General features: G+C 39.5%; 2 protein-coding genes across 3 annotated transcripts; both read left to right on the top strand.

Annotated features, from left to right (window-relative positions):
- Positions 1-2,931: 2,931 nt before the first annotated feature.
- Positions 2,932-60,795, top strand: VWA3B (von Willebrand factor A domain containing 3B). Its single transcript, XM_083855227.1, is given in 29 exon segments — positions 2,932-2,995; positions 5,352-5,437; positions 7,074-7,292; positions 8,869-8,963; positions 11,266-11,516; positions 13,738-13,897; positions 19,404-19,573; positions 21,413-21,537; positions 28,021-28,137; positions 29,832-30,028; positions 30,659-30,813; positions 32,577-32,715; positions 34,105-34,236; positions 36,880-36,978; positions 37,969-38,151; positions 39,560-39,687; positions 40,757-40,785; positions 40,788-40,934; positions 41,604-41,741; positions 42,564-42,600; positions 42,719-42,875; positions 47,034-47,152; positions 49,966-50,016; positions 51,189-51,408; positions 54,885-55,005; positions 55,788-55,912; positions 57,089-57,226; positions 57,778-57,875; positions 60,179-60,795. Coding segments are annotated over 28 exon segments (3,774 nt in total). The 5' UTR covers positions 2,932-2,995; positions 5,352-5,397; the 3' UTR covers positions 60,363-60,795.
- A 30,636-nt stretch (positions 60,796-91,431) lies between these two features.
- Positions 91,432-111,811, top strand: CNGA3 (cyclic nucleotide gated channel subunit alpha 3; the record flags this gene model as incomplete). Of its 2 annotated transcripts, XM_083855206.1 has the most annotated exons (8): positions 91,432-91,532; positions 95,936-96,052; positions 98,146-98,325; positions 99,904-99,957; positions 103,646-103,789; positions 105,864-105,971; positions 106,870-106,976; positions 110,199-111,811. In XM_083855206.1, 8 exons carry the CDS (start codon positions 91,432-91,434, stop codon positions 111,605-111,607), a joined length of 2,220 nt encoding a protein of 739 aa, XP_083711332.1. In that variant the 3' UTR covers positions 111,608-111,811. The 2 variants fall into 2 exon arrangements, with proteins under 2 accessions (XP_083711332.1, XP_083711333.1); XM_083855207.1 differs by lacking the exons at positions 99,904-99,957; positions 103,646-103,789.
- Between the last annotated feature and the right edge of the window lie 10,857 nt (positions 111,812-122,668).

Genomic DNA, 122,668 nt, shown 5'->3' on the forward strand with positions numbered 1-122,668 from the left:
TATTTTGTTTAGCACAGCCAAGCCTCAGGTGAAGATTTCTGGCACACTCTGTGCAGAGAAAGTTTCAGCACATATAATCACTTTTAAAAAAACTGGTAATTACTACATTTACAGGCATTTATGCATGACAATGGATGGAGCTTTTCTGCACAGTACATAAAAAATTACCTGGGTGAGGAATATTGAGTGTTGGTTCAAAATTTCACTGGAAGAAGCATAACAAAACAAGAGATGGACTAGTTTGATTTTTGGGCTCTCACTTATAAATCCATTGCACTTACACTTTCAAGAGAAATTTTTTAAGCCTTTCCCCAAAAATATTGGTCTCTACAGAAGCTTGTGCTATGGCAGTCATGGTGTCTGAAAGGATCCTGAGAACATTCAGTACCTACTATTTTTAATGACATGATGGGAAACTGTTCCATGCCTGAGAAATAAATGCCTTTGCTATACCTCAGGGGAAGAGTTGTGCAAGCCCGAATCATTTGCCATGCCCAGGCTAGTCTTTAAACTCTCCAACTGTATGAGAAACTGGAGCTCCAGAAAGTCATGTTCCCATCCCAACCGTGTGCCTTATAAGGAACTTCTCTTGCCTGTCACTGTTTTCCAATCCTGGAGAGTTGAAGCCAATGCTTTGGCATGCTGCAGGATAGCCTGTGGGTCCATGTTTCCATCTGAACATCAATATGTAGATAAGGCTGATCCATTAATCCTATAAAGTGACATCTTTTATTACTCTGTAATTGCAGAGTAAACCAGAGCAAAACAGGCAAAGCAAAAATCTCAGCCCTATCTGTCTCTCAGCTGAAAACTGAACACACAAACATTTACAGACCAAATACTTCAACTAGAGACCTGGGGATCTGGTTATCTTACATCAACAGGAGCTTTTTAATGCCAAGTTCAGGTTTATGGTGCATATATTTTTGTATATTTTATTACACTAGAATAGTTTTTATTTTGGCTTCTCCAGGAGAAGGATGAAGGAGCTGGGTCTGTTCAGCCTTGAAAAGAGGTGACTGAAAGGGGACCTCATTAGTGCATATAATTATCTAAAGGGGGATGTCAAGAGGAGGGAGCCAGGATCTTCTCAGTGGTGCCAATCACCATGACAGGAGGCAAGGGGTAGAAGCTGTTGCACAGGAAGTTCTACCTGAAAATTAGGACTTTCTTTACTGTAGGGGTGACTGAGCACTGGAACAGAATGTCCAAAAAGTTTGTGGAGTTTCCCTCACTGGAGATACTCAAGAACCATCTGGACACAATCCTGTGCAATGTGCTGACCCTGCCTGAGTGGAGTGGAGGTTGGACTAGATGACCCACTGTGGTCCCTTCCAACTTGACTGATTGTGAAAACGAGGTTCACAAATTTTAAGAAATAGGTTTAATAGAAAATAAGACAATTAGGAGATAAAAAGCAAACTACAGCCGGCCAGGTGACATGGCATGCAGCCAAGTTCACACTGCTATGGCAGAAACATTTTTTAATACCCTTTCTATTGCATTGGTTTGTTGCATATTCATATTCTTCTATAAACTAGTTTTCATATTTTAGGAACTGTTTTGCATGGTCTCTCTTTGGGTCTGCCTTTTTAAAGCATGCATGTTTTGTGGCTGTGTCCTCATTATCACCTCCAGCCTGGGCCTTGGTCCATGCTTTCTTTAGATGGTAGATGCTGATGGTTGGTGTACCAGTAGCAGAGTCTTCTTTACATGTTCACTGGATGTTATTCCGACCAAACAGACAGTTTAAGCATACTTATATCAACTACTACTACCATGCCTAATTTTCTTTACTAATAGCAGAAATAAAAAACTTACATTTTTACCACAACGTTATTAATCATATAGGACACATTTTGCAAAAAGCCAACTTTATAATATACATTTATAACACTGATTCTGTGATTGTGGGAGCACAGCAACTCCCTGGCCAGTATATACTGTTTCTCTTACTTAAATAAAGGACACGCGTGGCTGCTCTTGTTATAAATATTGTCAACGGCTTCGCCTAAATTAAGAACTAACAAGACCAGAAGGCTCGAATCCTCTATATATAGATTTCTGTAACTCTCCAAGTTGGCCCGTGTATTTCTGGCTCCCCAAGGAATGAATGCACGGCGTTGTGCAGGCGCCTGTTGAGGATGAATTTATTCCGCATCGGTCTCCCCGTGGCAGCGGTGGCGGGGGCAGGGGCAGGGCGGGGGCGGTGGCAGGTCAGCGGCAGGTCAGGGGCAGGGGCAGGTCAGGAGCAGGGGCAGGGGCAGGGGCAGGGGCAGGGGCAGGGGCAGGGTCAGGGTCAGGGTCAGGGTCAGGGGCAGGGGCAGGGGCAGTGGCAGGTCAGGGGCAGGGGCAGGTCAGGGGCAGGGGCAGGAGCAGTGGCAGGTCAGGGGCAGGGGCAGGGGCAGGGGCAGGGGCAGGGGCAGGGGCAGGGGCAGGGGCAGGGACAGGTCAGGGGCAGGGCGGGGGCGGTGGCAGGTCAGCGGCAGGTCACGGGCAGGGGCAGGTCAGGAGCAGGGGCAGGGGCAGGTCAGGGGCAGGGGCAGGGGCAGGGGCAGGGGCAGGGGCAGGTCAGGGGCAGGTCAGGGGCAGGAGCAGGGGCAGGGGCAGCGGCAGGTCAGGGGCAGGGGCAGGGGCAGGTCAGGGGCAGGGGCAGGTCAGGGGCAGGGGCAGGTCAGGGGCAGGTCAGGGGCAGGGGCAGGTCAGGGGCAGGTCAGGGGCAGGTCAGGGGCAGGGGCAGGGGCAGGGGCAGGGGCAGGGGCAGGGCAGGGGCAGGGGCAGGGGCAGGGGCAGGGGCAGGGCAGGGGCAGGGGCAGGGGTAGGAGCCGCCCGTGCCCGAGCCCGGCCGCCGGCCCTGGGGCAGCTCGGCCCTCGAGCTGTCCCTCCCGCCGCTCGGTGGCTGTGGCGCGGGGCGAGGCCGGGCTGTGCCGTAGCAACCGGGCGCTCTGGGTCTCCAGGCTCACAGCGGCACCGAGGGCGGCCGGGCTGGAGGCAGGTGAGGGCGGAGGGCGGAGGGCGGGCGCCGCGGCGCTGGGGAGCAGAGGAGGCGGCAGAGGAGGCCCCGGCCCCGCCGCGGGGCAGCGGCAGGCGGGTCCCGGCGCTGGCGCAGGGCTGTGTCGCCGAGCCGCGGTTCTTCCCCCCGGAGGCCCTGGCTCCCTTTCCCCGCCCGTTGCCATGCGGTGTGTGTAGGGACGCGGCCCGTTGCCTCAGGTGGCCGCGGCGAGGGCGCAGCGCCAGTGAACGACATGGCCAGGCTCACCCTGGCCCTTGTCCCTCTCTTCCCCAGGCCCCGCTGTGCTTTTGCTGCGACACCTTTGCCCTGTTTGAGAAGGGACACCGTCAGTGTATAAATATCTAAAGGGGGGCAGATAGGAGCGGGTGTGCGCCAAGAGGAGGGAGCCAGGCTCTTATCAGTGGTGCCAATCACCAGGACAGGAGGTAAAGGGCATAAACTGATGCACGGGAAGTTCCACGTGAATAAGAGGAAGAACTTCTTTACTGTGGGGGTGACCGAGCACTGGAACGGATTGTCCAGAAAGGTTGTGGAGTCTCCCTCCCTGGAGATATTCAGGAACATCCTGGACACAGTCCTGTCCCGTGTGCTCTAGGGTAGCCCTGCTTGAGCGGAGATTGCCCAGATGAGCTGCTGTGGTCTCTCCTGACCTGACCGATTCTGTGATTCCATTTCCTCAGAGGGCAGCCCCCAGCCTCAGTCCTCTGCACTCCCGTTATCTGGGGTTTGGCACTTCAGGTGGTGTGGGGTAGTGTCTTGGGCTGTAAGGTGTGTGGGCTTTCCCAAGGCATTCCCGCCTGTCAGGAGCAGCCCAGTGGAATGGCCTCAGCAAACATCGCCACCCTCACACGTTACACACTCCGAGCCAGTGGTGGGTTACGGCTTTAGCAGTTTGTTTACACTGGCCAGAGCGGAAAGGGTAGAGGTGCCCAGATGAACTCTGGTTCACCTTTTGAAAATAACCTGTTTGGATTCAGATCTTGGACTGAAGGCTATCCCAGCTATCAATGGTTTTGAGCTCACTGTTTCTATTGGAAGTTGCTTCATCTGCTTTCAAATCTCCTTTTTATACAGAGCATTTCATGTCCAGGTGTTGTTCAAGCAACTGGGGGTGGTGCTGGAGGCTTAGGCAAGGGAAAATCTGTTGCCATACCACTGGGCATCTGGAAAATGAGACAACACCTGGGGTTCGTTGTCTGATGCATGTGGCTGCCTGAAATATGTCTTAGCTATTACCAGGAGAGTACTGTAGTACTGCATTCTGAGAGAAAAATGGCAGAAGCCTTGTGGCTTGCTGTGGCCTTTCACTATAGACATTGTCTGCCACAGCTCCTGTGTGGTGAGGTCTTCCCTTTAATGTCCTGATGCCAAGGCTAGTCAGGAGTTGTGCTGCACAACACCTGGGGCGTTAGAGTGCAGAACAGACTCCTGCTTTTTTTAAGTCCTCCCTGCCCTTCACACCGTTCATCTCTTTTTTCATGAGCAGGACAAAGACTGAAATGGTTTATATGTTTCCTTATGGGTATTTAAACCCATATAAAAGGAATAAACAGCATGTTCCATTCTGCAATGAAGAAAGAAGGAGAAAGCTGTCTTTGGGTTAAATGTTTTATCCTGTTTTTGCTTTTACTGTGGGAAAAACTGCTTGATGACAACAGCTAACAGTGGGCCTGCTAGTGATTCGTAAATATACCTCATTCATTCATCTTACTTATTAAAGGATAAACCAGAGTACCAGTGTCTTAAAGCAATACACTCAGCCACTGTATGCTACCTTGCTTTGTCTGCCGTTTTGTCTTCTGTTCATCTGCTGTGTCTTATTCATACTTGGGCCTTATACCACATTCACACACATAATTCCTTTTCTTTGTGACTCATTTTGTAGTCTTATAGACAAAGTTATGAGTCTCTTCACAAAATTGCATCTCAGATACTCCCAAGTTTAGTCATATATTGGATTATAGCAAAGGTAAGATATACTGTAAAGCAATAATAGAATATGATACAGCTGGCTGACAGCATGTCAAAGCACCACACTAATTTTTCTAGTATATTGGCTCTTTTTAATGATAATTTAGGGTGAAGGAAGGGAAACAATATTACCGATTCTCTGATTTCCCACTTTTGAGCTTGTGGATTCCTGTCAAATCTGACTTCAGCCTTTCTTGCAACGGTGAATAGCTATCATTTTTACTTTATAAGATCTTTTTTGCTTGTGAAAAATCCTGATCTCATCCTTCTGCAGTTTATTATTGGCTGGGCATGTGGAGTTGGTCTACAGTTCGTATTGACCTGTGCATGACAATATTTATATTTTTTTAAAACAATGACTCCTCAGGGTTTCAGAATAAAGCAAAGAGGAGCTGCCAGTCGAGAGATCTATCATGACTGCTAATCCGTCTAAGAGACTTGCCTGGAGTGACTGTGAGTATTTCATCACTATTTTTGCATAGAGTCCATGTTTTCCTAGATAACTTCCAGTTTTCTTTGGAGCACTGTGGTGTGAATGCTGGCTGTGTACAAACCATTCTGAAGCTGTGCCACTCTCACCTGGGCTGTGTGTGGGGTGCCAAGCTGGCCTTTATGTATTTTTGGAGAAGGAAACTGGGAACGACTGCTCAAGTGACTATAAACAATGCTTGACTGTATTCAAAGCTCCAGCAGCTGCAAACCTTCATCTGCCTCTCTCTAGAGTTAACATCTGTCACTGCAGCTTCAGCACAGAGCAGAGGAGCCTCTACAGACATGCCAGCCCAGCGTCCTTCTTGTAGGACTGATGACGCTGAAAGAACTTGTGCCAGTCTACACTTTATAGAAAGAAGCCCTCTGACACTGAAAGATGATTTCTGAAGATAAGAGTCTCATTTCCTTTATGTAGTGTTAACTGCAGAACTGTCTATCTAATTAACCTTTGGAACCATGTTGGTTATTATAATACTGGAATTTAGCAGGGAGTTCTGATCATATTCCATACTAGACTGAAGGTTATTTTGGAGGCATTCGAGACAGAAGTACCTTTTTTTTGTATTTTGGGCCATGTATTTTACTGCCATACATGCAGTACATTTACAGGCAATTTATGATATATGGGCAAAGGAGGACGGGGACACACCAGATGATGATGTTGGTACTGGGGAAAACATACAGAAATTTCCAAAGTCTGCAGAAAGTAAAGTTAGATACAGCAAGGGTATTTAATCAACTAGAGCCAACTTAGCTCATGCAGAGTATTTTGGGAATGAACAGGAAATACCAAAGTCCTCCTAGAACCTCTGTGCTGAGAAACAGAGGCATTATTGTTGCTTCCATTTCTGCCTCAGCACTCTGAGGTCTGAGCTGTTGCTGCTGTCAAATGCAAGTAGAGCTAGCCTAGCAAACCATACTGCCATGCTCAGGTGTGTTCCATGTCCTGTAGAACTGAAGGGAACCTGGACCTTCATGTCCATGATTTCTTGTGCAGGCACCTGATCCATCACAGCCCACAGCAGAAACTGACAGAATCATCATTTAAACTTGAGGCAAGTCATGTGACCAGAGGGAATTTCACCAGCCTTGCAATAAAGTCAGATTCTTCTGGGGACAATGCTATTGCTTATGATAGGAGTTCAACATACAATTTTTAGAAATACTTGTTTATTGCATAATGCTTCTAATGTGTATGTAGTGACGGTGTAACAGTTTTTGAATGCCTATTATGTGTTCTGATTTCCAAGACTCAGGAGGGATGTCTTAGGAGTTGGAAGAAGTGCCATCTGGCAAACTGGAATTATATTTCAGGGCTTGAATTTCAACATAAAGAGACATTTTCTTTAATAAATTGAAGGTGAATGTATATGGATGAATAAAAAGATGTAACAACAAGTGGATGTGTAGGACTGATTGCAGCTTTCCCAGATTAAGGACATTATTCAGTATTAAAAAAAGAAAATAAGATGTGGGCTATACATATATACAGGACCATGGAATAAAGGTAAAGAAAGGAGAAATTAATCTCATTTGGTTTTGAAATTGCTTGGTTAAAATAGAAATGTAGTGTTTCCCTCATTTCTCTTTACAGCAGATGCCTTTGATTCAAAGGATGGACAAGATCCCAAAGATTCCCACAAGGTCCACAAGAAGAAATCAAAAGAGAAGGAAAAGAGACTGGTGGTCGGTCAGTGGAGAACAGATGTACAATCCCTTGTTTCATCTTCTACATGGCTTCAGCATTATGGTCTCAAAAGAAACAAATTGTCCTTGTCCCAGATTTTGTCACAGGTTGGATTCCAGCACAAGAAAGGTATAAGACAAATCAATAATTGGATAATAAATCCCCCAACTTTGAATAGTCTAGAGAGTCACACTCATTCTGCACCCCAATGTACACAGTGGAGATTTTCCCATTGTCACTTATGATAATGGCAGAAATGGAAGCTGTATCCACAGTTGCTGACATTGCCAGTTCAGAGAACTGAGAAACTCCTTCACTTCTGGATATGAGAAGGACTTAGAGAATGAGAATGGCTTTCCTTACTCAACTGTACTCTTTCTTTACCCTAGGCTGCAGTTCACATCCTCACTAATATAGCTATAGCTGGGAAATAGCTGGTGCTGCTGAGACTGTTAATCTTTTTCTTGCAAATAACACAGGATAAGATCTCTGTCTCCTTTCAGATGGCAATCATAATGTATGCCATGCCATAATCTGTGATCTACTATTGATCATCAGGGCTAGTAAATGTGCTTGGGAATAATATATTATTTCTGGGTATCCAGCTTTAAGGAAAAAGTTAAATTTAATTGGAATTCAGTCTGCTTTTCATGCAAAGTCAGACTATAGAGAAATGTTCCTTTGCAGTTATCTGACAGCTGGAGGGGAAGAGTTTGCTAATAATTATTAACCACTGCCATAATGGTGCTTTGCAGAGCATGGTAATATATTCTTTTCTTTGAACAGCTTGCTGCCAGAGAAGTAGGAATTATAATGTATTGCCATAGTTCTATGTTGCATAATTTAAGGTTTTGGCTGGCTTGTGTCCATGGGGCATTCAAAGATCACCCGTGCAATTCTGATATCTTGTATGCTACAGATGAAGAGGAAGCTGTTAAGCAGGGTTAAAGTTGTTACAGCATTAGGAGCAGAACGTACTAGCTTGGCAGGGCAGCATGGTGTACAGATAGCTGCTTTATGACGTTAACTATTCCCACCCCTAATGTTTTCCTATCAGTGGAGATCCTGGAGAAGATTTCTAGCTACTGAAAGTGCAGTGTGCAGCCTTTTCCTTAGATGCACTCACTTCTGCACCCATTGAGTTGTGTAAGAGAACAGCATTATCTGTACCAGATTTTATATTTGGTTTGACAGACAAATATTTGCAAGTCCTGTTGTGAGGTTGCCCAAACCTCACAATATTTAAAGTCTCATGTAGCGTTTTGGCCTATAAGTAATTAGATGTAGGTATGTGGGTTTTTTCCTAATTTCTGACTAAACTAAGAGGAAGCAGCAAAAGCAGGGCTGCTCTGTGGGAGGAAAATTAACCAGGAGCCAAAAGGGACTGCAGGCCAGGCAGTGCCCTCACTGAATTGCATATGGTTCTGAAGCAGGGCAAGGTAATTAACCATGTTTATGGTCCATCCAGGGAATGCAGCCAAGGACAACAGGAGATGCAGCCAAAGGTTGAGGACTTCAGGGCCCCATCATAGATATAAAATAAAATAAAAAGAGAATTAGAATTTCTCTCAAGTATCTTAATGTCAAGAGCTCAGTACTGATGTATGTGCCTCATACATGGATGACATACACATCAGTCTGAAAAATACCAGTTTGGAGTAGTTCCAAAGATTAGCAACTTGATCTTTTGTAAATTTTACTGTAGATTATGTGACCACCTTGGGGAAACCTGTGGCTTCTCGGTATGCAGATGGTCTGTTTCCTCAGTACAAGAGAGCACAAGATGGCAGCGTGTATAATGTAAGTGTGGCCGATGTGGTAACTTCCCTGTGTGCTTAGAAGTTGTTATTATCACTGCAGCAGAATGATGAGACTAAAATACCTTCCTATGGCATAAAATACTTATATTCTTTGTGAGAACTTTTTCTTCTGATGATTTTTTCTTCTGTTTTGTCAAACTGTTAGTGATAACTATCAGTGATAGAAAAGCTAGATATATATTTTTTTTTCTCAGTCTTATTCTCTTGCCTTGGTGCAGCATTGCAGTAAATCTTTTCCAGACGAGATTGCAGTTTCTAAGCAACATCTACCCTGTCTTGAAAGAGGGAACCCTTAAAGAGAAGATACTCAGAACCAGTTAAAAAAATAAAATTGTAATCAATAAAACAAATGGAGACACTGAAATAAGAAGACATAATGTGCTGTCATTGCCAATGCAAAGCAGTGCTTTGCTTAGTGCCAGCAGGTCACAAAAGGCTCAGCCTATTCTATGGAGACAGCTAGCTGGATCTCTGCCCAGGCTCATGTTCTAAGGAATGTCTTAGCAACAGCTGCTGGCAGCCCCATTGTTAAGAGGATGGATTCTGACTGAAGAGATGTGCATGTGGGTGTGGAAGAGAGAGAGTTAATTTATAAAGGATTTTACAAAAGCAAATGGCTTGTCATTTTTTCTGATTACTAGAGTCACTTCTGATGGCACAAAGCTTAAAAATGGGTAAAGAACTATTTCAGGGAGCCTTTTCCCCTCGTTTTATTCCCATTAATTCAACATGAAATATTTGCATTATGTCTTTTAATCTTAGGATGTTGTAAGCAGCAGGAAAGGCATTTTTGCTACTATATAAAATCTGGTCAGATCTCCTTTAGGATATTTAGTATAATATTGTATACAGTTAACTACAGGCTTAGAAGAAGCCATTCAAACCAGAGCAGGTACTGAGAAGAGCTGGTAGGATGAAATGCAGTGGAGTGATCATATTATAAGAGGGCTTGGTTGATGCTGAAATATAAGCCTGCCCTTGAATGCTCCAGGAAGGCAAATTACAGGGATAGGGAGAAGCTGTAGTTTTCTCTGCTGAAAGGCATGCTAGTCCAAAAATAAATGGCTATGAACTGAATGAATAAAATTAGACTGGACAGTCAGAAGTTTCCTGGCCCTCAGAGAAATGGAAATCTGCACTTGCTTACTACACGTGATGGAGTATTCTAAGAAAACGACTTTCTTCTAAGATTGAGTTTGTTCGGTGTAGTGCAATAAACTTCTTTGGATGAATCTGACTGTCATAGGAGGAAACTGGATTTCTAAGTGCTCCTTCCCAGGCCGACATTCCTTTGGCAGACTGCCTGAGACTCTGTATGTGGGAGGCACGTTACAGGGCCCGAGCTGATATTAAAGAACACAAAAAAATACAAATGAGAGGGAGAAGTGTGCAGAATGACACACAAAATATCTTCTCCCTGAGAAATGTTCTTGCTTAAAAACTTTTTTGTATTTCCAAGGTTTTATACTTAGTCCTGGAAAGGAAGTTGGAAGTAGAAAGCAACCAGTAAATCAGCTCATGTGGGCCAGAGATATTGGGGTGATGCATTTTTAGACCCACAGGTGACGGTGAATGTGTAAATACTGATTCATAGGGAGGACGTGCTGGTTTTAATTTTAATACTGGATCTAGATTTTATTTTACTGAAAAGATACGGGAAGTTTTAGTTGTTGATTGCAGTTTTCTGAACTAAATTTGCCTAAGCACCTACCCACAAATAGTTAATCTGTAATGCTGGGCATCGTTAGTGAAATAATAGTACAAACAAGAAACATTTTACATTTTCCTTTCAAATGCTAAAGACAAGGTGGAGATTGAAGTGCCCTAAAACCAAACCGTATGCTGCCTTATATTGCTGTAAAAATTTTTTTTTAAAGCCAGTCAAAGTTCTAGTCTGAGAAGGTATAAAGTTTCTGTGTCCTTGTTTGTTCACCCATCTGCTCTGCAGCCCTTTCTACATCCTAGCCTGTGTTCAGCTCATTCTAATTGCTCCAGTTTTGAGACAGACAAGTCAGACAACCCACTGGCACTGTCCCATGCTCACATAAAAAGATTATGAAAAGCAATTAGAACAAAATGCAGTGCCTTTTCTTTATAGCTTAGATGCATTTGTCAAGTATTTGCTCTTGAAACAGTGGCGGGAAAACGGGTTGTTTTCACTGCTACCTTAGCTGGCATATCTGACACTTTCAAACTAGCTATGCAGCTGTGCTAAGCTTGGGGCTGCATTTATATTATTTATTTTGATGTTCAATTTCCTTCTCTCCCTTATTTGAATAAAGCTGACAGCCAAAAAAGAACTGATTCTTCATTTTGTGGATTGCCTAATTGGAGCTATTGAGCTATATCAGCAGCGAATGGAATGGTTAACCAGTGAAAGCCGGCAGATATTTGGAGTGATTCAAGAACAGTGCATTGTCATTGTGTTGGATTTTGGCACTGCAGCTCCAACTGAATTTGATCTATGTCGGGAGGCACTTTCTATGGTACTTGTGGAGCAGGTGATACAAATTTCCAGATTCAACCTTATTCGGTAAGCAGAAAGAATCAGAATGTTAGAATGGTTTGGGTTGGAAGGCACTTTTAAAGGTGATCTGGTCCAACACCCTTGCAAATGGGCAGGGACACCTTCTACTACACAAAGTTGCTCAAAGCCACATCCAGCCTGACCTTGAATGTTTCCAAGGATGAGGCATCTCCCACCTCTCTGGGCAACCTGCTCATGTGTTTCAGCACTCGTATTGTAAAAAAATTCTTTCTTTTGTCTAGTCTGAATATAGGTTCTTTTAGTTTAAAACCATCACCTCATGTTGTATTACTAAAGACCCTGCTAAAAAGACTCTACTCATTTTTCTAAGTTTCTTCAAGTATTGAAAGGCCACAATCAGATCTCTTCAGGCTGGACAAAGAAGTTCATGTCGGCCCATTGCTGGAAAATAAAAAGGAGTTGCATGTTATATGTGTTTGGATAAGGTGCCTTTTGTACTGGAAATAGTCGTGATTCATGTTGTGCTAATAACTGTAGATTTCTCACAATTTTTCACCCATAGTCATGCTGAACTTACCACTTCTGTTTAACAGAAAGCCACTGAAGAACAGATAAAGGGTAGCAGAACCTAAATACTGACAGTCCTCTACAAAATCAGAAGGATTTGCAACAGCAGTAATGCCCTTCAGATGCTGCAATATTAGTGGAGCAGTGGAGTTCTGTCTGACCACCTATTGCATTCTTGTGTCTTAAGATATTACAGGTTTCTGCCTTGCAGCTAAATGTGCACTCCCCCAGTGCGATAGGCACAGTCGTAGCCATTTGTATTTCTGTAGATTTCCATGGTCACAGAAATCAGTAGCAGCACTAGGAAACAATAGTAGATTTCCATAACAAAAGATCTCCAAGCGCTTGTTCCCCAAGAGGAATAAATGAATTTGTATTTAGTTAGAAGAATAGAACCAGCTATTCAAATTTTACCTCTCTGCAAAAATTCTCATACATGCACGAGAATTTGAATACCTAAGCTTGGGTTTGGATAGATGAGTGGGGAAAAAAAAGTACAAATTAGGTAATACAATTTTAAAAGTGTTTCCACAATGTTAACTTGCAATTACGTGGTGATTCCTAATGTTATTTTACCCAGGCATTGTCTTACAGATTTGATTCAGGTGCCCTATCTTAATTCTCTAGATTGTGATACTACTGAGATTTGGAGAGGAGAACAATAGAATCACAGAATGGATTGGGTTGCGAAGGGACATTATAGACCATCTAGTTCCAAGCCCCCTGCTATGGGCAGGGACACCTTCCGCTAGACCAGGTTGCTCAAAGCCCCATCCAACCTGGTCTTGAGCACTTCGAGGGATGAGGAATCCACAGCTTCTAAGGGCAACCTGTTGAAAAAGTAGATATTTTCCAAAGATCTTTTCCAAAGCAGATGACTTTCATAGTTTTTGGGAACAGAGAATTTTTCTTTAAAAATGAACTGCAAAGCCAAGTCAAAATTGAAACAATAATTATGTTCATCAATTTGTTTGTTTTTGCAGGAGGGAAACAAAAGACAATATAGCATATAAATTACTACTTTAAAAGACTCTTGGGAAATATATTTGTATTTTAGATTTGCAGTAAACTCTTCAAAATAGTTCTTGATGGAATGTCACAGATACTGGAAGCAGCTGGTTTTATGGTTCCTTTCTGCCTTTTTATGTACAAGTGCACAGGCAAAAGTGCTCATTGCCTTTGTACTTCTGTTCTTCCATTAAGACTATGGTCATTTGTCGATTAAAATTCCAAAAAGCCTGTTATCACAGATTTTATTTTTGATGGCTAGCCAAAGATCAGCTGTACTACGAAAAAAAGTGTCAGTTAAACTACTCTAACACAAAAGCTGTGGAGCAAGTTGTGGAATGAGACCTGTGGAACACACTTTTCTTTTTCATGCACATATTTTAAAAGCCTGATTGAGCTTTTATGATAAGGAGAGTTATGAATCAGGAACTCTTCTAAAAAATACTTTATCTCTCCTGACCCTACTTTGTAAGCAGTTGTCTCAAAAAAACCCTTATAAATTTACATTATTTTTCTAAAGGTTTCATTTATTTCTTTGCTTCCTTTATTGCAAGTCTCAGTTTAGTATCTGTGGTATATTTAAATTCTTATTTAAGACTTTAAAAGAATTGTAACAATAGCAGAGCTCCACTCTCTTGTTCCGCCAGCGTGACTCTCACTGTTTCTGATTTATAGTTAATCTCATTTTCAGGGCTGCTCAGGATCTTATGAAGTGGCAACAGAAATGTACTCCAGTGTCTGAGCATACTGTAAAGTCTGCAGTTACATGGCTCTGGAAGCTGGACCATATGACAGCTGTCAACCATGCCAGCTCTGCTGAAGCTCTGCTGGAAGCCATGGGTGATGAGGCGGTAAGCTCAGACATCTTTTCAGACGCCCGAGTAAATCCAAGAGTATTCAGTGCTAGGCTGGCCGCTGTGATTTGCCCTGACCAATGTTGCAAAGATAAATATTAATGACACTGTTTGGAAAGGATTTTTTCCCCCTCAAGTGTAGCTGCATGCTATGCTTAATGATTGTCTTTTTATGTAAATGTACTGTATTTTGAATGCAGAAACTTATTTTCTTTCCTAGAATACCCAGAATAAATAACGTTCAGTCATTAAGGGAAAGAGAAAACATCTTCCCTTCCACTTTCTTTGCCATATAAGTTTTTCAGGGCTTCAAGTTTATGAGAAAATTTCTAGTATCAACATTATTGAAGGTAGGGAAACTTTTTATTTTGTTAGGTATCCAACTTGCTCATGAAAAGTTGTATTTAAAATTCAAAATAGTGAGTACAGAGATTTATGGAAGTATTAGCTTATGATAGGCCTATGCAAATCTTTTTTCATCAGCCAGATGATAGCTAGACTTTCTTCCAGGACAGAGACAAATCATGTGCAGTTATTCCTGCAATTAAATCCTCTTAATTTTCAAAAGTACCCTATTACTTTATTCATTAAAGTAGAGTCACAAGAAGTGAAACATATATGCCATCATTTGAGCTAGTTGCTTAAAACGTATGTTATTAAAGAAATATTTTATGGCATTTCCTTACAATGTATATTCTTTCACTTCTCTAACACCTGAATTTAATGGAAAATTTGGCCTACAGTCTGTGGAGTAGAGTAATTGGTTTTCACTGCTATTAGCATCTATCCCCTTGCAGAGATCCAATCCTAAGTCCTTTGTAAATCTCTTTCTGGGACATTGTTTGAAGGAGAAAGTAAATTTTGCTTGAGTTGCCTTCTGGTTCCCTATGCTGCTGGATTCTCATCCAGATGAGCCTTGATGTTTGGAAATCAATATTGAAAAGGAACTGAGTAAGGAACAAATTGTTCACCAGTGTGAATTTTTTTATGAATGCTTTTTTAAATGCTCCCTCCATAGATTTTATTAGCATTTTCAGTTTGCAGTATAATACTGTTTTCCTGATGAGTAACTAAAAAATTGTACTTAGACTTCAGCATTGTCTGGATGAAAAAAGTCTTGTTGGACCTGGTGGGTCTCTGTTTGAATAGACAGAAATTAAAATCTGTCAGACAGTGAAACATCTATTATTTTTCCAGATATTGGTGGGCCAATAGGCAGTCTGGGGGAGTCAGTTGTGGCAGGTGCTCAGCATAAAACAAACTTCAATTGCTCCTGAACAGAGTAATTATCATTCATAACTGACAGTTCACTTAAGAGTACGTTCACTGTAGTGCAGATGGGGGATACCCCATTCAGTCCTAGCCAAAACTTGTCTACTTACTAAGCAGTCATGAATAACTCATTCCTAAGAATTGGCTTCATCCACAGATGCTCCAAAATAACATTTCTTTTTCTTTGCCCTAGACATTGCTCTTCTTGTCATTCCTTCAGCTGGTCTTTTCTTCCCATATGTGGTGATTTCTTAGATTTCCTTTCCTTGTGACCTGTAAATCCCAAGCTCAACATTAGTCTGCTGTAATGTTGCAATCATTTGAGCTCTACCTGCCATAAATGCATTCACAGTGTCTAGCCTTCAGTTCTCTCCATGATGTGTGGATCACTCATCCAAAACACCTCCCGCCAAGATCAAGACTGTGATAAGCCGTTCATGTTGTTCTCCTTTCTGTTCTTATATGGTTTGTTTGCTTGTTTAAATGTATAAATTACAATTTCCAAAATATGAAGAATTCACTTGAAAGATTTTAACTTTTCCCCACTAACCTATGAGGAACATTTCCTTTGTGGTATGTCATTGCTGGGTTTGTAGTTAAGTAGAGTAAATTATGTGTGGTTCATAATTTTTTAAAATTTTCATGTGAGGGGTTGGTTCTGTATCAGCTATGTCCAATAAATGTCAGCATTTTGAAAGCTGCAGAGGCAGGCAGTAAATCCCTCGAAGAAAGTGAAAATTTCTATTCTTGTTGAATACCAAGTTTATGAATTAATGGCAGTCTTAGAGGGGAAGGGGAGAAGATATGAATCTGAAGGAACACAGGGAAAAATGGTTGTGTAATATGCATGCATTCCTCTGGGTCAGGAGCCTCTTCAACAAAAGCAGTAGGAACATTGTATTGTCCAAGAACTGGGTCTCGTCTGGGAGACCTGTGTGCAGGCTCAGATAGCTTTTTAGCTGGAGGAGGCAGACAGGGAACTTTATAAAACTGAATTAAAACACAGATAGGTGCAAGAGTTCATTCTTTTTGTTTCTGTGTACCCTTTTCTACAGCTAATAAATATTTTGTTAATCTTGCACTTTAATAAAAAACATTCATTTTTCTCTTTACCTTTAGTATTTGTCTAGAATTATCGGTGACGCTAGGACACCTGGTCCTGCTTGCTCCCAAATAATGGAGTCTGTAACTATGGCTTTCCACATGGAGCATCTTGCCCCTCTGCAAGATCCAAGAGAAGTTCAAGGTGGCAAGGTGCTGCTTCGTTAGTTTGCCTGATCCAGCCCAAAATTGGGTTGCTGCTTGAAAGAGACGTCTTCCAGTGTTGAGGAAGGTGCCAAAAGGTACATGAGAGAGGAAGCTTGAAAGGCAGAAATTATTCAGGGAGCTGGAATACAAATCAGTATCCAAGGCAGTAGTGGAACTATATGGCCACACTTATAGGTGATACTGAATCTGCTTTACTATTGCATGAAATTATGTGAGTGCAGAGACATTTCCTCAGTGCCATCCCAGACTGAAGTAGTTGTCTTTTGTGGTGCACATCCTAGGATTCCTAGTCATATTCATAGAATTAGAACCACAGAATGGTTTGGGTTGGAAGGGACCTTAAAGACCGTTTAGTTCCAACATCCCTGCCATGGGCATGGGCACCTTTCACTAGATCAGGTAGCTCAAAGTCCAATTTAACCTGGCCTTGAACACTTCCTGGGATGGGGTATTCCTAACTTCTCTGAACAATTGCTCCTGGTGCCTTACACCCCCAGTGAAGAATTTCTTCAGTGCATCTAATCTAAATCTACCATCCTTCAGTTTAAGGCTGTTCTCCTTTGTCCTTATGAAAAGTCCCTCTCCAGCTTTCATGCAAGGCCCTTTAGGACCTGGCAGGCACTTTAAGGTCTCCCCAGAGCCTTCTCTTCTCTGGCTGAATAGCCCCAACTATCTCAGTGTATCTCCATAGGAAAGGTGCTCCAGCCTGTGATCATCTTTGTGGCTCTCCTCCGTGACTTCTTATGTCAAAGGTCCCAGAGCTGGACACAGTGCTCCAGGAGAGGTTTCATGGGTATATAGTAGAGGGGCAGATGCACGTCCCTTGCCTTGCTGGCTGTGCTGATTTTGATGCAGCCTTTGATACAGTTGGATTTCCGGGGTGCAAGTTGCACATTGCTGGGTCATGTTGAACTTCTCATCTACCAACATCCCCAAGTCCTTCTCCTTAGAGCTGCTCTCAATCCATTCTCCACTCAGCCTGTGCTTGAACTTGGGATTGTCCTTACCCAGAAGCAGGACCTTGCACTTGGCCTTGTACTTCATGAAGTTCACTTGGTTCCATGTCTCAAGGCTGTCCAGATCCCTCTTGATGGCATCCCTTCCCTCCAGGGCATCAGACACCACACAGCTTGGTGGTGTTGGCAAACTTGATGAGGGTACAGTCAGTCCCACTGCCCTTGTCACCAACAAAGATGTTAAAAAGTGCCAATCCCCATACTGACGCCTGAGAGGAGCACCATGAACATTCCACCTGGACATTGAGCTGTTCTCTCCCAACTCTTAGAGTGCAACGTTCAGTCAATTCCTTATCCACTGAGGGGTCCGTCCACCAAATTCATGTTTCTTCCATTTAGAGACAAGGGTTGTCTTGCAGAACAGTGTCAATTGCTTGATGCATGTCCAGGTAGATGAGGTCAGTAGCCCCATTGTAGAAGGTTACCAAATTTATCAGGCATGGTTTGCCCTTAGTGAAGCCATGTTGGCTTCTTATTTTCCATGTGCCTTAGCATAATTTCCAGGATGATCCACTCCATACTGGGTACATAGGTGAGTGCATTCAAATGTATTTTTTCAATTAAGCAATGATTTATCAGGTATTTATCAGCTAGTATCTACCATGATATAGGACTGATATACTGCACCTATTGTCTTGAAAGTCATCATGGGGTAATTGTTTGTTCCATTTGTTTTTAATGACGGTGAAAATTCAAGAAACATACCATGAGGATTGTTACATGGATAAGTGCAGTTAACATAAAGTCCCTCATAATGTAATATTCAAGCAATAACTAAAGGACATTTTTTCAGCTGCTCTCTCTTCTTGTAATAACATTTTCAGAATATAAGTGTGTGAGTGTGTGTGGTTATCCTAAACCTGCCAAGCTCCCTTTGCCTTGGGAACTATAAAAAATACAAATAATCTGTAAATGCTAGCAATAGCATTCAAAAAAATCACAGAATCACATAATACGCTAGGTTGGAAAGGACTCACAGGATCATTGAACCCAACTCCTGGCCCTGCATAGGACCACCCCAAGAGTCACACCATGTGCCTGAGAATGTTGTCCAAACACTTCTTGAACTCTGTCAGGCTGGTGCTGTGACCACTTCTCTGGGCAGCTGTTCCAGTATCCAAGCACCCTCTGTGTAAAAAATTTTTCTAATATCCTATCTAAAGCATCCCTCACACAGCTTCATGCCATTCCCACCCTGGTCACTGCAGAGAAGAGATCAGTGTCTACTCCTCCACTTCCCCTCATGAGGAAGTTGTAGACTGTCATGAGGTGTCCCCTTAGTCTCCTCCAGACTTGACAAACCAAGTGACCTCAGACACTCCTCATACAGCTTCCTGTCAAGGCCTATCTTTGTTGCTCTCTCTTGAGTGCTCTCCAATAATTTATTGTCTTTCTTATATTGCAGTGGCCAAAACTGCACATAATATTCAAGGTGAGGTTGCACTAGTGCAGAGTAGAATGGGAAAATCACCTCCCTTGACTGCTATCTTTCCTAACCTCAGAATACATGCTGCCAGTAAAACTATGTCTGGTATAAAGTGCCTATTTTTCAGCCCTGGCAAGGCACCAATATTCCATGTCTCTTGATAAAAGTGGCATATGGCACAGAGCCTTCTTCTGACTAATGATGCAGTTGTCCTTCCTTACACCTCTCTTTGGCTTCAGTTAACTTCTGTGCAAAGAGACTTGCATTGGGCAGAATCACACCCAGGGACTGTGGGATAGGTTCTTGTCTCACTTGAGAAGATTTTGTGTGGCCTTCCTTTGAATTACTAGCATAAATGTGAGGAAGAACCAAAGGTCTGAAAAATCTTATAGCCCAAGTAATCCATCAGTTTTACCAAATTTTCCTATCAATACTGAGCACAGGACAGTGCTTGAATAAGTATCAGATATTTATGTAAAACAATGTCTTCCAATTACCTTTTTTTTCTGTTTAATGACAGGTTGAAGCTGTTTATTACTTTGCTGTGGGGGATGTTCCAGTGGACACAAAGCAGCTACTCCTGGAGAAGGTTTCAGATGGCTCCTGTCCAGTCAACACAGTGTCTTTCAATGCTAGGGAAGATGAAACTATTATTTTTCTGAAGGAGTTGAGCCACTTGGCCTCTGGCAGGTATGACAAAGAAGGACAGTAAAGATTTCAGTACTCATGAAGTTCTTTACTGATAGGAATGATATTGGGACATACCTAAGTATAATCAATGAGGAAAATGAGACAAAGCAGTTCAGTAAATGATCTGGGGATGGGGAAATAGTCTTGAGAGATATAACTAGAGTGCAAACCCTGCTTAAACAGTCCAGCTTTTTTCTGCATATGTTCTCACTGGCTTGCAGAAAGCCTATTCCCTTTTTATGCCCAAAATCATCTGCCATCTGCCTCTTTCTTGAATTGTGGAAAACTGTTCAGGGGAAATGGTCACAACATAAACTGAAATACATTTTTATTGTGTTGCTTTGTACATTAGTAGTATCCACAAGCATCAGAAAAAGATCTAGAGTTCTGTTGGATCAAGTGCTATAGAGACATACTGAAAAGGAAATGCCTGTCCTAAATAAGCAGCTCATGGAATAATAGAAAATTGATGGAGTGCTATTGTTCAGGCCTGGCTGTGTGGAAAAGCAGTTCTGTGGCATGCTCTCTAGCATCCTTTTGGTATGATTGGTGGAAATTAATATATTCCACATGGCTATTGACTGCTTTATCCTGGGAATCAGCCATGTGGTGAGAATCAGCTGTCAGTAGAAATGGATAAGATTACTTAAATCTTGATTCTGTTATCAAAATAAGGAAAACAAATGAACAAATATAAAACACACAAGACCAAACTCATGCTGAATAGCAGGAAGGCAGTAGGAGTCAGTAGGTGTTTCTCTGCTTAACAGAAGTCACCATATAGTTACAGACTTGTGAAATGGCTGTTAGCTTTTTCTGTTTCACTGTTGTTTGTGCAAGGGTGGGAAGCCCTCCAACAGTAGAAATCTCCCAAATGACAGCAGAGCAATTGGTAAGATGGCAGCTGCTTAGCTCTTTTATAGCCATCTGTGTTTAGAAATAGCTTTTAGGAGATGGGAGCTTCTGCCAAAAACAAGACTGTGGGAAAGTGTTATGTTTGCTCTGGTCTGATGTGTGTTCAAAATGACTGCTTGTCATTTAGAAGCATGGTAACCTCTATGGTACCAGGTACATTGCCAGTCACTATCCCTCATTTTCTTTTGTCAGTGTTTATACCTTCTTTATTAAAGGAAAGTTAATGTTTCTTGTATGGTAGAGACAGAGGCAAAAAAGCTTGTGGCAGGGAGCTGAGAGGAATTGTTTTGTTTGATACTATTCTCACTGTCGTCTTTTTACGAGTCTAGCTTTTGTGCAGAGACTTACAGGGCCAGTTAATAACTTGTTGGTAGATATTTGCCCAGTAACTGTATATAAGTTTAAATCAGCTTTCCCACAGTAATATCCAGGTTCATGGGCTTTTCATGCCTTGAACCTGTTTCTAGTCTAGTTCTGGTTTAGAAATACATCTTTTTCCTGCTCTGAGAGCTTCTCTGTTTTGACAATGAGTATAAATTAAGTCTGCTTGTCATCCTGATTTGTGTGTCCATAATGAAATAAATGTTCCTGTTAGGCTTTCAAATGGGAGGATAATCTGATAAAAAGGTGTTAGTGTCATCTCAGACATCTCAAATTACATGCCTGCTCAGCCTCTTAAAAACATTAATTAAAAATAGATTTCCAGGAGATTGAAGAGTGAGGTGCCTTGCAGTAATATCAAAAAGAAAGAATATTCTACGTGAGAAGACTTCAGACTTTAAAAAGTTTGATAATATTAATGATCTTAGTGTAGTTGAAGCTTTAGATATAATTCTGTAGTTGTATGTGTGAAAAACATCTCTTTAAAATTAGAGACGTATTTATGTATTTTCTGTACTGGTGGAAACTCATTTTGTGTTACAGATTCCATGCTTTTGCTGAGAAGAATGATTGTAGAGATGCTACTGGATCTGCACTAAAATATGAAGAGGATGGAAACAAATTAATTGCCCTGAACTCCGAAAAAGTCAAAGGGCGAATACCACTAGGTAGACAATATAAACCCCAAGATTATACTGATATTATCAGTGAGATGTCAGAATAGAAATGTAGTTTGGGAACTCATTACATGAGTGTAAAATCAAAAGAAAGCTGTAGTATGGGTGGGATGATGATAGGACTGGTCTGGAAATGGAAATTCTCTGGATGGGAAGGAGAGGGCAAGGAAAAGAGAAAAATGAAGAGAGTAGAGGATGTGTGTGTGAGAATGAAAGAAAAGTGAAAAAAAGGGAGAAGAAGGTCATTTATTTAGGAATATGAAGAATGTGCTTATGTGTGCTTATGCCAGTGACCTTGTGGAAATGTAAGGAGAAATAGTAAAAAGGAAGAGGAATCATGTGGCAGACCATGTCATACAACAGCCAGCATCAATATAGGCCAAGTTCATAGATAATATAAGGGGATTAAATCAGCATGAGGTTTACTTGCTTATCCCAAGAATTCATCACAAAGACAGGCAAAAAGCGCAGTGAAGTGACCGTAGAGAAGGCAGTGCAAAGTGGTGGTGGGAGGATTGATTGAAAAAATACCAAGAGGAAACAACCAAAATAAACAGTTTCACTGGTGGGTGGAGCTCGGCAGAAAGCTCAGTGTGTTTCATATTAGTCACAGTGCTACTTCCTCTGGGTGAGTGTTCAGTGGGACTAGACTGTGATTTCAGCCAGGGTGGGAGGAGAGAGCATTGTGATATGAAATGAGGCTTTGTGTGTCAAATCTGATGTCTTTCTCAGCAGGAAAGTAAAAAACCAAATAATTTCTTTTAGACATCAGGAATCATAAGATGTCTTTAGTCTAGTGGCTCAACACACCTACCCTCTACTCTCCCTTTGTTGTGGGGGCACTAGTGTTGCCCCAAAGGTAGAACAGTGTTATTCTCTTCTCAATGTTAGGGTATGTATGACATGAGGTGGATTTGGTGTCTCATGTAAGGCTGTTTGTCAGTCTTGGACTGACTGGCCCATATTTGGTTTGTAATGAAGTTTCTTGCATATTAACCTGTCCTTCACTAGGACCATGATTATAACAGCACAAGAGAAAGAGCCATTGTGGGGGGCCAGAAATAAAGGAGTGAGGTATCACCTGCTTTATTGAGTTGTGAAAGGACACTCAAGCCTCACCCATGCAGAGTTTAGAAACCAACAGCAGAGTCTGCTTCAAAACGCTATCGTTTTATACTAATGCAGAGCAGTATAATGGTTGCCTTCAGTCTGCTGTGAGTGCTTTCTTGCTGTACCACATTTGGGGGTGTGCATGGGGGAGCTGCCTCCCTCTTCCCCTGAGGCAGTCGGCCTGTTTCAATAGACGAGCACAGAGCTCCTATATGATTGAGATTACTTCCTCACCACTGTTTCTAAAGCTGAAAGCTGAATAGCTTTAATCGCTCAAAAGGGCAGTAATCCCCTTGAAGTGCATTGTCTGTTGGTCTTATTGCTATTACTGAGTGGAATTTACACATTAAAAAGGAACACAATTAGCTTTCTGCATTTACTGGGTATTACAAGTACAGTCGTGACATCACTGGCAGCCAATTGGAGTGTTTCAGTCATATGCAGAATCTTAAGTCCTTTCAGAAAAGAAAACACATTGAAGACATTATTCTGGTCTGTGTCTGATTTCTCTTGTTTCAAAGACTATTTCAAGGGTGTAGTAATAAGGCAATAAAAATAAAAGTGTCGATTACTCACTAATGGGCTCTGAAACTGGTTCTTGGATGTGTGGCACAAACTACACAAGGAAATAAGTAGAGAATGAACCAGAGATTTAATCCTCCAAATGTGGTGTTTCTAAAAACTAAAGAGAGGTGCAGGAATATTTTGATTATGTTCCTTTTTGCACCACAAATGCAACAGCTGGAAGCTAAAACTCATAACCATGTTATATGGACTGCAAAAGCTGTTTTAATGATATCTGATAGTTTCTGGGTATCCACTGAATATCAGCATTTTGCAAATCCTGGATATCTTTATGTTTTCTCCTTTTCATCTGCTTAACCAGAACAAGTCAGAAGTGAACTATTTAACATTTTAGGTAAGAGCTCAGTTCTTCCCTATTTTGCATCTTCAGCAGACATTTAGAAAGCAAGTGTGAGAAACTGACAATTTTGAATTCTTTTACACTCATTTTGAGTGGGTGCTCGAGATCAAAGCAGGTGTAACTCATTAAAGAATTAGGGTCCTTATGCTGGCAGCTTCAGATTTACTTATGGCAGAGAAATGCTTTTACATAAAGCCTAATTTCACCGATGTGATAATATCTCCTCATCCAGCACTAATTTTCCTGTTATCACTTCTGCCTACGTTCTTTGTACAGTTTATTCCTTTGCAAAAAGCTGTAGAATTAAGCAATCTTGTTATGTAGTTAAAATTATAAGTAGAAAGGAGGTGATATTAAAGTTGGAACTTGAAGACATAGAGGGCAAGGAATGGCGGAAGCTGTGGAGAAAAGATATCTTTCTGAAAAAGGGCATATTTGTGTCATCTGCTTGGAGTAACAGGGCAATAAATGCTACATAGGGCTTGAAAAGCAATGGTGCCTTGAACTAGATCCTGAAATGAATAGAGGGTCCTCGGTGGCTGACATAGAAACAGTAAATTTCTGTGTAGTGGTTCCTGTGTGGTGGAACAGATGAGCTGGCATGTGTAGAGAAAATGCAAATGGACTGAAATCAGGATTTTACTGATGTGATAAATCCAAACAGGGAAGCATCTGACCTCCATATGAACATTATAAGTAGGTGTGCTTGATTGTTCACGTTTAGGGAAATTTGGTAAGGAATATTTCAGGGTGTTGTGTGTAAAAAAGGGAAGCGTAAGAGTGTCATTCTCCTGTATGACCTCAAAGTCAATGAACTCTGCACTGTTTATGTACTCTGACATGGGAAAGATTGAACCCTCCCTTTGGAGAGCCAGGATAATGACTGAAGAGTAGCTACTTTGCCTAGAAGCTGTAGCAAAGATCATTACCTCTGCTTTTTTCTTGCATGTGCTTTGTCTAGTCTCAGCAGCCTAACCTTGGCCTGGCAAATCTCTTTGCTAATGTGTAGAGAGTGATGCAGATGGCTGTTCTGTGACACCACATAGGATACAAAGTTCATTTGCTTTGTCCATTTGCCCAGTGGAAAAGGGGCAGGACTAGGCTGCAGTGAGTCTCGGTGCAGTTTGACCTAGCACGTAAAAGCTGTGGACTACCCTCTAATGCTTCTTTGTGCCTTCATTCATCCCCCTTTAAGAGGAGATTTTAAAAATCAATGCTTAAGGGTGTATTGCTGTGTTCTGCTGCCACGTGGAGGCTGAGAAAGGGACTGGCAGTGAAGAAAATCAGTTTCCCCATCTTCCCTTGCCACCAAATTAATTTTCAAATAGATCTTACTTCATTATATTTGGACTTGCTTCTTTCTACGGTTTAAGTCAGATAATCAGAAAAGTAAAAAATGCTTCTGTTTTCTATTATTTTCTTTTGTATTAGTATTTGCATTCTGTTTCAAAGATATTGTAGATATTTTATGGGCTTTTTTTTTAATATACAGGATTTTTTTATTAACAACATGGAAATCAAATAGGTTAAAGTGACTTGTCAAACCAGATGAATTTGTTTGTTGGGTGGTGCATGTGGAAAAGCTGCTTCTTTTGAGATTGTCTGCCAGTTAAATAATTGGGAAATGGAAATGAGGGCAGTTACGAATTTCTGTGTACATGTGCAAGTGTGGTTGTGTTTTTGCTTAGGTCTACCATCTTGCTTCTCAATTCACAGCTGTCAGCAAAATGCTTCTGCCCCTTGCCATGGGCTCTTCCTGCAACCTTCCTCATCTTCTTCCTCTTTTCTAGGGCCTCCCTTCTCCAGGGCAGAAACACCTTTACCTGCAGGCAGGACACTCCTGGAACATTACCCAGGGTGAAGTGCTTTGCAGGGTCAGGATGGCTGTGGGGAGAGCCGAGGGAAGCTGTCTGTGCTTGGCACAGGCCGGACATGTGCAGCACATGCAGCGTAGGGTGTTCAGGCTGGTCCCCTCATGTGTGACTGGTGGCCACCCTCCTGCCATTGCAGTGGGGTGAGTTTTCATCAGAACCAGGGGGGCCCCAGAGGTCTCGCTGTTACACTGCCACCCAGACTGGCTGGGAAAGTGCTTCATGGTGGGAGGAACCAGGACAGCCCTTTCTCTCTCTGGGAAAAAATAATTTTTTAAGACAAGATTATTCGTGGGACATGGGTGCATGAATGTGTACAAGAGACAGTTGCTTGGAGTCAATGTGAACTGCACCCTCCAGAGGGGTGACTTTCTTCAGTTGGTGGTCCCCAAAAAATGGCACATCTGAGGTGTGAGCAGAGGGAATTTAAACCCAAGTGAGGTTCATGCTGTCTTGGTCATTTACCAGAGATATGCCTTGAGGGATGGGCCACAGCTGAGAGCCACATCCGGAAGATACTGTGCCTTGTGTATGTATGTAGGTTTTGGTTTGGGGGGTTCAGTTTTGAACAGGGTTTTTTTGTCATTCCTCCTTAGCTTTAGGGGAAAAAAGAGGCCAAGGTAGAGATACAGCTGAACTTCCTGTATAGACAGAGAAAGCAGCTGTGGATATCACTGCTTGCAAGCTTCTCTCCCAGTTGAATCCAGGAAAAATGTCGGAAAAAAGGTTTTAAGCAACTGGAATTTCACAATGTGCAGTTCTTGGTGCCTGCATTTGTCCTGTGTAGCAAGTGACATCAAACACATGTGCTTTGAAAGGGCATGCAGTTTTACTTTGCTGTGCTACAAGCACAAATGAGGAAAAAAAAATCTTCTCATGTAATACCAATTCAATCTGTCTATCTTAATGGGGATAGTAACAATAATCCTGTAAAACTGATGAGTCCATAGCATCAATTTAAGGGGAAATGAAGCAACACAACGATATAATTGTTATTGTTTTAGAGGTAGTTAAGTAGACAAATGGCTTTTTAATATTTTCAAATTATTAAAAATATTTTAAAATATTAAAAATTTTAAAAATATTAAAACCCAGTACCATTGGAATTGCATTCATAACAGCCTTAAGCTTAGAACTATGTTCATGTAGTGGTGTGAATGCATGTGTTTGCATTTCTGAGGAGAAATTGCTTATAAAATAAAAGTTGAATTATTTCTGAAATATTTGAAGAGAATACTTTTCTTAAGTTTAACAGGCAATGATTACAGACAGAGGTTTTTTCCTCTCTTTTATGTTTCATGTTGTGGAATGATCTGCCATAGTGAAGCTTTTTGTGATTTAGGAAATGTTGAACTTTGTCCTAATGGCTGCAATAGATGTTTTGAAATGCAGGAAGATCCCAGGAGATGGCAGTGTACAATAACACAATTCAAAATATTTCTTTGAAACTGAAAGCATTTCACAATTAAAATTGAGTTCTTATTTGTATAAAGTTTATTATTACTATTATTTCTAGAAAGTTTATTGAAAGAACAAAATGATCGGGTTTGTTTGTTTACTGGTAACCTACTTGAGTAGACAAGTTTGCATATCTTACTTTTCATACAGTGAACCATCACTGTATAGTAGCTGAACCACTGGATGATAAGATACAGTTTGCCTTGTTCGGCATTTTTATGTGCAATTCATTAATAGTTTTGATCTGCAATAGTTTGTAACCTGTATTTGTAGTTAGGGTAGCTGGTGATTCAGTTTCTTTTATATTTTTACTGTAACACTGCACACAGTTTCTCTGTATTGTCCTATATTGCAGTTTAATCTCTGAGAGTAACCTAATTTAACATATTGTTAATACCAATCCTACTGCTTAGGTATACAAGATGTCTCAATTTTAGTAATTTCTTTTATGAAATAAATAAATATTTTTATTATCTTCATCAAGAAAGATGTATCTGTTGAGATGAAGAAAACCTTGTCTCAATTCCAGCTTTGAATTTTTTCAATTCTTTTGAAAACATAGCCTAGTAGTAATTTTTTTTTTAATAGCACTTTTTTATGACTGTTGAGAATTGTTGGGATGAAAATAAATTTATCTTTAGCAAAATTTCAGCATATAGTCATCAGGGAAAGAAGATTTAAATAAAATTAATTATGTACTTTAGGAAATGGAAAGAGTAAAAAAAGTCTTCTCTTTAATATGTCAAACTAGATTTAATATTTGGAGCCAAGTTTTGCCATGAAGGCCGGGGGGCAACAAGTGAATTTCATTGTGGAGTTCCCTTATTTTCTGGGAGTGTTAAAATGTATTTGCTTCCACTGTGAGAACAATCTGTGGCCGACTTTGGAGGTTAGTTCCAACATACTAAACACCTCTCATATACTGGAGCCAGGTTTGAGCCCTTTTTTGAAGTCTGTCAGAGAATAGCACTTGTCATTGCTATGGGACCTCAGGAAAACAAGGTTATATGGCAACATCTGGATATAACAATGACTTTGTGGTGATTGAGGAGTTACAAAAAGCAGAAATTGTATAAAAATGTGAAGCTCTAGTTATTATTTCTCTTGCAGTAGCTGGTGTCTGTGAAGATGTCTTTTTGATCTGGAAGGAGCTGGAGGAAGCCAGGAGTACAGTGAGACAAGTTCAGAAAATGTTATCAGAATCTGACCAGTCTGCTTCTCAAGATGGTATCATTTATGTTTCTTTCAAGACAGCTACCATTATGTTAATGATCAACATCTTTTTAAGAACAGTTTTGATTGCACATTAATTTGGGGATGATTTTCTCAAAAATGTCTATATGCAGCGTATAGCAGCTATATGTCTATATAGCACCTATAATTGTTATCTAAACTTAAGATTGCTTAAAACTTTCCAATACAAATCTCTGTTTACTATGGCTTAGACTTGCTAAACTTTAACAGCTCAGGCTGAAACATACCATTTTTAGTTTACCAGTGGCTAGGTTTAGAAGTTACCTGGGTTTTAGGATATGGAAATTATTTTGGGTTTTTTTGTGATCTCTTCCTGTCTGCCTGAACCAGTAAATCTTCCATTTTTCCTACACAGTTCTGGGGAAATATCTCATCCCTCTCCTCTCACAGTTTTCTTGGCATAGCCTCTAACCTGGTAGCTAGTTTGTTCCACATAAAGGGAAGAAGCAGAGAGGTTGCATTTTTGTCAAGGGCAGAGGTCTGAAAACAATTCAGAGTAAGATCTCTGACAACTCCTGTCTTAAACATAGGAGAACATCTACATTTATTCATTAAACCAATAGCTCATGCCATTATGTTTGGCCTAGAACAGGACTCATTTGTTGTTCTGTGCATTTTGATTGGATTGAATCCTATTGGAGACAAAAGCATAGCTGCTTTCTGAAGTTCTGTTCTGGAAGGTTTTAACAAGGGACAGTGAGAAGCTACTCAGTCCTGCAAAAATGGAGCTGCTCTATGTAAAGCACATGGAAGAAAGAAAACAACCGTTTTCTTTTCAAAATTGCATAAGCACATTTGTGACACTTGCTGTTCTAAGGACCACAAGCAATCATAAAGCAAAGGTTTCCACATGAACAGGCTCTGATTGTGCACCTACCCTGATGCTGGTTGATCTCTGTGTGTGTAAGGGCAGTAGGTGCCTCCATAGGTTTACTTACAGGCTCGGGGTCTCACTACTGTGGTCGTTGTAGCTGCATCTAAACTGAGTAGACATTTATACTGCCTTGGTCCACCAAAATTAGAGTGTGACAAAATAAATTCACCCTACTATGGGACCCACTGCCTTGTCATTTGGTTTAGGTATGGTTTATTGGGATAGTGATGAGTGAGTGGAGAATCCTATATCCTATAATTTTATCTGTGTTATCTGTATACTATACTGTGTCCAGAGTTATGCAGTGCCTCACCTTAAGATAGTCCTTAGAAAATTACTTTAAATAGCCATCTCTAAAAAGATTAATGTTAACCAATGGTCTTGACTGTATTTCCCATTATATCTTCTGTTGTTTCATTTTCTCAAATTATTCTCCTTGAACTTAGACATCTTATTCAGGAATACTTTCTTGGATTTTGTAATTCAACTACTAAGAAAATTCCTTTTATATGTCGATCTCATGATTTATTGTCTTTGCTCTCTGTCTTCTGGTGAGGTTTTTTCCAATTACAAAGAAATTTGTTGCAATGAGTTGTCCGATAAGAAAAAACCCTACAGCTGAAGTATAGACTGTTAAAATCACTCAGAAATATCTGTTCACTCCAATGCAGTCAGAGCAACCAGAGCAAGCTTGAAAATTTTGATTCCAGTATCAGAGTCTGTTTTTGAAAATAGCTTATTAAAAATGAACCATGTTATGCAGGACATTTTGTTTGTTTATTTTCTTTATTAGCAAACAAAGATGATCATCCATTACCAAAACATATAACCGACAAATATTTGACTTCTGAGAAGTGGTTGCAGAGGTATGGCTTGAAAGCTCAGAAGCTCACACTGTATGATGCGCTTGCTGATTGTGTTTTTCGCCACGTAGATGGTCTCGTTGACATAAAAACTAAACCAGAGGATGAATGTTCACAAACTGATGCTGTAAGTATTGTTGATTTTCCCTCATGTCCTGTGAGTTGTCTGTTTTTTTCTTTTAAAGCTTGAAAACTTGGGTAATGGATAAATTAATGATATAGTGCATGGTGTTGGTGTTTTGTAGTTTTTGTTAAAATCATATTATTAATTATTGAGACATATAATAAGAATGTCTCAAAGAGCTTTTTGATAATGACTCCTTTAAAGACTCGTTGCTGGTTGACATACAATCTAAATGGAAGAATCAGGACTGGCTTAAGCAATGCCTTGGTTTTCTTTGTGTTTCTGTGGGGTGGGGCAAAGATTTCTTGTTTTCTTTAGAGGACCTGTTAGTCTCAGCTGCTGCAGTGTCTTCCAGTTCTGTAAGAAAATTTGGATTAATTTGCCTTCTATTTGTTTTTCTCAAGCTTTGCCATTGCACTGTTTGGTAAGCTTCTGTTTTTTGCTATCTGCCAGAATAAAACCAATTTCTATTGAATCTTTCTAGGAGCAAATTCTGTGACCACCATATCCCATGTTTATTTCTACTCCTGTTCATGTGCAACAAGCATGTTCCTTTGAAGTTTGTTCCCAAACTATTAAAAGCCCTCCAAAATAGTATGTTTTCCCCATGAAATATGTTTTTCTTTGTTGTAGGAGACAAAAAGGAAGATAATTCATGCAAGATACTGTGACAAGTTTGTACATACCCTCTGGAAAGATGGATCTGTAGTTCATGTATATGTTACAACAGAAAAGTATAAGCAGTACAAAGAGAAAATGAGGACAGCTCTCAGACAAGTGGAAGGAAGGTTTGTGTTCTTTCACATAAAATCAGTTTGCTCTCTTTACATGAGCGTTGAAAAGTTTGACATTTATTGTCATAATAAATTTAAGTGGTTGGTAAACTGACAGCAGAAGTACTAAGCCAGAAGTCTATTTTAAATCAGAATCTTGTATGTTGGATTTCTTAGAGGCCATAGAGGAAAACTGATGAAGATTTTGAACTTTTGTCCTCCTTCTGAAACAGAGGCGTGAAAGTCAGTCTGAACATTTTTGAATTACTGCTAAAAGTGCCAAAAAGTATTGAGACAATAAGGGAGCAGACAACTTCAAGAATCATCAATAAAACTTAGCAAACATTCATCCTGTGTACCTAGGATCCCTTGTGACACAAAGAAGCATAGCTTGGCTTGTGCCCATGCTGATAGTGGTTATCTTCCCTTTTTGCAATTTTGTATTAAAGACAAATTTGAACAGTCTACATCATTCAGGGCATGAGCTATTAAGTAATGCACATGATCAGAAGTTCACTGCTCAAACTAGCTACCTAATGTACATTTCTGCAGCCATATGGACACTCCAGTTTTGTATGAAATCTACAAAATAATAGGCAGTCTAAGGAAAGCTATTGTAGAACAGAAAAAATAAATGTTGCCCTCTGGTTTGTATATTAGGACGACTAGATATCTCACTGAAAAAAGCAGGATGTGGACTTCCATTTTATTGGTGAATTTTTCTCTTTTTTTGCTCCTTCCCTACCAAAAATGTAACAGTCTGATGATACTTAGCAAGGTTCAAACAGAGTTTTGTTATTCCTTCTAGTTTATCTTCATCTTACTGTATTTAGGGTAACATTTATGTACTGTCAAAGGAAAATTTGAAATAAACACTTTGGTGAGTAAGTATTTTTGAAATCCAAGTCAAGATTAAGGGCTTGCTGTTTTGAATGTTTCATCTGAATGTTAAAAGGTCTTGGTAGACACTTTGGGTGAAGTATCAGTGACTACTGTGGCAGTATTTACATTTCCATTACTGTAGCAGTGTTACATTTCCATGATATAATTCTTTCTGAAACCTTTCGTGGAGATGAATACTATTCTCAAGGCCATGATATTCCATGTGTTAAATGTCTCTGTTTCAGTGTAGATGAGTATTTTATGATTCTCAAGGGAAATCAGATTTGGACTTGCTGAAGCCATTACTGAGGAAATGTTCTTGTGCAGAGCAGTATGTATGCATGTATTTAACTGGCAGGCATGCTCCAGTCCTGTTTAAAACATTAATGTAAGTCTGTATTTAAGGCTCAAGGTCCACAAACCATTGAAGCATCTGTGTTATATTAAAGCTCTTTGAAGTACTTAAATTTCTTGGAGAAGAGGTCCTAAAATGATTTCCTGAAAAGGGAGGCATAGTAGTGTAGGCTTAAATGATTTACTGGGATGAGTCTGGAAAATAGATACATGGACCATAGTTATAGTTGCTTCTACATTAGATTTCGCAGCCCAAACTACCTGATTACTGACTTTATAAAGTGCTGTATTGTTTTGTCTTTTTTTTGTCTGGCTCCAGTTTCTATTGAAATAAAAACCTAAAAATGTCGTGTGATGTTATGTAGGGACAGGGGAGTGATTCATCAAGGGCTTCTGACACTGCCTACTAACAGGTGCTTAGGGAAAGAGAGTAAGAAGTACAGCAGTGACAAAAGGGTCCTACCTTTCAGATTCTGATACAAAGAGCTCCAAAGATGTTACGGAATAGGTTTTGATTTTTTTTTTTTTTTGTCCTTTCCCAGAATTAAGTGGCTTCAACAAGGAAGCAGAGGGCTTTTTGGGAATGTGTTTGAAGATGATGTCTATATTCTTATTGATACATCCCAGTCTATGAACAACAAGCTGCCACTAGTGAAGGAAAAAATATTTCAGCTAATGCAGGTATGATAAAGGGATGACTCTGAAGGCTGAGGAGCATTTTAGAGTAAACAGTTCTTTTCTGGATCCTTGTTACTCTACTTTTTGCTTATTTTTTAAAGTTTTTTAAAACTGGCAGCTTCATAAAAATATTTAGATTTTTCTTCATGTGCTCATTTTTTAGTTAAGAATTTATATTTTCCCCTCATTTATACAACTATTTGAAAAAACGCTAGAGAAAATATTAAAAATTAAAAAGGCTTACGTAGTTCTTTCCCTCAAGCCATTTACCTTCTAAAAAAAAAGAAACAGGCAAGCAAAAAAACAACAACAAAAAAACCCCAAACCAAAACCAAGCTATTAAGCAGTGTCATCCAATTCCATTGGTTTGGTGTGATTTGTAATGTGTGTTCTAGATTCGCTTTCATACTTCTACAATAGAAGGTGTAGAACGTTTTGAACTCCCTTGCATCTTACAGTGACTCAGAACTTTCAAAGGGACTGGCAAAGTGCAAGAGTATGTCAAAAGCTGTGAGTATTGGGAGACACACCTAAGACAGGATTTGTCTTGTCTAGTTTTAGAAGTTTGCAATGGTGTCACCTAAACTTACATTAATATTTCAGAGACATGATTCATCTTAAATTTCTTTGCTCCTAAGGGAAGTAATTGAGATGAAAATTCAGTCTGGCATTGATAGCAATCATTGGTAGGACTAAAAAAATTAAAACTATGACAGAGAGGGTTTTTGAGCTAAGTGCTCAAGTCATAGGACATAGTATCTTGTGGTCCTCTAAGCAGATCAGCACTAGAAATATATTAGGTACTGTGCCAGAAGGTTTCACAGGAAGCTGCACAAAAATTGTGAAAAGGAGACAGACTTCAGGCTCTGAAAGTTTGTACTTGCTTGCACAAATCTTCCCTGACTTATAAACTTCTGTCAAAAAGCAGCTTCAGCAAGTTCTTGATTTTCTCCTCCTGTCCTAGTTCCCCTTGCCAGTCTCTTTATATGATTCTTGTTCTCCTCTAAATGATATCTTACTTTCTTTCTGATTTCAGTTTCTTCTGGTAAGCAGTGGTAATCTCTTTCTTATATAACTGATCATATCCAGTTTCATGTCTCTCTTTTATGCCCTCCTACACATTTGCTATTTAAATTGTTTGAGAAATATGAGTATATGGAGAGTTACTTTGGAATTTCAAGCAATCTTAATAGTTGCAAGCAATAATCAATAATTGTCTCTGGTTTTGTATGTCTCTCTGTACACCATAACTTTTATTATATATGTTATAATACTTTATTGTAATCATATAATTAGCTATATAATAACAAAAATAATTGCTTTTGTAGTATTTCAGGATACAAGTATTATTTCTTTTAATAGTAGGTAAAATTCAGATGCTGTCTCTTGCAGGAACAACTGAGACACAAGAAGAGATTTAACTTTGTGAAATTTAGTGCCCAAGCAGTGGCGTGGCAAGAGAAACTTGTTGAAGTTAATGAGGAAAATTTGCAAGATGCTTGGCTTTGGATAAAAGGGCTTGAGGTAATATGGCAGCTAATTATTTCAAAGTTGTGTATGTTTCTCCACTTTCTGTATGGCTGGGGTGATTTTGTGTAGACAAAGTATTTGGCTTGAGTAAGCTGACAATATAGATGATGGATAAAATTAGGTAGCTCTGAATACAATGTGTTTTTCAGGTATAATAATCCTTTAACAATGGACCTGTTTATAAAATCATACTAATTCAACTTGCAGCCTGCTATGTTTAGTAGCCACAATGAGAGCATTGGCCAATTTGAATTCCGTAGGTATCATGTCATTGCTCAGCTCCTGTGTTTAAATGTCATTCTTGCTGCAGGGCTTCTGCATGGAGGAGAGGTATTGCTGGCCAGCTTACAGCTCAGAGGTGGTACAGGAGACCAAAGCCAGCAAACTGGAGAAGCATTTCTAGTCCCTTTTGATGGATAGACAGCTAACTTTAGATGCCATAGAAACATGAGAACAAACATACTCAGACCAAACATCTATCTACCCAGTGTTCTCCCTGTGACAGTGGCCAAAATCATAGTCTTTTTCCTTGAAACAAAGAACTGCTTGTCACAGTCATCCACCAGATTGTAACTATCAGCAGCTTTAGGATCACTTAATGTGTAAAATGTGGACAGCAATGTTATGAACACAAGACTAAAAATCAGTCATGCAAAGGTATAGATACATCCCACATTATGTTTTCTAGCACAAACCCCTATGGTCATGTAATAAAACTCATCAGCATTGTGACAACTTTTCCTCAGACTTTATATGAAATTCCTGGGGATGAGGGAATTGAGTAAGCTACATAATACCTCTGAGACTACAAAGCAAGATCAGTAAGTTGTTATTCTTAGAATACACTAACAGACTAACACACAGAGAAAAGGAAGTATTAGTGTGGCCTCCCTGAGTAGCTGAACACTTGTAACTGGGCTTATTTAGCCTTGTTTTGCTGCCCTCCTTGAGGTCTGAAAACTTGGCTCTGTTTAAGTCATGTGTGTTGTGCAGCATCATGCAAGTTCAGTAATACTTTGAGCTACCATATTTTGATACCATCTTGTATGTGGATTAGTAAATGGCCTTTTCCATCATTATTCATAGAAGTGTAAATTTTTCATTATAAATTTCATTCTAAGTTCAGATCTAAGATACCTAAGTTTCAGATATCTGAAATGGAATAGAAAATGGCACAAGAACAGTCTACTTTCTTTCAGGGATGACATCTGCTGTTGACCTTTTAGCCTCTTTTAAGCATTGCAGGCATAAGTCTGAGATCAAAAAGCTATATTTACAGTGAAGCTGAAATGAACAGAGGGTTGCTCTGGAATATTATTCAGAGTAGATCCTTTGATTCCATTTCATGCTCTTTGGTGCCAGAATAAGGAAGCTGAGCTATCAACAGTAACTAATTGCTCCTTAGAAATCCTTTAGATGTGATAACATTTAAAATTTTAGTGGTAGTACTGTCATATAGTTGAAATACCTCATTGTTGTTTAAACACTGACAGATCTGGTGTTTATTTGTAACAGTAGCAATTGAGAAACCTCAAATTAACAGCTTTCACCATAAGGTACAGGGTTGCTTCCTGCACCTAGTCAGCATCCACCCTATGTTCTCATGATGTGAAAAGAAGTGAAAGAAGCTGTTTTGTTTTAAATCAGTTTGGCCAATTTACGCATGATAATGAGCGATGTGTCTAAAACTTTGTAATTACAAAACATCAGGACTCTTAGATAAATTTAACAGCTTAGGCTGGTTATTTCTTATGAGTGGGCACTGGTAAGGATTCCATTAAAAGACTAAGACTTGATGAAATAGTTTTTTGTACTGGTAAACCATACACGTACCTTTAGTTTGGAAGTTTAGTTTGTTTTGTGCACAGTGTTTGAAAGGTGGACATTTGAAGATATAAAATGTAGGGCTTAGGTTCCTAAGCCATGAAATGCACGTCCTTGAATTTACTGTAAAAAGAAGAAAGACAAATCATGATCATTAAGTATATGAATGACATAGGAAAAGTGCTAGTATTACTCCAATGGAAAGTTTTAATGAGCACAGCATTAGTTTGCTGGTTATGTTTTGTTGCTATAGGTAACTTTTTTGTGCTAAAATATAAATGATGCTTACATTAATGTGTGAAGGGGGCAGATGGGAGAGAGTCTGGAAAAATATGTTTGGAAAACCTAGAACTCATTTACTGATTTTGAAGAAATAAAATTGTGCAACTTTTTTTAGCAACTTTTGTACTGTTTGATTAAGCAAAATATGTGTTTCAAGGGAGTGTGATGAGTTGGCAAGCAGGAGCATCAGTGGTAAAAATGAAGAGAATCATTTGTCTTACATCTTCCTATCTGTTTGTAGTCTTTTAGTGATTGCTTTTGCTGGTCAAGTTCAGATTGCTGCTGCCAGCATTTTGCTTCTGTGTCTTTGCAGAAACACTGAATACCAATCTGGTACCAATTTATGTTACTTTGACATTTTGCTTAGCTTTTGTTAGCTACATGACATAAATGTTTTCACCATTTTATTAGTCATTTTGATTCTGTATTATCCCTTGATTGTGTGCACCACCATTATGAATTTAAGAACAGAGGCAAAGAAGTGTTAGTATTTATAGCTGTTTCTTTGTCTTTTTCTCTTTGGTTTCTTAGGTTGGAAGTTCCACAAATACACTCAAAGCTCTCCAGATTGCTTTTGCTGATACTGACACTCAGGCTATTTATCTCTTGACTGATGGGAGACCTGACCAGGTATTTCAAAATGAGAAAACAGAAAATGCAGAAAAGGAGTGTCAGCAATTGGAATTATGAGTTGAATGTCATGCTTGCAGTGCTGAGTCTTGTGGAGTCTCTTGGATGTTTACTGCCATTGTTTCACATTTTTTCTAGCCAAGTACATAAATTAATATTTTACCAAAGAGTAATTTGGCTTCATGAACACTTATTCATATTATTATTTTTAATATTTTTTAAAGTTCAAAATTAGTGAATAAGTAATTTCTTTTTACCTTGTTAATAATGTCTTTTATACCTTTCTAACAGTTAAAAAAGGGAAATGGCCAATATTGCTTTCAACTATTAAAGTTCAACCAACAAAACAATTATATTGCAAGCATTACTTAATTTGTCAAGATTTTTGAGTATTTTGAGCAACTGAACTGTTACCAGAATTTAGAGAACTGAGTCAATAATTTTTTTCTACCAGATTGTTCAGCATTTTCGGAGATGTTAGATCTACTTTTTCACCTAATTTTTATTTCTTTATGGGGGAAGGAAACTAGCCTTCCTATTTTTTCAGCCTCTATTTTGTTTCCTGGTACTGAATCAACTTCTCTTTGAACTAATTTATTTTCTTAAAAAGATCCACACTCGTATACTTCCAAAAGTATTTATATGTATATATATATATATATATATCTAGTGATACTAAACACTAATACAGAGTTTAATTTCCTAAATGTTAGTAATTTCTTTTTAAAACTTCAGAAACAAAGAGTACTGGTTATGTTACAATTTACATCATGTACCTTAATGCATCTATCAGTCTTTCAAAATCAGTTTTAAATTAGCTCATTTAGCTAATTTCTGATTGAAATAGCAATCTGTATAGACTGGGTGCTTTTAACTGATCTGTCTCTGAGCAACAGAACAACTGATTAAATTCTTACAAATTCTCCATGTTTAGATAAATATGTTTCTAGATGCTACATTTTTAACATAAGGATTTTTTTTTATTTTCAGCCCCTCTCGATAATTTTGGCTGAAGTCCAACTTCACTGTAAAATTCCCATCCATACTGTATCCTTCAACTGTGATGATACAGATGCCAATAAATTTTTGTATGAATTATCTACTAAAACAGGGGGACGGTTTCATTATTACAACATTTATTTGAATGATCCTGATACTACAGAGTTTATTGTTGTGAGTATCTGAAAATAAATATATTTGCTGCTGTGTGCTACTTTGAAGAGCCAAGCCACATGATTTGCATTATTGTGATTTCATTTACAATAGATTACTTAAAAAGAGAAGGTTAATCCTAGTCAGATTTGACGTGATATGAAAGCAATAATATGATTATTCTGCTTGTGAAATTTTTATAGACTGCAAGAAAAAAGGCTAAATATAATGCAAAGTACATTTGTAGTGCTATTGTTGCAAACACATTCTCCCTCTCCTGATGCCCCCACTCTTGAAAACAAAAAACCTAAAAGTACACGTAGACCAAATCAGCTCTGGAAAAAACATGTGATCTCTGCTGTTTCAGAAATAAGTTACTGTTAAAAATGAAAATATGGTTTGTATCCTGTTAATAAATAAGAAAATGCAGGGCTGAATTTGCATGATACTGATTATATGGATTTTGTTACACATTTGTTCTACAGTAGCTGCTTGGGAGAGATCTATAAGGAGTAAGATGGCTAGAATAGCAGTCATCTATCAAGTGTGACTAAGCAGCTCAAAATCCCCAACAGGAAATTTCTGAATCGACTAACAGAAACAGCCATTTGAAACCTAGTCTTGTTTTTAATTATAATTAACACTCAGTGAATTGATTGCATAGATTTCAGAAATGGTGGTAGTTGAACTGTGAGAACAAGCAGTAATAAGACAGTATGGGGAAATTTGAACTTTACAGACACTAATAGAATGAAGATGTGAAAATAATCCAGCTCTTGAAAAACGTCAGTTTACTGGGCAATTTCAGTGGTTCTGCTGGTGCGGACTGTGTGACACTGCTCATGTTGGAATAATGAGGGCCAGAGTCTGTGTTGTACATCTTCAGACTGGGAGATGGGAGCCTGTGGCCCTGTGGGAGCTGTAAAGGGATCATCCTTGGAATTTCCTTCCTGTTTCCTCCTCTAGTATAAATGATTCCTGGTCAGTTCTAGCATTCACTTGAAGAGTATGTTTTTTTTCTTCCCTGGGCCTAGGCCAGTATGTGATAGAGCTGAGATCTGTAGGATGACAGGCTACCCTTTGTAATGTACGTATCTTTTATTGTATTTTATTTATTTACTTACTTATTTTCTTGCTTGCTTGAAATGAGTGGAGCTAGTGATCTCATTACCTTATTCAGCAATACAGCTGTTCATATCTCAAGGTGTAATTTTCTAGTTAGGGAATGCTTGCCATTTTCTTAGAAAGGAAGAATAATTTGAAAGGCTATAATGCCAACCACAAGAGCCTACCTGAAAAAGTATACAAAATTTGGAAGCTGTCCTGAGTCATTACTCAGAATTATTATTAGAACTTGCATCATTTCAGTTCAGAAATGAAACATACTTTGGAGTAATTGTACTAAAACGTTTGATTTTCTTTTTGTTAGAATAAAGACATACATCTTTTGAAAAGAGAAATTGATCAAGGAGAGAAAGATCTAGAGAAAGTGAAGACCTTTCATGAGAGATGTCTGATGATGAATTCTTATAATGAAGAAAATTATCCAGAGAATAAGTATGTCCTCATTCTGTTATTATGTTAATAATAGGTGGGAACTGTCTCTTATGTATCTCCTTTTTTGAAGAAGGATTGTTACTTTCTTACTCTTGGGTTGTTTTGTTTTTTTTAAAGCCAAGTAATGGAAAAGAAAAATCTGAAAAAAATTACTAATACTGTGATGCCTGAAACAAAATTTTCTCAAATATATCAATAGTCTCAACATATTACAAATAATTAAATCAAAGAGGGGAAATTATTTTTTTATCTCCAGCACATAGTAAAATTGGTCCCTCTGACCTAGAGAATTAATGAAAAATTATTGTCATCTAAGTAGAGCTGGTGTGATACCTCATGACTAAATGGCTGCTCATTGGGATATGCTGATTGATTAATTTATTGTATATAAATTATGTACAAATATACTTGTGTATTTATTTGTGCAGTGATACTAAAAAACATTAAAAATGCATTAAAAGAAATCAGATTTTAAAGACAGAGATGTATTTAAAACAGTAAAGGAATGAAAAAAAAGTAAAAATAAATAAAAGTGGACAATGATGTGTTATGATTTCATGTGTGAAAAGGCAGGTAGGATGTCCAGTATGAAAATATTTTTTAAGTATTTATTTCAGAATTTGCTTGCTTTTTTTTTTTTTTTTTTTTTTTTTTAATTAATGGTGGGACATAGATATATATGTGTGGGTATATATATGTGTGCATATGTATGTATGTATGTATGTGGCAGATATTTTCATTGCTGATGGTAGTTACTTAGCCCTGGGATTCAGAGTAGCTATTACAGAACATTCTGTTCTTATTAAAAATATATGAATGAGGGTGTTACCTTAAAAGTAATGAACATCTTTTAAATAAACTAAGAAATTACATTTAAATAATTTAAAAACCAAAGAATATTTTAACCTCCTTTGAACTCTTCTGTGGAATGCATATTGGTATAACAGAAAAATATTTTGCACCATTTGAAGCATTTGAAATCAGCGTTTAAATTGCCAGAAAACTTTAGCTTAGCATTTTTTAAACTGGTGTTATATATTTGCAGTAATTTCTTTTTGTCACTTAAAAGCAGTAATCACAAGCAGACACACACTGTGTCACTTTATCTAAACACACTGAAGAGCTGAGTACTTCTCTTAGGAGTAGGGCATCCTGTGCTTCAGAAGAACCATCAGTGCCATCACATGAGCAAACTGGGCAAAGCAGTGCTGCCAGTCCAGCCCAAAGAAAGAAAGCATTATATGCAGGTAAGACTCAACTGAGCTGTAATTGTCAGCAGAATTCATTCACTAACTTGAAAAGACTCTGTTGCAAATAGCAAAAATCATCCCTTGTTTTGGGAAAAATTAAGTGTTTGCTGACTTAAGCAATCATAATTTTTAAAATCTAAACTTCTCTTCATCTCTACTTTTCAGCCATCCTACTTATTTGGCCCAAACAGACAAACAAATGCCTGCTCATTTGTGCTTTGTTGCAGGCCCTGCCATGAAAATGTAACTATTTTAGCAGAATGTTTTGAAAGCTCTGTAAACAGTTTTTTAACAGCAGATATTAAACCCTAATCTCTTTTTATTCTAAGTAAGCACATAATTGGCAAGAATGAAGAGGTGGTCTACATTGTACCAATTACAGCATTACTTACACTAATGTTTCCCCTTACTACACCCATAATACTACATTTCTCCTGGAAGTGTCCTTCGTATGTAATCTGAAACTAAATTTACCCAGCTGAAGTAAAATAAAACCTCATCTTTGGGGAAATACAAAATACAGCTTAATGTTGAAACAGTTTTCTGTTTGAGGTATTGTGTAGGCAGTCCCTTAGAAACTGAATACCAAAGAGGAACTCAAAAATCCCAGGCATATATTTGAGCAGTAAGTTAGCTCTTCCTTTCTTTCCCTTTCAACAACTACAGATCAAACTAAGACAAGTCTGCTGCGAATTCTGAGCCATGGTGTGAAATCTAGGGAAGAAAGCCCAGAGGAAGGAGTGTCTCCAGAGGAAAAGAGTTTTTCTGTCAAGAAAGGTGTGAAATGTACAACCATTTTCAAAGGCAAGTTAACAGAACAAGAAGCTCCAAGTGGGGCAGATTATAAGGTTTCTCCCATTACATTTTTAACTAGTGGTACCTCCTTTGAGGCAAAACTGTGCAGATCTGCAGTACAAAGGACTGAAACTTAACAGAGTTGGACATGAAGTTGGATATTGTGACAGTGTCCTTACAGCTGTGGACAGACTTCTGCCAGTTCCCAAACTAGTAATTTACAATTGGATTTTCAATGGGGCTTAGAAATACATCCAGATAGTATTAATTTCTTTCAGTAATTAGTCCAACTCTGAACTTTATGATACATCCTCTAAGTAATTCTAAAACCTTACCTATGACACTTAAAGATGTTTGACTTCTTTACATTTCAGCATCTTATGTTTAGTTTTTTATATATCTTTTCTAGAGATATTCATAGTGGTGTACCTTAAATTAGCTGCTCCTGGCAATCTCATTAGTGGTAGTACTTGGTGTCACATCTTAACTTGGGAAATAAGCTGGTTAATCTTTGGTCTTGATCAAAAATAAATAAGCTGAAACAAAATTCAGTTTAAAAAACAAATTGTCTTCCTATTTTATAAATTTCCTTGCTGGCTGATGAGGGCTCATGAGGCAAAGGTAACACTGTTACTATTGATCAATTGCCACCAAAGGGAGGAAAACTAGTGCTCACTGATTAACTTAGCAACTGAACTGTTGTGTAGTCCTTGTGCAGGATGCTGCTTGTAGGCTCAAATAAAAAAAAGGTGGTATTATATGGCAACTTATTTATGCATACTTTTGTGTGCACAAAACCCGAGATAACAAAATGCAAATGTTTTCTCTTAGATCTGAAAATGCAGAATGTGAAAAAGGCATCTAAAAGGTATGTGTCTGTATATAAGTGCATAACAAAACTTATTTTTACACATTTTCTTCAGTAATTTCAAACCTTTCAAGTGTATTTCTACCTTGTGCTACATCTCACAGTCTCTCTTTTCTAGCTCTCTAGATATCTCTTCGGCTCTGTGGTTAAAGACCCATGGCCTGACTGCTAGGCGACTCACCATCATGGATGCCTTAGCTCCTACAGCTGTCCCTCACAATACAAAACACATCTCAGTTCTGGACAAGCAAGTAGTTTCTAAAGCATTTGATAAGGTAATGCTCCTATGCTGTTTGAAAGCTAGAACAAAACTTGATAGTGTTTTCAAAAGGATTTTTAAAATTAATTTCTATGAATGCCATAACAACATTTTCTGGTATTGTAGATGATGTGCACTAAATGTATCATGCGTATCTGAATGTTCATTCATGCATCAGTAAGAAGATAAAACTGATAGTTAATAGTATGTCTTGCATACTTTACCCTTAAGTTCTTCCACAGTTACCAGCTGATGGCAGTGGGCAGCCATCGGGTGTTTGGCAATTTCTTGAGCACCACAGCCTCCACTGAAACTTAATTCACTAGAGGATGTCTTATTCCGAAAAGTCATCTGGAAAAGGGTGCTGGTGCACCTTTTGTGGATTTGTGCGTTCTCGACTTTTTCATATGACTGCTAAGATCTTTTGCAAAGTATTACCATTCAGTAATTAAAATTAAATTTTGAGAGATGTAAATAAGACAGTTGTATGACTGTATAAAATTTATGGGGAATTTTGTATCATAGAGTTTGAATTGCTGTTCCACTTAGAGGAAATCCATTTCATGACAAGTTGCTCTAATTTTTCTTGTGCGATGCATCCTACAAAAGTCCTATGAATATGCTGCACCTCATTTCAATTAATAAAAACTGTTTCTTTGGACAATACTCAAAGAAAAAGCTAAACAACTACTTTTTAAATAATGAAGAACAAGGGATTTGTAATAGAATGTGGTATAGAACTAAGTAAAATGAACACAATTTTATATTTTAAAGTATTCATGCTTGGTTTTTAAATTTAGAAATTTTTGCTAAAGCATGCAGACTGTAGAAGAAAAATCAATTCATCTCTGGTAAAGCCATTTCATCTCTTTTGGTAAAATCAAATCAAAACCAAGATCTGTAAGAATTTTTTTTAAGTGTAATTTAAAAAAAAAATAAATTAAAAGATGCCTTTTTATATGAGAACATTTTAAAATGTACATTTTAACATCAGATGTACTATAGCCATTTTTCAAAAAAATTCAGACATCCAATAGTAACAAAACTGTGCAAAACAACCTACCATAAATGTCAAACAAAAGATTGTGAATTTCACAAAACTCTTACATCTCATTTGTGAGCAGTCACTTCTTTTTCCATCTTCTTCTGGATATACCTAGGAGATCCTTTTCCATATTTCTCAATGAACAGCCCTTTGAGTCCTTTACAGACAACCCTTGCAAAAAACAAAGCAGTCTGTAGAACAGACTGTCTGTCTTTGAAAATAGTCTAAACTATGATTCAGCAAGTACTGTGTACAAGTAGTTTTTAATTAGCAATTCATAGGACTCCTGATAGTCTAGTTCAGGACTGAATTAAGTTCAGTGTTACTTGAATGAACAGGTACTGTACAGAATCCAAACAGTGATCCATGGACTTTCTTTAGATCCAGGGATGTAAAGGCAAAATAATAATTCTTGTAATTTCTTTATACCTACTAGTCTCCATTGGTTGTAAACAAATGCTTGTTTTCTCAGGCAGCGGAGAATTATTGTCCTATGTGTAGGGGATTTTTCTGGATCTGAAGCTGAGTATAGAAACAAAAAAGAAGGTTGAGGGTTGCACATACGGTGAAAGCAGTAGAATTTCCAAGCTACAGAACCTACTTCACCTCAAGCTTCATGCCAGCATATCAAGAAAATAGCATGAGACTAGACAGTGAGCTTGAATAGGAGACTTTAAAGATCTTGATTATTCCAGTACTTGAGAAGATTTCATTGAAGATGAAATGAAGATAGTTTTGCATTGTTCCTTCTGAGACCTTAGGGTTTTTTTTGGTGTGGAAAGCAGACATCCTTGTTTGCTTTTCAGGGGACAGTATTATTTTTATTTTTGGCCTTTGCCAGCAGTGATTATGGAATAAGTATGAACAGTTTTCTTACCTTAGAGATGCAGCAAGAAAAAGGTTTCCATGACAACTGTTCATTAACGAAAGGCTGACCTGTTGTTTTCAGTTCTGTGCAATCTGTCAGTTTCACCTGAGTTACTTCAAAGAGGTTAATTTAATAAACTACCCATCCAGGTTCATATTCAGAAAAAAGATAATGGCTTGGGAGATTGTCTAAATTATGCTATTAATTCTGGGGGAAACCTTCCCAGTAGAATCATGTAAATATATGTTGTAGGTCGTTGCATATAAACACAGGTTTGCAAGTCATGGAGTTTTGACTCAGTGCTTTGCTCAAAAGAGTCAGATTCAGCCAACAAAACCATCTTTCTTTGGTCTAAAATAAGAAAAAATTTATAGGGTTATTGTGCTTTGGTTTTGTCTTCAGATTTTGAAATTTGGGGGTTGAAATAAAAGCCATTTTGAAACAAGTGAATTCTTTCAGTGTGAAAGTTAAAGTATTTTATTCAGAAAATGGAAAAACATTTTGGCAATTAAAAAATTTCACTGTGATTTCTATCAGCTGAATCTGTCAAATTTCACTTGACTTCATGAGTAGTTTTCATTGTTATCAAAGTTTGTATAGTATTTCAAGTTTAGTATTTGCTAAAAACACATTCCATTCTGTTTTTTGTCTTTAAAAGGATAATGAGTGTTTATGCTTGTCTGCCCCTTCTATTCTATACAAAGTATTTTATAAACTATATTAAATATTCATGTTGCAAATTTTGCTGTTTGTACTTGAAATTATTCTCAGAATTTGTAAGGCAATGTTGACATGGGCTCCTACACAGTGGGGCCCTGCTGAACTTTTGTACCTTGATTTGTGTAACATCATTGACAACAATCATGGTGTTACAGCACTTGGAGAGGGTCATCACTTCCCTGTCTGTCAGCTTTCAAACTTCACCTGGAAATGACAAGTGCCCAGATATCCCTGCTCAGAATTATGGGCAGGGATTTACCTCATCAATCTCTGGCAAGATACTTTCACTGACATGTTCCCATTGTCTTTAGCTTTTAAGTGATTTTATGATTAATTTCTTATTAGGAGCTTTGATGTGGTCTGGCCCTGATGTGACAGATTTATTAATCAGACAGATGATGTCCTTTGAAAGAGAAGGTGATATAAGGTCACACCATTGCTCTTAAAAAAAATTATTTATACTGTTGCAATTTGGAATCCAGCTATGGTGAGATGATTCAAACACAAATAAAGCATCACTTCAAAATGTTCTCAATTAAATAATTCTTTTTTTGCTCTATTTTCTGATTTTTTGTCATATTACCACAACAAGGTTTTAGTTTAATGTAAATTGAACCTCATCCATGTTTTTCTCATCTATATCCTGATCTCAGATGGGCACCTGGGGAAGCGTCCCACTCTATCACAAGCATTGAAGACGATTTTGGGGAAAGTAACATTCTTCTCCACTTCTTCCTTGGACTTTTTTTTTTTGTTTGTTTGTTTATATTTAGCATCAGGACATTGATATGTAAAGCAGCTTTTCTTTTATGAACTACTGAATAAGAGGCTGAAAGATGGTGGGACTTTGGACTGAGAGTTTGAAAGGCATCTTTCCTCCTCTTGTCATCCATTTCTACCCTTTTTCTCTGCTTTTTGAAGATCTTCTTGCAGTTGTATTTGTTATTATTTTATAATGAAGTTGACTTCTGTAGGTGTTGTATTGGAAGATTTGAAAAATATTGAAGTCCCTGATTCTGATGAACCTCATTAGGGGACCAATGTCCACCTTGTTTGCTCTTTGGTGGTCAGTGTGATGGTGAGAAATATCTCTCTACAGCTTAACTACTCTTAATTCCTTACAAAATAAACTCCTCCAGAATAAGAGCGTTAAATACATTTGAATATCTACTCTCACACCTGTATGCCACAATTAGATGCTAGAAAGTATGAGAGTGTTTTAAGGCACTAAAACCTGGAATATGGCCATGCACTAGACATATTTGTTTCCTGACTTACATTATTACAATTAGTTGTTTGACAGTATCGATTTAATTAGAATTACTTTGTAGTTAGAGGCCTTAGTTTGTAACTTCTGCATAACGGGATTGTATAATTTTAGAAGAACTGACTGGAAACTGTTTTTTAATTCTGACTTTTGTGATGCTTAGATTTTTCTTTCTGCAGCTTCCAGTGGTCCTTCTGACTGTTCCGAGCCTCGGCATTCAGTCATTCAAAGAGTTGTATGATAAATGATATCTGTATCTTTTATTGTATAATAGATGTTACCATTGGCCCGTGCTAGCAGTGACAAGAAGGGGATTGCATTAACTAATCCTTTGGCAGTGAATCTTGGTGCCTATAAAGAGAAGCTGGAACAAGCAATTAAATCCTATGAGAGGCAAGTCTACTCATCAGAAATTTATCATGGTTGCAGTCATGTTTCAGATTTTTCCTCAGGTATTTCCTCACACATGCTTTGCTCAATACTGGTAATTCTACATGTTGACCCACTTTAATCCACCATTAACATGTAGGAGAAATTTTATTTTCTTAAAAACAAACAAACAAACCAACAAAAAAACCCTCACTGAATGTAAAAACAGATAATAGGCAAGGAGATAAATAACAATATGTTGCTCATATTATGTTTGTTCAGTGACAAAAGCAAAATTCTTTTACTTTTTGGGAGCAAACCTGAAATGAGTCATCTCTCAGGAGGAATTGCCCATAAATATACAATACAAGCCAGACTTTTAATTTAAAATGAAGCTCCTATATCCATAGGCTGACACTTAAATTAAGGACCTGCTTTTTGCTGCCAGCTCTCTATCACCCAGCTATGCATGCAAGAATATAATTGAGGCACCAATAAGAAACTGACAATTTGTATTTGGTTGGGTTTGTTTGGTTGATTGGTTGGTTTTGGTTTTTTTGAGCAGCTTAAGTACTGTACTTTTTAATTAAACCTTAGTAAAATCTCAACAGCAGAAAAGAGGAAAAAAACATTAGATCTCTAAGCTACTTCTTTCCATAATCCAACTTTGTGCATTTTTTTTGAAATAATGCAATTATTTGACTATGGTGTAATTCGGTAATCATATGAGAGCTTTGACTGGAATTATTTAAAGAAATATTTTTAAGCTGTATTCTAATAACATTTCCAAATGCAATTATTTTATATGACCAAAACCCCCTTGATGACAAGTGTTTAGTCCTTGTTTTTTGATTAATTCCACAGGGGGTCTTTAAAGCTTGAGATTATTTTCCTTGGTAGCTATATGATCATACCAGTTCGTTCTAAAGCATGATATAGCTTTATTTTTCAATCCTATTGTCTTTTGTAGTAAAATCAAGAATTTTGATTTGAAAATGCTGTTTGCTATGACTAGTATTAATGGAGTTCAGTGAATAGAAGGCCCTTGTTTTGTTTGTTCTGTCACTGAGACAACACTTGTTATCAGGCTGATGAAGAATTCATAGAAATTGATTTGTCACTCATTTTAATAGAAGTTTTAAGTGGTGTGTTTGTGATGGTGAATTCTGAAAGAAATCAAGTTTTTCATTGCTGTGCCATACCATTGAATATTTTACATGTACTGACTTTGATTTTAAGGGAAAAAAATTGTTTTCTGGTTAAACTCTGATAGCATTTCCACAGTCTCCTTAAAACTTTGGTGATAAAGATTGCTGTTTACTTCTGTTTACCAACAGAGATCAATGAATCAGTGTATTTACAATAGTAGGATTGAGTTCCTACTTCCGTGAAAAAGAGATTTAGAAGACAAATCTGCCTGAAGATCCTTGTAATTGACAATATAAAAGAGAGATCTCTTTGCTTTTCCTCTACATGTGAAACCGCAAGCCAGTCAAATTTTATTTTTTTTCTCTAGATGTCACAGCCCTTTTCTAGTAACTGAATTTCCAAAAGCTGCAGTTCAGCTTTGTAAATAGTGGTTGGTCAGAACTTTATTCTGTCATATGTAGATGAAACAAATACATCATGGCATCCAGGTTTCAAGCACACATGCCCCTATTTTCCCCAGGTGCAGATTGAGTTTAGCATCAGATTTAGAGGGAGAAAAGTGGTGAGGGCAGAATTTTTGTGGTCTGACAAAGAGAATATACAGTATTAAAGGAGAAAAACATTGAAAGCTTCATAATGCGTATGACTTTGTATAGCCAGAAGCTTTTATTACCAACTTAGTTATGAGTGTACAGATTTAGAAGGATGAAATAGGCATTGGAGCATGCTGAGACTGTATATTGAGAATGAACTAAGTAGTTTGTATTCAAAAAATGCTGGGATTTAGTTTCTGGTAGATAAAATGAATCATCAAGAATTTAGTATTCAGAATCTGGTGTTAATGTGCTTTTTTTGTACATGCATCAGTAAATCTGACAAGACTACTTGTAGTCAATCAGGTTGCAATCTCAATTTTATCTTAGCAATGAAATTGTTTTCATATCCAAAGGAAATTTGGGAACTTTTTTCTAGAATTGCAGTAATTAGGATCATCAGTAAAGATTTATTTCTATAGCTGAAATGAAGTAGTTGAGTGATGACTTGTTTGGGGTGTTAATAGAGAAAACCATAAGCTAGATGATCTTATAAGAGTTTAAAATTTATGTCTTAAAAAGCAGAAGCAGAAAGTTTAGTGATGCTTTTAAAAGATCTCAGAACTGCATTGCTTTGGGATAATCACTTTTGTTTTCCTGTCAGTAGTTTTTCTTCATAGCCAGAGTTTAATGAATTAGAAACACGAATGGCACAACTGAGGGGTAATCTTAGCAGGGGAAAGAAAATAGAAATTAGCATTACTACATTCAGACTGCATTTACTGAAAATGTTTAATTGGAGGAACTGTGCAGCTTAACTGGCATTTAATCAGTTTTGTTATTTGATTTAACTTGCTGGTGCTGAAGACAACCATCCATAGAAAATCCTGGCAGGAAGCAGCAGTGATTGTCATTAAACCTTCTATGACCCTGAAATACTCATGCTGTTATTTGATGGAAGATAGTGTTTTCCCATCTTCTTTGCAGTTGATAATTTCATAGCTGAATGATACGGATACAATTTGATGATACAGTGTGCTTGGAATACAAATCAGTGCAGATATCTTAAGAAACTGTGTTTATTTGCTAGTTTTGAGATGATCAGCTGCACAAGGAACTGCATTCCCTCAAAAACTATTTTCCTTTCTTTAATAGACGCCTGAACCTAGTTATTTGGAGAGCACTATCTCAGGAGGAAAGAGACAAGTAAGCTATCACTTTTGGTTTTCTAATGTACCTCTGAAGGGCTGGTCATAAATATTTGGTAGATTTTTATCACTACTTCTATAACCAACTGGTTTAATTTTCAAATATTTCATAAATATACCTTGCTTTTAAAAATGTATATATGTCATGGAGTAATATTAAATTCTGGATCTCCTTTTTGTGGTGCTGATTATTTTTAAAGGAAAGGACTCGCATTCCATTTGAATGTTCCTTCTCTGTCCTTAATCAGTGTCAAGTGCAGAGCCTTGGGAGGGCAGCATGTCATTGCTTTTGACATCAAAGTAAATCTCTCATCCCATAAAGAGTTCTCTAGTGGCTGGTTTGTTAAGGTGTAATAGGCACCTTAAAAGCATGTACTGGAACTGTATATCACTCTGCAAGATTGTACTATATTAACTAGCCTATTTTTTTATACTGATATAGAAAATTAATTGCTGTATAAACATCAGTGAAGTTCGCATCTGTTTGTGCCAGAGAATAAAGTGAAGATCAATTAATGAAAACTGAATGGACCTCAAATTTTTCTTCATTGAAAAATGGGAAGGAAAACTAGAATGTTTTTAAGACATCAGCTAATACATAAAAACCCCACAGTTCTATCATTAATAAGGAGAATTAAAATCTCATTCTGGCGCAGAAAGGAAATGAAGACTCTTACACAAAACAGCATGTGATGAAAAACAAGGGAAATAGATGTCTCTTGATAGACAATAAGTTGCAGAGTATAGAAATTTGACAGGGTGTAATCCAAAATGTTTAATTATTGATAACATATGGCCAATTATGCATGTAATGAAAAAAGTGTTGTAGCAGTTGCACAGTCTATTGCTAGAGGAGCATATTAATCATTAATATTGGTGCATAGATATTAAAATATTTGACTTATATTTCAGAAATTATAGCTCAGCCATTTGAATTTCTCTGTAGCTGACTTTCTATAAGATACAGTTATACCAGACATGATTGTTCAACCAAGCACAGCAGTATCTGGATGAAATGCAAGAATTTGCAGCATAGAGAAGATAAATTGAGCAATTCCGATTCTTTATTCTGCCTCCACAATTTGTGACTCTATCTGCAAAGCACTAATGTAATTAAAATTTTTCCTAATTGTGATTATTAGTTTCTTAAAAAATATATATTTTTTTCAGATTTAAAGAGGATGGGCCAGTCCAATATACACAGCATAAAGAAGCTTTGCTGGAGGCTTTAGAGAATTTGGGATGGCCAGTTCCCTATGAAGATGTAAAATTGTTAGAAGATGAGATATTGACAGCATTAACACATATACAACAAGCCTCTGATTTTCAGGAAGCTGTCAAAAAGGAAACTGAGAAAAGCTCAAAATCACACATAAACAACAATAAAAAGGTAATACATGGGAAGGGATTTTTTCCCCTTAGATATTCCTCTTCACTATGTACTTCTGTAATATTTTTTCCATGATCATAGGGGATAAAGTATACATGATGCTAAACAAAATGGATAGAGGAAAGAAGGTAGTTAAAAAGGGAGCAAGCTTTCAATTGCTTTCAAATACTTTTTTTAGATATTGGGGAAGTAGAAGTTCTGAAGCTTCAGAGAGAGCCACAGAAACTGAAGCTCTTAGAAATGAATTGCAGCAAAGGATCTTTGTTTCTGCTGCAATGATGGCAGGAAAGAGAAAGAACAGCTATACTAAAGGCAATTTAGAGACAAGATTGTGGTTGGGTTAATATCTGATGAACAGGACTGAAAGATCTTGTAATATTGGAGTAATTCACTATAATCTTCCATGGTACATTTCTTGTTAAAGAAAATATAGAGAGAAGAGGTGGGATTCAACTTCATTTTTGTAGACTAAAATTCAACTTTCCCTGAAATGGGGGTATACATAAACAGGTGGGCAATATCACAGCATTGTGAACTGAGTCAGTGGCATCTGGAGCTCATTCTGAAGTGGACACCCGCTTTTGGCTAGGTAGTGAGAGGTTTTTTCCTCCATTTCATTAATACATTAGTCTAGCTACTCTGAAACTGTGATCGAAGTTACTGTTTTTGTATATATGTGTGTGTGTGCTTTCTGTTGTTTTTGAATTTTTAAATTCCATTAACACTGCACATTTGAAAACATGTTAATGTCTTCAAAAAACAGATGATCTTGATTAATTTCATATTAGTTTGAAAATACTACATTGCTGTTACAGCTATTTTGATTATTGATTTATCTATGCCATATAATGTACCAATGCAAGAACAGCAGAAGCATGTTTATATTTCATTTGTTGAGTGTAATTTTACTGTTGCTGTGGAACAACCAGTGTGTGCTCTCAGACATGATGTGATTAACATTGTGCAATCACTTATCCTGAGTCAACCTGCTTTAGGGGTCTAATCAGAGTAGCATCTTCAGTAATTGCTAATCTGCAACTGAAAGGCTTCAAGAGTGAGAGACAGAAATGCAGATGTAATTAGAATTCTGTTTATGTGGTAAAAAACAGTGGGAAAAAATGAAGAAAAATGGAGGGCCTTTTTAAACTGTTGTTGAAGGTTTTGCCAACTGCGATGTCTGCCCACAAAACAGGTATAGAGAAATAAACTGCCAACTGAAATACACTACAGTGAGGAAATAGCTGATATGGCACTGAATGAAAATTATCATTGTGACATCATAGAAAAATCACAATTATTCTGAAACTCTATACAACAAAGCACTTTTGAATTTCCTGATGATTTTTTTCACTGAATTTTAAATAAAACACCTTTGTTTTTAGCTCTTTCTTTTTAGGCTCTTTCATAAAAACGGGCTAGGACCATGCAGAATGGGCTTGCTCCCACTGGCACCCAGGGAAGAGTGGTAGTTGCTTGACTCTGAAGGTGTCAGGATTATGAAAAGTTTGAGCCAAGATACATGGAGATCTGTGGGTGTTCTTCATGTCTATTCTCACTTATAGTAGGAAAGTGCGAAGACTATTATTTTTGAAAGGGAATTAAATAATGTAGTGGCTATTGAACGAAGTAAACAATGTCTCCTTCACCCATTGTGGTTTAATGCATTGCCTTCAAAAGAAGTAGAGAGAAACATAGTAAAATCCCTGAGAATCAGATGGGGCTCTTTTGTATAAAATACTGAATGCCAGAAATGGCTGCTCTAACAGTGTCTGGGTCAATCCTGCTGAACACCTAAAAGCTGTGTGAGAGAAAAGAAAGGTGGATTTGAATTTAGACACTGTTTCTGAGCCACCTGAATTCTGCATGACTTGGAATTCTCATTGTGGATGCTTGTGTTGTCTTTAGTATTTGGATTAATGTGGAGTGCTGGAAGTTGCCCAAGTTATTAGTCAAGCATTACAAATTAGTTGGTAATAAATATTCAGCAGCAGCTGTCCTTTTGGAGCCTGAGGAATTAAGTAAATGCTTTACCCAAATACCTTTTTGTGTCTGTGGAACTGGAGGTCTGCTCTCAAATCAGCCCTTGTTGAGTTATACTTCAAGCAGTCAGTTAAGCACTGTGAAGAGCCTCTGGTTTAGTCTGAGTTTGAAACCCCAAACTGTTGATGTAATTAACATTCTGTAGGGGTAAAGAATGAGCTAGAAAAATCCCATGTATCTCCAATTTAAAATATCTCCTTGCCTCTTTTATGTGTTTTGCTTATTTTTAGCAAAATTATTTTTTTTCTCGGGTTGTTTGTGATTTTTGAGGGGACGTTTGAAAAAAGAGATTGTGATAATTATAATGAAACTGAGAATAAACAATTTAGTCAAAGTTACTAATATATTTTCCATCATTATAGACTATTAGGGAAAATTAAGTATCAAATCAAATATATTTTTTAAAGAAAAAAGTGTTATCAGAAAAAGAAGCAAGTCATACACACCTTAGCAAGCAGGGGTTTTATTAAGAATCTGTGAGTTATGGTAGTTTTTCAGAACATAGTGTTGATCTGTGGAAAAGTTTGAGATTTCAAGTTGCATATTTTTATCATTCAGAAGAACCATGTAAGAGATGGATGCCTGCAAGTAGGTAGGTTAATAAATATTTTAAAAGTTAATAGTCAAACTGATTTATTTAATGGTGAAAATAAATGCCACAATTTTCATTTAGTGGTGAAACTGATTTATTATAAGCAAGTTTTGCACTTGTTTGTAATTTATGTTTAGGAACATTATTGTGAGCAGAATGTCAAAAATAATTAGTATATAAAGAACCAAAACTAGTGGGGCAGAATAATGGGCAGCGGCAGGTCTGGAAGATGTGGTATAATATTTTGCTAAAATGGAATGTTTTTAAATGGTTGAAAATGTCGATTAAGTTTTGAATTTATAGTTTGGAAGTAAACTTTTTTTTTTCCCAGAAACTTGAAGATTTCTTTTAACATTTTTTGATTTTGTATTTGAGTTTTTAATGATTCATCCTGTACAGTGAGGTAGTTCTAATGCAAATGAGATTGCTGTGAAAACTTTTCTATGAGGACAAAAGAAATGTGTAGGACAAATTTTCTTACTCTGAAAAAAGAGTTGATTTTTCCTTACCTCATCTTTTAATATGAATTGTGCAACCTCATGATTTTTTTTTGTAGGAAAATGGTAGCCAGAGTTATAATTCATCAGGGTAAATTTCTGCCTGAACACATGAAAATATAGGTATTGTTATGATCATACAGAACAGGATTTTGTCGTGAAAACTCTTACATGAGTACTTCCTGTAACTGGAACTATTCTAGTTCCTGTAACTGGAAGTATTCTAAAGTATTTCCAGTTTACTGTGTATTCTGTACAGATCTTGTAGCATTACATTGCCTCAATTTTTAAATAATTCCAAAGAATAGATTTAGGCTGTCTGCATTAGCTGTTGTGTCAAATTACAGAGATTTGAAGAACAAAGTGGGGAGCTGAAGGCTAAGACAAGACAAAAATGTCAAATATATGCAACTCAGAAAAGCCAAAAGGTAATTGCAAGATCAGATGTCACAGGATTTTATTATCCAGGTAGATATATTTTTGTCCACATTTTCAATAATATTTAGTGTTTCTTAATACTGATAAAACATAAGTTATGGTCATAATCAAGTACTTCTTTCTTAGTGACATTTAATATTACATGTGCATATTAATGAAAAATGAATGTATATTTTGTATGTGCAATATACATGTATAAATGTACATATATATACATTTATAAGAAGGCATTCATTTTGTAAATTTGGAGAGCAATGATATGTTTGTCTATGAAAAGTATGGAAGGAAACTGTAAGCCAAGCTTTTGCACGTATCTAAAAAGATCACTAAATACTGCTGCATTTTTGTTGAATTTTAAGCCAGAATGGTTAGTAGGTAAAACTCAGTTCTGTTATATCTTAAGAAAAATATTTTCCATGTGTATGTGTTTATCTTTGTATTACCTTTACTTGTTTGGTTGAGCTCTTTTTCAATTACATATTTTTAATTGTGGCAGCAGTTTTCTTATGTTAACTGTCAGTTTTATTATGTTAACCTGATCAGCTTGCAAATTTCAGACCTGTGCTTGAAAAAGACTTAATTTTCTTTTTATAGCATTATTAAGAATGGTTACCCTGAGGCAGGGTTTTTAGGTACAAATGTTTTCATTGCCCTGGCATAGCTTACAGTAGCTAAACGAAAATGCAGAATGTATAGTATTAGATATATTTGATCTCAGTGATGTGTGACAGCCTACAGGATTTTTTTACAAAATAATTACTACAAGGGGTGAAAGAAAAACAATCTGAATATTTTATTCTGTTGTTTCTAAGGAACTGTGATAAAGAATATCAGTTCTACCTGTGTACTTGTTCACTTCAGCAATGGTGGGAGCTGTGATGTCCCTGTCGAGTTCACTATACCTGTGGGAGGTGCTATGCCATGCCCACATCTGCAGGTGAAAAACTGTATTTTTTCGTGATTGCAGATATGCATTTTATATTTTGTTTATTTGCTCAGACCTATAATAAATTATAGATTTTTTAAAAAAATCTTTTAAATACAATTATTTATTTTGAAGAAGAGTGTTTCATTATAGTAATATTGTGCTACTTCAACATGAAGCTTTTCACTTGTTTGCAGCTTGTTTTCGTTGTAATTCTGTTTCTTTGTTTATTAAAATTATATGTTCTAAATTAATCTATATTGTTTTCTTTATAAAACATGAATATTTTCCCAGCCATAGAAGGGTGAGCTATTTATTAGTAGAGTTAATTTTTCCTAGCACATAGATTATAAATGTCAGAGAGCCTTATATACTTAATGTGATTTACAGCAGGTTTTACCCATTTGGTTTCCACAGCATGTTTTAAATCCAGCAAATAACCATATACTAAGGCAAATAATAGTAATAAAAAGATTATAATCCCTATTCCATTTCTGGTTTTCTTTTAAATTTATCAGCTGGCTATCTGTAATCACAGCTGAGTTTTTTTGGTGATTCTTATTTTACACACCGGAACGGTGATGGTTGTATAGAGGATACAGCATGGATCCTTGAATAAAAGAGACATGTTTATAATTAATTGCTACTTATAAACCCAGAGATACACCTTTTTTTTCAGTTTGAGATGAAGGCAAATCCTGATATGGTAGCTCCTGATAGTTCTGTAACTTCTGTATCCAACTCTAGAGACCTGCAGAATTTAATATAATATTGTGACTTCTGTTTTAATTTTAAAAACAGTTTTGGATGAATCGGTTACGTCTGGAATTATCTAAAATTCCCACGGTTGGTTTAAAAGCTTGTTGAAAGTGTTAAAATTTGCATAAAATCCAAGGGAATGCACTGTTTGTAAGAGTTTCCTCATTCAGTTCAGCTTGCTAGCTAAGCCCAGGTACATTTAGTAGAGCTTGGTCCTTTATTTTTGTTTTGTGTTCTCTCCCTGATTCAGTGGAAATTGCACGATGAGAGCACACAAGGACCAAGTTCTTTTATTTCAATGGTCCATATTAAATCGTGGTGACATGATAGAATGATGATTCATGTAAAAATACCTTAGTAGTTACACTTTATATATTGTAAACTTCAGAAGTTACATTGTTCTTGCATTGATCCTTCCCTGGTGTGCAGGTTGGAGACTCTGTGTTTGCCAGAACTGGGACGCAGACAAAAAATGAGTATTACATACCTGCCATTGTCATAGCAACACCAGAGAGAGTGGAAACAAGTGACAAACTCTACACAGTACTGATGTTCAACAACAGGGAAGTAAGTAACCCTAGAAGATGATACAAGTCTGATGATTTTACCATTATTCTGTTTTTGAAGAGGTAGATAGAATTTTCCAGGCTAATGAGTTCCCTATTCCAACCTAAGTCTCCAGCTAACCAGAGTAAATCAGATTTCAGAGTGCAACGAACAGCTCATGTAATAAACCTGAACAAAGAAATTCTGTAGGATAATTTATTCTTAAATCATACTCTGTTCTTTTTCCTTCAGTAAATTTGGTGGCTTTCACAAGTTCCATGCTTCTAAAATAAGAGACATAGGGAGTTTTAACATAGTCAGTACAGTCTGAAAATAATTCCATTATGTTTATTTGGTTTGTTTTTTGTTTGTAAGCATTATGATAATTTTACTGCATTTTTCATAGCGTGCATTAACGAAAATTTACTTTGTACTTGAAACTTTTATATTAATTATCTTTATTAAGAGCTGATTACAGTTACATTTTAACACTTGACATTTTATGCATATGTATCTTCATTGCTTTTGAGATTTCAGGTTAAATTAGATGAATGTTGATTGTGTTATTGCAGAAACACTGTTTAAGAAGCCAGCTCATTAAAATCAGCCAAACCAAGTATGCCTATTCATGTCAGTACATAAGAACGGTGCAGAAGGTGGATCATGAGAAGTGAGTACATTTGAACCTAAAAATACCAATTTTTAAAAAATTTTAATCCTAAATGTTGCACTTTGAGTTCAGCTATACTCTCAGTTTTCCATACATAGTACTCTAACTACAGCTGTTGTGAACTGATTTACTCTACACATGCAGCTAAGTTTATGTGAGAATTTATTTATTTTATTTATTTTCATTCTGGAAACATTGGTGGGATGTGATGGTTTGAAGCTTAATGCCAGAAAGTAGTTAAGGAGATTGCTGAAAGGTGAGATGGAGTTTCTATTTGTTGTAGACCTTATTTTCCTTTTAGGATACTTATTGTTATGTAAAGCTGCACATTCTATGGCAATTTTTTTCTAAGATACTTGTCCATCTTCTGGGCTTAAATCTGGAAAATGATGGAGAGACAAAGTGAGTAAGATAAGTATGAGCCCCTGCTTAGGTTCTGCAGAATTAATGTGCAGCAAGATATGAAGTGTGCATGGAAAATGCAGTGGTTCCAAGTGTTTATGGATTACATTTGCATCTTGTATTAAGTTCTAGTTTAATCCAGTTGAAATTGTGTCACCCTTTAGAGCACTAACAACATCAGACAACCTTAGGATGGACAATAAGATCAGAACAACCAGGGATATTTCTGCAGAATACATTCCCAACCTACAATAATTCGGGATTTAAAAATCCTCTGAAGCAGAATTGGGGTCTCTGTATTAAACAGCCTTGATGGAATTTTCTTCAACGAATTTATGCTCTTCCTTTTTTTGAAACCGTGTGAAACTTCATCATCCATAGCTTTTTCCATGTGGGCTGATCTCTGGATTCACTGAGAATGATAGAGTGAAATGCAACTGAGATTCAAGTCCTGTGATTACCACATATTTTCTAGTAGTAATCCCAGTACAGTTTGGAACTCAACCTTCCACCAGCTTGCAGCCACTGCACACAAACAAATGAATGCCTTCTCTTCACTGAGCAGAATCCCAAATCTGGGAGTACATCAATGCCTTTTCCCAGGCCACACCATTGATGTGACAGTAGCCTCTTCTCACCAAAAAGTAAACCTGAAGACCATGGTTTCCTTCTTAATGCATACAACCAGTTGAAAAAAAGGCAGGTATATAACTGGTTTGAGTTCCGCCAGAATCAGCAGAAATCTTTCCCTTCCACTGAATTGGATTGTATTCTAAATGAGGTACCATATTAAGAAAAGATGTGGTTAAATGCATAAGCAATAAGAATAGTGTCCATTCTTCATGCTCTGTTTCATGAATGCATGCTTTAGTACAAATATTCACTCTCAAAAAAGAGAATTTATTAGCAAGCTGACTTGCCATTTTTATGTACAAATGAGGAGGAAATTCAGTTATGCACTGGCAAACAGAGGGATTATTTGGAGAGTTAACTGAAATGAATACATTAAATGGAGTTTCTATTAGAACCCCTACCCTTTATGAGGGCATGGAAGTGTGCTTTCCAGTGAAACTGGTTATTTTTAATATTTCTAAAATAAATTCCTACCTCCTATGTTCTACTTAGAGGGGGACACCGCAGCATATTGCTCGTGGGTATGCACAGATCTAATGAGAAAGTGCTGAGATTGTTGATAGGAACAATGCAAAAGCATAATTTAATTGTAAAGGTACCCAAAATTCTGAATGCAATATGATATTAGAACCTCAAAAGAGACAAATCCTTTGTGCTAAGTGGTAGTGTAGTAAGGGAAAAAACTAAAAGGCATGTCCCAGGTTCCCATGTTGACAGGAAGTACTCTCTGCCCATAGATCTATTACAATGGCTTGGCTAATTCCAGCTCTGAGTTCTTTGGGATTGTCTTTTAAAGTTTTTGTGGTGTGCATTAAGTGTTATGCTTAATTACCTCATCTTTAAAGGTTTAGATTTTATTATAAGACTTTAGCATTTTTTTTCCTGCCATCACTGTGGAAAGAGATAATTATGGCAGAACAAGCACTCTGCAAATGTAGCTAACAAGTTCCATAAATGCAAAGTAAAACACTGTGATCTGGACCCACACAGAAAAAGGGTCCTTTTTGCTCACATCCTGTCTGGAGTCATAAGATGCAGATAAGATCAAGGGCCAATTCAAGAGCCCTGTTTTAGGGTATCCTTCACTTATTCTGTAAGTAAAAGGGGACCTGAATTGTAGGACATTTATAGCCCTGTCAAATGATCAAGAGTGTGATAAGTCCTTCTCTTGTCAGTACTGTGGAAAGGGGTGAAATCTATGTCTTGTAAAAGAGGTTTTATGAGATATGTGCTTTTAGCTTTGTGAATTTCCTTTTCTGGTTTTCCAGCCTGGATGGTGAGACTACAAAGCCCTGCCCTTGCCCACCTGTGGAAGATGAAGGAGGAGAAGCAAAGAAAAGTATTGTGAAAGAAAAGAGAGAAAAAAAGAAAAAGAAGGCAACGGTAGACAAAAGGCATCCCAGGGAGACGATGTCATACTTTGATAATCTTTTGTCTCCAGAAGTGAAGTAAAACAGAGAGGAAGAAATTCACTGTCTAGCAATAAGGGAGAATTTAGAGGTAAAGATGTAGCTCTGGAAAATTATAAATAATAGGAATTAAGTGTTTGTGATGGGCCTTTAACTATTTCCCACACAAGGAACAGGTTTCTGCATTTCTGGGTGTTAGCCAAGTTAGTTTCCCGTGTCCTATATGATGAAATTCTGTCACCTCCTTTAGAAACTGTTCTTGATGCTTTCTCAGCATGTGTTTTCACAGGAATGGCAAGAAATGAATAAATCACGTTTCAGCATATGCCACCTTAATTTCCCTAACCGTTGTAATAGCAGTGAGGATGCAGTAACACCAAAACTTAGTACCTGCTTGTAAGCAGAGTATATATTCCAGTCCCTCTACTGTTTGTTTTTTGTTAGATTAAAGTTTTGTCTGTATTTTGGGTATTAAATTATTGGACTTGTAGCTCAATGCTTCAGAGGTTAAATTGCTTTTGGTGTATGAGCTGGCTCAGTTAAAGCTGACAGCAGTACCTATACTCCCTGTCACTCTGGAGCAGAGACTGGGCTAGTTTAGGCCTGCCATTACATGTCAGTCAGCTCTTCATTTTCAAGATCCTACTGTCAGTGGAAAGGTAACAGGGGTTTTATCCATGCTTGCTAGATATACCTCCTTATGCCATTTAATATATGTTTTCAACAGCCTCATTATTTATTTACTTCCAGAAGTGATGGGTTACAAATTCACTCAATCATCGTGTTTTCAATCAACTTGTTTTGGCTCATCTGAATGTTCCTTCTGTGTTCTCACTCATCCTTTAAAGATTGCCTTCAAATTCCACTTACAATGCTTATAGTAGGTTTTATGGTGCCCCTTATATAATGGGCATTTTAAGAGTGGACTGATCAGAATTATATGAGATGAGAGGTGTTGGGCTTGTCCAGTGAGAAACTATGGTTTCCAAAGGTGAGGCCATGGCACTGGAAATGCTCAGTTATCCCAGATGCCTTCCTCTTGGACATTTCGAGATGGTGAGGAAATGTGAAATAATCCTAATGTGATCAGCAAGTCTTGTAACTGGTTCCCTGCAACTCGGAGGAAAGATTGCATGAGAGCAGTGGTTTTCTATGCATTTTAGTCCTGCCTAGACTTAGCAAATAATCTCATGGTATTCTAACATGGTTTCAGAGTCATATGCAGGTCAAACATGCTGAAGAAGGTACCTTGTCCTCTTTTTGCAACACCATAAATATTGAATATGGGTGGTTTTTTTTTCTAAAATGTATTTTCATTTACATATCCTTCTGTGTTTTATTAGAAAGGGAAAAATCAGATCTGATAAAGATGTTAAGTAACACTATATGGTCATCCTCACATGATTTCAATAGATATCTCTTTATCCAGTCTCTCTACATGACTGTGTATTTAACTTCTTTGGGTGTAGATAGTTGCCCCATTTTCATACCATGCAAATGTTTGACAGCACTCTGTGTATTTAATTTTGTAAGTTATATCAAATGTGCTACCTGACCCCTGATATACACATCTCTTTGAACTGTGTTAATGCTGGATTTCATTTTAAAGATTAAGAGAATAAAGAAAACAAATTTACCTGGCATTGTTTTTTCCTTCTCAGCTTCCAGTCAAGTATGAAGTATTAGCTTATACTTACTGCTTAGCAGTTCAATATGTGTTGAGCACCAGATCTGTGAGATTCCCCTCTGCAGGTTAACACTTTTCCTTAAAAGTTGTCATATTTGATTGCATTGATTTGGGTAGGTGTTAAATAGCATGGATGAGGAGTTGGAAAGCCCTGCCATTCTAATGGATTATTCAGTTAGTCTATGTGGAGCAAGTATTAAAAATATCAGGTATCTAACAATGGACTTTCCCTTCATGGAGTTTTTGTAGTGCCAAAATAAGACTGAATATTCAAGACACGAGCCTAAACTGCACAAGTGAGGTGAAACACCCTGTTTTCCTCTTCAGACCTCTGGTATCACTCTGAAGTCTCAAATATTGCCTTTCATACACCGGACACACCAATACTCATCAGAGTGATCTCTTCCCAGGTTTTCCTAGTAGCTGCTTTCATTACTCCATTATTTCTGGATTGTTTATAATAAAGACAGATTTTCTAAAACAGTCAGCATCTCGGAGAAATGTTTCGAATAGCTGTAATAATAACAGCTTTTGTAGTTAAATACCTTTTACAGGAACAAGGTTATGTTTATTTTTTTAGATTTCTAAAAGCAGTCCTTTAAACTGGGTTTATCTGAAAGATGTATATTCCTCCCACATATTCTTTTCCTTGTAATATCAAATACCTGAATAATTTGGATATCTTTTAACTTCTGAAAAAGTTCAGTAGTCCTGATCTGTTTGACTGAAGTAAAGGCATTTTCTTCACACTTATGTAAATGTTTTTGGTATGTATGTATGTGTCTATTGCATTAAAAGCATTTAATACCATCAGTGTTTCTTGCGTGTCCTTTACAAAGGTTTGTCTTGTCACTTCTTATTTCCAGATACATGCACACACACACAAATATATATATATTTATATATTTAATAATCTGACTGGGCTATGTTTTCTAACTATTTGATGTGTTAATCAACACTTCTGCCTACATTTCTTCTGCTTTCATGTGTACATTCATCTGTTATATGAGTAAGTAAGTTCTCCTAAACTTGAATGAGCATTGCCAGATACCAAGATGGAGTTTTGCTCTCCAAGTTAATGTGGATTCAGCTACATAGCTCTTAGGTTATTGATGTAGCCTTGTATTCCCATAAAGCCTTATATTTCCACAGAGCTGTGGGCTCTATATGAATTAAGGGAAGTTGGACTGTTTGTGGTTTGGTTTATGCTCAGCTAAAATATTTCTGATTGTTAAGAGGAACCAACAGCCCATTCCTGTTGGTCCCACTTCGGAAAGAGCATAAACAGAAGTGAATAAAGATTAAGTAATTGTGTTAGTTATTTAGCCTAGCTTCATTATTGTGTTGATGTGAATTCTGCCTTATTTCTTCTAGAACTACTATATTTGAAACATTATTATTTTGATGTATATGCTAGCTGCTCTTACTGTGTTAGTTACCTCTGTGTGTTTATAAGAGAGAGAATAAAAGCCTGGCAAATTCCTGTTGACTGTTGGCTAATGATTCTTTGTCTTGGTAACTCAAATAATACTATTTGATGTAGTAAGACCATTGATACTTAACTCTGTCCTTGGTTATTGCAATAATGGTTTTTATAGGTGCAATAAAATAATGTATCTCATTCTATAAAAAATTCTTCTGTCTGTCTTTCTAGTTTTCTGTGAGTTCTGTAATGCTTAAAATCAATGTTCATTCTATATAACTTCCTTGTCAGTTTTCTAAAATGGGTATCTAGTAAAAAAAATTAAAAAAATTGAAGTACAGGTATGATACACAGTAATACACTGCATTGCCTGATGCATTCGGAAATAAGAAATAATAGCTATCAGAGCCAAAATCTCCTTTTTCATTTATAATGAGATGTGACTTGAAGCAATTATGCTAATAATTATTGAAACTGCCAGTATGGGATAGTTGGGAAACCTTTGAAAATTAACATTTTCTATCCTTTTCTGTGGCAAATGTGGTTTGTCTGAATTGGGTTCAAGAGTGGAGCAGCTGTGGCACCTGGCATTCTAGTTCATTGGCTGGATTTCCTGCAATAGGATTTCCCATTTTTAGCACCCACTCATTTTCCAGTCTCATTTTCCATCTAGTCCATTCAGCATTTGGAGAAGGCTATCATAATAAAGCACTGTTCCCATCTGTTGGTCATGGCTTGTTTAATGAGCAGTTGATGTCAAATCAGCTATGCCTGCATCTGTTCCTTACTGCAGCTGTGTGTAGCTAAGGGCTCCCCAACAGCGGCCAGATTTAGCTTTTGTTTGTCTCTTGATACCATGTTACAGCTTGGCCAGAAACATTCTGTCTTCTCTTAGGGTTGTCTGCTCATGGATGGAAAGAGGAAAGTGTGCTAAACTCTAAGTCTCTTTCCCTATAAAGAATGAAACATGGAGACAGGCAAAGGGAAAAAAGTGCAGTTCCATTGGTGTAAGAGGCGTGTTTGGGGTATCTGAGGGCAGAGACGGAGGACACTTCAGTCCAGATCCCAAGAGTAAGACCAGAATGGGTTCTTTCGCCATCTTAGAAAGAAACATAGAGTGCCTGTGCACTGGCTGAAGACAATAAACAGATTGTGAACTATTTGTGTGTGATAAGGAACACTCATTTAACATTTCAGCTTTCACTTTACTCAGGGAAGCAGTATGGCCACAATACTTTTCAGTATTTCAGTCTGGCAATGCTTTTGTACTGCAGACAAAGAGGACATAGTCAAGAAATTTCCTGCCCCTAACACATGTGAACTCTAGATTTCTGTCTCTTAGGGTGCTGAAGAAGGATCAGAATGCTCCTTTTGTGTATGAAAGTGCTGTTGGTGCACGTTTATTAGGCAATTTTCGAAGGCACATGTTTGATTTTTAAACTGCAACTTCAGAGTTTCAGTGGTAGATACAGATGACAATCATTCCTAAAACTAATCATACTCACAATCTCATACTCTATATGTGTTCAATCTGTGCTGTTGCTTCCCCAAACTGTACATCATATACTTGTTCTTTATTATTCTGATTCCTTCCACAGTTTTTTTTTTTCCTATTACACAACTTGTTTTTATATGATCATTGAAAACTAAAGTTTGAAGCAAAACAGAGTATATGCTTTTATGTACTTTGTTTCTTCCTATTTTATTCTCTTTCATTTTTCTTCCACCTTCTGGTCTTTTGTCATTCATTATGATTGTCAGCATTTTGTGCCAGGAGGGTGCCTGGTAGTTGGTGCTCTCATTTGGTATGACTAAAAAGTGACTTTTCAGTGACCCTTCAAAGAAGGGTCAGACAAAAGTCTGTGTAGCCCATCCCCTATCCCCAGCAGTTCCTGGAAGATGTTTCCTAAGAAAGAGTAAGACCAAAGATTGACTTGTTGATTGAATACAACAGCTACAAGCTACAGACTTAGAAAAGGAGAATACTTAAAAATACCTGAAAAACAGACTGGTTTGAACCTGTGAGGAAGAAAGAAAAAAATATCTTTATGCAGAACTACTGCTCTGTTAATATAGTCATTGAGTTATTTCTTTCATGATAAATTTCAGGGGATGTTTGAGCTGTGACATCCAAGCTCATGGTAGGTCCACATGTTTTTTCACTGGAGTCCTGGTTCTCTCCTAGCATCTTCCCTCTCCATTTCATCATCCTGGTGTTCATCAACGTGTTAAACTCTGCAGTTGTCAAGAGCTTCACCTCCCAGCCTATTGCCGTAATCCCTGGCCTTCTGATAATAGTTTACATATCTTCCTGCAAAGTCTCTCAAAACAATCTATATTGTTTTCATTCCTCTTGGTGGTAGACTTCTGTATTGACCACTGGAGTCAGAGAGGTGTTCCTCTAAATAACCAATCCTTGACCAAATCCCAAATACTGTATAAACCCTAAATCATAATAAATGGTTCTTTTTTCCCTGCTTCTACCTGACGGGTGAGTGTGGTTCTTTTTGTGTCCCTAACTGTGACACTAGCCCACCGAAGTCTCCATGATGCTTGTACAGTCAAGCTGTAGGAAATTCTCCAGAGCCTGGTAAAAGCAGCATTCCCAGGGTTGTTGGAGTCAGCATGGAGTAGCGAGGATTGACAGAACAGCCTTGGCAAAGGAAGCCAAGGAAGGGTGCAGGATGAAAGAGCGTGGAGGAATGGATGAAGCCACAGATAAGAAAGATTTTAACACCTGTAAAGGTGAAATTTTAATTCTTCAATGAAAAATAAACTTACGAATGAATATTAAATTATTTATGTGTTTGCAGACTAACTATGGAGGTAAAAAAGAGAAACAGTAGCAGAGGGTCAGCTGTGCTGTTAAAGAGTATCAATATCAGAAGAGAAGGGAATGGACATTAAAAAAGTTCTCAAGCTTGACTCTGCAATTTCTGGGTAGATGTGTGTATTTATCTTTACATGTGAAGTAAAGTGGTGTAGAAAAGATTTAACCAAATAGAAATAGGTGGAAAAGCAAAGTATACACATGTATACATGTTAACCTAGTGGTACATTTATTGGGGGAATTTCAGCTTTTATGGTAGCCCATTTGATCACAGACCCTTTTTGTGTTCCAGATGCATGACACATTTATAATTGGGTCTGAGTACTAGCATATTGCTCTGCTTTGATGTAGCAATATCTCAGGTCTTGTCTTTTCCTTTATTACCTCCTCTGCACTTTGATTCTTCTATTTTAAATGCCTTTTTCAGATGAAGAATATTCTTCGATTAATATTACATTCTACATTATATTCTGAGAGAGTTAGCAAATATTAAATATTGCTGCATGATTAAACAAAGAGTAATAGAGACAAAAATGAGAATAGCCTTGTACCATCATTTAAGAGACAGTATATGAAAAAAAATATTTCTGTAGTCAATGGAGGCAGAGTCTTTGAGGATATATTTACATATCTGTTGAGTGCCTTCTTTAGGCATCTTTCAACTACCTGGTCTAGGTAGCAAGTTCACGTATATACTTGGCCAGGAAAATCCTACACAGTGGCTATGCAGGTATTTCCCAGGATAACACTGGTTTCACTGGATATCAGTTTTGGGAAAATCTTGAGGGTTTGATACCTGTTTTTTGTCTCAGTGTGGAGAAAAAAAAAAAAAAAAAAAAAAAAAAAAAAAGACATTTTTATTTTGTAAAGGAGAAATATAGAGTTTATGCAGCCAAAATGACCATGAAGCCAGGATAGTTCAGTTGGGATATGAGAGAGAGTGTGGAAATTTTTGCCTGGCTTAATTTAGGGAAGACTCAAATCCGGGAGAAACTGAAATGGTCTATCCTGGAAGATAGTCTGAAATGGTCTATAGCTTGTATTACTTTCTGTTCTTTCCTTCATCATGTCCTAGAGTTTTCTCTTGAAGAATGGAGCTGGCACACAGATGGAGTCCCTGATTATAGACAGTCACTGGAGGTCTTTTCTATACAGTGAAGAGATCATTATACCACAGCATCCGTGAAATTCTAGGACAGGGCATCTGGAAAGAAATACTTTACTGTGAATACGAACATTTCATTTTGGAAAGGAAACAAACTGCCAATGAATGAAAAAGCCCCATACCTGATGGCAAAGAAGTTTTCAAATGAAAAGTTTAGATATTTATTTTTTCCCTAGAATGGCTTTCAGTCACGCAGGACTTTGGAATCTATCTCCTCACATTTTTTGAGGAAGATGTGTCTCAATCAAATTATTCTAGCACTGACATAATCATCTCACCTAAGCCTCTTGTGATTACTCTGTGTTTGAGGCTGAGCAGGTGCAATTCCAATGACATGAAGAAAATGGAGTGTGGGCTAATTTTGTATGTAGATACTGTTAAGTATGGGCAGATGGATTATGTGCCATCCCACAATGACAAAGATTCAGATCCTGTTTCAAAAAATGGCTGAAGAATACTAAGGTAAGTATTACACTGTGTGCAATACAAACTTGTGAGAAATACAAACAGAAATTTTAACCAAGCACAGGATCAAAACTGTCAGCACAGGAAGTCTGAATGGCTAATTCTTCTGCATAAAGGGTGGCCATCAATCACATAACTTGTTTAAGTGGTTACTTAAGTTATGTTTAAAAACTGATGTATTATAGAAATAAGGATGGTGAAGGATGACTTTCCTTTTTACTTGTTATTAAGGATCCATTGCACTGTTCTGTTCTGGATGTGCAGTCTGACCTCAAGAAGCAGCTGTCATGGGATTTCATTGATTAATTTTTCCTGCTATGGCCACAAGACCTTTTCCTGCCTGAGTTTAGTTGATTGTTTTGTTGCATTGCTTTATAGTAAGCTTGCAAATTATTAGGAAGAGTTATCCTTTTTATTCAAACATTCCTGTTGGTCCCTTTGCAGAAAGTGAGCTCTGTCCTGCATTCCACACCCTGGTGCAGATGTATGGGAGATCATGTTTTTATGTGCTTGTGCCTGTCTTCCATCTCTTTTAAAAAGACAAGTAGTATATTGATGGTCTGCCAACAAAATAAATTTTCTGTTTGGATTTACCAGATAGCTGACCCTGACCAGGAAAGCCTAATTTCAGATTCTGTTGAAGGAGCATAACCAGACCATCAAAAATCCAGGTTGCTGCTTCATCACACTGCCTCACACGAAGTTGGCAGAGGTGGGGTTTGGGCTGCCAAGACTGTGCTCAGACAACTTCTTTCTGATTATTTTCCAGCTACTAAGACAGCACTTTTCCTACTTGCTAAAGAAACAGAGCCTACACACCAAAAACAACTAAACAAAAGCCCCCAAACAAACAAATAGGAAACAATATTCACCTGCATATATATTCATCATTCTGGATCAAGCCTTGGATCCAGGGGTTGGGACTCAGCCCCTGGCATTGGGCTCTGTGTGAAAGGCATAGGGAGAGAACACCTGTTGGCTGTCCTGTTGGTACCAGCTGTCAGAATGGCAAGAAGTGGAAAAGTGTTTGAGCCTGAATTCCTCTAGAAAGTCATCAGTAACCTCCTACTCAATTGTGAAAATGGGAAATCAGATCAGTGTCCTATCTTCTGAGAAACAGGGAAGCTTCATGGAAGTTTGTATAACAAACTTTGACTCAATCTGCACAGGTATGCAATGGACCATTTCTTCCAGGGCTGTTCCTTGTTTGCCTAGGGCTTGGTTGCTGCAGAAATACAGCAACACTGTGAGAGAGCACATAGCTCCTCTTAATCACACATCCCCATGGCTCTGAGTGCTCCAGGGCCAACTGTAACCCTCTCCTGTTGATAAAATGAGAGCGTTAGCATCAAAGCTGAGGTTTTCCTCCAGCTGGGAGGTGCTTCGACTGGGAGAGGAGAGTGCTCAGCAGGAAAGGATGCAGGTTCATGCTGAGTGCCCTTGAAAACTGAGCAGTTAGTGATCCCAGCCCTCCCCACAGTGGCTCTGGATCCAGGCCAACAGCATTAAGCAAGTGCTCTCCCTACCCAAGCTATGGGACAAGATTTGCTGATGCAGCCTTGCTGCTTCTGCACAGACACACCTCAACCCAGTTCAGTGGTGCCCAGGTTCCAATTTAGCAGTGAACATGCTGAGGGCAAAACTGCGCGAGGGATGATTTCAGCACATTGTAAGCTCAGTCTTCTAATTACAAGGCTGTAAGAAAAGGTCAGAAGCAAACAAATACAAACATATCTGTGGCCTAAACTGAACACCAGCTCTTTTTGCCCAGTTCTTCTACTCCAAAAGCTATTAAGGTTGAGGTCTCAGCACAGTGTCATCCCTTCCTGTAAAATTTGCCCCATGTCTCAGTCCTTAGCAGGTTTAGAAGATGCAATTATCCATCTCCAGTGGCATTCCCTGCTCCAGTTTCCCTCACAGGTAACTCAGAACTGAGCATTACAGCATCCAAGCAGCTGCCTCTCTGCCTCTTTCCCACATGATCTTTAGTTATTTGTGGGTTTTGAGGAGAGGATGTTGGAAATTTGTGACACAGGCTTTGACATGTAGTGACAGCTACCTGCATGCACTGGTCTTGAGCTCAGATTTGTGACTGTAATCTGAGCTTTTGCTACATCAGACAGTGATGAGGAGAATGGAGATCCCTGCACACCTCACCTTTGTTTTATGTTGTATGTATGCAGGTTTATTTTTATTTTATTTTTGCAAACACCTCTGTTAGTCTCCCGAGTCAACCAGAAGCCACCTGACAGTGGCTACTGCAGCATTAATCCTGCATTGATCAGCCCAGACAAGAAGCAGCCTGCACTGCTTTAAGATCCACTCTACAACACTGATGCTACACAGCTGCTCGTAGGCTCAGAGTTAATGTACAACTTGGCTGCTTGTGCTTGAACACAGAATCCGGGACAGCAGTAAGTAATGAATATCTGGGGATGATGACTTTTCAAGCCCAACATTCTCCTGAGATAGATCACTGCCGTGACACCTTCCCTGGAGCGGCCGAAGGCACAGCCGGTGCAGTGCGCGGTGCCGAGAGCCGCTGCCTCTCCTGCGCTCGGGCGCTGCTGGAGCTGCTGGAGCTGCTGGAGCTGCCGCAGGCTCTGCCTCTCCAGGCCTTGGAGCTCTCCCTGCTGGCTGGGATTGTGGGACTGTGCTGGGAAAACGACAGAGAGTCCTGGGAGGAGATGGTCTCCTTACATGCCAGAAATTGATAGAATCACCATCTCCCCATGCTCTTTCTAATACAATATGCTGTGAATATATTCACTTTCCACAGATTAAATGGAAACTGAAATCTTTAACCAAGAAATGTGTGAGGGGAGTAAATTCAGGCGACGCAGTGAATACAGGAGGCAAATCTAGCAGAATGGATTTTTGTTTTCTTTCTACTGTACTTCATATTTTCAACCTTCTCTGCCTGTCTGCAGAGCTTGGTTTTGTTCTGAAAGTCTTTTCATGCATACTGCATTCGTTTACCACCCACAGATGCTGCCTGTTTATTCTCTTCTGCTGTTTTCATTGATTTAACATGAAAGTCACCTTGAACTGAAAGAGCTTTGCCCTTGCTAGGTGTGCAAATTATTAAAAAATATAAATACAAGCATACAAAATACAAGGTCTAAGCAAGTTTTTGCAGAGATTACTATTACAGGAAGTCATGGATACTGAATCTGATTTGTCCATAAAAAGGCAAGATGCTCTTGGGTTTAATAGCTCATGGAAGGGTGGCAGACTAGACACCAAGCCAGTGGGTACTATATGTGTTATACATTTCATTATTTATCTTGGTCCTTTTCCTCCTGAACAGAAACATATTTTGGTATTTAGTGACTTTTTTTTTTTTTTTTTTTTTTTTTTTTTTTTTTTACTTACATCTTAATGGGTAACATGGGGTAATTTTCCTGTGGATAAATTATAAGAGGAAAGCACCAGAGAAAATTTCTTCCACAAGAAAATTCATGCCAGTATTTACCATCAATCTTTATTTTATGCAGATGCTTTACAGATGAAGGAAATTCAGACCCTTCCTCGACAAACAAGAGGCAGCACTTCAGCCTAACAGCTTTGTATTGAGTGCCTAAATATCTTTTGCACATGAATTTAAAAATATGTTTCCAGACAATTACATTGTGAGTATGCCTGCAGGGCTGGCAGCTGAGTGTTGGCCTATTTGTTCCCTTAATTAAATATATGGCTAAATGCATTCAGCCACAGCTCTGGCTGGGATGAGCAATGGTGTTCTTGCTGATCCCTTCAGTTCTGCCAGCCCTTGTGGTCAGAGAGCAGCTACACTCTGCCACTGTGTATTCTCAGCCCGAGCACAAAAGCTACACAGACTTCCTTTGGTGCTAAAGGACAAAAAATAATTTTCTTTGCCTCTTCTTTCTCATTTTCTTACCATGAAATCTTTAGTTTAATTCTGTCTGTAAGAGCAGCAGGAGATTGCAGGTTTTAACCGCACAGAGAACTGGGTTACACTGGAAAGCTTCAGTGGATGTGCTTTTTTAACTGGCGCGAAACAGCAAAGCCCCAACATTGTCCATGGTTGGTGGAAATTTTGGGAATCCTTTCTCTCATAAATATGTGATATTTTGTGCAGGATATCTGTTGCACCAAGAGGAACTTTCCTAGTGACAAACTGGCAGCTGACTAATAGCTTGTGGTCCTTTTTTCTCCCTTTTCCCAGCCTACCCATTTTGTGTTGTTTTAAGAGATCAATACAATCAAATGACCAGTCTCAACCTTTACCTGTACAACTGGGCTGCAAAAGCCTGGAAGTTCACAGCATGCCAAAGCACTGAACACAAAATTCCTCACCTCCCACCAGCGACTAAAACTTTTGTTCCTGTATAAATGTGACCTCGAGTGTATGTGGTTTGCAGGTGCTTAGCAGTGGCAAACACTTTTTAACTTCATAGAAGTCAGGGAGAAGCTGAGAGGACAAGGCCAGTCCTGCACAGAAACCAGCAAAGACAGATCTCAGAATATTTATGCAGTGGCTCTGGCTAAGTAGATAACAATAAAGAAAGTTTTATTATATGTTGTATCTACATGCACATCTATTGCTGTTTGGCTTTTTTTTTCCCCTTGAATTAAACTACAAACACTTCTACAAGGACTTTGGACTTCTTACAAGCTGTGTAATGCTGAGCTCAGTGGCACTGCCCTTTTGGTCATCCCAGCAGTGGCCCCAGATAAGAGTGAGGGCTTGTTGTTACAGGAACTCTGGACACCAATGTACATGACTTCAGTTAATTCCTTATAATACTTACCTGGTACTTCCAACTGTACAATACTTTTAAAATGTGTCTCATTTGTGATGTTCATGGGGTTTTATGAACTAAAATGTACATTGAAATGTACAAAAATAAAGGTAGCCAAGTTTGTGGTAAGACCCACACTTGACAATTCTCATCTGAGAGTTGAAATCTAAATGCAAGCATCTGGTGTGTGCCCAGGACACAGATTTAGCATCTAAGTGAATGGAAAGGGAGCAAAGTCCCATGATTCAGGATTTTAGATGTGATGCTCATGAATGCTGTACCACAAATATGTTTCCTGAGGAACTCTAAATAAATGAAGGAATTTTAGAAATCTCTCTATATATTCTTTCTCTTCAGACCCACAGAACTGAAACAGGATGAAGTCCAGCTGCCTAAACATCAGTCCAGAGCTATCTAAGATGTCTAAGGGTGTCCAAGACATCTGGTTCAGGCTGGCATATATGACATAAGACTTATTAAAGACTAATTTTGTCTGGCTGCTAGATGCTGGGGGAAATAATCCATAGCACCTAAAATAGCACTGAGCCCTGTCAGTAAAGTCATTCCCTCTGGTGAATACTGCAGGAGAGGCTTAGGTTTGTCCATTTATATCCATTACCATTTATATCTGGCTAATTATGTGAAGAGTGGAAGAAAATGTTTTGAGATTAGGAAACTGCAGAAAACAAAGGCAAATCTAGTGATACTGAATCTTGATATAAAAAAATAATCAAATTGAAAACATTTTCTGAGCTGCTATCCAGAAAGTCATCAAAAGAATAATTACCCAATCTGCAAGCTACATTGAAAAATCATTCAAGTCTACAAATTAGTCATGAATTGTCAAAGTCCAGGGCATCCCTCTGGGCACCCTGGATAGTCACAAACCTCGGTAGAGAGGCCTGGGACCTGAGAAAGAGGGTCTGGGGTCTGTGCAGGGGGGTTTGCCTGGCACAGAGCCCAGGAAGACACAGCCTTTGATTTTGGTCCATGAGAAAAACTTACAACAGAGAGAGGAATTGCAAGTCACAAATGTGTAACAGACAGTAGTGTAGTTATCACCAGGTAGAAAGTTTTGTAGTTTTGGGTTTTCAGAATGTAGGTGCAAGGGAACAAGATGGTGGAATTAGGGTGGAACCCTGAGTTCTTCTTCTCCCTTGGCATCCATCTTCTGCAGTGACGTGGGCACAAGGTAGTTTGACAGGATTGGGTCAAAGTAGAAATGACCCTTCTTGTATAGGTGTTAGACATTGGCACAGAATTGTAAATCAGAGACATGTAGTTTTCTGAATAAAAGCAGAGTGACCTCCCATCACAGGGGGAGTCCCATCATGTCCGAGCTGCTGTGAACACCTTGGCCGGACACAGAGAAACTTGTAAGATAAGAATTTATAAACAACGCGAGAAACCAAGAAAACCAAGACCATGAGACTCCACATCATTCTCGTGTCGAGCACAGATTCAGACTTAAAACCTTTGGAGGCTGGAGAGGGAAAAACACTCCCTCAGACCCCCTCGAACCACCAGCCTTGGAATCTCAAGCAGAAAGAAAACATAAAAACCTGAGAATGAATGACATAAAAACAGGGGGCCAGCCTCTTCTGCCAGGCAATAAATGACAGAGTGAGAAGAAATGGCCTCAAACTGTGCCAGGAGAGGTTCAGATTAGATATCAGGAAAAACCTCTTCACTGATAGGATTGTCAAGCACTGAAACAGGCTGCCCAGCTAATGGTGAAGTTGCCATCCCTGAAGGTGTTTAAAAGATGTATAGATGGGACGCTTGGGGACATGGTTTAGTGGTCCCAGGTTAATAGCTGGACTCAATGATCTTAGAGGTCTTTTCCAACCTAAATAATTCTAAATTTCTATGATTTCCAGAGGGCTTTGTTTGCAATTCTTTATTTTTTTCCTTTACTTTGCTCTTGAGGTGACATCATGGATAGGTTCCCTAGTGCCATTTACACCAAGACACAAGGTACTTCCCAGTATCTGATTTTTCCCTGTTGTGAATTGTATTAAACAGGACATATTCCACAGAGTTAACACAAGTTTTCCTTTAAGCTAACACCCTCTACTGTTCACTCCTGCATATTATCCATAAACAAAACACAGCCATGATTAAAGTGACTACTGACTTTGGTGTGGTACAGCAATTTCTAGAGTATTGTCCTAATTTTAGTTTTGTTATTCTTTGAAATGAGTGCAGCAGTGACTTAGTCACCCAACCTCTCTACATCTTTCAGAAAAAGAAACATGCTGCAATGTCCCTTTTCAATAGTTTTGATGTAGTATACATCTTTATGATTTATTTTTGAAAATAACTGATTTCTGCAGTGCCAAGAACAGCCTGATCATAATTTGATATTGTTGAATGCTGGGGCTTTAATTTAACAACGAGAAGTTTCTGAAGTTGACTTCTCTCATTTCTTATGCTGTATTTTTGACATAGTTGTGAAACTTGAATTGAGTTTTCTTGTGAATGATTGCTCACATTTCAATATTTTGATTTTGGAGAAGAAGGTCCTCTTCTTTATTTAGAGTCCATGTGAATGAGTTATCTGGCTCAGAACTGCCATACAAACCAGACATTTGGCTTGCCTACCTCTGCATTACAGCCACATGCCATTCACCAGCTGTTTCTATACTGATCAGTCCCTGCTTTGAAGATAAAGACAACGTAAATAAAATAGCCCTACAAGTGAATATTATTTGTCACTCAAAGAAGGGTGCTAATGCCAAAAGGACTCTTAGCTCTTCTCTAGAAAAACAGCTGCATGGCAATGGAAGGGGCAGAAGAAACTGCAGAGCTCCCCTTCCCAGTCTCTCAGTAGTGTAACACAAATGTCTGAAGCTCAGTTTTAATCTCCTTATTTCTGTATAAAATACCTAGGACATCATGCTTTCCAACAGTCCCCACCTCCCTTGGCAAGAAAAGGGTTTAAGGATAAACTTTAGGAATGCTTCTTGCTAAGCTCATCAAACTTGTCCTTCAGGGTTCTTCCTTGTATGTAAGGCAATAAAAGGGAAGCTAATCTTAATGAATATATTCTGTGAAATCTTTCCCTCCCCTCTAATCATTACCAGCATCAAATCAGTCACTATTTTTTGTTCTGTGCATGGGGAGGTGCAAGCATTGCTAAGTCTTATTAGCCACTCAGATTTTAGCAGTGTTAATCTCGTAAATTCTTCTGTCTTACTGCCAGCCTCTGAATCTTTTCCTAAAAACTCTCTGGGTCTGTCTCTAGCCCTCAAAAAAACCACTCAGAGTTTTCCTGAGTTTCCTCTGTGCTGAAAAGAAGGCACCATTCTGGGAAATCCCTTTTCCCAATGGCAGCTGTGCTGCCATTTCTCATCTGACTTTCAGGTAACATCAGAAGATTAGTTGCAATCTCTTTGTAGGCTGCTAATCCAGAGCACTGCATTACAGTGCCTTGATGTCCCTCTGAATACGACATTAAGTTGACAAGAAACAGAATAGTGTCCACAGGTGCTACAGAGATATTGGCAAAGACCTCTTGATATCTCTGCCTTGAGCCCCATAAAAATAGTTGTAACACCCCCAATGAAATTCTACAGGTCTACTTGGGGAAAGAGGCACAACTTGAGGCAGTTGAGGCTGTTTTGTCTTGTCCTGTCACTGGTTGCCTGGGAGAAGAGGCCAACCCCCACCCGGCTGCACCCTCCTCTCAAGTGGCTGTAAACACCAAGAAGGTGCCCCCTGAGCCTCCTGCTCTCCAGCTCCCTCAGCTCCTCCTCAAAAGTCTTCCTCATTCCTCAGGCACTGGCAGCATCAACTTTGAAATTTAGGTTTTGCTGGTAGTTACTGCTATGGAAGGTCTTTGACCACTGTAATAGTATTTTCAAGTGTGTTTTTAGTTTGCTGAAATAAAACTCCTGTTGGTATGGAACTAGGACAAGCTGTCTTGAAACCAGGATGATTTCACTGTCTGGGGGAATATCTGCATTCTGGTCAGCTCTGGGCTATGCCAGGCCATGGTAAAGTATCATGCTGTAGCTACCTGAGTGTGTAAGCCAAAGGGAGATAGGGCATAGATAGCCTGGCACTTACACTACAGAAAAAGGCCTCTGCCCCAAAGAGAGACAAAAGAGTCATCCAGCAGGAGCCTGTCTCTCCCCACCAAGATTAAAGGGAGAGCCAGTAACATGCTCAGTTCAGGTACATCAGCAAAGGAACACATCAGTCACTGACCCCAGCCCTCAGACAGCTGGTTTGTTTAAGCAAAGCCTGTGTACAGAATGTTTCCATTGGCAAAGATTTCCTGAGTCTTTGCCCCTCTTATCTGTGGTTGTTTCTGTTTCATAAGACAACAGTTCCCACCTGTCCCAGTGATATTTGTTCTTTGAAATTGTTTCTTATTTCAGCATTTCACCTTTGCCTTATTTAACTTGTATGAGCTGTACTGCTCCTGGCCTGCTTTCATCTCTGGTCCACAGAAGGCCCTTGAAAGACATTGAATAGTGCCAGATAAATAAAGATTCTGCAGAACTCAGCACTCTACTGGAATATTGAACTTTGTGTCACATTTTCAAATGCTTGCTTTTTATGACTACTGTAACATGAGTATTAGTGAGACATATCTTACACCTTGAGCCTTGTATACAGCAGATAGAAATAAAGGGTGTTGCCTAATAAAAACCTCCAAGGCAAATCACAGAATGGCTTGGGTTGAAAGGAATCTTACAGATCATCCAGTTCCAACCCCTGAAATGAGGTGGATAGGATTTTTTTTTCTCCTCTTTCCTCAGTTGTTGAGGTAAGTCACTGTATCTGCTAAGAGGCAATTGACTACTCAAACTGCTGTTGAAATGAGGGTCAGAAAAGTTGAGTCAGAACAAGGACACTTGGAGCTGTTAGCTCCCAGTAGCCCTCCTATACACGTTTTACTTCTTTGATTTCTTTAGTTCTAAGTTGACACAGTTCAACTTGACACAGTGCTTACAGACAGCAGTCAAAAATCTACCACTCATCATTTGTCTCCTGCATCTCAGAACAGTCCATCATAGAGCCTGTGGAGGCTGTTTTTAGATCCAGGTAAAGATATTTCTGAGTTCATGACAGAGACGTCTTTAATCTGTGATTACCAACATTTGGCTGCAGACTGTCAGCTGGGTTTCCTCAGACTCATTCGTGAGCCCAGCACTGGCAGTGACTGCCATCAAATAGCAGAATGGGAAAGGCTTTTAAGCCCTAATTTATATTTCACATCGGTGTCTCTCTATCCTGTGCTTGCTGCTAATGGACCACCATTACGTGACTGGATATGTCAATTCATTCTGTTTGGAGGAGCTGGGCTGTCTCCCTGTCAGTGCCTCAGGCCTGATAGCATTTTGCTGAAATTCCCCTAGAGACAGCACGGTAGTTTTACTTTCACTAAGAGATAGGATTGTCCTGAGGACCAGCATGGCAAAGTAAGTGCTCTTGTGTATACTTATTATCTGGAGCTAGCCACCTGGGGAACACTAACAAGCATTTGCGGATGTGTTTGTTTAAACAGAGGAGCAAGAACATTCACAGCAGAATTCCACAGCTCCCTCATCCTCTGTAGTGCCTCTGCATGGCTCACGGATGTCTTCAGGCGGTTTGACTCACACAAAGGGGTAAGGGAACTCACAGCCAGGCTTGCAGTCGGCAGGAATTTCCACAGCTCTCCTAGGCCAGGGGCCAGTGTCCCTGCTGACCGTGTGCTCCCCATCCCTCGGGGCTCCCTTCTGACAGAGGAAGCGCCTGCGGAGCGCTGTGTGACCAAACCCAGCGAGTGCTCGCTGCCACCGCAGGCGGGGGGCTCCTCGCCCGCCCCTGCCCTGCTCTGCTCTTGGGCAAATGCTTCCATCTGCTGTGGCAGCAGCACCGAACAGAGTTACAGGGTTACCGTTCATCCTTAGGATAGTTCAGCCTGTGATGGCTTGCACTGTGATTTTGCTGGGAAAAATGACTGGCTTTAGGTGAATACTAAGGCTTTTGTAGTAACAAGGACCCAACCCTGTTACACCAAAACCTGTGGGATGTTTTCATTGATTTCAAAGGGACACAGCAGTTATTCTGCATTCAGCATTTATTTTTACTCAAGCCAGGTAAAAGCTAATTAATTTTGGTTAAAAAAAGAATACCAGACTCCTATCATGCTCCCTTCACTGTAACTCACCCCAGTAGTGCACAGTAAGGTAAAATAAATAGAGCTCTTCACTTATAATTAGGACAATACGGAGATTACGGTGTAGAACACTAAACAGGTATGTGTGACCTTTTGCTTTTATTTATCTGCACATCCTTGGCTCTAGTGGGGCTAGTTTATGAAAGCAGCTTGGCTGTGTTCAGCTTTCTACAGTTGTCAGTTCCTCACAGGATCAGGCTGTTCAAAAACTGTGAAAATACCTGTGAAGTGGATTTCACATACCTCATTTGGAGGTTTCTATTCTTTGTTTCTATTTATTCTGTCTTTTGAATCTTTTTGTCTCGCATTTGCACATGTTAACTTCACAGTTTTGTCCAGTGGAGCTCCAATTCTGCAGGTCCTCTCCAAATCATAACTCACATTGTTCAAATGAGAATGGCTTTCTAAGGCAGATCGAATCAGTATTTCTCTTGGGAACAAAACCAAATGAGCTTTTCTAAGGTTAGCAATTCAGTCCAATTATTTCACAGACCTTTGCTCATTTAATTCCTCTGAAGTGGAACAATCAGAAGAAACAGGGCAGAGCTACAATGTGAACAGGAAATTATGATTTCTCAAATTGAAGAAAATGAAATTTTATAACACATTCCTTTATTTATTTATTTATTAAGCCTTATTCTTTTGTCATGCATCCTGGCAGTGCCTTATTGCAGAGCACAGCAGTCTTGAGAGAACTATCAGAATAATGTCAGTGCTCCTCAAAATGGAGCTGTGTAGACAAAACCACAGATACTGTAAATAAACTCAACTCCATTGATTACCTGGGACCTATACCAGTTTGGAGCAACTAAGAACTTGCAGTTTACTCCAGTGAAATGATGTTTTTTTCACTCCTTGGATAACATCATTACATAGAATCACAAAATATCCTGAGCTGGAAGGGACCCACAAGGATCACTGAAATCCAACTGTCCTGGAACTCCAGATTTTCCTTTTCTTACTAATTATAATTTCCAGTCACAAACTATTATAGAGGCTTTCCTTAATTGCAGGCATTGTGGCAGAAAATTAATCTTTAGTTTGCATATAAAACTGAAAAATACTTTGTTGAAATTAGACATGGTAATTCATGGTTGTGTTTTAAAGAGGTGTTTACCTAAGGCCACTGAAATAAATCATCAGTAGTGCCTTGATGAACATAATTTTGATGGATGATATCCTGCAGCTGTTAGCAGGTTGAACCTACTTGTTGATGGTTCTCAGGGAACTGGCTTAATGATTGTTCAAATGAAGCAAGAACTAAACTTGGAAAGACAATTTCATGGAAATTATGAAAATGGGAAAGAAGCAATATTTGCTCCCTGAATAAGCGTGTTTTAATTTATACCTAACAATTCAGAAAATGGAAAAAGAAAACCAGAATTTTTTTTCCCTGCCATCTTCAATTCCTAGGCAACTAGTTTTGAGGTACTGTGAAGATGTATTACAACTTTAACACAGTCTTTTCTCCAGAATTTCTTGCAGCAGTACCACTGAACGCAATGACAGACTTTGGAAAGTGATGCCATTCTGGATGTGGACATTGATTTTGGTTGATTCAGCCTGACCCCCTTACTGTCCAGATCTGCAGTCTCCGCAGCTTTTTCCTGTGTTCCATTCACAGACTTCCCTCTTGTAGCAACCAGAACATAAGGGCAAGATGTACAACCAGACCTTGGCTAAGGAGGAAGCCGGGACCTGCAAGGGGCACGTAACTACACGTAACACCTGGGAAGTGCAACCAGTGCTTGAGCCTTGGGAGGGACAGCAGCAGCCTCAGCCTGGCGCTTGGTGCACACCTGGTTGATGAGCTGCGGTCCCAGTGCTTCCAAAATGCTGCCTGGAGCGCTCCTGAGGGGTCAACCCAGCAGGAAAGGACATGGAAAAGGACACTCTTCGAATGCTTTCTCCCTTCTGCTTTTCTCCCTAGGGTTTCAATTCTGATCCTCAAAAGCCCTGTTACTCTGAAGACTGGTGTGACAGCTATAGGAAACAGACATCTCGCGTTTCTGATGGGGTTTTAAGAGTTTCAGCCATGGCCTTTTCCTCTCCTCAGTCCTTTTTGTGTGATATGGTTCATCTTTCTTACGTAAAATAACCCGAGCACTTAGAATGCATTTCTAATGTTCCGTGGTGTTCAATCTAGCTCAATTGACATGCAGCAAAGTGCAGCAGCCCTTCAGTTAGGAATGACATGGCTTCTGCTGACATTTCCCAGCTGAAGAATCCTTTTATGAATCACACACGCTCTTTGTTTCCAGCTCTTCTGAACCCTGTGAAAAGCAGAATCAGAACTGAACAGGTGGAGTTCAGGGGAGTGTGAAAGCCTTGAGGGACCTTCTGCACAGGAAAATGAGGGTCAGGGAGGTCCTCAAGGAGGTCAGGGAGCGAGGGCCAGAGCGCTGAAGAAGAAACCTATTCATCGGCAGGGCGAGAAGAGGCGCCTCTCACGATGGGGAGGGTGCCGGGCCCGGCAGCCGTGCGGGGAGCGGCTCTGGGTACCGGCCCCCCGGGCAGGACGGCGGAGCCAGAGGTGCGGGAAACCCATTCCCCGACGGCTGCCGGGAGGGACGCGGTTCGAGCTGCAGCGGCACGTCCCCTCCCGCCTTCCTGAGCGTCCCCTGCCCCTCGGCCGGCGGCAGATGAAGGAGCGGCGGGCGGTGTGTGCGGGGAGGGCGGCGGGGAGCGGCTGTCCCTGCGGGCCCCGAGCTCTCCTGGGAGCGGGCCGGGAGCGCCGCCGACCCTCCCGCCCGGCCCGGGGCCGATGCCCAGCAGGAGCCGGAGGGCGGCGGCCGGACCTGCCCCGCTCGGGGCTCTGGGGCTCTGGGGCTCTGGGGCTCCGGGGCCCGGGGACGGCTCCGCCCCGCCGGGGACAGCGGTGCCGCGGGCTGGGGGCGTGTGTCCGCCCGTGTCCGCCCGTGTCCGCCCGCCCGGCCCCGGCCCCGCCGCTTCTGCCGCTTCTGCCCGGGGCTGCGGGTCCCGCTCGGCCCGCCGCGGGCTCACAACTTCCCTCGGCGTGGCACGAAATGTGCCGGGGCGCCGCCGAGCCCCTTTGACGTCTTGATCCTCTCCGAGAACTTAACAGGATCGCAAAGCCCTTCGAGCGGCTTTTCCCGGTGAGCGGGGCTTAGGCGCTGGGGCTGCGGCGTAATCCCCGCGCCGCTCGGCTCGGCTCGGCTCGGCTCGGCTCGGCTCGGCTCGGCTCGGCTCGGCTCGGCTCGGCTCGGCTCGGCTCGGCGGGCCCTGCCCTGCCCTGCCCCGCCGCCCCCGCCGGGCCGGGCCGGCTGCGCTCCCGGTGCCGCTCCCGGTGCCGCTCCCGGAGCCGCTCCCGGAGCCCCCGGAGCGCGTCCGGGCCGGGCGAGGGCAGCGCTGCCCCAGCCCCGGGGCCGCGGACGGACAGGCGGACGGACAGGCAGACAGACAGGCGGACGGACCGGCGCGCCAGGGTTCGGATGCTGCGGGGGAGAGCGTGGGCAGGTGAGTCTGAGGCAGGAGGCAGCACGCCTCCCTTTCTGTCTGCCCCTGAGAGCGGCATCATCTCCTGCATCAGACTTCAGTTCCAAGCCTTAGCTCAAAAGCTTGAAATGGAAACGGAAACTTTGTTTATTTATTTAATTTTGAAGAAAAATGTTAATTTGATTAGTTGATGCAGAGATCTGTGGGCTTACAATTGGATTCAGGGCACAAATCTGAACAGAATTGGGGCTGAGGGGACTCACTCCACTCCTGTTGACTGATTTCACTTGATTTCACTCACTTGATCCTTGTGTCTCTTCCCTTCTCCACTGTCTGGTGCCTGCGGTGTGAGCATGAGGTTGTCAAACCCTATATAAAAAATGCTAGCAAATACTACAGGAAGTGAAAGGGAATAATTTTCCAGGAATTGCTGGTGCTTCAAATAGATTGACCTTGGTTCTAGAAATATGACATCTTTTGCAAAAGTGCTGTAAGGTAATCCGGGCCATAGCCTGCCTAAGAATGTACAAGATACAATAATAACTATAATCGGTGTCTTTCTCTAATGAAGGTTTCCTCATTTGCCAAGAGGAAAAGTATAAAGAAGATAAGGAAAAATGACGTGAACTTTGCTTTACATCTCTGAAGAAAAGATGTTAAATGTAGATGTTGGTACCTGTTGATCTACCTGCTTAACTATATTTTGTTTTCTAGATTTGTAGTTGCTGCATTCAAAGCAAATAGTTATAGGATCGTTATATTTAAATCTGTAATTTTCATTTTTACAACTGAGTAAAACTACATCTGTAGTTTCAGATGTTACAGATTTTGAAATAGCGTAACTGTGTGTCTGCAGTCAGCACAGTCTGATTTTTTTTTCCTCTGGTATTTTTAATGTTGTTTTCTTTGAGTATGCATGCTAAAGCCATCTGATTAGAAAAATACATGTTGCAAATGAAAATGGGATTTAGGATTTTGAATCAGCAAGGATAATCATGGTAAACAAATAGTGAATGACTTGAGGGAGGAACTCAATAGCTTTAAAAAATTATACATCATCCTTCCATATTGGCATGTCTCAGCTTTGCCTCCTGTGTATCCCAGCCTTTGTCATCCAATTTACACCCAAGCTCAGTCATTTCGGTTCAGCACGTTGTCCTGAAGCCTTCTCCAGTGTTGCCATCTCTTTTCATTAGCATCTCTTAAATCCTCTCCGGCAGGATGCCTCCTTACGGCCTGTGAAACGTGACACGATTTAGCTCTCGTGTTTCCCTTCCCCAGCCAAATGGGATGGCTCCAATAGTTTACATAAAGTGGGCAGGGAGTGAATTTAAATGGGAAACTTTCACACGGATGCACGTGCACACATGCAAACACACATGTTTATTTTACAGGCACTCATTCAGGAGGGTAAACCTGCTGTGTTTGTGCTGTATTCATGCTCCTGCTGTGTTCTCTTTTAAGAGTTACCTGGATACTTGAATTCACTGACAGGAGACATTGGCAGAACCGGTGAATTTTAGACAGTGGTTACAGAAGCCTTGCACAGAGCTTATTTTTTATATAGGAACATATAAATGAATAACATATAATAATATGGGGCAGGATACCTGCCCCATGTTAACCCATACTGTCAACAGAAACAACGTGATGTGACTTGCTTGTCCAGTCAACTGTAATTTATAATTTGCTGTGTTTTAATTTACAATGTTAAATTCAATATCCACAGCTAGTTTCTCCTGAAAAGTTTCAAATCTAAAAAAAGAATTCATCTGCAGAAAATGGTCTGCAGAAAACTTCAGTAAATCTTAGAAAATTGAACTATGTTGCTAGTAGTTCATAGTTACAGAAGAGAAACTCGGTCCAAATAATCCAATTTATTTAAATTATTATTTTGGTACTACAAGGTGCCAGAGATATAGCCATCAAATAGATCAAAGGTAATCATGAGCATTTCATTCTAAAACTATATATTATACATACTGAATAATGCAGTGCTTTGTGAAGTGCATGCACATCTAAAGTACCAGTGAAAGTAGAGTATTTGACATCCTTGGTTGGTACTGAGGCTACTAGGCTATGCATATAAATTATATGCATTCTCAGGAGATGTCAGTGCTCACAGTATGTTGAAAATGCAATATGATGGAGCAGAGAGTAATAAATTTTGAAAAGTTGCTTTAAAAAGAGCTCCTAGAATTTAAGAACTATGGATGTAAACTGTAATGAATTCATGAGGGTAAATTGGTACTGCTGATTGTTCCTTGGACTCCCTGAGCTTGATCTAATAGCCTTCAAACAAAGCTGATTTCCATAAGAGTGTGCCAGAGTCCAATCTGCAGGTGAATCACCAAACCTCCAAATTATTGAAGAAAAGGTTGTGCCTTGTCTTCAAGTCACGTTGTTATTTAAAAGTTCCAGTGTCCAGTCTCTGAGGCCCATTTGTTGCCGTTACTGGTTGAATCATTGGAGCTGCAGTCACACGGAACACACACAAGATACATAATGCACAGCTGAGCTACAACTATTAGCAAGTGATATAACAAGGATCATGTAGGTGCAGGTCAAATCCCAGAATAAATCCCAAAGACTTATCAGGGTTGAACCTGAGAGGCTGTGTGAGGATTTGGAACGTGTCTTAACTAAAATGATGTAAGTGATCCTATGCAGCTTATCACTGCTTCCATAGTAATAAATAAAATGCTGGAAGCTTCAAGAACAATAGTATTTTAACCACTACACAAACACATAGGATGTATTATAAAATCATATATAAAGTCTTCTTTTACTTTGTGGTGGTGATGCATATTTTACCTTGAAAAGCTCTTTTTTGAATTCTGCTGTATTTTCTTTCTGTAGTCCATTTACTCTAAACGAATAAGTTTTAAGAATACTAAGTGGTGGTATAAATAGCTTGATCTGTCATTATTACTTGATAAACAGCTAAACTGACTTTGTATCAGGTATCTTAATTCTTGGTCTGTTAACAATTTTGAATTAAGTTAGGTTGGGTTACATATTCTGCCCCAAAAGGGAGCTGCTGGAGTAGTCCAAACATAAACTCTCAGTGCTCTTGAGAGGGAGCGTACAGTAATTCAAAGATCCTTCAGATAGATATCAGATATCAGATCCACAGATATTTGATAGGCTGCAGAGCTCACTTTGATGGCTTAGTGAATAGCTATCAACTTTCTAAATTTGTTATATTTGTAATAGTAAAGTGTGTGCCTGTGTGTTGGTTTTTTTTTTTTTTCCTGCAGAGAAAGTGCAAAATTGTCTGAAAGCCAGGCTAAAATCCTGCTCAGAGGCCTTGACTGTGTCCAGATTGCAGCGGGTGCTGAAAACAGATACTCCTGCTGCCATAGGTGTTATCAGAGCACTGAAAACCCATGAGAAAGTTATTTATATCCCATAATCTACTGATAGCGGGTTCTGGAAAAAGGAGGAAAACTGGTCTTGTCTTGCTTAATTTGAAGTGGGTTGGAAAGGTTTCTCAGTTCTGAGGTGCAGTTGCTCAGCACAATGCAATTTGCTGCAAACAGGTGAATCGACTTGAGAAAGAAGGGAGTTATGGCTGTGAATTGGGTACCACTTCTTTTGGCCTGGAGTTAGAAGCCCAGTTATTTTCAGTATCCCAGTTTAGTTTCAGTCATTTCACAATGTAGCTTCCTTCTTAGGGGCTTATTCCTGCTTACCTGCATTTCTACATTCCTACTTCAGGAAATCCACTGGATGGCAGAGCTCCTAAAATTTGGATACTGCCGCCTTTGTAGCTCTAGTTCTAAAGAGATAAGTGGAACCTGATCTTCAAAATTAGGAAATATTTACATGAATCTAGAATTTGCATATGTTAATTGAACTCATATTTGTTGTCAAACAACTGGCTGTTTTGTTAAAAATAGTTCTTTTATACCAAACAGTGCCTTTAAAATAGTTTGACAAACTGAAAACCTCAGTTGCTATTGAATCCAAAAGGAAGAGGATAAAAGAGCCTGACCATTTGCATATCAAGTAAGGAGTGCTGTCACTAATGTATGTAGTTTGTTACATTTTTAGTAGGATAATACATCTGTCTCATTTAGCTGTAGTTTCAGTCTCAGTGATTTAGGCACTGAAAAGCAATATTCTTGAATGTAGAATTATCAATCTCATTTAGGTAAGTACATTTGGTAGCAAGGCAGAAAAGACTAGGTGAGAGAGCATGTTAAAATTCTGCTTAAGGCATTGGTAAAGATGCCAATCTTTCAAGAGCTAGGAGGAATTCAAATTTTATTTTGCTGGGTGACTCGATTGAGGCTCAGAGGACTATGTGTCTGTCTGTCTGTTTCTCTTGTTAAAGCACTTGTGAGCTAAATACCTGTTCTAAGTGCCTAATGTGGATTTACCAGACTTGTCAGCCTTTAGGTAATCAAGTTTTACCCTCAGTGTAATTATTAGCTTTAAATATTGAGAGCAGAGAGTGTAGTTCCCAGGTAGGAGATATTATTTGTAAAAGGCAGGTACCAGTGTGGGGTGGGTGCAGTGCCCAGGGGCTGGCAGGGGCTGTGGGGCCCCTTGTGAGCAGCAGCCAGGGCTGCTTGTGCTAGACACAGACTGCTCCAGCCAGCTCCAACTCACCCCCCTGCCAAGGTGGTGGCACTTTATGGAGAAAACACTTCAGAAAAAGTAGGATGCCACAGAGGCAGTGTGTGGGGACTGAGGGGGAAAAAAAGAGTGAGAACCATCTCTGCAGAAAGCAAGGTCAGAGAGGAAGGAGCAGAGGTGTTGTGGGCACTGGAGCAGGATTCCCCTACAACTCTTAGAGGGGGGCATGATGGAGCAGACATCCACTGTGGAGGACCCTTTGGTGGAGCCAGGCATTTCCTGAAGCCGGCTGCAGCCAGTGAAGAGGAGCCTGTGCAGGAACAGGTTCTCCTAACAAGAACTGATCCATGGAGGACCCACACTGGAGCAGGCTTATCCTGCAGGACTGCAGCCACTGGAGCAGTTTGTGAAGGACTGCAGCCTGCAGTGAGGACCCACACTGGATCAGGGGCACAGTGAGGAGGAAGGAGTGCAAGGAGGAAACATTATGGACTGGCTGCAGCCTCCCATTTCCCAGCCCCTGTGCTGCTGGGTAGGGTAGAGGAGGTGAAGGAGTTTGGAATGTAGGGGTAAAGTTGAATCTGGGGAAAAATGAGTGGTAGAGGGTTTTGTCTTTGCTTCTCACCATTCAACTCTATGTTAATTTGCACTAAACTGAATTTTCCCTGGTTTAAGCCCATGTTGCCTGTGATGACAATTGGTCTCCCAATGTCCTTTTTCTTCTTGTTTTTTCTCTTAGCCCATGATGAGCTTTCTCATCTTTCTTTCTCCCACTGGGCTGCTGAGGAGGGGAAGTGCAATAGCAGCTGAGTGGGCATCTGGCAGCCAGCCAAGGCCAGCCCACCACTCTACCATAACTATCCTGGTTTTAATTATGAAGCTGAGCTCTACTCACTTCTTAAAACTGCCTTAAACCAGCGTTTAGTGGCAGTTTTGGGATTGCAGGTCCTACATGGTTGGAGCTGTCTCTGAGTGGCCCTGCAAGGTATTTGTGAAGCCTCATGACTCTTCAGGACTTTCCCGCTGGCTGACTCTTCTTAAGCTGCTTCTTAGTTGGTTACTTGCCATATTGTGGATCCCATGTTGAAATGCTAATCTCCTCTCTAGACTATTAAAAACATTTATTGTTAGGGTTCTTAGTGGCCTGGAAGGAACAAATATTTCTTCTTCATTAAATAAATAGCCAGTAATTTGTCAGAACTTTATAGGCTTTATGCAGTGCCAAACCATGTTGCTTCACGAGGTCTCAGCACCTGCACTGTACCCAAATTACCTCACTGCTTATTTCTGTCACTCCTGTGTTAGGTCTGTCTGCCACAGCTGGGCACATGTAACATACTTTCATCCACTCTTCCTACCTCCTTCCAAATATATATTAATGTATTTTACTGCTTAATAGTAGAGTTGTATTTCTGTGAAATTTCCCCCCTCCTTTCCTCCAGTATAGTACAGAATAAGAGTTCAGACTACACTGTATATTGAATGTGAATTTTATAGCTGAAGTGATTGTAAGGGATCTGAAATGAGCTAAAATTTTTACCTACATATTTTTATTTTATAACTTTTTTGTCTTTACCTTTCTGGGGTGAGCAGGCTTCATTTTCCTTTCTCTCCCTTTTCCATGTCTTTAATCCTTCTTGCCGTGCTGTTATTCTGCTTTATCTTTCTGTTTAAGAGGACTTAGAGTGTTCCAGATTAAGAATGCACTGTTGTTCCATGGAGCAGTTTTAGCGGTTTTTGTGTCATTAACACATTCCATGTATACGCTGTCAGTTGTTGTGTCAGCAATCCCACCCTGCAGTGAGGGCTCTACTTCACTGAGCTGTACCTATCATAAGTTCATAAATTGGTTTGGGTTGAAAGGGACCACAAGGACCATGTAGTTCCAACTCCTCTTCCATTAGACCAGGTTACTCAAAGGCTCATCCAGCCTGGCCTTGGACACTTGCAGGGATGTGGCATCCACAGCTTCTCCAGGCAACATGCTCCAGTGTTTCAATACCATCATAGTGAAGAATTGCTTCCTGATATTTAATCCAAAACTATCCTTTCAGGCTCCCCTTCTGAGAGCATATGGTTCATTTGGAAGCATGTAGGGTAGTAGTTTCCATGCTTCCCACCTGTATTAACAGGTTTCCATTTGTCTTTGTTGCACATCACTTGTTATCAGATTGAGGAATTGCTGTAATTGATGTTGGCCACCCTGAGGTTCCCTGCACTACTTTTGTTTCTCTTGCCTGTACAATTTTTTGCCATCCTGAGATCTTATTGTATCACCACTCCTTCTTTCCATCAGCATCATTACCAACAGTTTTTCCTACGGAGTCCTGAGGATTACTGTTATTAAACTTCTGCAGTGATGAAGGTGATTGTTTAGTCCTCCTCTTGCTTTCTGTCTTCTCACTATCCAAAATAGTGTTTGGCTTCATATGCTATTACTTGTCTTTTCTTCTTTAGTGGCATAGCTTTTGAAAGTCTAAATAAGGTTTCCCGTATTCAGTGCTCCACTGGCACACTCAAACCTCAAGGTTTGGAATATCTAATTCTAGTATCTATTAAAAGCATTTAATTGGATTAGTAATATCCAATTTCAGCCATTTCAGTTTTAAGTTTACAGAAATACTGTACTTCATGTTTGTTAACCAAACTTTTGGGAACTGATGCACAAACATGTCTGGAAATCCATGTGCCACACCTCCAGCATTTGAAACATGGAGAGGCATTGTTCACTAATCTCCAATTTCAGAAGCAAAGTGTCTTCTCAGTGAGGGAATCCATGGTGTTGGTAGCAAATTATCTGCATCATCCCAAAACTTCAGAAAAGTTTTATTGTTATTTTTTTAACAGAGTTGCTTACTTTGCTGGGTATTATAAACCACGTGAGCCTTGTTTTTAAGAACTGCTGTAGGTAGACATCAATCTGATTGTGAATCACCAGAACTGATTACAGTGTAACTGTTCAGTCACCAGAACTAACACTTACAGTGTAACTGTTAAGTGTCAGAACTAGTCAAGAACTTAACTCAGTACTAAATTTGCTCTGAAATTACATATTTAGATAAAAGGTTAATGCTTTGTTACTTATCTAATGAATAATTCTTCCCACCATCAAGCTTTTAAAACTCTGAGTTTTGTTTTTAACATAAATTATCTGCACTTTAGAAGTTAATTCTTCTGAGTGAACATTCCAATCTGAGAGTGGGTTGAAAGAATCAATTTTTTAATGTCAACGTGTAATAAAAATGCCCATTTTTCCCCCAGTAAAACTTCAGTTAATCAGCATGAGCAAGGCTCAGTTTAAGGTGATACACAGACATTAACTGATTTGCACTGAAGCAAAATTAGTAATGGAGAATACTAATAAAATTTTTGAATATTAAGTGATACCTAAGGCTGTTTATAGAATTATTTCATTATTTCTGGATTAAAACCCCCCACTTTAAAATATAGGAAATAATTTTAAAAGTTGTATATTATTTTCTATGCATAATCTTCTAATCATGGATAGTGAGCTTTGTTTCAGGAGTAATTCAGGTCACAAAGTTAGTTTCTGAAAGGTCTGTATTCCATTTGGTGTTGAAAGTGGATCTTGTATGGTCAGTGAGACAGAGGATTACAGGTGAAAAATGGACACTACCTAGTGTGAGGGAGTTGATTGATCTTGAAAGAATTTCATTCTAGTCATATTTCAAACAAAAAAGGTTCCTTAATGAAGTTTCAAAACCTTTATTTTCCTTTTTTTAAAAAATTCAAAGTTTTCACTGACGTCTTTCAGTCCTTCATTTGTAAGACACTTGTCTTGAGTCTTAAAACTCATTTTGTAAGTGGTAGATATGATACGAATTTGGAAAGGCAGTGAAGCTCAAATCTGGAAAGGAATTCAGATAATTTTTTTTAAAACTTGTAGGAGATGAGCTGCTAAATATCTTAACAGAGGCTGTTTTGAAGCATTATAGTAAAATCCGCTAGTGTGTGTTTAGTGCAAAGTTTTAATAATACAGAATTATAGCATGGCCTTACATTAAACTAAGGGGTAAATGTCATTAATTATCTGCTTGGTTAATATGGATTTTTGGAATAAAAAGCTTAATCATAAAATAGATAAAATTAGCACAGGGGAGTCAATGTAAAGTGGAATGAGTTGTCCCAGCACATGTAATACCTCACTTTTTTTTGGTTGACTTTCTCACTAACCTTCTTTTAATGATATTTTAAATGCAATTTCACTATGGATAATAGGTATGACAGTGTAGGTAGTCTATAAAGCCCAGAGACTAAAAGAATATGATGTCATGTAACCCTTTTTCTTTGGTCATGATGAATCTTTACTAACACTTTTTTTTTTTTCTGTCTACTGCAAATAAATCAAGAAACATGTGTGTTTGTGTATCACATGTGTGTGTGCCTCACTGACTGTTCTTCAAATGATTGAAATTGCTTTTTGCTTTTTCAACTGTTTTGATAAAGAACTCTTTTTAAGTACTGAGCACATCCCTTTTGCAACCTTCATATTTTTTTTTCCCATTTCAGGTGTCATTTAGATGTTGATATGTAAAGCAAAATGGCAAAAATAAACACCCAGCACTCCTACCCTGGTATGCACAGCCTGTCTGTCATAACTGCTGATGAAGATATCGAAAGGATTGAAAATGGCTTTATCAGGTAATATTTTCCCTTCGTCACAGTCAAGAGGACAGATTGCTTCATAATTTGTGGAACTCCTGTAGCTCTGGGAATGGGAGCTGGAATTATGGGAATATTGTGTCGTGATATTGTTGGCTCAGTGCACTTAACAGACTTGACAACATCCATCCAAAGTACAGAAGAGACGGACACAGAGAGGTTGTCATGGCTTGCAGTTTTGGAAGCAGGAGCTGCATTACCTCAGGAAAAAAGCCCATTTTCACATCAGTGGGGATTACACTAACACATTGAAGAGAAACCTCTTTCTCAAGTCACCACATGGATAGCAGGGTCTGTGCTTCCAACAGAGCGTGTAGGATTTGCTGAAAAAAAGGATCCTTCCAGCACCATGTGGTGAAAAGCCTTGGGAAAGTTTTTTTCTTAAACCAGCCTCTGCAAATTGCCTAGTTCCTGTCATAGGAAGAATTTGTAGTGGATAAAGAATATCAACTTTTTTTTACTGGATTTTCAGTGTCTCACTGTACAGAGGAAACATAATAATTTCTTTATATTCACCTTTCTTTAGTTTTGATAGTTTTAAAGGGGCTGTTTGAAATGTGCCACTGAGCTTGCAATTACCTATTGCACTGTACCAGTCATTCTTCTAGATTGGGCAAAGCCTGATTGGCCTACAGAAAGATGCCTGATGATCCATAGCATCTGTAAAGATGTCTTGGTTTGGAAAGACAGGTATCTGCTAGGGAAAACTGGAGGCCCCTTGGAATGGAGAATGTAAACACCTTCCCTCCCCTCCAAATTATTATAATTTTGCAATTAGGAGCTTTCAGGCAAAGATATGGGAATAGGAATAACAGTTTTTTACTAGGAATATTAAAAATACAAATGTAGTTGTACAAAAAACAAAAAAAAAACCCAAAAAAACCCACCCAAAATCAAAACAAACCTCAAGCAAGCAAACAAACAAAAATCCTAGAAAACCCTGACAGAGTCAGAGATGCAACCTGACACCCTGTTGGTCAGGTATTGGAAGCAGTCCAAATAAATCCTCCTAGGGTAGTAACAGATGTGGTTCTGTTGGAGTAGAGATGATCCAGTAGAAAGGGTCCAGTGGTGGTGAGATGGGTCAGTTCTTCCTCTGGAAATCTAGTGGAAACAGGCTGCCTTGGTGTTTTGGACTCCCAGTTTTTATCTAGGTAGGAATGGTTGGCTCCTTCCACTGGGTGGAGCATCTCACAATGAGATGATGTAATTGTATCAGTCATGTGGTGCGCCTTGATGGTCCATTAACAGAAGATACTCCCCTGGAGGGAGAATGGGTCTTGGAAGAGATAAAGAACCCTGTCCCACCTGGTTTTAACAACTGGCCTGTTAGCAGAAGGCACCCACCCCCTCCCCTCTAGAGTTATGAAGAATGGGTTATACAAGAGATAAAGAAATCACCTTCCCAAACAGTTTCAACAGATGGAAATAGTGTACACATTTTTGGTTACATATTGAAACCCAAAACAAAAGGTTGAAATAAGTTTTCTGCTTTTGGCTTGTTATGGCCAACCCCCTCCTCTATGTGGACCTTGTCAAGCTGTCCCTTGCTGTTCAAATGCACACCCAGGCTGGAGCCCACAGAGTCCTGATGGGCTGATGGGACCCCCTGCATTGTGGTGATTTTTGGATTGCATGTCCATAGCAGTTGCTATGGATGCTCTGTTTGAGTTGGTCCTTTTTTTTTTTCTTCTTGCTTTCCTTACATGATACCTTCTGTCACATAGATGTACCTACAGTAGTGAAAATGGATCTCATTAGTTCTGCACAGTAAGACTTGCTCGTCATAGTTACATTACCCCGTGGTCTCCTTAGGGAGATTTAAAAGAGCCCTGTCCCTTTCTCTCCATGAACAGTGATGTGTTAGAAAAAGTGAAAACACAGATTGAAATGAGCCTCTTCCTTTCCTTTTTTTTCACATCCTATTTGTAGCAGATGCCAGTGATTGGCAGCTCAGAATGGAATTACTAGCAGGGATGTGAGAGTGGGGTCATAAAGGTTTAAATGTAGAATTAAATCCCTGCAGTCATCTGCAATTTCAGAGGCAATGACTTTGACAGATAAGGGGACTGAAATATGAATTGCACTTTATCATCATGGGATAGTCTTGAAGAGGCATTTTTTTAAAGGAAAGTTTGATATTATCAGCATTAATTGCAGGACTTTCATAGATGGGTAAGAAGGTGCAGTCTTGCTCTGTAAAATAGACCTCATATTTATGATTTTTGGATTGTTGAAATGATTGCTGGTAAGTATATACAATATCTTGATAATACCATTCAAAAATTCTGTTATTTTTATACTTAAATTCAGATTTGCTTTAGAAAATGTCTGTACAAAAAGATGGAAACCGTCCAGGATTTTAGCTCTTCCCTATCTTGTATCAAAATATTCAACTATAGATATTGGGGAAAAAAAGCACATTTGCTAGAGTAACAGCATTTCTTCCCTTCCTCCAACTCCTGTTGGCTAGTTCCACAAAGCAGTTAAACACATTACTTAGTTCTTATTAAAATCAGTGGGTGTTAAATTTATGCTTAATGCTAAGGATGTGCTTAAGCACTTTTCTGCTGTGAAATGAAGTGTTACCAAGTGTTCACTGCAACAGTTAACAGAAAGCTGCTACTTGATCTTTAAAATGCTGTGCTTCTTTATGCTGCAGTGATTCATATGCTCATATTCTTACTCTGAATTGCATTAAAAAGTTGGTTCATTTTGTTAAAGCAAAAATAAAAAAAATCCAAAAAATAAATGAATCTCCTTTTTTGAAACCCAGCCTCTTTACAGAAACAGCTCAAATAGGAGGCAGCACATTAGCTTATAGACACATGCTGGCTATCTAAAGTTGAAAGTAGGGTTCAGCTGTGCCCTATAGACATCTGGATTTCAGTCTTTATGTAGGTAGGTGCCTATATTCCTGCTGTCCTGAATGGAGATGTAGTCACTACTGATGGTAAGCAGCACCCAGGGAACTGCTCAGCTTACCCTCAAACTCAGTAACTCTTCAGGCTCCTTTGGTTCTCTTGATTATGGGAGGTATTTAATTGCCTAAAATAGTCATCTAATGCTATTTGAGATCCCAATAGAGTATTTGAAGCATTTAGCTGGCACTTATGGATGTGAGAAGAGACCTATGTGCTCCGGAGAGGTCCAGTAAAGTATTCTGAGGTGTTCCAAATTGTACCAGACTCCTATTGTGAAGCAGCTGAATTAAGCCCTGAGATGGCCATTGGCTATAATAGGAACTTAGATATTTACTAGGCACTGCTATTAACAATATTAGAATTTATTGCTAAGATCACACAAAATGCGTATGTCTTCGTAAATGGGAATAAAAGTACTTAAAACCAGCCATGGTAGTGCAGTCTAAAACACAAACTAGTCCAGTATCTTTTCTCCAGCAGGTCTGCAGGCAATTTCTCCAGGAAATACCAAAAAAGGTGGACAAACTCTGCTATCCTCCCAGCACTCAGCTCAAGAGAGCTCTTGGGCTGAATGTGGGCTCTATGTATCTGGTAATCTGTGATGAATGTCAGTTCCATAATTCGTTCATTGTCCCTTGGAAGAATGTTAACTTTGGCAGCCACCATATTCTCAGCACTGGCAACATAAACTAGGTTATTCAATACTAAATGGTGTTGTGTTATTGGAAGAGAAGTAGAAAACAGTTAACAAGTTGAGAATTCTGGGACCATCAGGATCTATTTTAGCATTGTTCTTTGGATAGAAATAATAAAGTTTTAATTATTTGTTCATTAGTTTCTCAGCTGTGAGTGCACATAAAATTGAGCTGCTAATTGTCCTCTTGTGGGCATTTAGAATGCTCCTGCCAGCTCTTATGAAGATACTGCAAGTATCATTTTAGTCAGTGTTTTCCTGGCAATATAGATTAACAGACCCATGTGAGAGTTCTTGTTTGCATTACAAAGGGGGAAAACAGTGATCCTTAATGGATGTAACAAAGTCTTGTAAAAGTGAATACTAAAGACTGAAAAACACTGAGAAAAACAAGGAGTACTATAAAAAAATTCTGGAGTGAACTGTCATAGAGTCCAGGTTCCAATAACTCCATTACTAGAAGACAAGGATGAAATTTAATCGATTTTTCTCAAATGCTAATTTTTTAAGTGCTAATAAGTAGTCTTTAGCTTCTGAGCTTGCTGGAATGTAGAGCCTCCACTGACTTCAGTTCATATTGGATGGCTCCAAAAGAATAGAAGCACAGGCTTAGCAATATGGTTATCAAATATATGCTCTATTACTAGGGAGAGGACAATTTGGTGGACTGTTTACTGATGCAATGGTGGAGAGAACCAGATGGGGGAATGTCTGGTGAAGGCTGCCTGGAATTCCTTAAAAAAAAAAAAAAATTGTTTTTGCAGAACCCATTCGCTGCGTGAGGATGCATCTTCAGAACTGCAGGGAGTCATTTCTGTGGAGGGAGGACATGTGCCTGAATCCCAGGCCAGCTCCTTCACTGGCAGGGGAGCAATGGCAAGGTAACATACTAACAAATACAATTTCCAATATTAAATTCAGTTTGCTGAAAGAGACTGGTCACAATTTGGAGGCAAAGAAAGAAAAGCCATCACTTTCCAAAGAAAACAGATGGAGTCCAGCCGAAGAATGTGTATAAGAAGTAACAGAAGTTGCATTTGACTTGCATTTGACCTTGATTCATCACTTACTTATTGCTAATAAAAGTCTTGAAATCTGAGAGAGGTTGAATAAGCCCAAACAAATTTGTCAAATATATAAAAAAAAATTATTTTTACATAACTGTATCTGAAAATACATTGAATGCTGGGAAAATGCATGAAGTGAGGCCAGACTGTAAAAAAGGGGGTGTTTGGTTCTGGCTGATAGCTGATGCAGTGTTCGTTTCCTGTCAAATAAAACATAATGGTTGTTTCCTTTTGGTAGATGGCTCTGGAAAGGGAAGAGACAGGTTGTCTTTGTGTTTTGAGTGCAAGAATTTCTCTCAGTTTTTAGAATCCAGTTATGTTTATAATGGATTTGGAGCCCTAGTCAGCAAAATTGAAGCCAAACATTGTCTTAAGTTGTTTATATTTCTGGGACTTTAAATTGAATCCTGAAGTGGAACTTCAAAACCTTGTTGTGTCTGCTTTACATCTGAGACTGCAGGGCTCTGCCTTCAGAAACCATTGTTACACACAACACAGACCACAGTCGCTTTAAGCACAATGTATTTCAAAGAGCAAAGAAAAAAAAGTTACAAAACTAGAGTAATTTAAAAAGTGTTGTTTAAATTTCAGCCTTTTGGACAGTGGAGAATAAACTTGTATTTCCCCGCTTGGTTTTCAAATAATGACTTCACCAGATTTAGGTGACAAAATTTGCAAGAAGTTGAGTTTAGATGAAAAAAAGATTATAAATGTGTGTTTTATGTAAACATAATGCACATAAATATATAAATTCATACTGAGAACTTCCTTCTAAATCTTTTTTATAGTTTCTGTTATAAATGCAATGGCAAATATCGAATTAACAAAGAAACAATTTATTAATAACACGATATCAATCACCAATAAAAGAAAAAACCACAAAATAGGAAATTAGCAGCGCCGCGCCGGGGGGATGAGGGGTCTGCACACCAAGGTGCATGTCGCCCAAATCCACACGGAGCAGGTCGCAGCTCGGGGTTTTATAGGGGTTTTCATGTCTCGAGGCGGAACAGGTGCCCAGGATAGTCCAAATAGTCCAAATAATTTTCGGAGGGGCTTCCCGGATTTGTCTAACTTGCAGATCATATTTCGGGAAGATCCTTTCACATGCGGATGGAGCTCGCCGGCCCATGTTTATTTCAATGTGTATTCCTCGGCAGAGAATTCTCCTTTTCATTTGGAGAGGAATTTCACTGTCTGGGTGCGATGCCAATTCTTATCTGGGTTGGCTAGTGTCTTTGTTTCTCGTAATGGTCCTTGTCCTGTTCTCTTCGTCCTCAGGACTGAGGACGGTGGAAGCCTGGCAGGGGAATCGTTTCTACGGACCATACTTTTTCATATTTTATATTAACACCAATCTAACATATCTTGCTATATTCTTTTATCAGGAATTTTTACCCAATGTCACATTTATCACAGTTTCCTTTATCCTTTTTCAGGATAGTTTGAATCATGTGTGTGTGTAGATAGAGTTATATGTTCTCTGAATATACAAGGAAGTTTGTGATAGAAACATGAATGCCTAGCAATTTAAACATTACAGCAACATAACCTGACTCTTGAAGGTAAATTCTAAGGATGTAATACAAGTGCATCTGAGAGACTTCACTGAGTATCTCACTTTGAGATGTAAAGGCCCCCACTCAGCAAGAATATTTTGTTGCTCCTGCAGTGGTGATACATTAGAATAGGAACTGATGTGTGAACTATTTTCCTGATCCACTGTGGAAGGTGATCTATGAAATTGTGGCAAGTGATTGGGTTCACACAGTTAACTCCATCAAGTTTAATTTCATGGCAGGTGGAGATGTGGAGAAAAATCCTCCTGGGCCGTGTTTGTGGGGATGCTTTAAGCCACCTCACACTTCTGTCTGCTTCAGTCAATTTTGCGTGTGTGTTCCATGCAGGCTGTCACGATTTGTCTTATCTGTGAGGTCGTGGGCCACCAGACACTCACACCATGAAGACCAAAGGCCTGATTCCTTCTTGGAACGTATCAGAGGGCCAGAGCTCGTAGAGGTGTCCACCAGGCAGAGCAACATCCGCTCCTTCCTGGGCACCCGTGAGTGGCCTGGGGGAGCAAACAGGTAAGGAGACATTTATACTTCAAGTGAAGATGACTGAGGTTATCATGTTTTCTTGGTAAGTAGGATGTAAGTTGTATTTTAAGAAGAGGGTAAGGAGCTTAGCGTGGGAGATGAATAGAGTATTCAATGCTGCCCAGGAATCTTCACATAACTAAAGTGTTGCACTTTCAACAGACTTTCTCCTTCCTCCTCAAACACACTGTGACCAAGATCTTGAAGTAAAGGATTTTGATCATGCTGCTTCAGGCAGAATGATTTCTCAGAATGGGAATTTTATCATATGCAGCTTGATGTTGCTAAACTGCTCTCTACTGAGGAGAATGCAATTTCTATTTCAAGAACTTAGGATGTTTCTACTTTTGGCTTTGCAGGATCTTAATGTGCATTATCTGCAAGTGTTAGTAAACTCTAAAGAAGCAGTTGTGCAAAACTTGTCATTGCTTTGTTATTTCTACTCAGAAGTCCATCTGATAACATTACAGAAAGTTTCTGATGCAGAAATGACAAAATCATTTGGATGCTGACTTCACTTACTAGCACATATGCAGTCTTTGGTATGGAAGGCAAGTTCAGTCCTAACTTTTTTCCAATAGAACGAAAGAGAAACCTTTATATGTTTACAGTTATTTGACTTGATGAATTATTATTACTTTATAATTGTATGATACAGTGTTTTAAATTTAACTCCAGCTAAAATGGGAAAATGAAGTCTCAAGACAAAAGCTGACTTTCTGTTGGCATTAGGCTTTGAAGCAGAGACTCCTATATTTTTTTGCATAATTAAAGATTGGTAGGTAAGCAAGTAATTAGTTTCAAAAATCTCAGCAAGCAATTCAGATTAAAGCAAAAACCTTTGAAGGTCTGTGCATTATGCAGGTTGCTTTGATTTGTTGTAGTCCAGCACAGCCTTATTATCTTCACTTGATCTGCTTCTTAAAAATTAATCTCAAGAGCACATTTTATTGAATTAGCCAGACAGTTGCCTGATTTCTCAGGTGTCTGGATCAGTAGCAACTACAGATGGGAAGTAATTAGAGAGAACAACATTGATCATGGTCCAGCAAACCTCTGTACAAGGCTATTTGGAGTGAGTTTGAGGGCACCCATCCTTGCCTTCTCAGTTTTATGCTGTTGCTAGTTGACAGTAACTCTCAGTGGTTGTATCATGAAGGGTTAATTCTGCAGCAGTGGTAGATATGCTCATTACTTATCCACAAGCCTTGACACTGCATCTGTGAAGAGGACTTGAAAGGATTGAAGAAAGCTTAAAATAGTAGCCCAATGAGTACAGGGCTAAAAATAGTGAGGTGCATCTTGCCATGCACTAATAGGCCTAAGAACAGGCTTCAGACATCAGATGTGGTCACAAATGTGTGTGCCAGGCATATGACAGAAAGGAACTGGTGCCTTGAAGCAGTTATGCAAAGGGGCTTATCACAACAGTCAAAATTGACCTTGCTAATCTTATCAGTGCCTATGTGAGAAGCTCGTGAGTCAGTCTGTCGTGTCTGTAAACACGTGTGTGAAATACCAGCAGCCTTTACACTTTTTAATGTGTTTTATTTAACTTGCTTGCAGTCACTGGCCCTTGGCCAGGTTCAATGTCAACTTTAGCAACAACACCAATGAAGAGTAAGTACTGTTAACTTCCAAAGACCTTTCTACTACCAGCACCTTCTCTTTTTCCCTGTGCAGCCTAGTAACATTTGTAGTATAAACTCCTTAGTTCTTCCTAAACCTTTCCTAAGAGTATAGTTTTATTATAGAGAAAGGTCTAGTTTTCTTAGTCAAAAGCATCCTTTGTGCTCCCTGTGAACCTGTTTTTGTCTGAAGTAACCCCTTCCTCTCAGAGGGTATTGAATTTGACTAAGCATTTAGCCCCTACCTTCTGTAGTTCAGCTGGCTGATTTTACTGCATTACCAATTGATGCATTCATTGTTCAGTTTTCAAACGAGATTCATGTATTAATTTTCTTATAGTGGTTTTCCTCTTTTAACACACTGGTCCCTTTTTGCAAATCAAGTGCCCCAAAAATTCCAGGTTATCAAATGAGAAGTGGATACTGATGAGAGCACCAAAACCCGTTTATATGTCCATCGTTTAAAAGTGTGTGTTTCAGTTCAGCAGGTACTGTTGTTTGAAAGACTGAGAGGCACCATAATTAGGTTGGTATTGCCACTGAATATCTGACAGGAGCTGTCCTTTTGAGTCTATTTTACATAATTGACAAGCTTTTTCACAGTGTTACACCAACGAGGAATTTATTAAACAATGTGAAGAGCTTCTGTAATTTAAAATCACCCAGCATCAATGTTTGTTGCTTGTCTTAGACCACAGCAATTTGGAGATATATCTGCTCTTTAGTATCCAGCAGCAGATCTGTTCTTATGCATAATTATAGTAGTTTTTTTTTAATTGCTTTCCAGATGAAAACAAAAAAAATTAAAAGTAATCACTACATCTTCTGATTGTGTCAGAAATACTTCTAGAAAGCTCTTGAGTTTTTTTCCCTCCAAATAATTCTATTATAGGCAGGTTTAAACTGTACGTTTTAAATGATGCTGCAAAACTTTTGTGCACATAGCTAAATGAGAGATCTTCCAGCTCCTAAAGCAACTTTTTGGTTTACTTTGCATAACTTTTATTCAAAAGGAAAATCTGTGCACAGTGAACAGTGACAGAAGTATCCAAACTTTTATTTAGACTGATATAAAAGAAGTGCTATAAGCTTGGAGCTGACCCTGCTAGATGGAGCCCAAAGGACTGGTTAGGACAGAAATACTTCTGCCTCACTCTGTTTTTGACAGTGACTCATGTACCTTGGGCAAAACTTTCATCCTTTTAATGTTTCATTATTTTTAAATGAAGACCATACCTGTCTGTCTACCAGCCCAACAGTCTGAAATCTTCTTGATTTGCAAAGTACTTGACAGGTGAGAAATGCAAATATCGGAGTAATTCAAAGACTATGACAGTGTTTTTATAAGGGTTGATGAAGTAGATTTCTAAGTCTAATGCTGCACACAGCTTAGAAACAGCAAGGATGCTGCTGTGTTGGGGGTCAAAGAGGACTGACACAAACTGTTTTATTAGTTACTGGATTCTAGTTTACTCAGTGTTACTGGTAAAGAAAAAGAAATGTGGACTTCTCATTATCTTAAAAATCTAAGTGTGCCATGTCTTGGCACATGATGCTTTCAAGTCTTTGATTATGGCCAACCTTTTCCTCTGAGTGGCTTTTATTGCCAGACTACAAGTAGATGGGAGTATGATAAGTTGGGAGTTACCACAATAGAAAGATGAACAGAGGCAACATAAATGGAAGAAACTCGTTTACGAAAGGTACCTGTAGTAGACAGATGAGTTTGAAGGAGATCTCAGGCCAGAGAAAAATAAGTGTTGGCATTAGATGCTGTATGAAATGAAGTTTTTTCACTTTTAAAAAATAAAACACCAACATAGGAGGGAGTTGGAATTGTCAAATTATTATCTCCAAAGTTTACCAGCAATGAGACTTTTTGACTGATTCTTGATCTCAACCTAGTTTTCCCTGCATAGCAAATCCACAATTATACAGTGGCCTTACCCTTTGAAAATTCTGCTTACTCATAACTCTTCCTTTCTGGTAAGAATGCCAGGCATTTGAAGTATCAAGGAGCTACATTAATTCCAGCAACAGCAACTGTGCATTTGCCTTTAGATCAGACGCCATGCATGGCAATCTGCAGTGAAATCCTGACATGTTTTTTAAACAGGAAGGAGTTTTGGGGGCAGATTGGAAAATGAAGTGGTGAAGTTCTGGACAATCAGTCCAGAGAAATAAATTCCTGAGAAGTAGTTCCCACTGCTGTGTAGGAATTTGCCTTGGTAAATGAAAAACTCTTTCTTTGATATGAGATGCAAGTAGAAATAGAAGATCAGTCAAGGCAAAGGTTCTTCTCTCCTCCCGTTCTGCTCCCTTGTACTGTGTAATTTTGAATGTTTCAGTGGTGTTGGTCAGCTTGGTAGGTATTTCCCTGGGTGTGGTAGAGTGTGGGATCTTGGCATTTTTTAGCAAATGAGTTTTGGCTTTTCCAAAGTACACTGTGATGGTGCATCACTGTGGGAATGTCTAAGTGTAAGAACTGGAACAGGTGCTCATTGCTGATTGGTGAAAGCTGCTACTATCTCAACATGGGCATCTGTCATCTCCTTTGGAGCACTTCTTTCTCCCTGTAACAACCACATTCCTAGATGGGACTGCCATTCACAGCACAACCCTTTCTGGCTTGAGCAATATGAGCAAGTGTGCATGGAAAGCACAAGTCCTGTCAGCAGCATTATTACATATTCTCTCCTTGCTGTGGGATGTTGCTGTCATTAAACTCATTTGCCCTTTCTTGACACCAGTGCAAAGGGATACTCAGACTCAGTCCTGGCAGTTCAGAGAAGACAAAGCTCCCATGGGAGCAGGAATCCATGGCTTTCATTCAAACCAGACATTATGTGTGGGGAGTTCTGTTATCCACATATGCTGTAGTGTGAGGAACACTCTTTGCCTTTTCTGTCTAAGTGGGGCACTTCCTGCTTCAAGAACTAGACAAATTTCAAATAAAAAAGAAGGAGATCTCAGATGATGGGATTTTCTGCTTGTACTAATGAGCACCGTTCTTCACATCACATTACATGATTCTTGACCAAGGCATGTAGCAAATCTAGCTTTAAGATTAAGTATTGTCAGAATCTCAAGAAAGACATTACCTTCCTGTAGGTTTGAAAAGTATTTGTGAGCCTGACTGCATAGGTAAACATATTTCAAGACCCTTCTGTTCAGACAAACCTAAGAATGGGACAATTCAGATCCAGAGGCAACTAATTAACCAAAATTTTGCTGGTTTTAAAGAACCATGAGAGGGCATTCATCTTCATTTTTTATAATTATTATGAAAGCTTCAGACAGTCATGTTGAGGTTTTGGCTGCACAAAGAATGTTGACAGTTTATTAAGCCATTTCATCTTCTGTCATAATTTAAAAGGTTTATTTTTAAATGCCTGGGTTCTTAAGAGTCAATCAAACTGAAAGCATTTACTTAAAATCATCCTGGTGCACTGATGTCTGAAAAGGTCAAGGTGTGGACGACTAAGGCAGAGAATCAGCCAGCTGATGTGATAGTGTGGTGTCAGAGTGAGAGGTCTCAGCCTGTAAACTCTTTTTTTAAAACTCCAGTTGGATCCCTGTCTTACTCTATCCAGACTCTAGTCTTGTTTCCCAAACCTCCACCCTCTCCCTGAACTGCTCAGTATTGGTAATATTGCTAAGCCTTACATTATGTTGTACAGCAAAAAGGAAGAAAAGAAAGAGGTTAAAGAGGAGAAAAAAGAGGAGAAAAAAGAGGAGAAAAAAGAGGAGAAAAAAGAGGAAAAGAAAGAGGAAAAGAAAGATGACAAAAAAGATGACAAAAAAGATGATAAAAAAAAGGAAGAGTAAGTATAAATAATGAATGTGTGATTATAACATGTCTCCTACACTACAAAATATGATGCAGCATTTAATTGTAACACTTACTGTTGTTCTGTAGACTGCAGATTCTTAGCTTGTCAAATCTTTAATACATTTTCCCTTTGGGATAGTTTCAACTGCTCAGTGAAGTTGTATCTTGAAGACCTGTGTTTAGATCTTTCAGAACAGCTTCCTATGTCAGTGAAAGGGAACTGAGCTACCTCTGGTCATTTTGAGTTGAAGATCACTTTTTAATTATGACAACACTTTAGGACAGCAGCCTGCTTTGCAGAGCTGCAGACTTTTCATTGTTCCAGAATTTCCATAACGATTCAGATGAACCAAAAATCTGATTTATCTTACCATGTAGAAATCTTACATGTAGAAAATTAAAAGTTTGCTAGTAAGTTTAGTTATTTCACTGACTAGTATATTTAATTATTTGGTACAGTGCAGTTCATTGCTAATGATTACTAAAATTTGCTTCAGTTGGTATGGGGGTGGTTTGTTTCTGCAACAAAATGAGGTAATTTGAATGCTTTTGGCAGAAATGGATCCTTTCTTGCTTTGTTCCCATAAAGCTGACCCAAATATAGCACAATTTAATATTATCAGTAATGATGATTAAAAGTAAGATGATGGCAGATAAAAAGGGAATGCATTTGGGTGGCCTTCACAGTTAAGGAGTATGTTAGAGTAATATACTGTAGGTTTATATGTATGTATATGCTGGCACCTGCTATATAGACATGAAGGCATTCCAAATGGAATCTGATTGATCTCTTATTAATCAAAGCTTTTAATTGTTTTTTTTTTTCCAATTAAAAAGCCTTTGTTCAAAGCACACTCTCTTGGCTTTAATTACTGTATAGTGAAAGCCTGAGCTACACAATATCCAAGAGTGTTTTAAAACATTTTGTCAAAGAAAATTAATGTTTTAATGTCTACGAGGTAGTATACTCTGATATATGATGATCATATTCATGGTCACCAGTTTTGAGCTGGTGACCAATTTTCTAGAGGAAATAGCTTAAAACCAATAGTGAAGATGGGTAAGTAAATACTTTTTAGATTAAAGCTGCTTCCTTTACTCACATTGCATGGACATTCAGTTGACAGCAATGGTAATGCCAGAAATACGCACAGATTTTAAATGAATTATCATTACATTTTAATATATTTGCATTCTTGGAGATTAGGAAATGTCCCACAAATACATATTCAAGCATTGCCTGGTTCCATATTCTGCACACTATTATACAGTCCACAGATCACACGTCTGCTGTTGAATTTTGCAGCTGTGGACCTCAAATCCACTAATACATATTTCCTCTTATTACATGCCTAATTGCTCTCTATTCCATATCAACCTTTCTCATGCTGGAGGTGGGCACTTCTGAACATACCCTGTGCCATTAGCCATGCTGTTCTTTAAATCTTTACATTCCGTGCCTGTATGCTTCCTTTAGCATCACTTGTTGTGAGGCCTAAGGAGCCTGTGAATGTGTGAGATTTGCTTTTACATACTAAGATATGTTTCAGCTCTTGTTACACACTGTATGTACACATGCACACAGAGATTCTTACTTGTACAGACATATAGTTGAATACATACATGTTTTACTTGTTCAAATGCATGCTTATACAGCAATTTCCATCATAGAATTTGTGAAAGATCAGTAATTAGCTTGCAAAGGAAGGCTCTTTCTCTAGCAATGAAATGTAACTTTCTGACCAGAGTGATAGTAAGAAACATTTAATAATTAACCTTTTTTCAGTGTGGGACTTAATACAGAAGGCTGTGGGTTTCAGCCTGGGAGATAAGAATGCCTGTGTTTTTCTTTCCATTCTTACTTACTTTTCCAAAAGTTGGGTAAAACAAAGAAATTGAGCTTGTCAGATGGGATACTTGGTATCTCATCTGCACTGCCTGCATGGATACTTTCTCTTCTCAGGCAGCTGTGAGTTCATGGTGAAATGAACAGCCTCAACAAGAGGGAAATCCAGCAGGTTGCTTGCTTACATTTCCAGTGTAAATATGCATGCTTTATTTTCCAGGCAGAAAAAGGAGGTCTTTGTGATAGATCCTTCAAGCAATCTGTACTACAACTGGCTGACTGTAATTGCAGCACCCGTGTTCTATAACTGGTGTATGCTAGTGTGCAGGTATGGATTTAAGTTCATAACAATTTAACATTTCAATAATTATGTTTTCTATGTAATTCACCCTCTAACCTCCCTGCAGTCTCTTTTGGGTGACTTACCTAGAAGGTTTACAGTTCATTTGCCCTTAGGGATGTATGATGTGCATACCACTGGGAATAGATTGCCAGTGTTTCTTTCTTTTTTTCCCTTTTGGACTAAAAGCAGGTGGATGTAACTTGCAGTGGATGTCCTCATGAGCGCTGGTGTGGCCTTCGTGTGCCACCTGCTGGCTGGCGCCTGAGCCGTGTCCTGGCCACTGCACCCCTAACTCTGCCAGGGATGAGGGCTTCCCACCACCCAGGAGAGAACAGAAAGGAGGGATATAGGCAGTGGTGGGGCCTCTTAAATTCTTATAACGCATCTTTTGGATGCTCGAAGGGCAGGAAGATTTAACTCAAGTATTTATGTTCCATGGTAGAATGTAGAAATCAGTTTCAGTCAAAGTAAGGGAGAGGTGTAGAATTGGTTTCCTTACACTGTGTAAGATGGTAGGGAGAAATGAGGATGGCTTGCCACTGAGAAACAAATCTTTTATTTGGGAATTATCTTCATGGAGATGTCTATCCCATGAAATATGATGCACTTTTAATTTTAGGGATATGTGTAATCCTCCTTAAGTGCGCTCAGGTGGCATTTATGTGTTTGAGTTTTATTCTTGTCCAGAACACCTTTGAATTCTGAAAGATCCTGGTGTCTGGACATAGCTCTAGTGTGCATCTCGTGTCTGGACATGGAGATATGCTGCTTGCAATACTTCTGTTCCAGAAGGGTCCACTAACATGCTGCTAGGGCACGTCATGCAAGTACTCTGCTTATGAATTTGGCCTAATTTATTTTTTTAAAATCTTTGTTTCTTTAGAGCCTGCTTTGATGAGCTACAAATGGACCATGTTAAAATGTGGCTGTTCTTGGATTATCTCTCTGATATTATCTATGTTATTGATACGTTTGTCAGGTTCAGAACAGGTGAGTCTTTCTGGCATTTTATTGTGTTTTCAGATACTGCGTGTATATAAAGGATGGAAACAAAAATTCCCCTGTGGGGTCTGACCACTGTAATATCCTGTCAGAATGCAACAGTGGAGGCTTTCAGAAGATGAAGTGTCTGATCAGTTTGGATTTTCTAAGGCCATACATTCCAACATTTGCTCTTCACTTGTCTCTAAATTCAGTTCTGTCATTAATAGGTATGCCAGGTGTTGACTGCATAGCCATTGTAACAGGCTGTGTGGGGAAGGGACAGTAGGGCACTTGGAGCAGAAAACCAACTGCACCCCAAAAATGCTATTTTCTTAACCAAGCTCTGCAGCATCCTGTTCCAAAGTGGTTATTGAGTTGGTCAAGTGCAAGACCTGGCACCTGTCTCAGCCTTCAGTCTGTGATTCTAGGCGTGGGACAGAGGCAGCGCAGCCCCTCTGCCACCTTCTGTGCTTCCTGCAGCCTCTACGAGGTCCTGGCTGGTTTCCCACTGCCTGGTGATGGGATACGGTTAACCCAGGAACCTCTGCTCAGATCCTGCCTTCCTGAAGTGTGAACCCAGAGGATCTTTGAGGGCTGTGCTATGCTATGCATGAAGTGGTTCTCTTCAGCTTCTTGTCCCTGTTTCTGTAATCCAGGCAGGCTGAGATTCCAACCTCAAACTGGTATCTGTTTCAAACTGAACAAAGTCTTAATATAGGCCTAAGCAGTTACGTACAGTGATCCATATCACCAAGTTAGTGAATTGTCCTTGATGCACTTTGGTCCGTGCCAGTGAGCACCCAGTGTCTGGGGACAGCTAGGACACAGCAGAGGTTGGGTGTTAGGGAAGAACTTATATGTGAATAGAAGTGATCATGGTAGCTGGTCTTGAGCCAGAAAACATCTCCTGTCTCATTCTTTTCACTGGTACAGACACAGCTTCAAAATGTTCCTTGAAAGAGTCCAAAACAACACTGATCATTAAAAAATGAGAGTAATTTTAAATATTTAATTTTAACACCTTATCCATTTTTATCTATTTATTTATTTAAAGTTGTGCTCACAGCTTGATGTTAATTATAGCCTGTGACAAGTTGTAAACATAATTACAAGATGGGCTAAAAATGCTGTTATGTGGGAAGCACACAACCCAGGGCAAGCCAAATTCTTAAACTTAGCAAGTACCTTGTTCAGCAGGAAAGTCAGTTTCAGGTACCAGCCTAAATCACAAGAATGCTGTATTTGGGGCAGGATAGAAGGAGGGAGGTATTTATCTTTGTGTAGTTAAAATGTCAACTGTGCCAACTAAATTTACCTTCTGCAGTTATACCTGTTAACAAAATGGGAAAGAATAGACTAGAAATTAGGCATATCCAGGCAAAGGAAGTTATAAATTTCCATGGGCTGTCCTGGTAATGATTATATGGCTGTTAAAGCCTGACTGGAATTTGAATTTTCAGGCCTGGCTTGCAACTGCAGAATTGCTGGAGCCATCTCCCAAATGCTTCAGTGGAGGTGTCTGCTGTAGTTCCAGGCACTCCAAGAAAGAAGTCGCTTCTTTTAGGTGGCAAAATCTTTGTCAACATTTTTAACAGTCCCTCCTGGCTCAGCCTTTGTCTGCTGCCTTTTCCTGTGAGTCTGCCAGGTCCATCTGCCCTAGGGACAGAGGTCCTGGAAACTTTTGGGGAAGACTGAGACTTTCTGCTGTCTGAGGGCATGGTCTGCCTTTGAACTGAGATCTAGGCAGCCCCACAACTACTCTGATCATCAGCTTCTCTATGGTGCATTTCTGTCCAGCTGCAGGGCCAGTTGGACTGCATTTCACCTTTTCAGTGACTGTGCATTGTGAAACACAAAAGATGTCTCAGCAGCTGGTTGTGCTTAGCATACCCTGTGTTCTAATGCTTTTGAAAGATTTTACTATAAGACTTTAGTTCCATAATGGAATAAAAAGCTGAGAGATATTATCTCCATTCAGGAGGAAGGTGTTTTCAAAGTTATTTTTCATAACTGTGTATCAGAAGTTCATCAGTCTGGCCACTTTTCTGTTCAGTTGTATAACTAAAGGGCATATTTGACCAGCTTTTTCAGCAGTTTTCTGGGAGGCAACACATGCATGGCACAGGAACTACTTCCATTTGTAGTCGCCGTCAGTTTGCAGATCCAAAGCCAGATACACACATAGATGAGGCAAATACACAAATAGATGAGGCATTTACAGGTGCACCACACATTCCAGAAATACAGCCATGCTGTGTAGGGCACAAAGAAATGCAGCTTGCTGTTCCTCAGCAGATGCTTCCCTGAGAAAGCTATAAATGGCTTGTAGATTGCTAAGGGGTTAGTAAAATGTGATAATCCCAGATACACTGGGAATGTTTTGGTTTTTTCTCAGTGGACTTTTTCTCCTGAGTGGCCCAATGGCCTGACAGTTGGATATCTCCATTGCAATTACAGCAAGTATTTTGCAGTGCATAGGCTGTTCCCTATGGAACATTTTTAATGCCTTCAGAGGCATAAAATAGCACTGTGGCTGTACTGTCTGCAGTAAAGGTCTCTCACTGCAGTTTATATCTACTCGTAAATTTTTAAAATCTAATACTTTTCAAAGTCTTTGGAATGAAGAAATATTAATGTGCAAAAGTCCACTTAGTAGCTCTCTCTCTAGAAACACAAAGTGCAAACCAAGGAAAATCATGTCCATTTTAACACTGGATACAAGAGGAAAAACTTGACTTAGCGAGGGGAGGTAACTGCATTTCTTTATCTCAAGGATATCTATATTGTTTGGGAAAAGTTTCCAGCAATCCATTATACCTAGTTATTCCTGGAATTTATTTTAAAATATTCCACTCTTATTTTATACACAGTTGCTTAACACTTGCTTAACTTTAGTTGTGACTCATGCACATGATTCATGAAAAATTAGACACTTGAATCTCCCTATTTTTTTTTTTTTCAAAGACACTTAAAAGAAAAAGATACAGCTGTCACAGAATAGAGTGGAAAACCTCAGGGAGCACTGTGGTGATAATAGAGTCATTGTTCTTAGTCATTATATATCAGCTTTGAAACTTGATTGAAATATTTAAATATGCAATGAAATGACCTCAATGTCCGTAGGCAAAACAGTACAAATTTTAACATTCTTAGGCCTGAAATATAAGTCACTCACTACTTTTGATGGTGTTTTTATTCTAACAAGTAAAATCTTTTTATTCTCTGAAGGCTTCCTTGAACAAGGTTTGCTAGTCAAGGATGAGAAGAAATTACGAGAACATTATACCAAAACTATTCAGTTCAAACTGGACGTGCTGTCTCTTGTGCCAACAGACTTGGCATATTTTAAGCTTGGTTTGAACTACCCTGAGCTCCGATTTAACCGCTTGCTGAGGATTGCTCGGCTCTTTGAGTTTTTTGACCGTACTGAGACGAGGACAAATTATCCAAACATGTTCCGTATTGGCAATCTTGTGTTATACATCCTTATCATCATCCACTGGAACGCATGCATATACTTTGCGATATCGAAGGTGATCGGGTTTGGAACCGACTCCTGGGTGTATCCCAACGTGTCCGTTCCGGAGTACGCGCGCCTGTCCAGGAAGTACATTTACAGTCTGTACTGGTCGACGCTCACGCTGACAACCATTGGAGAAACGCCGCCCCCGGTGAAAGACGAGGAGTATCTCTTTGTGGTCATCGACTTCCTGGTGGGCGTGCTCATCTTTGCTACCATTGTCGGTAATGTCGGCTCCATGATTTCCAACATGAATGCTTCCAGGGCAGAGTTCCAGGCCAAAGTGGATTCCATTAAACAGTACATGCAATTCCGAAAAGTGACTAAGGATTTGGAAGCCAGGGTTATTAAGTGGTTTGATTACCTCTGGACCAACAAGAAAACCGTGGATGAGAAGGAGGTTCTCAAAAATCTGCCTGACAAGTTGAAGGCTGAAATTGCCATCAATGTCCATTTGGACACACTGAGGAAAGTGCGTATATTCCAGGATTGTGAAGCTGGACTTCTCATTGAGCTGGTGCTGAAACTGAAACCTACAGTCTTCAGTCCTGGTGACTACATTTGCAAAAAAGGAGATATTGGAAGAGAAATGTACATTATTAAAGAGGGAAAATTGGCTGTGGTGGCAGATGATGGCATAACCCAATTTGTAGTCCTGAGCGATGGCAGCTACTTTGGTGAAATCAGCATCCTAAACATCAAAGGTAGCAAATCTGGCAACAGGAGGACAGCCAACATTAGGAGTATTGGTTATTCTGATTTGTTCTGCTTGTCTAAGGATGATTTAATGGAAGCCCTAACAGAATATCCAGAAGCCAAAAAGGCTCTGGAAGAGAAAGGACGTCAGATTCTGATGAAAGACAATTTAATAGATGAGGAGGCAGCAAAAGCAGGAGCTGACCCAAAAGACTTGGAAGAAAAAATAGGGCGACTTGAAGTAGCTCTGGATACACTGCAGACTAGGTTTGCAAGGCTCTTGGCAGAGTACAGCGCGTCTCAACAAAAGGTGAAACAGAGACTTGCCAGAGTAGAAACCCGAGTGAAAAAATATGGTAGTGGCAGCTTATCAGTTGCAGAAGGAGAGGCTGAAAAACCTGAGGAGGAGAAAAAGCAGTAATGCAGTATTTATATTTCCTCATTTATTGGAGAAAGTTGAAGCACTGAAAGCCATAAATGTATGTAAATATGTGTGTGCATACATAGACATAATTATTTTTATATGAATTCAAGAGAATGGTTTTAAGCATTTTTAACTGAAGCAGTATTTTCTTGTAAATAGAACACTGTCACCTTCTTCTTGGGGGGAGATTTGGTCCAGCACTTGGTGCTTTTTTGTACTGAGAGTGGGTTTCTTACAAGTCATGCTCAGAATGTCTTGTGTTTGGTACCTGTAGGTTATGACGCATTGTCTCTTCCTGTGCATCATGCATTTAGAAGGCATTGAAGATACCTGAAGTAGAAAGGATTAATTTTTTTCCTTTTTAAGAGCTTAAAAAATATTTATAGGGTACCCTGCTTTAACTTGCTACTTTAGTAGCTGATTAAATGCATGAATGGATGTTTGGGTTTCTCAAAATCTTTGTTCGTTCAAACAGTTGGATGACAGCTAAGCAGTGTCAGGTCATTGCAGTGCACCCTGTACATGTCTGAAATAGCTGTGCATTCGGATGCTTTAGTCTGATTCTCTCTAATGAGCTGGGCTCTGCACAAAGGACCATGCTGACAGAGTAGCAGTGCTCATTCATGTCCTTTCTGGCAGGATCTGTGACAGACTTCGCTGCTTTGCAACTGCTTCACCAGAGGAAAGAGCAGAGGATCCTACCTTGTTTTTTTTAGCCCAGTTCTATCCTCACTGGTAAAACCCTCACTTGGAAAGGAGTCCCCTAAAGCTCCCTGTGGAAGGGTAATATGGCTTCACTGAACTTGGGAAGAGAAAAGAGGGCCCTGGTATATGTAGCTCCCATATGCAGGGTGCTGAGTGAACCAACTCCCTGGCAAGTGGGCAGTCCCAAGGGGGGCTACTGAGAAATCTCATGGGCTGGCAGGGCAGGCTGTCCCTGACCGCCAGACAGCTTGCTCCCACAACAGGGTTTCTGCAAGGCAGGGAAAACAAGCCCTGTGTTGCAAAGTCATTCCAGTCAGGCCTATGTTTTCTTCCTTTTTATTTCTTCTAAGGATGTCTACTCCATCTCCCTTTGCTGTTTACTGCCATCTTTTCTCCAAAGTAGCTGTCACATTACCTTGTTTCCATTAGTTAGGGAGAATGCAGAAGATCCTAGCTTTCATTTTCTGTTGTGTAGTATTTTGCTGTCCTGCAACTTTCCCTATGTTACTTTCATCCTCCCATATCTCATTGGCTTTTGAAAAGTATGGAGTAGCAGAGGCTGTTCAGCATATATGGCACGGGATCCTCCAGTGGCATTAGGTATTACTATTGGCAGTGTTCTGACTTTAGTTGTCCTCAGCCCTGACTTATGACATCATCTGGGATTGATGGCCTATTGGAAAACTGGTGAGAAACCCACTGAGAAGAGGGTGGTTTAACTGTGTGGCAGTAGAATGAAAAGACAGTTTTTCTAAACTGAGTAAGCCCTCTTCTCCAGGCAAACAGCTGTTCCCTTCTATTGACACTTCTGAGCCTGGTGAGGGAGACAAATCTGTCAGTGATTAAGGAATGGGGCTTTGCCAGCAACACTGGCAAAGGGACAGCTGGGTAGTAATGTCCACACATGGCCCTCATCTAAACTCCTGTTCTTGTTAGCCTAGAAGCCAACCCACTTAGCGATCTTCCCTAGGTTGAGCTTAACCTCTTTTTTCAAGATACCCACTGATTGTAACAAGTGGTTCAGAAAGTAGCCAAGATCTGTTTGTGGCCAGTGGCACTCAAGAGTATTGGTCCATCAGCTGAATCTTGTCCTTATTTCTTTTAAGGTCTTGAGAGAAACAGGGGAGCTCCGAGAAGCTGGTTTTGGCAGGGGTGTAGTGCCCTTGGTCCCACTTAGGCAGGTAGGGCTGAGGTGGAGCTGGGCTCACTGCAGGTTACCCCTGTGAGCATAGAAGGTGCCCTCACAGGCTGCTCAACTTGAAACTTTCACCTCCTGACAGAGGTGGGTACCACATCCACCCTGGCTGACATTCACAGCTGTGTGACTCAAACCCACTGTATCTGGTAGGGGTTTTGCGCATATTGAGACATTCTCCATCAGTCATAATTTTCTGTAAATACCTATTTACCCAACATAGCACAGCTGTTCCAGCCCACTAGGTACATATGAATAAAACTGTTTAAAATACTCTTTATACCAAATTTATACCTGTTTAAAAACCCTAAAAAACACAAGACTGCTTCTTCAACTGAGGAGTCAGAACAACCTAATCTATCAGTTAAATACATGTTTGCTCTTCCCTTTCCGTGCCTCTTGATCTGGTTTTCATATGCTAGAAGAAGAGCATTTTGATGCTATTGGCTTCAGTCACTTTGAAATATACAGCTTCTGGCATGATGAAATCACATCCTTTAAAGTCTTTCATCTCTGTAAGATGTTTTTTCTTCTTCTTTAATGTGGCTGCAGCATGTACATTAAAATATTTTGAGTAATGTTCAAGCAACTCTGTGTTTTCTCTTACCCATATCCCTCTAGATTTTAGTGTTTCATGACAGACTTTGATCATGTCAACATTATGTGCTTCAGAAAATGGTTAGCTGGAACAGAGATCTGAAGTGACAGAAAACCAAGTGGGAATGGTGGTCTTCCCTCACTACATGGCAGCTGGACACAGCTTTGGTCCTGGGCCCAGTTTTGACACGATCCCTGTGTTTGCAGATACCACACAAGGCATAAGAGCCTGACCATTATCCCATTGTCCAAGGGGTGCCAGGTCCCACGGGGCACAGAACCTTCATGCTGCTGCCACCTGTCTCCTGTTTTCCCCTTCTCAGCTCCAGGCAGGGTGGCAGAGAAGGGACAGTGGCTTGTCTAGCGGAAATAAGTGTGTGCAACTTTCTGCTACTCATAGCTAGGTCACCTATGAAAAATTGCCTGGACCAGACTGGGCTGGGCTGGTCCTTCAGCCCTGCCACAAGAGAAAGCAAGGCACAGGGCAGTTCTTACAGAGCACTTGAACATAGGACGTGAAATTAGAAATAGGCTTAATGGCTACAGCACTCATTTCACATGGGCTTAAGCAGGTAGCCATGGGCTGGCACTGCTACTCCAAACTACCTCTATGTTCTGAGTGAGTCTGAGAGGTTTGAACATCTTCTCCACATGCAAAAGGAGAGGAGATGTGGTGGAGTGGCACACCATGCTTCAGCTGCTGCTCAGAGTCAGCTTTTCCAGGGAAAGGGCTTCAAGCTGTGGACCCTGTACCCTGACAGCACATTATTTCAGCCTTGCTCCTCTCTGAAGTGCTCTCAGTGCTCTCCCGATCCTTTTACCTTCATCCCCTACTATTATTTTACTTTATAGTTTTTACAGCAGAAAACTGCCCTGGAAAATTCAATGACTGGACTTCAGAAGCAGCAGTGACAGCAAAACAGCTCATGTATTTGTACAGCCAAGGGTGGGGTTTTCTTGACAGGGCAGCTCTTTCTTCAGAAACAGCCCAGGGAAGGTACAGTCATGCTTTTAAAACTCTTTTCTCCAAGGCATTGGCTTTGGAGTTTCATTTCCACCAAATATTTATTAATGTACAATATGAGGGCTCTACATTAAAAACTCAACTGCTCATTGTCCTTTCCCCCACAAAAGCATTAGTGCTTTCTCAGAGCTGGTCCATGTGTTGCTGGCTTTGGAAGACACACTTGTGTCTGTATTACTGCTGACATTAAGGATGAGACATTCACAGGCCAAACCTAGGCCAAGTTGTCCAGTGAGGTGACACAGGCAGACTACAGGAGAGCTGCACTTCACCCTCAAGGTTTGCAAGATGACAGCATTTGCACTTGGCTTCAAGGTCTCCCAGCTCTTCTATCAATGTTTCCAACCTGGAACAAACAGAAAGAATCAAACCCTTATCTACATAATTCAGCATTTGAAAAACCCCTCATGTATCCCTGAGAGCAAAAAAATTTATGCACTAAATGGATCTGGCAACTGTACAGGCAGTTAAAGTGCAAGATTACAGTTGTGGCTTCTCTCCTTTCCTGAGGGAAGCCATCAATCTGGGACTCCCTTCTCCTCCCCAGCCCCATTCATAGCCCAGAGCATGAGAAGGGTGCCTGAGGGGGGAAAACCACACAAGCTCTGAGGGCTGAAGATGGTGAAGCCTTTTGTTTCTGAAATTCAGATTTTGCAATAATTTCCAGCTCACAAGGGCTTAGGCTTACTGCTGCCAACTGCCCTTGCAGCTCCACTGCGGCAAATACAGTTCTGCTATTCTGTGTTTGCAATCCTCCCCCTTCCACGCCCTAGGAGCAAAGGGAGGAGGAAAGGCTTGCACTCTTAAAGCAGTTATTTAAGGATGAACACAAACATTAGCTTTACTCCAGAAGCAGCAGCAGTTCTCACAGATTTCCTTCATCAGAAGCTGGGAGATCACCTGGGCTCCTGTAAGGAGAGTGCAGGTTTTAGTGCCAATGGCTCAGCTTCCATGGGTTTTTCCCAAGAGGCTGAGGATGCTATGCAGCTCTAACAGAGACCTGTTTTATTTGTACAGGTAAATCAGGGATAGAGTACTAAAACCAGAAGTGCAGAAACATGGAAGGAATTTACTAATGGATACTATTCCATTTTTCTTTCCTTAGCATTTGTGATGCCTGGTAACAACCTTTCTGTAAAACTGTAACTGAAGAACACTAACATGGAAAATCAGGAAATCACAGCTGTATTCTAGAGTGATGGGCAGCTTCATAAATAGCAATTAATTTCTTAGCTTTTTGTGTGTTTTAATATGCCATTTCTTTACCTTTCTGACAAGGAAAAAAACCCCACATCAGTTCTGTTCTTACCAACAACAGTTACATCCCCTCATTGCCCAGGAAGGGGAACCACCCCAAAGCACTCACACCCAAGCCCCTTCAGGTGAGTAGCATGGCCAGAACCCATGGAAACTACCTGCTTTTCCAGAGACAGAGAAGCACAAAACCTTTTTTTTTTTTTTTTTTGGTGTAGCCTGCCTCCAGGGCTGATGAATCAAACCAATTGTGCTGTAAAGATCTACTCGTTTTAGGAGAACCAGTTGCCAGTTCCTCCTCAAAGTACAAGTATTTTACTTGCAGAACAGTGCAGATAATTAATCCAACTTCCTGCAGAGGCATTCCCACTGTTTTCAGATTACTTGTAGATTTAGGCTGTTTAAAGCAAGTCCTCAGGCTGCTTGTTCATAGGCCCAAAGCTTGGCACAGGAAAGCCTCTCTTACCGCAGCAGCTTTGGGTATTATCAGTGAAGCAAATGATCCAGAAGTGGGAATTTTAAATAACAGCTGCCTCTGACCACACTTGCATCAATGTTAGGAAAAAAGCTTATGTCTAGCAGCAGAGAGCTGCAGAGCTTTTCTAGCAAAGCACTTCATGCCTTTCCAAACACACTGATTTCCTCCACAGCTCATTTATCCTGTCAGCCACAGCCAGGCTTCTCCATGCATGGTTCAACCTGAGCACTGCCAGCACAGGGAAGGCTCATGGTTCATGGCAGATTGACAGAGGAGCTGCCCCAAGCAGAAAGTTTCAACTCAGGCCTTCAAGGCTGACAGTTTCATTCCTATAACCTGACAACACCAGCTGTGTGCACTGGCAGCCCAAGAAGGATGAGTGGATGAGGAAGAAGAGGACCAAGAAAAGAGCCATGCAGCACCTCTGATCAGCTGGTGGCAGTTCAAAACCACAGCCAAGAGCAGGGGTGACAGATGTGCTGGGCAAGAGAGACACCCCAAGTTGCTCAGCTTCCTGTCACTGAGGAAGGCAGGCTGCAATCTGGAGCCAGAGAGAGAAAGCAGACAGGGGAGCCCGGGTAGTTTTCTAAACTGATTTACATGCTGGTGGCCAGAAGGGGTCCAAGCCAGACCAATGGGTGACAGGAATGACTCCAGAAGGACCTGTTCCTCTTCCCCAGCCACTGCCAGTGCTGAGGGCCAACCCGTTACGCAGCACAGCAGAGCTGCCTACTCCATATGGGGTTTAGTCCTACACAGATTCACTCTCACTTGGGCAGGACAAAGGGAAAACTTCAGAGCAAACTCAGGAGGTGCTGAGACCAACTGATGCTGCCATCAGCCACTAGGAGACCCAGAGGCTGCAATCATCCTCGGGATCCAAGATTCCCAGAGGAAAGGTAAAAAACAGCTCAGTATCACTGCTGGAGGCCCCCACCTTGCAGACACTGGGAAGAACCTGCTAGAAGAGCCTGTTTTTACCACCCACAGCCCTGCAGCAGTGAGGCGTGGAGGCAGCAGGCAAACCATTGCCACCAGCTGTCCCCAGTGCCACTGCTGGACTGCAGCAGGACATGGTGTCCAAAAGCACTGGCTCCAGGCCAGCCCCTCTGCAGGAGAAGCCAAAAGCACAAAAGAGAAAGAAGAGACTAATGCATCCTCTGAAGGTGGCAACAGAAGGCAGGGGTAGTTGCAGAGAGGCCCAAACCCAGGAAACCTTCCCTAAGGCTTAAACACTGAGAAATTCTCTCCAAAATCAAAGCTATCAAGAAAACTCTTTCGCATGACAGAACTGCTTGTTCCAACTGCTGCAAGTCTGGAGCAGGATTGCTTCTGAAAGGCCTTAGGATGTTGTCTGGAACAACTCCTGGCACAAGGAGCAATGCTCTCACTCAGGCTGGCTGCTGGCAACTACAGCTAGGGCAGAAAACAGAGGCTGGTGGCTCCAGCCCTACACCAAATGAGCCACACAGAAAATTTTGTTAGAAAGAATATCCTCTTGGGGATTTTAGTTTGGGAACAAGACCCTCCCCAAAGAGATTCAAGGTGTAAAAAAATAGTGCAAGAGCAACCCTTAGCAGGTGCTCACAGAGAGATCTGTGTTGTACTTTTAAAGGAAAGTACCCATACTGGCAAAGCCAAAATGTAGTTTATTTCAGGTGGCTTGCTACAAAATTCATATTGTATTAATGTATTCTTCATGCATAGGTGACAAAAATTAGGAATCAGTGTGCATGGCACAAAAGTGATTTTTCTTTTGAAAATACACTCTCATCTAAAAAACATTCTTGTGCTGAGTTTCTCATTTTTATTAAAATCAGTTATATTAGGAAACAAAACCCCTTCAATTGTAACATAATGGCTTACCTGATCTTTACCCCTTGCTGCTCAGAGTGCATGCAAAGGGAAATATTAAATCAAAGGTAGCAACACATGATGTACAGCAGAGCTCAAAACCTGGAACAGGAAAGTTGCCATTTCATAGCCAGTTACTGCTGAGCACTGTTACTCCCTCTGCTGTACTATACAGGTCTGGAAGCAGAAGGATGCAGTGGGAAGATGGTTTTAAGGGATTTTCTCTGTACACGACCCCAGTGGCACAGCAGACACACCAGAGCCTTTGGTGATATTAAGAAAAGCTTCATGTCAGCTTTGCATATAGCAGTTGAGCCATAAACTTCTGCAGTTTTTATCTTCATTTGACATTGGCCAGTCCAACCTGTGAGCCAAGGCCGCAGGAGCAGCAGGATCCCTCACATGCAGTTGTTTGTAGTTGAACTGTGCTGTCCTTTGAAGGGCAGAAGTCTAACTCCAGCAATTGCTGTCTGACTTTCACAGGTAGCTCTGGTCTCAATTTTTAAGTCTCAAAACTTGCACAAACCTACCCAGCAAAATAATGTAGGAGTTCCTAATGCAATCTTATTGTCCTAAAATAGAATGCTAAAATAGAATGATTTCCACCCTCCACTTGCATCTCCAATGTCTTTGTCTCTTAGACATTCCCCTACACAGAAATCTCAACACAGAATATTGAGCAAGATATCCATTAACACAAGCACACTAGGGAAACTTCAGCTATTTTTCAGAATTGCTCTCAATGCATCCACAAATACTGCAGAACAGAACAAAACTACACTTGTTTATCTGCAATTAAAACCACCTTCCCACACACTTTTTAATTGGGTTCATGAAGAACAATAAAAATCAACAGCTGAAGATATCTTCAGATGGAGCACTAGAGAAAAATACAAGGACATATCATGGGTTTTCCAAATGAATTCATCTGGGTAAGAAATGTCCTGTGTAAAGACTAATGTCAGTATCAACTCTTATTTCTGAAGCGGAATCCCTTCCATGATTCAGGATAAATCTGAATTTTTAAGAATTAATTTTATTAAGTCCCTGATGGTATTATGAATTTTATGACAATTTAATTAAACTTTCAAGTATGAACGAGAACTGTAAGTAACTTATCACAAACGCTTGTAACTCAGACTAAGCATAATAAACTAAGCCCTTGTTAGGAAAGGCTTGATTTTGAATATCTTAACTTGAAAGAAATTCCTGCTCCATCTTGCATGCTGAAATAGAGGAATTTTTCTGCATAATAAATAAGGCACAGCTCAAACATTCCACCCAATTCATATTCATCTTGAGACAACCAGGAAATTTTTAATCCTCTTGTGAGATTAAAGATTTACCTGGAGGTAACTGGCTAAAACAGTGCAATGGAAGCATCTTAAAGCTGGTTATGTAGGAGTTGTCCTCTTCCAAAACATCATCAGCATGGAAACCTGTGTCCAACTCCCTGTTTCAGAGAGCAGAAGCCCAGGAAGGCACCTGGGCAGCTCATGCTGCAGACCTGGGAGGCTAAGCCCACCAGGTCCATCACACCTGTGTGGTATCAGATGTGGCAGGAAGCTCCTGCTTCAGCAGTGAAGCCACTGTTGGATGAGAGGCATGGACTGACTACTGTAACACAGACTTCCTTGGAGCCCTGGGCCCATTCCAGCATCAGCTTTCCTCAGAATGCAGGGTTGGAGGGGGTCCCCTTGGCTGCCACCATCCCGTGTCAGGCTGATGCCTGCCAAATGGAAGACAAGCCCAGTGAGAAGTTCATAAAACACTATTTCTTAGTTAACTGAACTATGCTCACTCCTGACAGCGGTTCCTGAAATCTTTTGCAAGACGCAAAAGCTGATTTTTTAAAAGGTGATGCTGTTTACACAGCATTATGTGCTAACATACCTCCAGAGCTAAACAAAACAATTTCTTCACTCCTAATTAAATCTGAATCAGTTCCACATTAAGATGATTCTTTTCAGGGCATTATTTCTTTTGCACTACTATAATTTTTGAAGCATGAGATTGTACAATACACAGAAGCCTGATGGCCCCTTTGCACTGAGGTTGGAAACATCCAGGCAGTCTGACAGGGTGCAGAAGGAGATACTTCAAGAGGTAATTTTCATTTGTCAAATGAAGCAGTGCCAAGATGTCCAAAATATTTTCTTGTCAACATACTGAAGACACCCTGTGGAGAGACCACCACCACACTGGCATCAGACTACTGCCTTGGAAGAGGAATCTTCTGTCTCACTCAAGAGAGGTATTTTCATGACACATAAATACATTTAAGTCTCCAAGTTTTGTAGACCTAAACTTTTCTAGACACAATGAAAGACATTCCAGGTGTGCCTGGAGCCCAGAAAAATCCCCAAACCAAAACCAATTTAAAATTACATGTTCTCCTACAAACAACCTAACACTGGCTGAAACTTCTGTAGGACAGGAATGCAGCCTGCAGCTGTAAGACTTCAAGATTTATTTATTTTAAACCTTATCAGCTGGTGCTGCTGAACAACTAGTGCACTTACACCAGCACAAAGGAGATAAGGTTTCAATACAGTGGTATTTGGGGGAGGCAGTATTTATTTACATGAGAAATCAGACAAATATTAAGTACTTATACCTTACCTGAAAATGATTCCTTGAAAACCAACTTATGTTTTTGAAGGCCAATACAATTATGCATTGTTTTAATCTTAATGCTATAGGAAAACAGAAAGACCATATTTACAACGTCAACAGTTCAGTTAAGAGAACTTTGTATTGCTATCCAGTTGTGCTGTCTGCACAGCTTTTAGACCTATATAAAAACCCCAACATGAATCTCATACACCTGTAAGCTGGGTGTAACCACAAACCACAGCTAAATCAGTATAAGAAGAGTTACAGGGATAGAACTTAACAGCACTAGACTGTGAGCACAGCACATACCACACAGCAGTATCACGATGCATTCACACTTACAGTGAAGCACCTCAAGGCACTCGGCAAATGTTCTTACCACCTACAGTAAGAGCTGCTCCAAACTTGAAGGGCTCAGCAGGTACTGTTGTCAACCACTCTACATTGAGAGGTAGGGTATCTGGTGTTTTCCTCCTCTGGGACATGCAACAAGGTGGACACACAAGAGGAAAAGCCCTAAGGGCCACCTCTGAGATCAAAGGCCAGAAGACAGACAGCACCTCTCCCTCCCCAGCAAGTTTCAGTCCCGTGTGTCCAGGCCATCTGGCATTGGCTTGAATTTGAGGCGGGAACATCGCTGGACCCCACATCACTACAGTTCACTCGTGGAGAGTTTTCCGTACCTGCAACCCTCAAATTATGCAGTACTACAACAATTTCTAATCAAACAATTTAATATCTAATTTATCAAAGTAAGAAAGTAACTTGTTTTCGTTTTCACTGAACCATGGTGAAAAAAGGTCATTGTTTTATTCAGCATCATAGTTACATAACAGTTGTCTGTTTCTATTACTAGAAAGAATTTATTAAAATAGTCCTGAAAGACATCTTTTCTTTTTCCAATGATTTCAAAACTAAGCCTTTTAATGCCAATTCCACAAAGTCACGGGTTTGATCGGTAGTAGCCAGTTATAGCAATTGTCAAGGCACAAGCTCAGCTCTGCACACCCGCTGCAGCTTGTATTGGAAAAGAGATATGCCAATTACATCTGCACTTACAAATGCATAATCCCTTCATCGTATATTGCAACAGGAGAAATTAACATTAAACACAGACTAAGAAAGGTAAAGGATTTATTTCTGATATGATTTGTAGAGTTAAAGTAAAAACCTACTGAATACTTTATGTAGTAGATGAACATAACCTTAGTACTTACTTTCTAACAGTTTATTTAATGGCTGGAAGTGTACAACATGAAGTAGGCCTCACGTTTATAATTGTTCAATTTTGCTTATTGTTAGATGAGATTAAAATACAGTAGCCGTCCCTTTAGA

The sequence above is a fragment of the Zosterops lateralis genome (assembly GCF_965231275.1).
Source record: "Zosterops lateralis genome assembly, chromosome: 2".
Classification (NCBI taxonomy): domain Eukaryota; kingdom Metazoa; phylum Chordata; class Aves; order Passeriformes; family Zosteropidae; genus Zosterops; species Zosterops lateralis.